The 144,179-nt window shown below is 41.2% G+C and overlaps 4 protein-coding genes across 10 annotated transcripts; 2 read left to right on the top strand and 2 right to left on the bottom strand.

The window, feature by feature from the left end:
• Nucleotides 1-10,249: 10,249 nt before the first annotated feature.
• On the top strand, nt 10,250-80,497 carry CDHR1 (cadherin related family member 1). Of its 7 annotated transcripts, none has more exons than XM_068139986.1 (20): nt 10,250-10,545; nt 12,744-12,806; nt 15,959-17,118; nt 21,641-22,087; nt 29,623-29,718; nt 39,889-40,034; nt 40,686-40,736; nt 42,038-42,127; nt 42,633-42,719; nt 44,576-44,692; nt 46,289-46,432; nt 49,448-49,526; nt 53,418-53,518; nt 55,235-55,438; nt 58,374-58,526; nt 62,970-63,134; nt 65,334-65,401; nt 67,951-68,179; nt 69,078-69,332; nt 77,684-80,497. In XM_068139986.1, the coding sequence occupies exons 4-20, from the start codon at nt 22,051-22,053 to the stop codon at nt 78,233-78,235; spliced, it is 2,574 nt and encodes an 857-aa protein (XP_067996087.1). In that variant the 5' UTR covers nt 10,250-10,545; nt 12,744-12,806; nt 15,959-17,118; nt 21,641-22,050; the 3' UTR covers nt 78,236-80,497. The 7 variants fall into 7 exon arrangements, with proteins under 7 accessions (XP_067996087.1, XP_067996085.1, XP_067996084.1 ...); XM_068139984.1 differs by having other exon boundaries at nt 21,965-22,087; XM_068139983.1 differs by lacking the exons at nt 10,250-10,545; nt 12,744-12,806; nt 15,959-17,118 and having other exon boundaries at nt 20,768-21,881; nt 21,965-22,087.
• Nucleotides 80,498-81,509: 1,012 nt separating this feature from the next.
• On the bottom strand, nt 81,510-86,776 carry LRIT2 (leucine rich repeat, Ig-like and transmembrane domains 2). Its single transcript, XM_068139990.1, has 3 exons — nt 86,620-86,776; nt 85,456-86,237; nt 81,510-84,013 (listed from the first exon to the last, which is right to left on the bottom strand). Exons 1-3 carry the CDS (start codon nt 86,727-86,729, stop codon nt 83,202-83,204), a joined length of 1,704 nt encoding a protein of 567 aa, XP_067996091.1. The 5' UTR covers nt 86,730-86,776; the 3' UTR covers nt 81,510-83,201.
• Nucleotides 86,777-90,663: 3,887 nt separating this feature from the next.
• LRIT1 (leucine rich repeat, Ig-like and transmembrane domains 1) lies at nt 90,664-103,384 on the bottom strand. Its single transcript, XM_068139991.1, has 4 exons — nt 103,130-103,384; nt 100,102-100,568; nt 97,204-97,509; nt 90,664-94,729 (listed from the first exon to the last, which is right to left on the bottom strand). Exons 1-4 carry the CDS (start codon nt 103,249-103,251, stop codon nt 93,744-93,746), a joined length of 1,881 nt encoding a protein of 626 aa, XP_067996092.1. The 5' UTR covers nt 103,252-103,384; the 3' UTR covers nt 90,664-93,743.
• A 16,671-nt stretch (nt 103,385-120,055) lies between these two features.
• On the top strand, nt 120,056-137,181 carry RGR (retinal G protein coupled receptor). Its single transcript, XM_068139992.1, has 7 exons — nt 120,056-120,230; nt 123,154-123,310; nt 124,896-125,017; nt 131,484-131,637; nt 132,228-132,345; nt 133,772-133,885; nt 134,759-137,181. The coding sequence occupies exons 1-7, from the start codon at nt 120,152-120,154 to the stop codon at nt 134,900-134,902; spliced, it is 888 nt and encodes a 295-aa protein (XP_067996093.1). The 5' UTR covers nt 120,056-120,151; the 3' UTR covers nt 134,903-137,181.
• Nucleotides 137,182-144,179: the final 6,998 nt, after the last annotated feature.

The raw sequence follows: 144,179 nt of genomic DNA on the forward strand, positions 1-144,179 counted from the left end.
AGCAGCAAATGTTGTGTTATGTTGTTGCAGTTGAAAAAGGCTGTTGCTTCTTTGCCAAGGTGAATTGGGGCATCCCCCATGGGGCATAAGGGATGCATCCTTAGATTCACATTAGTAATACTTCATGTTCAAAAGCCACCTAGGATGTCTCTTGGTCTTGAAAATAGTACTCTGAGTTGTTGCCATTAAATTAAGGCATGCTCCGGAGTGTCTTTTTGGACTTGCAGTTTATTTAGAAACCACATAAATTTCAGCCTTCACAGTCATTGTTACTGGAGATGGTATGCTAATGTATTTTAAGATTCATTAATAGTTTGTAAGAAGCTCATGCTGTTCTAAGAAGAATCTGCATTTTGTATATGATGATTTCTTCTAACCAGATTGAGGCAGCTGTTTGTGGCATGGAGTAGAACAGTTGGAGCCAAATGGTCTTGTTAAATTTAGAGATAAATGAAGCTAACACTTGAGCTATGAGAAGGCTCTCAGCATACAAAGTTAATTTAATTCAACCTAGACTACTTGTGAACCACTGTAGTTCTTGGGCATATTTGCTGGTGTCTCTTTTCAAAGGGGCAGGATATGTAGTATAGAAACTGCAGGCTGTACTTGTATTCACTCTGTCAGAGGCAGTAATGACAGCCTCTGGGATACAGTAACTAGGAAAGACCAGGGGGAAGAGCAAAGCAGATTATCATTTCTCCTAGCAGTATATGGTGCGTTCATAACTGCTTAGGAAACTGTCTTGGGGCAGAGTTTAAAACATCTTTCACAAAGCTTTTTCAGCAAGTGTCCCACCACTCCTCAGTTTGTGCTCTGCAAGTAAAGCCTCTGCAGAGCTGACAGCTGATGTGCCTGTGAATCTCATGCATTGTATTCTTGGTCTTCAAGTTCCATGTTCGCTCTTCTGTCTTCACAGGTCACTCTTCTGGATAGCTTTGTTCCATTCAGATGGTGCATTTCTCTTGCTTGGTTTTCACTTTCTTCCTGGGGGCAGTGTGGTGAAGGTGGAATAACAAATATGTCCCTTTCCTCTCTGGTTTCTTACATCATCTCTCAAGGCTTTATATTTGATGAAGGCCAGTTTATCTGGTAGCTGCAGGCTTCTAAACAGCATGTACGGAAACAAGGCAAGGCTTCAGTCAAAGAAACACAATTACATTGGATGCAGTGCTACAAGTGCTGTGCATGAAGGAAATGTTTTCTTGTGGTAGTCCGGTCCTCTAGTTCAAGCAAGATGTGATTTAGGAAACTGTTTTTGACAGCTAATCTGCTAGAGTTCACGCTTCTGCAACAGGGTGACAAGAGGACCTATGTAACTTCTCCTTATGGAAGCAGATCTGTTCCTGTTGTGTGTCACTTCTCCCAGAGTGGGGAAAAACATAGGCACCTAAACAGGGTGGGTTAATCCCCCTTGCTATTTACTGTGACTCTAAGAGATTCATCCTTCCTTCATTCTCAACTGCTTCTTGAAAAAGCACTTTTTCTTTGTTTTTCAGGTCTTTGGAGTTTTTTTTCCTCTTCATTTAGAAAAAGGGTAGAAGAATAGCAGGACTATCACACAAAACAACTGGTCTGGTTGCCCAACACTTCATTCCAGAAAACTTGGTATGAGGAAATGAAGTGGTACAATGACAAATGTCTGGGCAGGCATCTCACTTCTTTTTCCTGAACAGATATGGTATTTAATTCAATTGGCAAGCTCCCAAAGCAGAAAATACAGTGCAGCTGTCAGCCTCTAGGGCTTCTGGAAAGATTTTTGTCATGGATCTGAATATTGATCTCCTCCTTAAAAGCATAAATAAACCTTGTCTCTACTGATCTGACAGGAGGTATTTTCAGGGGCAGCAAAGGGATTTTGTCCTGAGTGGGTGTAAATGCCGTCATTCAGCCACTGCGGCCTCTGCCTCATTATTCTGCACTTTGTGGCGAGGCTGATCATTTAACACAACCAAAAGAAGCTGGTAACTTGGAGTCCAAAATTTGAATAAGATGTTAGAGGCTAAGGCTGTCTGTATTTCTGTAATGGTATGAGTTTCAAATTCTTCCTGACAGTTCCTAAAGAGAGACATTTGTCTGAGGAGAATATTCCATCATTTGATTCAGTGTCAATTCCTTGTGTCAGCTTTTATGTGCTAAAATCCCATGATCCAGTTCACTGGGCACCATTCCAATTCAGTGAACAGTCTGTCCCCCAGAGCACTTCTGGCCAGTTCAGTTGTATTTATGTGACTAGGAAGAAGTGAAAGAAAAACATGTATTTCATCAACAATGGTGTTACTTTTTGCTGGAAATTTGATGGGATAGGTAAACTCTGATGAAGCTTTTATTGAGAGCTCAATATTTGTAGGAATCCATCTTCATGAGAGAAATAAATGATAGGAGAGTGAGGTTTTGCATTTCAGCACAGCTTGTATTTCTTGTAATTATGTGGGAAAAGTCATCTTCATTTGTAAGAGGATGATCACTGCAGTCAGGACTAAGGTGCAGTGATTTTAGGCTTGCACTCAGTAAATGAAGACCTGTATGTCAGAATAAACCTTTATTAGAATAAACCAAACCAGGTTGGAAGAGACCTTCAAGATCATCGTGTCCAACCCATCAACCAATCCAACCCACCCAAACAGCTAACCCATGGCACCAAGCACCCCGTCAAGTCTCCTTCTGAACACCTTCAATGACGGCAACTCCACCACCTCCCCGGGCAACCCGTTCCATAGCGCAATCACTCTTTCTGTATAGAACTTCTTCCTAACATCCAACCTGAACCTCCCCTGGCGCAGCTTGAGACTGTGTCCTCTTGTTCTGGTACTGGGTGCCTGGGAGAAGAGACCATCATCAGCCTGTCTACAACCTCCCTTCAGGTAGTTGTAGAGAGTGATAAGGTCACCCCTAAGTCTCCTCTTCTCCAGGCTAAGCAGCCCCAGCTCCCTCAGCCTCTCCTCATAGGGCTTGTGTTCCAAACCCCTCACCAACTTTGTTGCTCTTCTCTGGACTCGTTCCAGCAAGTCAACATCCTTCCTAAACTGAGGGGCCCAGAACTGGACACAGTACTCGAGGTGTGGCCTAACCAGTGCAGTGTACAGGGGCAGAATGACCTCCCTGCTCCTGCTGGCCACACTGTTCTTGATGCAGGCCAGGATGCCATTGGCCCTCTTGGCTGCCTGGGCACACTGCAGGCTCATGTTAAGCCTACCATCAACCAGCACCCCCAGATCCCTCTCTGCCTGGCAAATCCCTCTCTGCCATGTCAAAAGACATTACCTCAAAACAAGTAAATTACCATGTCTCTGCTATCTTACCATTGCAGTGATTGTGGGTTAGTGTCACAGAAGTCCAGTACTTCAGTAGGTATCTAACCACTGTACAAGCTGTGGTAATTAAAAAAACAGATTTCCAGTAATTCTTTTTGGGGGTTAGGACCACTAGGAGGAAACGGGAATACATTATACATTACAAGATTGCTCATTCATACTAAAAAGGCTTATCTCCTGTGCTCGAGTTAGTAAAAAGAAATGCCTTGTAGTAGTGCGAAAGATTTGATCAGAGCTTGATGATTATGTCTGCAAGAGCAAAACAAATGGTATCCAAAGTGAGTGAAGGAATTAACAAAGATAGCATGTCTTCCTGAACCTACTCACGTTCATGCTTGGCAAAAAGAGGTTGGTAAAAAAATCATCACTTGGACGTCTTGGGTGTGTGTGAATGAGACATGTATTCTGGAGTGTGACAGTTCTGTGTTGTGTTCACACGATGTTCTTCCTTGGGAAAACAGGATGTGCCTTTGTCGCATCTAGCTTTCCCATGCCAGGTAACAGGTCTGAACACCCCTTCTAACTGAGGGTTGCCACAGATTGATGTCCTCCATTTCCTGTGTTGCAAGAGCCCATTTCTATTTCATTACAAAGACTAAAGGCCACTGAGACAGTTGAATGTTGAAATAAAAAACCAGTTCTTACTTATATACTTTGTGGGAAGGGTATTTAAATGCTTTTGGATTTTTTTTTTTTTTTTGAGGCCATTTAAAAATTTGAAGTGAACTTATGGCAACTTGTTGTTTTGGTTTTGTAATTTTAATGCTGTCATAAACCAAAGATCATTTATCAAAGACAATAAGCTGCCTTACTGAATTGTTTTCAAATGTTGAAGAGTAAAGGAAAACAAAGTGTCCTGCTCTTTAATGTCAGCATAGATCTGGATGATTCATCTATGTCTTTTGGAGAGCAACTCAAGTTGTATAAAGAGACCAGGCATTCCCAGTGTTCTTGTCATATAGATTTTGTGAAGGTCAGTGCGTATTAGCTTACCACTTCCAGCAGTGTTAGAGGTGGGGCAAAATGGCTGAGAACTAAATATTTTCATAAGGTAAGATATAAATTTAATCTTATCTTCTGTTCTGCAGACAAAAAGTATATACATGAGTCTGGTCTTTTTGCTTATACCAGCTGGCTGTGAAGAGCACAGTTTAAAAAAGTTCAGGTAAATACTAAATTATGTGGCTGCCTATTCACAGAATCATAGAAAGCCTTAGGTTGGAAGGGACCTTAGAGATCACCTACTCCAACCTCCCTATCATGGGGAAGGACAACTCTTGTCCAACCTAACCTTGAACACCCCCAGGGAGGAGGCATCCATCCCAGGTTATGATTTAAAGTAGAATTACTTGAAACATCATGGAAATCCTTAGAAATATGAGCTGTAGTGAATATTTAAGATCATAACTTAATTGCAGGGTAAACATAGGTCTTGTCTTTGTTTTGTGTGCCAACAAATCATTAAAGAATTCCGGTAAAAGGTGGGGAGTTTTTAGCCATACTCTGTTTACGTATCAATGAGTCAGGCTTGAAAGTGCAAAAAACCGCGGAGTTTTATGGTCATACTTTAGGTGTGTCGGTTATGTCTTTTATATAGATAGATATATAGATACATATAAGCAACAACACAGGGGCACTGACTGTAGTGCTGAAGAGAAAGGAAATGGAAAATTAGTCGACATGAGAAATGAGCTAAATGTGCTTTCATTCTACCTATTCCTGTAAGTGTGCTGGAACAGGTGGAGCATTTCCAGGAATAGGTTGAGCATGCTTGGTAGCCAGCTAAATGTGTGCCCTTTGGGGGAAAAAGAATATAGTCAAGGGCATAAGGCAGAGGAAGAGCTCTGACAAGGTCTGAGTTAGGAACCCCTGTTCTACCACCTTTCTGTGACTTACTGAGGAGCTGGGATAAATATTGGAAGGAAATAAAATCAGCCCTTGTGGTAAAGACAGCTATTTGTCCTAGCCTAAGTAATGGATAATGAACACCTGCACAGGATCTTAGCAGTGGAGGGAGGAAGGGCAGATCTGGTGATATCAAAGAATAACTCATCCTAGCACAAAAGAGAGGAATTCATGAAGACCGGAGAAATGGGGAGACTGTCAGCTGTGTAAGCAGGAATTAAGTGAACGGAGCCAGGCAAAAAAACCCGCTAAAAACATACCTAATTCTTTCATAGGTGAATCTAATGAATTAAAACTACAACTACTGAAAGCAGAATAAGCATGTACTGAGCTCTGTGAATGCAAAAAGAAGTGTTTTGGTGTACCTCATTCAGGTATTCAAAAAGTAGCGGTGCCTTGTATGCAAAGGGCATATTTTGTAAGAACGAGTATGACGGTTATGGTTATATGAACTGACTTTGAACCCTTACTTAAGGAAATAATGAACACTTACAAATATGAAATGATTGAGTGAATCTGCCTTTTTAATCATAATTTAAATCTGATTGTTTGAAGCACTTTAAATCAATGTCTTCCCCAGTGCATGGGGGTGTACTACAGTGTAGCCCCAGTATATGAAATGCTAACTTTATTACAGGCTCAAATTATGCCATAGCTGTAGCCTTCCTTCATGTATTTGTCATACCAAAAGCCCCCTTGAAAAGGATGGGGCTTTGACAAACAGTTGGGTAGATAGCAGTAACAACAACAAACCAATCAAATAAGAAAATAAAATAAAACCAACCAAACCCCACATTAACTCAAGCCATTTTTGTCCTTTCAGCCATAATTAGATACTCAGAAGTACATGGATGTATCTGTTGGTATGTACAGGTCACAAGGCTTATTTATACAAAAAAAAAGAAGGGAAAGGAAAACCACAGTCATGAGAAGGGGCAGGAAAGTAGTATTGGGATACATGGTTTTCAGGAAGGCAGCTTGAGTGTTGTGATGGCTATGTCAAGGTGAGTGTTGTGATGAATAGCCCAGATAGCAAGGGTGTCCTGTGAAACCACAACAGAGCTGCTGCTGCTGTGGCTGGGGCAGGGTTGGGCTTTTGTCAGTGGGCAAGAGAGACTGACTTAGTAGGGAGGCGGGTAATGAAGAGACAAATCTGTATCTCAGTGGAGAGCTTCAACTTCTCATGAGATTACCAAAGCAAACTTGTTTCAGATTGGTGTAAGCATCAGCAGGTTTTGAAACATTACATACATGAAATTATCCTGAATAATTTAGCCCACACACCAATGGGAAATAATATGTTTGACCTTTCTTGCCCATGAGGAACAATAGTCAAGACGAAGCATGTTATTTGAGATTACTTCCCAAGAAAAGATCACTTAAGTTTTCATGCAATTGTATTTTATTGAAAAGTCAAAATATTTTTGCCAAAAAGCAGACAGTCTTGGGGAAGAAAAAGAAATAAAATTAAAAAAAAAAATGCAGTGTAAGTGGTTTAAACAGTTGAAAAACTTTGTCCACCTATTACCAGGTCATAATAAAGGAAAAAGGAAAGTGGGACAGAGCTCGATGTCAGAGCAAAAGGCATGGGAGTGGCAGAAGAGAAGAAAGTACTACGAAAAGAGAACAGACTCAAGAGCAGAAACTGGAGATGACTATAAAATGCCAGGTGAGAAGATATTTTAAAAGCTAACATAAGTGAGCATAATTACTGCCCTGGCATGCTGAGCAGGGGACATGGGGAGCCAGCAATGGCAAAGGTTATAGGTCAATTATGTGACATAAAGGTTAAGAATAAAAGAACATAAGGATTGCTTATCATGTAGAGGAGGATGCGTCTTTACCATAAGGGATGAGCGTGTCTAGGCTGCAGGCACTGTACACATTGGAGAAGAGAAAATAGAGAAACTGAGTGTTTTGCCATGCTCCAGAGTGGTGATCACTGATCTTCTCTGGTCTGAGGGCCAACTTTGCAGGTAATGTTTGCTCAGCCAAGGCTGTGGAGACAGTGGTGGCCTCCTTGGTAGATCTTGAGGTTTGCAAGCAATACTTCACACTCATCTGGCAAAGTCCTCTGCGCAGTTTTTCACACAATAGGTTTTAAGCAAGTGATTGGTTTGGCTTCTACAAGCTCAGAATGAGAAATACAAGAGCAGGCTGAAAGGCAGAAGTGTGAACCATTTAACATTGTTCCCCAGGGCAGATAGCAGAGCTTCCCATCACCTGCTCCATTCCCACTCTGTGGAGTACTTTGGCATGCAGTGATAAGCACACAGGTTTGCCTAATTTCCCATCACAGTAGCTGGAATGCTTGAATTGTTGTAACAGAGAAGACCAAGTAGCAGCCTGCCTGTTCCAAGCAGAAAACAAATGGGGCATCCAAGTAGCACATGCTGCTTTCCTGCTTGGGGTGGATGTAAAGTTACAATGCAGTTATCTCTACTTAGGAAAGTAAATCTTTGTAAACACTTCTGTTGCCAATGTTCTGTTGTGAATATTCAAGAATCAGAATGTTGCCATTGTTGAGGTTGGTATTGGCAGCAGCTGTACTGCATGTAACATTCCAACAATTTTCCAGTTTAATTAGTAAATATACATGGAAATAACCATCACATGATGGCTACTCTTACGCAACCCTACCTGGTTACCTTTCTCTTCTGTATTCATTTTTTTATTTCTTACCATGCACATAGAAAAAGCCAATGCTAAAAAGGACACAAAAAATTATTACTAATAATTTGAGTTCATATGTGCTTTTAATGGGAATTATTTTCACTTCTAGTTCACAAAAAAAAAAAAAAACCAAATAAAAAACCCACAAAAAAACCCAACACAAAGGCCCCAAACCAGCATTAATTCATCTAGAAGCATATGTAGTGATATATCTTATGACACATTATGGAGAAAATAATGTGTTGTTTCCTTTCTTTCTTTCAAACTCCACACATGCATGCATTTCTTGTTGCCCCATCTCGCCCAGACACTTCAGTAGAACCTAAAAAAACTCAAACCCTCCAAACAAACAACAAATCAAACAACTAAAAAAACCCAAACCACGCACGCAATGATCAAACCAAAACCGAGCAAAGAAAAAGCCCAACAAACCAAACACCAAAAAAACCCCACCAAAAAACCCAGAAAGCATAGTGGAGAACTTGGAGTAAACTTCATACAAAAAGCCTCACTGACTTTAACAAGGCCAAAATTTAGGATATTTTAATTTCCTTGATTCTCATAGGCTTAAATAAGTAGAGCAAGTAAAGACTTGGATCAAATATCACATAAATCTTAATTTAGAAGTGCAGTGGATTTAATTCTGTGGAATTAGGCATATATTGTTTTTTATTTAGTTTGGGGAGTCATACTGAGGAAAAATTAACTGCTTCTATCTAGACCACCTTTGCAATGATAATTATTATCCTGTCATTTGCAATGTCATGTATACGTGAGTTTGGCTAGAAACCTTCTCAAAAAGTGTAATGGAGATAAACCACTGTAGTCACTAAGTGAGATATGTACTTGATTCAGTGTTATCACTATTCAGACAGCCTGACTGAATGTTGCAGAAAAATTACTTCTACCTGTTTCTTCATGTGCTTTATTGATTTTTAAAAGAACAAGATGAGGGTTTACATCCATATGTTTAAACTCTTCAAAAGAAGCCTGAGTTTATAAAATTAAACTTTACACCCTGGTGTCCCATTAATTATTGGGTTTTTTTCCCTGTGTGTAAGTGACTGAACTGTAGTTCAGTACTTTCACAGTGATGTGAATTCAAAACCATACTGCAGGCTGAACAATGGAGGCATGCTACTGGTGATGGAGGCCTGTTCATGGAATCCCAGAACCATAGAATAGTTTTGATTGGAGAAGATCTCTGAGATCAAATTCAGCCATCAACCGAACACCACCAGGTCACAATGTTCTGTGATGCTGCAATCTAGGACTCGGGTTATGTTCTAGATGGAGAAAACCAGATGATCTCCAGGATATTGAAGGATTCCTCCTCACAAATATCTACAGAACATCTTCTCTCTTCTCCAGATGTGGACTCACCTGTTACTCTGCATTTAAACAGAAGCTGAAGCCACCTCTTCTCAAGAATGGAGGCCTCAAACAGCATTTTGAACATAATGCTTTCTGTAGCAAGTGTGGTTAGTGATTTGTTCTTAGATCCTTACTAATGTCAGTCTTGACATGAACAGATGTCTGGGTGGTAGCAGTCTATGCAATATTTAGATATTGCTGGGTTGGAATGTACAATTACATTTTTGACACTAAAATTGGTAGATAAAGGGGTGAACCAGTTTGGAAGACTGCTGATCCAGTGCAAGAAACAAGCCAAATCCAAAACCTATAATATGAAAGTTTGAAATGTGGGGCTAGGGTGAGAGGACAATATACATGCACCAGAGTGAAGCCTTGTGTCCTGCTGCTAATTCCAAGTCTGAGTGGTTTCCAGGTGCTGCTCCCATCTCTCATCACTATGAAATTCCCAGCAAATTTTGGTATTCCAGAAGTAAATCTTACCAGAATAAGATGTGAGAATTAGATGCTGCAAACCTACATTTTTACTTGAACAGATTCAACTCTGACCCTGCTTGAAGGACTTTAAAAGAAAATGTATTTTAATACATGCTTTCTGAACCTTGATACTGTGTTGAATTTGATGGATTTCTTAATCTTGATTGCTACCTGGAATCTCTGCAACAGACAATTATCAAGCTAAAACAGATACTGAGAAGTTAATAATAAACTCAGAAGTCTGCTTAACCACCTATCTCATTAATTATGTTAACAACACATTGGCAGCTACTTTGATTTAAACTCTCTGGGCTTGGTTTGCCCTGTCAGTTTCAGTTCACTATTCACACAGCTTCATTTCAGCTGTGCTCTCTGCCTTTCCAAGCACCCCAAAGAACACCCAAATTCACCCAAAGAGGCTGCTGTGAACCACAGGACAAGTACTCTGCATTGGAGGATCTCTGTGCACTCTAAAACTCCAAGACAGGTGCTCTGTTTTAGCTGGTAATACATTCTACTGCAACTAGCTGCTGCCTGATTTAGAGTAAACTGCTTCTCTGAATAGGAAAGGCTGTTTCTTTTCACCCATTGAAGTGTAACACAAAGGCCAAATCTCCACCCATTCTGAGCACAACATTCCTTTAGATCTAGCTTATAAAAAGGTAAGATTGCCCTGGAAGCAAACCAGAATACTCTTTCAGCCTCCTTGAAGAGATCTTGTATCTAGTTGGAAGGATGAAGCTCCTGGTGCTGTGTGGCTTTTTGTTCATCTTTCTCTTGTGTCTCAACGCCTTTACTGCAGAAGGTACAGTATATATTTCTAATGCAACTCCTTTCTTTTTCTATTCTTTGGCTATGTTGATTTTAATTAAAGAAAACAAACATAGCTTGACAACTGGAAAAGAGGGAATTTGGGAATGGAACTAAACTTCAGAATGTGATTGCCTACCAGTACTTTGTTTTATACAGTTGTTTCCTCTCTGTTACTACCTGTTGCACATAGTATAGAATGATTAATTTTGTTTATCTTAATCTGTGCTTGGAAACCTGTTACTCTGAAAAAAGTCCTGTTAGATTTTTCCAGTAGATAAAAATCCACCAATATAAACGCCCTATATTTTCTGAGTAGTGAGAAACACATTAATGGAGAGAGTTTCTATCCTTACGGAACAAGGGAATATGGAGGAGATTAACACAAATAGAGTAAATGGCAAAATCTTTATAGAATAGTAAACAGGTCAAAGCAGTTCTTTTGACTTTCACTCAGTCTTGACTTTTTTGTTTGATTTTGTTAGGTTTTTTTTTAACCACTCATATCCATCATTACTGCGTTACCTCATAGTACCCAGTTACTGTTTTGCAGTATTCCAAAGTGCAGAATTGCACAGAAGAGTTTAAATCTTAAAATACAGATTTTTCCATCTGTCTGTAGACACATCTCTGAAGATAGCATTCTGAGTTTGGAGGGTTGTGGTTTAGTACGATTTTAAATTTGAAAGATGTCACTTTTAGAGTTACTTGTTTGAAATTCATGTTTTGTATTGTAAATCTCAGAGACGCACCATGATTGTTCTATGGTGCTTATTTTATACAAGATGTAGAGAATGAATATGCAATAAGGAAGAACAAGCTGAATGTCCAAAGGTCAAAAGCAGTAGGTTTGCCATTGTTTCTATTTCCTAGAATGGGCTGTCCAAGGAGGTGGTGGAGTCACCATCACTGGAAGTGTTTAGGAAGAGACTCATGGGGCACTTAGTGCCATGATTTAATTGATTAGATGGTGTTGAGTGATAGGTTGGACTTGATGATCTTGAAGGTCTTTTCCAACCTGGTTAATTCTACCTATACTCTATTCCTATTCTACCAGAGTCTTATCTGAGTGGGAGAGCTCTTTGCCAAAGCTCTGGTCAGTGGCAATGTCATCATGCAATGTACCTGAAGTCCTTCTGGTCCTTTTGCATTTTCTATTTTTATTTATTCAGGATTCCCAGACCCTTTCAGGGGAACTTGAGGAACAGTGCAAGGAAAGTTGGAGAATACCTAGATGTGTCTTCAGGAGCATAGCAGAAGTCTGTCCAGGAAGTGCAGGAGCCGGCAGCACCAAGTAGAACCCAAACAAATACAAATGAAATCCTATAATAATGTTAGTGTGCTGCTTAGTGGTTTGGTGCTTCACTGCTTGAGAAGGTGGGAAGGAAGTGTGCAAAATATGCTGTCTCTCATTCATAAACATATTGGTGGGAAAGTAGGAAGTGCCTTTTTTATGTAGAACCTGTTACATATGAACGGAATGTGAGTGTTAACATCTTAAACCTCTTGGCTGCTAGAGCAGCCACCATCACTAGTCTTCATTGTAGAACTGTGCCACCAGGATTTCCTGAAAATTTAGCCTATGTAAGAGTTAGATAAGATCTTACCTGTCTTATCTCTGTCCTTTCTGTTTAATTTCTGCTCCAGTGTAAACTTTTCTTCTCCCTTTAACACATCCATCACACATGCCAAGTGCAACCAACAGCTCACTTATTTAGGTCTATTAGGGAGGGAATAATAAAATGGCTTTACATGTCCAAAGCAACTTATTCTACACTCCTCTGCATACAGACACAGAGATACTCTTTTTTCCCCTCTTGCTAATCTTTTTTATTTTTCATTAAGTGATGCAATTGTAGAAAGAGTGCAGAGCCTCTCTCGTAGGTTGAGGCAGCTGGAATTTGCTTATTTGTAATGCCTGCCAACATGTGACATTTTAAAGGGTTGAAATCTTTACAATCTATGTGGAGAAGTATGGAAAAGAACAATTCTTGGTTTATGCTAGGGACAAAACTATGCAGAAATGTAAAAATCAGTCCTGATAATCCTTTATTTCACTGATCTCTCTGTCAAGGATTTCAACGGTAAATACAGTAATTAAAATGTCTGTGAACTCTAACCCATTTGGAGTATATGCATGACTATTTGCTTTGCCTGATTCCACTGGTAATGTATTATTTTTTTCACTCCTAGGTCGAAAAATTAAAAAAGTCTGCTGCTCCAAGCCGCCAAAACTCAACAAAAACACTCGTAAAGGTAATATGATTTACAGTTTCACTACATGAATTAGGTAATCATTATAGATAAGTCCCATTTTTTTTCCATCTGCAAGCTACAGAATGTTTCACGCAGGTGAGTATTATCTGCACTGTACCACTGTTCTTTTCTTTCTCAGTCACATTATTGTGTTTGGCTTGGGAATAAATAGGAGTAGAAAATAATCCATTTAATGCTCCCAATGTAAAATGATTAAGACAAATATGAACTAGTCTAATGAAAGCATAAAGTGTTTGTATCAGTTCCAGAGGAGAAAGAATAGGATCATAGCGTAGTTCCTCACTGATAAGAACACAGGCTGCAAAAGTGAAATTCTATGGTAGCTTTGCCCACCATATTCTATCACCATTTACCTTTGACTGCATTAGTCTCCATGCTTTAAGAAACTGACCAAAGTGTGATTCTGAAAGTTCAAAACTATTCACGTTTTAAACTCTCAGCCCTACTAGGAACAAGAATTACCTGAGATGGAATTTATTCTAAATATGGGTGTCTACTGACCACACAAGCGGACTTAGGTTGAAGTACTTGGAAGCTTTTTCCTGCCAAACGCATTCTTTGCCTAGAGCAAATGGAAGGGAAAGGCCACCCTGTAGCCTTTTGAGATCATTTGTTTTAAGGGTCAATACAGAAGACCCCTAGCCTTCAAAGTGACAACAACAAATTTTGCTGCTTTTTAAAGTAGCCCCATTCTGAATGAGTGTTTCAAATGGTATAATTGTCCTTTCAAGACAACATTTTCACCAGTTTTTTTTCTTGCACAATGGAAGAATTAAATCTGATTTTAAAATTCTAGTTAGAGCTACCTTTTATAGCAAAATGAAGATTTCCTGCAGGAAGAATCGGGGGGGGGTGGGGGGTGTTAAGAAGTTATGGCAACTTCTGACATCTTATCACTGCTTTCACTGTATAAATATGATAGTTTTTCCAATCTTGTCCATTTTCATACATCTTTACTGTGGTGATTCGGCACCACTAGTGCAAATCCACTCAGTTTCCATCTTTCTCTGTGTCTGTAGTACCCCTGGTTTCAGTGACACCCCAGTAAAAAAAGCTGAACCATGAAAAAAGTCTAGAATAGAATTAGGTATGCTCTTCACAATAACATTTTAAATCTAAAGTTTCTGAATTGTTTTAAGTGGCTAGCTGATAAATTTCAGTAAACTTTAAATGTAGAAAATTTGATCTGAATTTATCTATTTCATACTAATTTAGCCTCTTGTAATCTTCAAATTAGTAATTTTATTATGAGAAGTTCCCAGCAAATTCCTTCCAGCTGATAAAAGTAGCTTAAGTGCATTATTCCCTCTTGGTTTTACATAACTTGGGTGTTTCTCTGTAGTTTTTCTCTAGCTGGTCCCCTTCCTTCCTTTCCAGTCTCCTGTGCTGAATCATGGACTTTGTTTTATAGGCAGAATCCCATTGGTTTCAGGTGCAGTGAACACATTCAGATTTATGCCTGGGGTGAGGGGTTTATAGCTGTTTGGGGGCTCCTTATTTAATTGACAGATGTAACAGCAACTGAAGACTTCAGCTGTAAATGATCTACAGCAGTAATGGTGGATTCCCAGCCTATCCTGAAGGATTGGAGAATACAATGCTGAATGCGCAGAGGTGCCTTTTATCTGTCTTGGCCTGAGACATATCAGGGTCTTACCTGGTTGAACCTATAACCTTTCCAAAGAACTGACATTTCATGAAATGAGCATAGCTATTATTTTTCAGTCTGAGGTATTTGCGGTTACCTCACAAAACAGCAACTATTTCAGGCTTTTTTTTTCATGCAACAGGTGTGAAATGTCTCTGATAACAAGTGCTTCCAAAGAGTACATTCCTTTGAAAGCATGCTGCTGTTTCCCCCTGGGTAAGATACAATGATACAGGTCTTCCAGAGTAATGGAAAGCACTATGTGAAGGGAGAAGAAAAACGTACAAAGGAAGAAGTCCATTAAAACCTGTAAATTCACCACAATGACCTGCAAAGGCAATTTGAAATGTCATCCTCTGTTGTCCCTTGTTAGACTGTTTCCAGGTTCTCTGAGCGCTCCAGTCTGCTAACTGTAACTATCTCCTGTCTCCAGTGGCAGTCAAACCCTTTTTAGGCCAGGCATTGCTGTTTGTTTAGTCCAGGGCACACTGCTCTGCTGCACACAGCTACCTCTCTATGTTGAGAATCTGCATATGTGAAAATCACAGAATCACGGAATGTTAGGGATTGGAAAGGACCTCAAAAGTTCATCTAGTCCAACCCTCCTTACAGAGCAGGATCACCTACAGTGCGTCACACAAAATGCTTATCTGAATCCCTTGCAATTCTTAGTGAAGGTGTAAAAGCCTTGGTCTAAGGCAGCACCTGCCCAAAGCTCACCACAGTGTTCTGTTTCAGATGCACTTCTGGTTTGCAATTGCACAGTGTTACTTGTGTTTTTGTTGCTGTTACAGGATTGATCTGTGGTTTGTGCTTCTACATAGCTGTCTTTTCTAGGAGAATGGTACTTGCTTTATTCAGTTTGCAGGCAGAGGACACTGCCTGCTCTTCAGCATTACTCCTCACTGTTCTTCCTGCTAGGCATGTGCCTAGCTGCCAAGCCACTCAAAGAGTAAGTCAGCGTGGCTTAAGGAGGGGTATCGTTTAACTATACTGGATACTTTTGAAGTAAAGCCACTGATGTCCCAGAACTCTGTTCTTCCATCAGAAACACTTACTGTTCTAGAAATCAAATATTTCAAAGCAATTTCAGCCTGTGGCTTTTTTTCCAGGAAAATGATGAATGTAATGATAGTAATGGGAAGATACTGTCTGTGTTGATTACGGGACTCAGCCTCTGAGGAGATGGAGAGAATTCTGCCCTTGTATCTTTGAAGACCTTCATCTGAATGCGGAAATTTCCAGCATTATTGTGCACCCTCAGTACAGGGGGGGAAATGCTGCTGAGAATGAGTGATTTCCAGGAATTTATTGAAGAGGGGAAAAAATTGCCATCACATTATTTTTTATTGTCAGATCACCGACAATCTAAGTCTGCCCATACAATCATGGCTCAGCTTCAGATATTGGTTTTGTGCTGTTTTTCACACTCTCAATTAAACATCTCTCTCCATTTCCTCTCCTTTTCATCTTTGTTTTGCAGGTATGAATTTCAAAATTACTCCGACGGACATGAGGAAATACTGCAAGCCCTGTCCTCAGCCAGCCCCTCTGGTAGTTTCTGGACCCCTTCCACAGTTAAAATGAGTGGACTGTGAACAGGATGAACATCGTCTGCCTGCCAGCGCTTTACTTGGTTGAGTGCCTTCCTTTCACAGATAGGATATGAGCGTACTTTATTTTTCATTTGGGAAAGGTTTCAGGCAGTACTGTTTATTCATTCACTCAGAATCCTTTATCTTGTTAATATTAGCCTGGCAGCTAAAGGCTTAGGCAAACCTGTCTGGCTGCCATCACACTCTGTGTCACTTGTGTATTCCTCTGCACCAAACAGGGATTTAGCCTCTCCAGTAAGAGAAAGAGGAGATCTAGCTGAATCACTTTGGTTTGCATTTTTTGATTGCCTAAAATCTGGGCAAGGGCTGATGTTTCTAGTTATCAGTATATACACATATTTAACTTTCTCTATGAATGATTTATTTTATATTGACAAAAGGATTTTGTTTGTAGCGAGGCACGTGATGTTTTTTTTCTGCAGCCTTCGCTCTCAGTGGTTGACATTAAGTTTGAAGTTAATTTCAGGCAAGTGAGAAAGAGCTAATCATTTAGAAAGGGCTGAGAAACTAGATAAGCAGTTTTTTTTAAAAAAGTGGCAAAGGACCAGATGCAAGTAGACTGGTAAGCTTTTCAATATCTCATTTAGGGGTTTAAATCCAGCCTTTAAAGCAAAGGGACCTGTTTTTTAACTTTCTAGAAGAAAGTCATCGTGTGATTATTATACAGCATACTGGAAACATGGTAAATCTAATCAGATTAAATCTCTCCCTCCTGGACACCAGTGTTGTGTGATCATAATTAATAAAAGTTACTAGAGCTTGAAATAAATGCCAAGAATAATACCAAAGGGCTGAATAGCAGAGAAACTGAAGCACCCTCTGGACATCACTAGCAACCAGTAGGGTCTTTGCTCATGTATCTTCTCTCCTTTCCTAACTGTCCCCTGCATATGCTGCTATTTCTGTGCCCGAGGTGAGTTCTTACACCAGAATTATTTGGATGTTCATAAATTCTGTATTCCTTCTAGTGAGTATGACAAGGAGTAGAAATCTCTTCTGTTGTTGGGCAAACTGCAGATTGCAAAAGGTAATTTTTCCCTCAGTACTCATAGTACTGCTGTTTCTCTTAACATAATTTTCTGTATGATAGAAATGATCTCAGTGCCCTTCACAATTTGAGAGAATTGAATAGGGACAGTCAGAGGCATGTTGTAAGCCACAGAGGCAAATACAATTCCCAAGGGTCAGATTTCTGGGCACTTGCGTGGGGACATGCTCTATTATTCACAATGTTTCTGTTGTACTGAGCAATTGAACCTATTTCTGGATCTTCTGTGTGCTTGTTACTGCTTTGTTTTCTTCTTGCTTTTGAGATTAGATAGACCTGACTCTCAGCATCTTATTTTTGAAGAGCTGACCATGCATAGCATTTTTATCTCAAGGATAAAGGAGCTGGCAGTCCTCACAAGAACTGAGTCAGGAGGTTTGTAAAGGAGCTGTGTTTGATTGTTCTGCTGCTGATAACTGGGCAAACATTTTTTATTTCTATTTTGTCTTTTGGCGCACACAGAAGGAATCTGTAGAATACAAATGGCAAGCAAACATTTAGAGCATTTTGTCTATTAAATGTGTTTGTAGTAGCATTTTACTCTGTAAAATATGGCCATATGTGTTTACAGCTCTGTATAAAGCATTGCTAGCAGGTATGAAGATTCTTTTCTCCAACTTCAGCTTAAAGCCAGTTCTTTTATATCTGAAAAATGCTGCATGATTTTTGTCTTGCCCTACACCCTCCAGTCAGTGTTCTTCACACTGCTCTTCCTTCAGACTGCAAAAACATAAGCTCCAAAGAACATTAAAACAATTGGATAAATGCTCTGGGACTCTAGAGGGTGCAGGGACATCATCCAATGCACTTGAGTATTTTTGTGCACTTAGGATGAGGCCAATCTGGAAGACTGAGGCTGAGGACTGTTCAAGTTAAAAATGTCACTTGTGTGAGGTGCAGGTCTTGGCTGAACAAAATAAATCAGGAATTCTCGCATTTCTTCAGCATGGATTGTGACTGGTGCCCAAACACTGTTTTACCTCCTCTAGAAGTGTCAGGGTGTCATGTGTCAGTCTCTGCAGGTGATTCCTTAGTAGAGTTTGAGTCTTATGCTCTCATGTTCTTCCTTTTGTTTTCCTTTCATTTCTGTGTATATTCATATGGCATTACCTGAGTGGAAACGTATTTGCTCAGTAGCTTTTCAAAATATACAAGCCATATGCTTATATAAGGTAGTAAATTTAGCCTGTCCAAGCTGACAAATGCATTTGTCTGCATCTTGTGTTTTGGTGTGCATTTGGCTGTCAAGCATGAAAATTGCCCAGCCTTCAAGTTCCAATAAAGATGTTTCTGAAGTATCTCTATGCCTGCCAGAACAGATGTTGGATTCTGATCTGACCTTGTCAACTAAGCGAGCCAGGTGGCTCCTCAGTTTGTTTAGAGCTTAATACCACCAGCTAACACCAAATCAGTCAGTCTTTTTTGGCACTATTATTGTGAATTGTCAAAAGCATAGATGAAATTATCCCTGCTGGGGCAGAGGGATATTTTGTAATGTCTTCTTTCAAAATGGGTAGTAAAAGAAATAAAATTATGTATTCTTTACACACCAGATGATCTTAAAAGGGATTATGGGAGCTTTTGCTGTTGGCCTTTCAGCCCTCTAGACTGTGTGGCCCACAACTGGTGGTGCAAGTGCCTGGGTTTAGCTGAAGACTCCACGATTCTGGAGAAGTTCCATTTCTCCAAAATACGGCAACTCCTTGTGATTGCATTTACCAAAGAAAAGTAAAATCCTGCATGGACAATATAATCTCAAATAATAAACTCAAGTGAAATATAAAATCAGAGGGCTAAATGCTTCCTGTTGTAGATTTATATATTATTGTATGATAGAATAGAATTAACCAGGTTGGAAGAGACGTTTGAGATCAAGTCCAACACTATCTAACCAACTAAACCATGGCACCAAGCACCCCATCCACTCTCTTCCTAAACACCTCCACCACCTCCCTGAGCAGTGCATTCCAATAGCCAATCATTCTTTCTATGAAGAACTTCCTAATATCCAGCCTAAACCTCCCCTGGCACAGCTTGAGACTGTGTCCTCTTGTTCTGGTGCCGGTTGCCTGGGAGAAGAGACCAACCCCCACCTGGCTACAACCTCCCTTCACGTAGTTGTAGACAGCAGTAAGGTCTCCTCTGAGCCTCCTCTTCTCCAGGCTAATTGTCCTGAACACTTAAGTGTTCATTACAGTAAATCTGGAGATCTGTTGCTTGATACTATTGTTTGCTGTTACTAACTCCCCCCTTGTGAGTAGCTTTAGCAAAATACTGTCAGATGGTGAATGCACACCAAGTTCCCATACACTTTTTACTAAAGTTTGTTCTGATAAGTTTGTCCAAAGTTTATCAACAGCTTTATCTTGCAGGTTGAAGGTGAGGGGGAACCCCTCATATACCTCCATCTTCTTTTGTCTAGTTTTTACTGCATGTACACAGCTGTCTTCATCACAGCTAATTACCCTACAGGACTCATCAAGTTGGGGTTTTTTAATTGCTGATGAGCAGCAAAGAGAGCTCCTTAGTCCTACATTAATTGACATGAGCAAGGGTATTGCTTTCAACCAGTAGCCCTTCAGCTTTGTAAGACCTTTGTCAGTCATTGGATGATCTGCATTATTTTTGAACACACAACTCCCTCAGTATGCTTTGTCTTTTGATCTTAGGGCAGGAATCTCAGCACAGAACAAATTATGAAAAATTACTTCTGTTTTCAATGTCTCAATGGCAGGAGCCTGGATATGGATTTTTCCAACTTGTCAATCAACTTTTGTGCCAACATTTGTTTGCGTATTTCACATGCACTGACAGTGAATATCTTCAGGTGTGGAAGATTTAATTCCACATTTTCAGGCTGATGCTTGACAAGGGAGTGGCTAAGGCCAGAGATTTGCTGTAGGATAAGCACCTTATGTTCATAATGCCATCTGGTCAGACTCTGAAAGCATATCATAGAAATCAGGTCACTATGTGCCTATGAGAGATCTTAAACTGAGCATGACTTGTCTATCCTCTGCAGCCTAACACAATTATAAAAGTCTCTAGCCCAAGAAGCTATCATACCAAGCCAAGTTTCTGTCAGAGGCTCCAACTGCATCCAGGTTGATAGTTCAAGAGCTGTTTAGGCTCATCTGACACTACTGCACAGGTATAAGGTACTCCTTATATAGGAGGCATTCAAGCCCAATCATTCAAAAGTTTAGTGCATGCAGAAACACCTGTTCAATGGATGGTTGTGATTGGCTGCTCATTAGGCACTTATACAATCTCTTAGCTATATTAATGTGCACATCTGTTTGTGTTAAGTGTAGTGCAATCAAAGCAGCTAGTGGGTCCTGGCTAATAGGATCTGCAGCAGGGTTTCCTTCACCTGACAGGCAAGATAGCATTTAGAATTTAGGTCAGTGAAGAAGAGTGGTTTTCTGCTGGGTTCTGTGTTGTTACTTGGTCATCATCACTGATCCCAACCACAGAGGGGTAAAAAAGACATTCCCATGGCACCATCTGCTTAGTCTATGGACCATACAGCTTGCTTGGTCTCTGAAAATCAAGTCTCTGTGGTGTGCTGTGCTGTTAAAATCAGCTCACAAAACCAACAGGCACTGGAAAATACTGTCTTTGCTTGGTGGATTTTCAAGACAAAACTTCCTGTTTGTGGTGTTGTAGAGCCCTCTGTCACAGTCATCACCAGCTGTGTGGCGTGTTCACTTAGCAATGCTAAAACCTATTTGCATCCCAGAATTTTCCCCAAGAGATCAATATGCCTGGGAAGAAAGATGTTTTCATACAAAAGAAGCGTGAATAGGTCCATCTGTTGACAAACGGCCTCAGAGAAACAGTGAGACGGTTGAAAACAAGATTTTGAAGGAGATAATGCAATAGTGTCTGCAAGGCCCTCTTCAAAGTGTTCTTTTCAATTCATTGGCTTTCTGGTTGTTAACTTTTTATTACCTGGGAAACAACAAATGATGGCAGTTGTCACTGGGCTCTTACCTTGAAGTTGTTTATATGCACCAAGGTTAAACAATTCATTCTTTTTCCTCTGACTTAGTTAAATATATACCAGCACTGCAGCTTGCTTCTGCAAAAATCTTCAGGCAAATGGCTGATGAAAACAGAGATTAAAAAAAAAAAATCTGAGCTGAAGTCATGTCTAGCAAAACACTATATGCATGATTGACCTTAAGCTCCATCTTTGATAATCTTTGAAAGGTACTTTGCTGGACTTGTATCAATTTCAGTCAAGACAACAGTTTTGAAAGGAGATCCTTAAATCTGAAAGTGAAGTCAACCCGTTAATTGTAATTTAATTCTACACTGTGCTTTGCACAATTCCCTGTCTTTTGAAAAGAAAAAAAAAACAACTCTCTTCTTCCTTCCCCAACTTCTTTCCATGCTTTCGGCTATTCCTAGACATGACTTTACTTGATGCCAAGTCTTTCTGACTAGAAGTTCTCACTGGCTAGAAAAGTCATCTTGACATTCTTTGTCTATACAGGATTTTATCTAAGGGAAATCGTGGAGAATGACTGGAGTGCACATTGCCAAAAAGGGTGTAAAGTGGTGCTGCAATGCTTCTTTCCAGAAATAACTTTTGTACCAAAGACAATTTCAACTGCATGATTTGGGCATCTGTTGCTGTTGAGGACTGTTGACTGTAGAAATCTGTCCCGGCAAGGGCTAGATAGGTGCAGTAAAGTGTATGAGGGAATACTCTGACAGTGCCACGTGTTTTTGAGGTAAGGTAAATTACCTCAAAGCTGAGTATTTAGGCCTGTTGTGTTATAAACAATTTGTTTTTAAAATACATTTTGCTTTCTAGGTTAAGAACAAACACTGCTTTGGTGTAAGGCTGCCTCAATGCTCAAATTTTCTGTGGCTGTAAGAGTGAAAGGCAAAGGCTGAGGTATGCCCCAGACATTTGGATCTTCCAGATCCTGGCAAGGTAAGTACCTTGGCACTTAGTCCAGCTAGAGAGTTGGTGGATTCTGTTCCAAGAATGATTTAGGCACATACCTGCATTTCCAAGAGAGGTCATAAAGACTCATCTGAAATTATGGTGTCATACATGTACCTGAGTAAAATCCAAGGACTGTGCCAGCCTCTGTGCCTGAAGTGCCAGTGTGGTCTGGTGCTGATATCTATAGCAAAGGCTTAAGTTCCCCTGTAGTCTTTGCATCCATCCCATTCCTGTACTTGAACAGCTGAATGTGGTTATACATGGCAGTGAAAGGAACATGTATGATTTTCATACATCTCCTGGTTCAACAATTCATATTACTGCCTTGTAATCAAGGCATCTATATAGTGATGTCTGTGGCATGCATGCCAGTCAAGATTTATTGGGAGAATGCAGTATTTTCTTGCTGTGCTTTGTCTTCTTGTCTTTCTCGGGCACAGAGTAGACTGCTGAGTAAACTATAAAAATCCTGATTCGTTCATTATTCCAACCCCAACTCTGAGTTACACGTACAATTTTTACAAGCAAAACAATGAAGAATACTAGTTCTTCCATAAATAACTGGGATTGTCTGCCTGCTGTTAAATGGCATCCTTCACACAGATCTGTGTCATGCTCCATGGCACCACATCCATCAGAGATCATGCTGCCAAAGTGAATGTAGGCTATACCTGGGTATTTTAGGGACAATTTTTTCATCTTCTATCCCTGACAAAACAATATGAGGAGAGCAATATGTAGCTTCCAACAAAGCAAAGCTACTGAATTATAAATGGATTTTGCAATGGTCTTTAAAAACCACTAAGCTACTAAAACGGCTTACCAAGAATTTTAATTACTTAGAAGAGGTGGCAAATGTTCTCCTTTCCTGAGTTCCTGCAGCACATTTTTTGCAAACACTCTTTGACAGACTACAACTAGGAGAAGCCATGTCTGAAATGAAGCACTGCGAGAGTTACTTCTTTTTCCCAGGAATTCCCCAAATCTTCACTGCTGCCAACCACAGTGATTCACTAACTCATGGTAAATCATGCAGGCAAGTGCTCTGCGATTTTTGTTTGCAGACTAGCACTGTTTCTGAGGGTTTTAAAGCACTGTCTGTTTACCAGTGTGGAAAAAGACCTACTAGTGTTTGTTGGGATAGAACAAGAGGGAATGGATTGAAGCTCAAGGAGGGTAGATTTAGACAGGATATCAGGAAGAAATTCTTTACAGTAAGGGTGTTGAGACAGTGGAACTGATTGACCATGCTGGCTGTGACCTCTTTTCTGGAAATATTCAAGGTCAGGCTTCTGACACTGAGAAATAATCAAGTACCAGAACACCTAGCTTTTGAAAAGGAAATTAAGCATTCCAGTTACATGGCTTTTGCCAAGATTTTCTGTGTGAAGGATAAGGTAATGTGCTATATCTTGCTTGAAGAAACCACAGTTTCTGTGCAGGCTTTATTTTTTTGCTCAAACTTTGTCTCAGAATTTCAAAAGCAAACAGCTAATTTGGGTGCTTCCATTCTATTTATCCACTTTAGGACACTCTAAGGAGGTTCAAGTCACAATAATACTTGTGGTCAGATGCTTATAGTCACCTCTCTGAATTTTCCTTTTCCTTTCCATGAATGAGTGTTTTTCTTCTGTATCCTATATCTTCCTGAATCCTTTGAGTTACCACTTCATAGTATCTGATTCTTATCAGACTAGCTATAAGGAAGAAATTTTTTTATGATGAGGGTGGTGACCCAGGTTGCCAAGAGAGGTGGTAAGTGCCCCCTCCATTACAACATTCAAGGCCAGGCTGAATGGAGCAACCTGATCTAGTTGAAGATGTCCCTGCTCATTGTACAGGGCTGAACTATAAGATTTTTAAGGTCTCTTCCAACCCAAAGCAGTCTGTCCAGAGTTTTACCATTCTCCTATATATTGCTGAGCTTTAGCATAGCTCAGGGGATCTGCAATATAAAAAGGGAGTGTAGACAACTGAGTTTACAACTTCATGTTGTTCTTGAAATGCCTTAAACCAAGCAGTACAGTATCACTTTGAACTTTCTATTCCTGAGCTGAGAGAGGTTTATAAATTTGGGCAAGATCATTAATGATCATGTTACTATATTTTGATGACTTTAATGTGAATTTAATGATCTTGGACTGATCATTTATAATATGCCTGTGGTAGAGATGAATGCTGAACTTGCACTACTGTGAGGCACAACTGTAACAATGAGATCCATTCAATTAATAACAAGAGAATAACACATGAGAGAGACAAAGAGGTGTTTATTGGCTTGCATTTAAGTCTGCAGAACTATAAAAAAATTCCAAGTAATTTAAACAAATTTGCATATCCCAAGTAATGGGAGGGAGCGGGCTGTGAAGACATGCATAAACTTTTATGTAGCAAGTGACATACTTGTTTTAGTGACAGGAAAGACCAGAGTTTGGTGGTCCTGGCCAAAGGGTCAAGCATGCATCTGTTAGGGGAATGGTTTGACTCTCAGTGGTCTTTTCCAACTGAAACAATTCTATGATTCTGTTATTGACAGTAACTCCCTACAGCCCCTCCCAGCACATGATTCAGAGAGTGAAGGCCAGAATGTAATTTGGACTCTTTCTGAACATGCTGAAGTTTGCATAAGATGGGCAGCATTTTTTATGCTAAATTTATTTACATGCACAAATGCACACACGCAAAAAGCTGAATATTCCTCTCCAAGATAACACTTAATGTCATATACACCCAGCACTGGGTAATGAGCATAGGAAAAAGAGTAGCTTGAGTCGTTATTGTATGAATATGAACTTCAACACTTAGCAGTATTATCCAGAGTCTAGAACAAAGAAGGCAGACATAAAATCTGAAGACTGTACATAGTTAATATAAAGCAGAGAGGGACAGAGGAAGATAGTTTGATCTCTGCTAATTCTTTAATTTTATTTTTGTCTTTATTTTTAAATTATGAAGACATGTAAGCATCCAAAGACTGATTGAAATAAAGCACATTAAAACTTCACACTTATATGCTAAGCAGGTAGGCAGCTCTAATGTGATTGCCTTAAGGTGGAAGGGTTGCCACAATATGGAAAGAGTAATTTATCTCTGGGACAGCTCAATCTTTGCCCTCTTTACTCAGACTGCCTATGCAGGTGCCAGTGGGTTCCAGCTTGGATGCTAGTGACTGAACAGAGGCTGTAAACAGGCATCCTATGACCACCCTCTCCTCCTCTCCACCTCCTTCCCCCTTGCCCCATCGACCAAACAGGGGAAACAGGAGCTCATGGTTGTATTGCTGTGTAATGTGAGGGGCTGTGGTCTTGTGGCATTTTATGTGCTGTTTTAGTGTTGGCATCTGTTGCTACTTCTCATCTACCCTAGGCTTTGGAATTGTGCCCAAATACATCTGTCTTGGTGGGGCCTGCAATTCCAAGATTCAGGGATGTGGAAACAGAAACAGGGTAGCTTTCAGCAGTGGTGGAAGCACGTTTCTTGTCAGCCATACTTGGTCAAGGAAGACCTCTGATTTTAGACTAAAATTGAGGTGTAGGGATAAGAAAAGTAAATGCATCGGTGCCCAGGTTTTTCTAAGATTGTTGAAGGCTCAGAGGCATAACAGAGCAAGAGCTGGCAGGCGTTTGTGTGTGATTAGTTTCATGTCTGGCTCTCGTGCCCTGGTAAATTCTGGTTTTGGTTTGGATTATGGGTTTGTGGTGGACAAAGAGAAGACTTCATGGTTCAAGGCATCCCAGGGGGCTTCACAAAGCACAAAACAACAGTTGCATCCATGCTGCACCAGTACACCTAAGCTGTGGTCAGAAGGGGTGAAGTCTGGAAAAATATTCCTTGCACTTTTTAAGCATCCTTCAATATGCAAAATTTTATAAGATTTGGAATTGTCTAACAAACTCTAATAGATAATGCTAATCAGTGACTCAAACCCAGAACTTTTGTTCTGAAAATACTGTCTCTTCCTAGATTTGTTTTCATACAAACAATCAGAACACCCTGGGAAGCAGATCAGATCAGATGTGTATTTTTCATTCTTTTAGGTTTCTTCCTACTTGATATCCTAAAAATAAATGAAATAGAAAGTTTCTTCTACATAGAGAGAGGGATCCTTCCATCCCAAAAACTGTTGGGACACAATATATTGCTGTCCTGAAACCCCCTTCTATCCCTTTTCTTCCCAAGAAGAAATTTCATCAAAACCAGCCTGGCTCTATGAGATGTATTTCCTTTGATCAAAGTATATTTTCTGACAGGAAAAAATACTCTGTCAGTGTTGATCGGTTACGTCAAAGCATATTTTCTGACAGGAAAAAATACTCTGTCAGTGTTGATCTGTTACGTATATATCTGAGTGTGCATAGATGCATATTAGCTAGGTTTTCAAACTTGAAGAGGATTAAGAGCTCAAACTCATTGAAATTCAGAAGGAGAGAGACATTTTGCTTCCTCAGAAATGCAGGCCCTAGAGATTTAGATCCCCAGGGGATGCAACCAGGGGAAAAGAAAGCTATTAACTTTGACAAGAGCTTTCCATCACTTTTTCTAAGAAAATACTCCACAGAAAAAAAAATGTGTTGTTAGTTCTGGATTGAGGAGGCAGGTGAGGACATTTAGGTATAATTTATGATTTCTTTTGGGCACCATGCAGGTGCATTTCTGTGATTATAACAGTGGTTTAATGTTACTGTTGACAGTGGTGGCATGGTTACATCTGCAGCAGGGATTACAACTATATCCATCTTGTATGTGTGTATCCCCTCCCACATAACTTTCAGCTTTGGTTTCCCATAGTGTGGATTTAAACGCACTGAAAATACATTTGTTTTTCTTAGCTGCCTTCTGAAGGTTCCCCTGAGCTTTACAGGCCACTGCAGAAGTCACAAATTGGTTTGACATGGAGCCTTTGCAAACACTGATCTACAAGAATAGTCATATGGAGTCACAGCAAAGATCTGGTCATGTAGGACATGGTTAGAAAAAGATTGAGATGACAAAAAGCCTTCCTCTGGTTTAACTGTTGAGTTTCTGGGAGGTAGTTATTTAATGCCTTTCCAAGACAGGGTTTGTATCTGTATCAACATATGTGCTAGTCAGTGATGAACCTAATTTTCATTAATTTGTTGAATCTGTTTCGGAGCCTTTTTATTTAGGCTTTTACTCTCTGTACTATTCTTTGGCAAGTTCAATAGTCAATGGTGAGTTTTGTTAATATTGTGCATGAGAGTTCTACTTCTACCCTTTATGGAGCCTTACAGCCAATTTGCTCTGCTGGCAGAGGTGTCCTTCCATCAGCAGCATAGGTCTAGTGCAATCTGAAGGTAGAGAAATGCCCTGACCACAGCATGGGAGCATCACAGCACAGCAGTTGCAGCACAGACTTCTCTCCCACCATTTCGTCCATCACCCTGCTGTTACAGCAGCTGGTGGGTAAGATACGCTGTAAATATGCGACACATCTACCTACCAGCTCCCTCTATAGGAAAAACATGTGAAACAGGAGGAGCTCTGCCCAGGAAGGGGCTGGCACCCGCACCCGTCTCACCAGCACCTCTGCTGCATACAGTTAGCACCATCCCCCACGGGCTCTGCCAGCAAGAAAGTGGAGCTTCTGTCACATTTTAAAGTATTGCAGTGAGGAACTCTGATTATTTTCTTAGACATTTATTTCATGAAGGCTATTAATTAAAACACAGACAAGCCCATTAACACATCCTTAAAGGGCAAGTGCTTTACCTCAGGTCAAGTTTCAACAGCTATGACACTTTGTAAACATCTTCTCCATTGGAAGAGAAGTATAGCCAGTGATGAAATTTCTTTTAAGCACCTGATAGCTTTATCTATGAACAACTTTGGAGGGTGACTGGGTTTTTTTTAAACCTGTAAATCCTTGGATTATACATATTTTAAATGAGATCAAACAGCTTTTATGTGCAGAAAGCCAAAACAAACAATGAAAAATGCTGCTTTGTTAGCTTTTCCTAGGTATTGATGGTTAAATAAACTTTTCAGGTTGTTCTTGTTTTGGTTTGGTTTGGTTTTTAAGTACATGCTGAATGTAAAAGATGCTTTCAGAAATTAATGCCATTCAAGAGTTAAATGATCAGACCAGCTCATGAAAAGAATATTTTGACTTCTACTGTGCAATTTTCTGTATATTTTTGCTCTCATAAATGTGATTATTTCCTTTAAAAAAAAAAACCAACAACAAAAAACTGTTTAATATTTGTTGCTAATGTTAGATTCCTTTTCTTAATAAATAAATAAATAAAGTGAAACCTCTTTTAGCTCACTCTCTCAGGAAGAAAAAAAATAGTAATAGAGGACTAGCTTAGAAATTGAAGATAGTTCAGAAAGAAAACAACTTTCTACTTCACTTTCTCACTGTCTTTTTTGGTTTTACTATACTAACAGCAGAACCTATGAGAGTTACACTGACTCTTCCAAATCTTGTCTCAGAAATGAGTCCCGCAGCTCCCTGCAAAGTAATTGGTCTAATTAGGTGGTAGGAAGGAGCTTCTCTAAATTCCCCAGAAATTAAGACGTGTCATCCGCTTAACATCTTAGCATCTGTTACTGGCTCTTACACGTTTCTCTTTACCAGTCTGAAGGACACTTTCCTGAACCTTTCAGGGAGGGGGGAAAAAAGCCACCACCAACAAAAACCAAAACAAGCCCTTGAAACCTAGAAGAAATTGTCCCTTTCTTTGGTGGGATGAAGAATGTAAGGCATTTTGCCCCCTCCTTTTTCCTCAGCTTGGTGCACATTTGCCTGGGTGAGTACAATAATTACTTTGTTAAGGGAAAACACAGGAGGATACAAGCATAACCTTAAATCCTGTAGTAATCCTTACTGATGTGGTAATGTTGTCCTGAAATATTTTCCTTGGCAACTGATCCCTGTGCAAATGTTATGCTCTGTGTTTATATATTTGGAGTTTTGTTTCAAATGGGCTATTTTAAATCTCTTAACAGTGAGTCAGTAGAATGACAACTAATTTGTTGTTTCTTTTTTTTGTTTGTAACTTTGCTGTTGTCTGGCAGCAAGTAAGTAACAATTTAATTATGGCTAATTGCTCATGCAGTAGGAATAATTTTAAGACATAATGTGCTTAGAATACTGGGTAAGGTACTGAGGCATTGGGAGAGTTTCAGACTTGCATGTGTAGAATAAGGGGAGAGGTGCAAAGCCATTGCAAGCTGAGAGGGTTAATTTTGCAATGAAGCTGTAACTGACTGAGATTTTGTAGAGAGATCCCGATGCTTCCTTTGTTTCTTTTGGTTTGGGTTTTTTCCATATACTCTCTTTCATTGTTTGCTGAGTACCTGCACAGTGATATACATAAGTAATTTTATTAAAAATACCTGTGCAGGTATGTTCTGAAAGTCCATTGCAGCAGCTGGGTATGTTCCATACTCATAGTATTCCCAAAACAGCTCATGTTTACTAAGAGTCAGATAATAAAGCCAAATAAGTGTCACCTACAAAATGGTTTTCTTCGCCTTCTGTTTTGTTTTAATTGCAGTTCAGGCAAATTATGCCCCCTATTTCTTTGATAATGGAGCCAGAAGCACAAATGGGAACATGGCACTTTTCAGCCTTTCGGAGGACACACCTGTTGGTCAGTATTAAAATTAGTATGTTTAAATTGTGAACTTGGAGCTGCTTGCTCTTTTGATTAGCAACATGTATTTTGTTGTATACTGTGGTCTTGCATGTTTTTCACTCAAGCTTGTAATTGGCCTCAATTTAAAATGACACATTTGAATTATAGCTGCACTTTGGAACATGAATTTTAGCTCCCCTTTTCTTGTCTAGCCGTCTATTCACAGCAGCAGGGCACAGACCTTTGGGGTCAGAAATAATTTCACGGTAGTGAAGGACTTCTTACCAATTCTGTACATTCTTATGAGAAGAAAGCCTAGTTGCTTGAAATTTTATCAGCCTTGGTAAAAGCAAGCTCAACAGTAAGAGAGGTGTGATTCAAACAGTTACCACATATTTTTTTTATGTGTTTACAGTATAAATGGTAGAAATGTTTGTGCTTGAAGTGAAAATTAATTTGCCTAAACTGATAGTTTTTAAAAAAGGTTATATTGAAAATTCAACAATTGATCTTTTTCAGCTTTCAGCATTTTGAGGCAGGTTTATTAATGCTTCTTGTAACTGTAGTTGCACTAGGAAAAATTAAATAAACACCAAAAGGTAATTTGTAATCAATATTTTTCCATGGGGGAAGAATAGCTTCCTAACATTTAAAAACAAAAAAAAAGAAAGAAAAGAAAAAAAAATAAGTAAAATATACTCTAGTAATGAATGCCACCTTCTATTTTGACATTGCACTAGGTTTTGATTAGGATTTGCTTCTGTTTATCTGCAGCTTTTACAGGCTAAATCAGAAAATTACTTAGCTATTGCAAATTGAATGTCAGAGCACCCATTTATCAGCTGGCTCGTGCATCGAGTAGAGAGATGGCTGAACACAGGAGGTTTCCCTCGAACTTAAGGAGAAATTTCTTTACTTTGAGAGTGACAAAGCACAAGAATAGGCTGCACAGATAAGTTGTGAAGTCTCCTTCTCTGGAAAATTTCAACACCAGCCTGGATTCATTCCTGTGCAGCCTGATATAGGTGAACCTATGTTAGCAGGGGGGTGGACTTAGATGACCTTCAGAGGTCCCTTCTAACCCCTACTAATCTATGATTCTGTGCAGAATGGTGCAACCTAACCCCTTCTCTCTCAGGGCAGCTGGGAGGTAAGGGTGAGAGAAGGATCCAGGGGACACAGCTTTCTCTGGAGACCCACGCTACTGCTTTTGCCTTCCTAAACATGACTAGGGTCACTTACTGCTTTGAGAAGCAGCTGCCTGGGGTTTGCTCACTGTCTCAGTTTCTGACTCAATGGTGTTAATGCCAGACAAGATCCACATCAGGTATCCTAGGCAGTGAGGAGAGGATGATTGGAAAGCAGTCCCTTCCCCTTTGCCTCTTCAACCAGAGAGGAGGAGGGGGAGAAGGCAGCACATAGCATAGAAGTGATGCATCTAGCCAGTGAACTTAAAAAGAACATGCTTATGATGCAGCAGGGATTTGCAATAAGCTCAGTCGAGCTTAAATGAAAACCTCAGCTGAAGGCCAGCTGTAATGTAGTGGCACTTGCAAAAGTCAGAAGCAGACCAAGGAGATGCAGATTTGCTGTACTTCTGCCCAGATTCATATAGAAACCACACTTGCTCAGCTTTGGCAATTTGGACAGCTCTCCTGATTGCTGGAGTAAGATTAGCCAGTGGAATCGCTTATTTTAACAGTGTAGATAAGTCTTGTAAAGCCAAGTAGCCAGAAAATGGGGCTCCCACTCTGTTTGGGGTGGTGTTTGCCAACTTTTCTGCCCAGATCACAGGCAGCACAAATCGCTTGCCATCAAACTCCCATCCCCTGCTGTGATGCCAGCTTGCAGGCATTTAGCATCAGCCTCTTCCTGCCACTTCTGGGAGCCTCCAGCCACCTGCCTGGGGATAGGGACTTAAAGATGGTACAGAGCTGCAGCGCAGTCAAAAATGTCCTTCCTACCAGGACTGCAGTGCTACATGGTCTCAAGTGACAGCACTTCCTGCAGAAGCAAAGTGCAGCAGTAATTTTCCCGCGCTGGGACACGGTATGTCTGATCTGGTGCTCCAGGCAACAGAGTGTTTATGCCTCAACGGCAAAACAGCTGTGTGCAGGATGAGAGCATTCTTGTAATTAGCCTAAGTAAGGATAAAGGCAAATATGTGATAGGCTTTTGCATGTGCTTTGTAACAGCAATCAGACAAGGTATGTAGAGGCCCCTGAAGAGTTTATGCTTTGGTAGCTGCAGTGATAAAACTCAGGCTGCTCCATGTTCAGTACTGCTGTGCCTCTTGCTTGCTGGCTTCATCCAAAGTATGTTTACACATGTTTGTAACAGCTGGTCTGTACTTCTAGTTTGCTGTATGAATGTTCTTTAAAAGTCAAAAGAGAAGCAGCTTCTGGTGTCGAGCTCTGAACGGTGCCATCAAAAGCATTTCTGGGAGGTGAAAGGTGAGGAAGGTCTCAGTATATATTTTTGCAAAGCACTTTGAGAAACTTTTTGGAAAGAGAAGCAGGACTTTACTTTTGAGAAGTACAAATGTGGTAGCTTTGCCACACAGGTTCCAGTGCTTCTTTGTATTAATTCCCAGAAGGCCTTAACTGAAAGCTATGACTACAGCAGGGTCCTCTCTTCTGAATGCACTTTGAGAGCTGGGACATGGCTGCAGTCTTCCTTGTGCTTCCATAAAGTCTGGAGTCATAGGCAGGATGTTTTTCTGGGCAGCAGCCTGTGTCAGATCTGAGCAATGCCATGGATGACAGCTTTAATAAACCTCCAGAAATTTAGTCTTTGGACCTGCTGAGGTGACAAGCAGTTGGCAATATGTTAATTATATTCCCAAGCATCCATAGACAAAGAATATGCCTTGGGAGCACCAAAAAGAGGCAATGGATTCTCTTTGTGATTGTAGAATAAGAAACTGCATGAATACACATTATCACAAATCACATTATGATGTTCATATTATCCTTAACCTTCTTTTCCCTTGTATAATTTTGCTTACTTACAAATAGTTGTAATCTACCAAGTTGCACACATTGTGACCTAAATTATAAAAACAGCAAACACTATTTCTGGGTGAAAGCTTAAAAATGTCTGCAGATCCCAGACCCCATTTATTGCAGAGCATGAAAACCCTTGAGGTATTAAGGGTCAGAACAGCAGTTCCTTAAAATGCCAGACATAAGAAGAAAGGGAAGAGTTCTGGACTGAAATTGCTGTTGCAGTTTGTGTGGCTGTTTGGCAAGGCAAGGGGATGATTGGCTCTTTGCAAAGTGTTGCATGTGTACATACAAAGTGTACGTGTGCTCCTAATCAAGGTCTTAAGGCATGTGGAGGATGCTATTTCAGGTTGTTTGTTTCATCTTATCTCATTAATCCTCATAAGGCCTCATAGTGAGGACAGAGTGGGACTGGGAACAGCTGCAGGGCAAAGGATTGAAGCATACTCAGAAGGCCTAAGTTCTTTACTCTCTCAAAGCCCAAACACCATCAGTGCTCTGGAGACCTTTGCATGCCTCTCATCCTGGCATTTTTCCTTTTTGTTTTTACCCCTGCCCCCAGCTATGCACTCCTCTCCATTAAAAGCCAGTTTGCATGGGGGTTCTTTGAATAGAGCTATAGCTGCTGACTACCTACCCCACTAACTGACTGATCCCTTCAGGTCCTTCCATCCTTCCCCTGTTCCTTCAGCAATCCCATCCTGGCATTCTGCCAGCTCTCTGTATATCTGTATATGTATCTGTATTTCATTTGGCACAGATATAGCAGCTAAACCTCCAAACATTTTTTTTTATCCACAATTTATTTTCAGCCTTCCTTGACACAAATATCTGAGCAAAATAATTAACATACTTCTTTTTTAAATAATTCCTTTCTGACTAGAAAGGACAGAGACATGGACAATTTTGTCAAGCTGTGACTTGAAATCTAGAGACCCACCAAGACCTCACATTTGGGCTACATTTTTGATGAGGCAAAAAAATTCAACTTTTTGCAGAAACTAAACTCTCCCCCCCAAGGAAAGCTAGAGAGAAAAAAGTGTTAAACATAGCTGCTTTCCGCATCAGTGCAGCAAAGCAAGCACTGCACAAAGCAGATCAGAGCCCCTTGTGAAGCACAGCCCTGCACGGAGACACACTGAAGGCTCACAGGTGCAGGCACTGCTGGCACTTTGGGTTTTATTCTTCTAACAGAGACTGCAGATACATCATAAAATTGCCCCCAGATGGCTTCCTCTTGGAGATGGTTGCTTTGAGTGCTGCGGGGACACTTTGGTGCAGTCCGTTGGGAGCTGTTCTGGTCCCCGGTGCTGAGCACTTGTTACCACAGCCCCGCTCCCCACTGCAGGCCCTTGCAGATGCAGGACCTGTTCTGACTGCTGCTGTAGCAGCCATGCTTTTTTAGAAGAAGCAGTAGCTAGTAATGAAGGAAAAAGAGCTAGTTTTGAGGTAGTCTTGTGTGTGTTCCATATCCTCCAGGAGTATGAGCCTTCCCTTTGCTTCCAGTGATGTTGGAGTGTGAAACAACAGTCTTTAGGCTTCATGTTAACTATCAATCACATTTCCTGGTGGAGAAAAAGGTGCTTGGCTGAGCCAGGTGGAGATTAGATGCCTAACTCCAGGTGAGATGATATTTGCTGTGCCATTGGGAACAGAAGCATCCTGCCCTGGGATCAGGGCCTTCTCAGCATCATGTTAATAGATGCCAGCTGGGATGGCAAAGGACAACTGACCAGACTGAGCATGAATCCAAAATGTCTTTGGTTTGCTTAACTTGGAGCCAATTGATTGCTAGGTGTTGTACAACAGAGAGGGAAGCGTATGTCTTCAGTGGGAGGGAAAAACAAACCCTAGAGCACATGACAGAGGCTAGCTGTAAATACATGTAAGTCAGAAATTAAATTAAATGGAGCAATGACATCATGGGACAGTCATTCAGCCTGAGTGTCAGAAGCAAAGAGCAAATGACTTCTAAGATGGAATAGGAAAATAGAGCGAAAGCCTAGTGTGGCTTCTGGGAAGCAGCCATAGCAGGGAGCAGCATGCAGCTCCCTGAGATTTCTTTGTCCCAGCCTGCTGGACTGTTCCCTAGATACTTGGAACACCCAAATCTTCCAATCAGGGGCCTTATACAGCATTTGCTACATCCCTAGCTAGAGACCCTTCTATTTCCTGATCTGGGTGAGAGGGAGACGCTGTTTACTTGGTACTCACTGATAAGATTTTGGCTGGGTTTTATTTATTTCCTTTTCAGCAAGTGGTGGCAGCACACTGTGAAGAGATTTTTTAATTGGCATTAATACTGTTCTGAGAAGTGTTCCAAGGGTGTTAATGATATGGAGAGTACGGTGCAGTGAAATTACAATTCAGACAAAATTAGGAATTATAGTGAGCTAGAAAATAAATTTTGATCCACAATCCAATTTAAAAGGCACACAAATGTTCTGTATGATGGAAAACCAAGCAGTATCAGCTTTAGCCAGGAAGCAAACAATCCGGCATAAAGATCAATGATGTCCTTTATTGTTTGCTCAGAAACATCAGTAATCTTAGTCTGTACCAATATCAATGTTCATTCACACATTTAGCAGCAAAAAATATTTCTGTTTTCAATATATATACTTTAAAAATCCTAGAAAATGTAGGAGAGAAAATTGTGAGATTAGAAGAACAAGCCTAAGTTCAAGTGTGTTCACCTAAACTTCACAGTTTGCTCTTCTCTAGCACCTGCCCTCTGATTCCTGAGCAGTGGTTTGCAGTTTCTATGTGATCAACATTGGTAGTTCAGGACAGGCCCAGTAACAGCTCTATACCTTGTGTCTGGTTGTTGCCTGTAGGCTTTGAGAGACCCCACATGTTGACTGTGCTGTCCATCCTCATTTTTCACTGCACAGGCAGTGCTGCTCAGCAGCTGCTGCAGACATCTGCACAAGCTAGAAACAGGCAGGACAGCCAGCAATATAACAGCTGGAAGGGACAGGAAACATGAAGAAAAACAAAAGAAAATCCACTAAGAAGTAAAAACTTCTAACATCAGAAAAAACCTGAAGCACCGTATTGACAATAGTGTCAGTGAAGTGCTGATATCTGACACCTGAATTCTCCATTTGGCCCCAGTTGTGATATTAAGACAAAGCTTTTGAAAAACAAGAATAAATGCAGTCAGTAATGGTGCTGCAGAAATTTCAATAGTCTTAAAATTTCTGTCTCTTATGTAGACAGTTATAGCAGAAGGCAGGTGTCCTTTCAGGACACTATTTTGTATCAGCCCCAGTTTATTCCTCTCCTTGCATTTCTTTGTGTTTTCAGAGTTCAGTTGTTGCAGTCAGAGAAGTGTACCATCATATCTTCGTCATCTTTCCCTAATAATTTTTGGGGAGCTCAGTTATAGATAAGTTGTTATTTTCTGCCCTGTTTTGTGGGAAAACTCCAAGAAAAATGTGGAAAGCATTTTATTGGTTTATGAACCTGTTTTGCAAACCTTGACTATTTGTTGGCTGACTGAAACAGCTTGTTACAGGGTCTATTGTTTTTGCTCCTGTGGGCCCATTGTTTTTTGCAATGTGAACATTTTTCTGTGCAAAGTTGCCCAAATATTGTTCTGATAATTATCATAAGAGAGTTTACTCATAAACGAACACAGATCCCTCATGGTTTGCCATTACCTCTTGCTATGCAAAAATGACAGTCATATTTTCTAAATATCACTGCCGTTTCCTGGATATTGCTTGTCCATCCAGCCCACTGATCTGTTTGCTTCACATTTTGCATGCCAAGAAATATGCAAATGAGGACTGAAAGGTTGCCTTGCAAAACCAGGAAACATTCAAGAAGCTGACCTGTCACTGCTCTGGGCATGACTTAAACCGAATCTCAAGAGTTAAACAGAACCTTATATATCTGGTTAGTGAAAACTTCCACTGCCACTTCAGAGATGATATGAGAAAAAGATATGAATTCAGAATTTAAAATATCTCAAACTCAGGAGCAGAACAGTTTAAAACTGGAGTTTTCTGGATTCTCTTTAACAGTGTTCTTCCTTAACTTTATACTAGCTTCCTTAGCAGGAATCCTTCCATCATATGTGTCCCACGCACAAGCAAAACTCTTTATTTACCAGTGAGTTGCTTGGCTACCGAAATTCCAGTGCAGTGAACTTTGTTAGATATAAAGTACAATTTCTGTTCCAAACCTCAGCAACTTGAGTATCTCAGGTAATTTACCCAAGGCAGTATGTATTTGAAGGAAACAGCAGTATTTTATATTTAATGCTCAGTTAACTGGTATTTGTAAAGTGCTTGAAGTTATTTGGATGGAGATATTAATGCACAATAGAATGACAGGTGTATAAGTTTTAAAAAATAATACTACTAAACTCTCACCATGTTTTGAAAGTGTGGGTGTTATAACTCCCCCAGGAAGTATCACTTCTGATAAACAACATCAGATTACTGGAAAAACTGGCACCAACTTCTTAAATGTTTAAAAACAGAAATAACACCCTCTCTTTCCCCAGCTTGTGAAAGAAATACATTGATGAGCGTGGTGGGTTGAAGTTTCCCCCAGCATTAACTTTGCCACACCAACTCAGTGAGAAGCAAATGAAGCTGTATTTACAAGCAAAATCTACACTCTACAATGGAATGTAATGAGTATGTACAAGATACACAGTATTTACAGCATTATACAGATATTTACAATTAGAAAACAACACAAACCCCCCCCTGGTCAAGAGATCGGGAAAGCCATTCCACTGCTCCTCCAACCCCTGTCCCAAGACAGGAGTGGAGAGAGCAGCAGTGGATTAGTCTTAGCCAAGGCCAGCCAAAGCATGTTATCTCTTCCAAGCAAAGCAAAACAGCCAAGATGAAGAGAAAAGAGAAGAACTGTTATGATACAGCTCCTCTTATTCCAGGTATTTACCCGATGACTTTGTTTAGAATAATCTTTTGTTTTCCTTTTTACACCCAATGGTGATTTATTTTCCCCCCTCTACTTTTCTGCTCAAAATCTATAACTAAGTTTTAAAGGCATAACCTAAAACCACAACAATCCACCCTTCTAAACAATTTCATTGGCTGCTAATACTATCCAACTCATCTAAAATAATATCTACAATAATAAGTAAATTAAGTTCATAGTCCATTCTAGCTATCTTAGATGTAGATGATTCAGAAATGCAAAAACCAGGAAACAAGAGGGGGAAAAAAAGAAGGAAAAAAAAACCAGAAACCAGTTTGTTTCTCCACAGATGAGGCAAAGAAAAGGAACAGGGACTCTCAGGTGACTCAGGGCTCTCAGAGTTCTTAGGGTTCATGCACCATAGATTCCTCATGGATTCTTCCTTTGGGCACGACATTGTATCTGTACAACACTCTGAATTTAAACTCTCTCAACTTCTTTGTGGAATACAATGGATTTCACCATTCTCTTGCATTACCCAGTAAATATGATCAGAACCTTCAGCAGAAACCACCCGTTGGACAGGTTTAGCCTATCCTGAAGGAGAAAATACCCAAAGAGTTTTACCCAACAGACTCTTTTCTCTAACAACAGGAATTCTATCACCCTCTACCTTTTGTAGCAAATCTGAGTGTGCAGGTCCATCTAGATTCACTGAATCTCTACTATTTACCAGCCAGGTTGCTTGTGCTAGATGTTTCTCCCAGTTTTTCATAGATCCACCCCCCATGGCTTCGAAAGTGGTCTTTAGCAAACTGTTGTAGTGTTCAATCTTCCCTGCAGCTGGTGCATAGTAGGGGATGTGGTATATCCACTCAACGCCGTGCTCTTTGGCCCAGCTCTTTACAAGATTGTTTTTGAAATGAGTTCCGTTTTCTGACTCAATCCTCTCTGGAGTTCCGTGTCTCCACAGAATCTGTCTCTCCAGACCGAGAATGGTGTTGCCTGCAGTTGCATGTGGAACTGGATAAGTTTCCAACCATCCAGTGTTTGCCTCTACCATAGTAAGCACATATTGCTTACTAGAACGAGAACGTGGTAGAGCGCTATAGTCAATCTGCCAAGCTTCACCATACTTGTACTTGGACAATCTGTCACCATACCAAAAGGGCTTAATTCGCTTGGCCTGCTTAACAGCAGAGCAAATGTCACGGTCATGGATGAATTGTGTGATAGCATCCATGGAAATGTCTATGGATCTGTCATGAGCCCACTGGTAGGTCGCAACTCTGCCTTGATGTCCTGATGAATCATGAGCTTACCAAGCTAAGAATATCTCGCCTCAGTGTTTCCAGTCAAGATCAAGATCAGAGTCCACGTCTACTTGAGAAACTTGAAGCTAGATCTGCCTGATGGTTGTGGTGTTGTTCTTCAGTAGCTTTGCTCTTAGGAAGGTGAGCATCAAAGTGTCTCACCTTCACTGGAATTCTCTTAACTCAACCAGCAATGTCCTGCCACAGATCAGCTGCCCAAATAGGCTTCCCTTTTCTCTGCCAACCATTCTTTTTCCAGTCCTTTAGCCAATCCCACAGAGCATTGGCTACCTCTTCCTACAAGCATTTAGTATCAGAAATGGAATCATTGTTTGGAGAATTTATTCAAAGATATGAGCATGAATTGGTGTGTCTAGGAGAAAATTTGAAGACAGGGAGCTAATGAGGGATGGTGAAGTAGGAAAGACTTTTGCATCTAGTAGTTTTGAAAGTGGAAAAGTCTGCAAATGTCTTTTCATCTCCTGAGCTTCAGAGCCTGAGCCCAGCCCTATGAGAGCTCTGCCTTTAGTTGCCAGATCTTCTGCCTTCTCGTTTGCAATTTTATTCTTCTCAGAGAGCAGAGGAGTGTTTGGGCTTTTTGGTACTGCTGAAATTGTCTCCTAGTCATACAACATTGCTTCTGACTCACCTTGTCTGTGCGTTAGCTAAGAGCTTGTCATCTGTGTAAACACTTTGATGGGAACAGTATTGATCTTGGTGTGGCTCCAAAGGGAAGGGCCTGAAGTGAGAGAAACCAGCAGTGATAGACTCAGTTTAACCAGTAGGCTAAAAATTGACAATCAAGACTATTGAACTGTCTGCTTATCCATATTGTGTAGTAAGTGGGTTTGTCTCACAAAAGCTTTGCCTGCCACAGGGTAGCTAAGTCCCTGAGGAACAGACCTGTGAAATACTCACTGACTGAAGTAACCACAGGGAAATGATATTGAATGCCAATTTTTCAGGTACCCATGTGTACACTCTGAATGGAACTGATCCAGAAGGAGATCCCGTGACGTATGGCCTGGCTTATGAAGCTGGATCAAGACACTACTTTTCTGTTGACAAGAATCTTGGAAACGTTACACTAGTTGAGGAGCTGGACAGAGAGGTACAGTGAAATGGTACTACTCTGCATGTGTGGAATTTCCTGCAGTTTAATTTGATCCTTGGCTTTGGGGGACAATGCCAATTTACTTACTCCTGAAAAATGTAATATCCTTTGTAATTCTGAGAAGATGTACTTCACCCATCATGTTGTTTTCCAGTTGACTTGTGCCACCAACATTGCTATCAACTTTTTTGTCATTTGTCTGTCCAGTTTTTACCAAAAGAGGAGTTTATTCTTTTTTCCTATTTTCCCACACCTGCACCCCAGTAAGACCATGTGGGTTAAAGATGCTCCCAGTGGCCTAAAGACAGCCTTGTTCTGGGAACACAGAATATTGTATATTGAGAAATAATAATTTTGAACAAATCATGCCTTTTTAGGAAGTGTTCCTTGAAAAAGATGACTGATTCTCACTAGTGCTTTATAGGACAATAGTGGTTCCCAGACCTACAATTTTTTGACAGTAACCACAGAAATTCCAAGGAGCCCTGCAGCTGGAGCCTCTGAGGGATCTTCCAAGCCCCTCTGTGATTGCTTTGTGGTATTAGTTGTTACTTTCATCTACTTACTGAGACACACTTAAATCTACAGTCCCTTTCTCAGTCAGAGCAAACACTATCAATCTAACAAATGAATTTTCTTGGTATACAGAAAGAAGATGAGATTGAAGTTATCGTCAGTATTTCAGATGGCTTGAGTACAGTAAGTATTATGCTGTAGCTTGTCAAACTGTCCGCACATACCTCCTCCCATTAAATCAACTTACAGGGGCCTTCTCATTTTATCAGAAAACATAATCTCATTAGAATCTTACCTCCTGTTACAGGAGCCACTGAACTCTCAGTAACTCAGGTCTCATGCCAGCTCTTGTTCAGCTCTTTGAGGATAATTGCAGTGTGATGTAAGATGAAAGACTTGTCTTAGTGGCCCACTAAATGACAGCAGCCACCTATGAAGATTCACTGTCAGCTCAGTAGAACTGAGACCCAAGAAAGATCTGAAAGGTTTTTGCATGACATTATAGGAACTAGTGTTGGACACCCAAGAGCTGATTGTCTCTCCACACCCTAAATATTGCTCTTGCATGACATAAAAATGATTTGCTTAGGCTAAGGTGATGGGGGTTTTCTTGTCTTCTGCTGAACAAAGCTTTAATCATATGTAATCATTAAGGGCTTGTCAAAGACATTACACAACCATCCAGTCCTAGTTCTACAAATTCTCTTGGCATTTTCAGTTTACAGACAGGTATTGTCACAACCAGGATATTAATCCACCAATAAGAGGAGCTGAGCTTCTTCACTAGGGATTCCATAAAAGTGGCACCATCTTGCTGCCCACAAGACTGGATAGCTTGGGAGCTCTTCCTTATCTTGAACAAATTAATCGGGATTACTACAACAACTGTTCAGGAGGTGCCAGAATCCTATAGGCACAACTCTGTAATAAGGAAATAATGGTATCACATCCAGATATCCACTTGCAAACAACTGAGAAGTTTTGTTGCTCATGTGTTTCCTTCTGTATTTTTAGAAAGAGAACTCATATTTTGTTCAAGACATTGTTACATATTAGTAGCAAGTATTTGTACATCCATGTTATACATGCTATTAACTAGTATCATGATATCAAATGAGTCATTAATGAATACTCTGGGCTGTCAGGTACTAAATGTCTTTAATGTGTTCACATAAAATACATCACAGTACCTTGAATGCCATAAAGAAGAATAAAGACTTTAGAAAATCAGCCCCAATCTGTAATTTATTATGTAGTCTGAGACTCCTTATTTAGATTTGAGATAGCAGCTGTGTGTTCTCCACAAAACAAATTCCTCTGGAGTATGGGATTTTCTGTATTCTGTGTGTTTAGTTTTGGTAATGCAAAGATCCTCTATATTAAAGCATAATTTTTCATTGGCTTTGACTACACCTTAGTAGGCAAACATACAATATCTGTTGAAAAGCAACTTGTCATGATGCGTTCTTCATATTCTACTCCAGGTTTCTGAGAAAGTCAGAATCCTTGTAATGGATGCTAATGATGAGAGCCCAGAGTTCATCAATACACCTTACATAGTCCACGTCCCAGAGGTTGGTGAAATTCTTTTGCATACTAGAAGTATATTTCAGTTGGGAGTATGGAGGAGCTAGTATGTTTTCTGTAAAATAACAAGATATACAGAACTAATTTGCATTTTTTTTTGGTTTAGAGTTTGGGCAGATAATGAATATTCACTGAAAACTTAGTGATTAAGTCTGTAGGTACTTAAGGTGTGCTTTTTTGTGGGTAATCTCCAAGATTTGGGTCACTGGGAGTTTTTAGAATTAACTTCAGTGGGAATAGGATGTGCTCCATTTTAGCTGAGGTTTTCTGTCATTTTTATTCCAAAAAAAATAGTCCTTCCTTCTTGTTCTTCTCCTTTTTCCCCCACTTAGAATCTCCTCCCTCTTTTCTTTTTGCTCTTTAGTTCTCACAGTGCATATATATTCTTGCTAACATCACTCTCTTTTTCTGCCGCCTTGCATGCTCTTTTTTCATTTCAACTCTCCTGGTCTTCCACTTCTGTGTGACTCTGGTTACTCTTTCTGGTCATAGAACACTCCTTCTGGCAGCAGTATTTTTAAGGTTGAGGCAGTGGACAAAGACACAGGTTCTGGAGGAAGCATCACCTACTTCTTGCAGGTAAGGCCCTCTACTTTGAGGGTTAGACTTGGTACTAGTGTCTATTGGACTAATTTGTACTGTGCACAAGACAAAAAGTATTGACAACACAGATACTGACCATTGCAAGAAGTCAAGTGCAGTCCAGCATGCAGAAGGAGGAGCTAGAATTGCCACTGTTACTCCCAACCTTGCCAACAGGACTCCTCAGAGCAAGTCACTTATTGACCCATTCTTTGGAGTGACAGGAAGAAGCAAGTCTCATTTGCAATCTTGTAGACATATGAGATTTCTAAAGCATAAGATAGCTTTCTTCAGAGTGCAAAATATACTGGAAACCCAAGTGTGAATTTTGGTGTAGCAGGCTAGTGCATAACTGAAACTTGGATCACAGTGTGAAATATGAGGTACTAAGTCTTCTCACTGATAAAACCATGTTGGCTTGAAACCAGCCTTTCAGTTACTGCCAACTGGTAAAGAACAGAAAGGGCTTCACATTTAAAGCTGATTTTCTGTATCACAGAGTTTCTGCATGTCAAAAGGGCAACTTTTTGCATTTTATCCTTCCAATTCCTTCTTCCTCCAAGCTGCTTCTTCCAGATGAGCTGCAGTTCTCCTTATTCAAAAGACAACAGAAGAAAGGAAAAAACCAACCAACCAAAAAACCCAATTTGTTGCAATAGTTACTTTGTATACATGTGGGAAGATATTTGCATAGCCCTAAAAGTAATCCTGTTTAGAGCTTGGACATACTGTGAAAGAACACCTTGAGTACTGTCTTGAAATTTAGTTTTGTTTTGACTGATTATGATCCATTTAAAATAAAATATATGCAGGATTCAATTATGCACAGGGCTTTTTCCAATAGGCTGAGGCCAAGGAACAGCAGTTTCAAAGTTTTATGTCTAGTTAATGTATCTGTGTGGTTAAAAAAATACTAAATACTAAATACCCCCCATGGCAGGGGGGTTGGAACTAGATGATCCTTGTGGTCCCTTTGAACCCTGACTGATATTATGATTAGATGGTGTTGGGTGATAGGTTGGACTCAATGATCTCAAAGGTCTTTTCCAACCTGGTTAATCCTGTATTCCGCCCAGGGAGATTGTGGATGTCTCCTCCCTGAGGGTGTTCGAGGCCAGGCTGGTTGAGGCTTTGAGCAGCTGAGTCTGGTTGAGAGGCCTCCCTGCCCATGCCAGAGAGGTTGGAGAATATGATCTCTAAGGTCCTTTCCAACCTAAGCCATTGTATGATTCCATGATCTGACAGTGAACATTATGTATGGATATGCAAATGAGCTGTCTTACAGATAGCTCCAGTGCAGAAGAATGGAGGGAAACTTTTTTAATTTAAATTAAATTAAATTAGATATCTTTAAGTTTTATTTGTATATATATAAAAAAAAAAAGAAAACAAAGAAAACAAACACCCACAAAACTACTACTCTATGAATGCATGCATTCTGTGCATGCAAACTTTCTGCTTTATTTTTTTAATCCAGTAGAACTCTGAAAAAAAAAAGGGATAACACCTTTTTAATTCTTCTTTTTCCCCTCATCTTTTTTTTTTCTGTTGTGTCTTTTCAATGCAGTGAACTCTGTTAACCTAAGTTTAAGATTTTGCAATGAAATACCAAAAGATTTTAAAAAATCTACATTGCAGGTAACTGATTTATTCTGAATAATGAGAGACTTGTGGTTGGTTCATGAATTGTTCATAAACACATAGAGGTGAAATTCATCAAATGTATTATTCACCTAAACCGTATCATTATTCTAGTCTTTTCCCTTGGCAGATGAAATAAAAGATGAATCCCTATGGCAATCTTATTACCATAACTGTAATCTCTTGCTGTTTTTTCTTTTCTTCTCTTCTAGAACATCCATGCTAATAAGTTTACAATAGACCGCCACAGTGGTGTCCTGCGCATCAAAACAGGGGTCGTCCTGGACTATGAGAAATCAAGAACGCATTTTGTTGTTGCTATAGCCAAGGTATAAGGCTTTTTTTGGAAACTAGAGGAAGTGAGGGGTTGTATTTGAGTAGAACTACCTAGTTGAGATATAGGTGTGCCTTAGCAAAGGTACTCACTCTGTAAGGTCTGCAGGTGGGGGGTTGTAATATTTACAATTTAGGGAGCAAACATTATCAGTGTCTGCTCTTGCACAATATCTAGAGGCACTGGGGACTGAGTTTCCCACATTTCACCCAGGCCCTAGTGTCAGAATAGTGAGCCCAACTGCTGAAGGTCACCTGCATATTTTGAGTCATCTAGAAGCAAAGGATTTCCATATGTGGCTCCAAATTCAAGAAGCATCAGCCTTTGAGCAAATGTAAGTTCTCAGGGCTTCCCTATGCTGTCCAGGGCATGGCTCTACCACACAAGGACAAACTGCTGGCAGGCAGACCTGCAGGTCAGGCACAAGCACAGCTGGACCCAGTGCAGCACATGTGGTGGGCTTCTGTTCTGGAAATATCTGTGGGTGTTTCTTTTTTTTCACTTCTCTGGTGCCTTGTGGCAGGAGCTTATGCAAATCCGGCACATTCCTTCTTGCCACTGTCTTTCTCAGAAGACAGAATCCTCAGTCTGAGGATTCATTAAAAGTTTATGGATTCTGAGGCAGTCTCTCAGGATCTTGTGGGGACCTGTCACAGAAAAACTCACTTGGGTGGAAAAAGGATATTTTTGCTTATGGGGACTTGAATTTCTCCTATTTTATGAAAAATGTATAGATCTCTTTTGGTATTTATTTAACCAGAGTTCATTTGAGGAGAAGTAACAAAATTTGACTTAAATGCTGCCTTTAGGGGAGTAAGAAAGAAAAAAAGCAATTATTTTTTTTTTTTAAAAAAAAAAAAAGAAGGAATTTTTAAAATTGATACCAAAGACATGCTGAACAATTCATACTCATATACACCAGCATGACTACTGACCTCCAGCTAGTGCTCTGAGGATGTTAAAAGCTTCTGAATTTGTGAGTCATCTTCCTAATTGGCTCTACTGTATTGGTAGCAAAGAATTGATTGTAGTCAAGTCCCCAAAGATTGTTGATACACTGGTGGCTATCTAAGTTCTTGGCTGCACAGTTCCTTTTCTGCTTTCACTTTATCATGTAAAAGTTCCTAGAAGACTTTGATCATGTGCACTATTTAATTTCTCCCTTGAAATGCACTACCTTGCTACTGCTCATTGTCTTGTATTTATGACAAGACTATATGTAGGATGAAAAACTGTAGTCCTTAGTCACTAACCTTTTGCAGCAGTTTCTAGCATTCTTTTCTTTCACAAAAGAAGGTTGAATTCCCTGTTCCCTGTGTTGTTGATGAAAGATTATGTATGACTGCATACACAGCCACTTTTAATATAAGAAATTACTTCTGAGACATTGCAAACTGTCTTCCTAACTAGAGAGAGAGCAGGACAAATGGAAAGGAGAAGGGAATACGGCAGCAGGGATTAATCTGTGCGTTGAGACAGAGAAGGCATTCCAGAGACCGTGCTTCTGAAGGCTCATAAGGTGCATACAATGCTATTAACTGACTTGCAGATATGTTTCAGCAGAGGGATCTGATGGTGACTTCTCTTCTAGGATGGTGGTGGGAAGCTCAGGGGAGATAACAAAGTGTTTTCAGCCACAACAACAGTTACTGTCAATGTGGAGGATGTTCAGGACACTCCTCCCATGTTCATCGGGACTCCCTACTATGGATATGTCTATGAGGATACGCTTGCCGTAAGTGCTGGATTTCACCTCAATAAGAGAACAAGTGCAGTCTTTCACATCTCAGTCAAAATAGCCCTTTGCTTTCTAGCTCAGGCTTTATTGGAAAGCGGAACTTAAAATTCATTTGACTCATTTGACTCTTAAGTGAAATAAGCTGACCAAATCTCAGACGTGTTCTTATTTACAGGCATTGCAAACGTGCTGTGCAAGGCTTCCTATTGCTGTTAAAAGTCAAAAAGAATTCTGCCTAGTTATGTTGGTGTATGGCCTAGACTAAGTGCCCTTCTGAAACCTGAGAGGCACTTGGCTGAAGGCTTAATCAAATTGCCATTTACCTCACCTGAACACATCATGCTAGAAACCTTTATGTATTTGTGTGCTGTGTGCTCTCACAGTGCTTTTATTTTCAAGCAGATCAGCCTGGCACCTGGCAAGGTGTAGGGAGAATTTATGCCTTGCAATACAGTTTGTTATACCCACCACAATGCTTTCGGCCCACTATTATTCTTGAAGCTGTAAACTTATTAATTTTCTCTATACCTAACCAGTAGCATGATATTTTATCATGCTGATCTTTTGTATGGATCAGCTTTCACCTTGATTCATAGATTTCAAGAATGGTTTGGGTTGGAAGGGACCTTAAAGACCATCTAATTCCAACCCCCCTGCCATGGGCAGGACACCTTCCACTAGATGAGGTTGCTTAAGGCCTTGAACACCTCCATAGAAAAGGGCATAAAATTTAATTAAATTTTTTTTTCTTATATATGACAAGAAGTAGTTTCTACTCACTAAATTACCCAGCATTAGACTACTGATTTCTTTGGCAGTGTGATGCACACTCTTCACCTGATCTTCCCTTGACTTTCAGGAAAGGTCGTGTCTTTTCTTCCTGTCCAGAACCCCAATGTACTTGGCAGCCCTTGCATGATTGTATATCGCAGTTCAGTGTGTGGGCTGTTACATTTCAGCAGAGCAGAGAAGCAATGCTTGTGTACTTTGCAGACATTTGATATGAATTATATTATGAATATTGATTTATTCTGCATAGTTACATATAGATCTTAAAATAACTATCGGGTGCACACAGGAGTTAGCATTTACTATGGAAGTGAGTGTCAATAAATGTTAATTACATCCATCTTGCACTCATAACTTACACTATTATGATATTCTAATGATGGAAGCACAAATTGGTCCTTCCCAGTGTGGATTTTGCTATTAGAATGAGCTCCACAGAGAGAGACACACTAGCCAATTTTAGTGCTGTTTACACGTTGTTAAGTTTGTAAATTCTTTTCTCCTTGGTGGAGTTATTACAATTTCCAAGTACTCTGTCAGTCACCTTCAAAGGGACCACAATATCTTTTGCCCACTAGGCAGATTTAATTGCAGCTTCCTGCATAAACGATGATAAACACAGTTCTGTATTTCTAGTTGCTCTAACAGAACCTTGCTCTTGTTTGAAAAATTCACTCAAGGGTTGTCATGAGGATGTTCTTTGTTGCCATTTGTGATTAACTGACAATTACTTCAATGTTCTCTGTTTTTTCAGCCCCAAACAAGACTTTAGTTCAGTTGGGTGAGCATTTTAGTGCTGACAATCATCATCCCTCTGCGTTGATAGGAGTAGTCGCACAAATGGTCTCCAGTAGACAAATTCTGTATCTGTGGCCCACAGCCACATGTGGCCTTCCAGTATCTTAAGCGGGCCTACAAGAAAGCTGGGGAGGGACTTTTTAGGGTGTCAGGTAGTGATAGGACTGGGAGGAATGGAAAAAAACTATAAATGGGTAGATTCAGATTGGATGTTAGGAAGAAGTTCTTCACCATGAGGGTTGTGAGACACTGGTGTGGGTTGCCCAGGGAGGTGGTAGAAGCCCCATCCCTGGAGGTTTTTAAGGCCAGGCTGGATGTGGCTCTGAGAAACCTGATGTTGTGTGAGGGGTTCCTGCCCATGGCAGGGGGGTTGGAACTAGATGATCCTTGAAGTCCCTTCCAACCCTAACAATTCTATGATTCTTTGATTCTATGATTACTTGTGCAGAAAGACGTTGAAGGTTTAAGGACAGTTAAATCACCACACTTTTCATCAGAATTTTATACTCTAAATGTTGTATGGGCCAAGTTGATTGTGATCTTTATTTACTTTTGCTGCCTGTCTGAACTTAATTCAGTAGAAACAAAATAACCCTATGGCTTCTGCAGCAGCTGCCTGTCTCTCAGGACATTGTGCGGCCATGGGGCGTACAGAGCTGCTACCAGAGGGCATCTGGTCTCAGCTTGATTGCTCTAAATCCTCTGTCCAAGTTTGTGGCCCAAGTTAAGTGCCCTTGGCCATGGCTTCCAGCAGTTCCTGCAGCCAGACAGCCTCTGGGGCCACATGGACTCTGAAGCCATTCCACACTTGAGTAGTCAGCACTGCTACAGCAGTGTGCACAAAGCAGCTCATGGGTAGTAGTGCACTGCTGCTGCTGGTCCTTGAGTGCTCACCCAAAGCTGAGCTGGAAACAAGGACAAGAGAGCTGGATACTGGGCAGACTGGCACTGGTCTCTTGGCATGGCTGCAGCAAGCTGTGGCTCTCCTTGGGCAGCTGAGGCCTGTGCACCAAAGCAGTGTTCTGCCATCAGCACAGGCATTGCCATGATGCAGGCAGCAGGCTGGAAAGACAGGTCACAGAGCAGATGCATAGGAAGTGAGCAGCAGCAGGGGTGTCCCCACTTTGTATGGAGGTACAATGCCTGTGCTGCAACATCAGTGGGAACCACTAAAACCATCAATGTAGGAACAAAACAGAGTTGGTCCAAGGAGTAGCATTCAGCTCCTGCTCTGCAAAGCCATGCACTAACTTTTCTCTGAGTGGGAGTCAATGGCCTTTGCATTTTTCCCATACAGCACGAGCAAAAGTACCCACTCTCCCCATCCATGCCTCACTGTAGAAAGCTCAGTTTATTAATACAGAGTTACAATTTCACTGCTCTTTGGTCTCAGCACACAGACTATGATTTCCCATTTCTCCCCAGGGCTCTGAGGTCCTTACTGTTGTTGCTCTTGATGGAGACAGAGGAAAACCTAACAGTATTCATTACTACATTGTAAATGGTGAGTAGACTTGCTTTGTATGAAATCTGAAGGACAGCTGAAACTAGATCTGGCATTAAATTAGAATGGAATATGCCAGAGTTTAATAAAACTGAGACAAAATCTCATGAAATAATGTCAGGTACTTGAAACAACTCAAGGGCCAGAGAACAACTAAGATACAATTCACTGAATTTTAGTGCCTGTTTCACGGAACTAACTCTAATTTGCCAGTGAAGAGACACTAAGTGTAAACGCCACTGGAAATAGAGTAGATGTTTACAGAAGATGAAGGTTTTTCATCAGCTATTCTGAGAGCATCTGTCACACATCTTTTAATAGCATAAATGTGAGACACATGAATTGAAGGTCATTAGCTGGTGAAGTTAAACTCCAAACCACAACTTTAGGTTTGTTTGATTCTCTTTCCTCTAAAAGAAGACTTCCATGACACCCAACCTTCCAGGTGTGAGATAACCCAAAATTTCATAACAGAAATCTGAAATATAGTTGCAGAGATATGTAGTAAGTTCTTCCTTGTGCTGTTACCTAAACAGCAAGGTCCAGAGAGGACAGAGAGGGTTGCAATTCAAGTTTTGCTTGATATGGGATGGGACCCATGCTAAGGTTCCTTCTCCTCAATGCAAGGGAAAAAATAGAAGAAGGTAGAAATGTTGAGACAGAAAAGGCTGCAAAAGAGAATAGAGTGAAAATGATAAAAGGTAAAAAAGAAAAGTGGAGAATTAGAAGTAAGGACAAATAAGTGGGATGAAAACACGCTAGGCAAGGGAGAAATTGAGTAAGGAGAATGGGCAAAAGAAGATGAAATAGTCAAAATGTCAAAGCAAAATAAGATTAATGAGGAAAGACAATTAGATTTCCAAAGAAAAAAAAATGAGCAGGACAAAAGAAAGGTGATATGGGATTTGAAAAAAAAAAGCTAAGTGATTAGGAAAGATTGGAAAATGAAGATGGAAGGAGATGGCATGTGAGTAGCATAAAATGTGACTTAATGAAGAGCAGACTTTTCTTGTGCTCATTAATACCAGATTTTGTTAGCCTGAAATGGAAAACAAAGGAAGATAATGTGCTTTTAGTGCATAGAAAGTTGAAGAAACAAAGAACAGAAGAGTACACCAGGCTTCTGCCCCTGCACCTCAGAACCTGACATTACTTGTGATAAGCCATTATTCCAATACCTGCAGGCTGGGGTGCTAAAGGGCAAGAAAATACTAACAGCAAATAGGAAATTATTTATTCTTTATAAGCAGTCTTGTTAATGCAGAAGAGTGTGTGATAATTTTTGGAAAACACTCCAGTCTTCTGAGCATGCTGTGTGAGGGAACACACATAGTGCTCTGCACTCAGAGTTACCAGTTTCCCTGTGATAACTAGACAATAACATGAGGCATGATGGCTTGAAACCACTATTGACTTAAGCTTCTTCTCAGTCAGGATGTAGTTTCCAGGCCAATGTATCTTAATAATTGACCATTGTATGAGTCGATATCTGTTCAATGTTGTGTCTAGTGTACTTTAATGAAGTTGCAGTTTTTGCAGGTATTAGCAAAATGGGAAATTATCAGATGGTTTAAAAATCCATGTTAGAATTGAATTAGTGAAAAAGAAAAATTACTGAGCTTTCAGGTCATCATCCTTTGTTCCTGAAGGCTGATCTCCTTCACTGTAAGGGTTTTACTCAGTTTTCATTTCAATGGTAGGCTCTGCCACAAAGCATATGTTGTGGTCAATATTGCACCTGAGGTAGCACACAGGGATGCCCATTGCCCCTTGGCAGAAGATGGCAAGACCTCCTGAACTCCTGGATGGTTCTCTTTTCAGGCACCAGCCTGCTTTTGGCCATGCTGGTGAGATGAGTGCAGTCAATGTGATGAGACCCCACTGTCTCTCTGCAAGCTGGCATTTCCTCGCCAACCTGGCAGCCCATGGCTTGGACAGCAGCACTCTGCACTGGGTTAGGAACTGGCTGGAGGGCCAAGCCCAGAGAGTGGTGGTGAATGGTGCCACATCCAGCTGGCAGCCAGTCACCAGTGCTGTCCCCCAGGGATCAGTGCTGGGCCCTATCCTGTTCAATATCTTTATTGATGATCCAGATGAGGGGATTGAGTCAGTCATCAGTAAACTTGCAGATGACACCAAGTTGGGGGCAGGTGTTGATCTGTTAGAAGGTAGAAGGGCTCTGCAGAGGGACTTTGACAGGCTGGACAGATGGGCAGAGTCCCACATGATGGCATCCAACAAGTCCAAGTGCCGGGTGCTGCACTTAGGCCACAACAACCCCATGCAGCGCTACAGGCTAGGGTCAGAGTGGCTGGAGAGCAGCCAAACAGGAGGAGACTTGATAGGGTGCTTGGTTGCATGGTTTAGTTGATTAGGTGGTGTTGGATGATAGGTTGGACACAATGATCTTGAAGGTCTCTTCCAACCTGGTTTATTCTATTCTAACAGAAAGCGACCTGGGGGTGCTGATTGACAGCTGGCTGAACATGAGCCAGCAGTGTACCCAGCTGGCCAAGAAGGCCAATGGCATCCTGGCCTGAATCAGAAATAGTGTGGCCGTCAGGAGCAAGGAAGTCATTCTGCCCCTGTACTCAACACTGGTTAGGCCACACCTTGAGTACTGTGTCCAGTTCTGGGCCCCTCAATTTAAGAACGACATTGAGACTCTTGAGTGTGTCCAGAGAAGGGCAATGAGGCTGGTGAGAGGCCTTGAGCACAAGCCCTGTGAGGAGAGGCTGAGGGAGCTGGGATTGTTTAGCCTAGAGAAGGCTCGGGAGAGACATTATTCTTGTCTACAACTACTCGAAGGGAGGTTGTAGCCAGGAGGGAGTTGGTCTCTTCTCCCAGGCAATCAGCACCAGAACAAGAGGACACAGTCTCAAACTGCACCAGGGGAAGTTTAGGCTCAAGGTGAGGAGAAAGTTCTTCACAGAGAGTTGTTAGTCATTGGAATGGCCTGCCCAGGGAGGTGGTGGCGTCATCGTCCCTGGAGGTGTTCAAGAGGAGATTGGACGTGGCACTTGGTGCCATGATTTAGTAGTCATGAGCTGTTGGGTGACAGGTTGGACTTGATGATCTCTGAGGTCTTTTCCAACTTTATTGATTCTATGATTCTATGATTTTCTTCAGCACAAATTGATCAGGTCTCAAAGAACTGCAGCCCTGTAACTGATCTTACATTCAGATCAATGGAATTTAGGTGGGCAGTAGCAAAGTCAGCCTGCAGCTCTGTCCTGTCCGTGTCAGACTCTGCTGCAATGCAAAAAGCCTGAGGCTTACCCCAGATTCTCCAGAATCCCTTTTTATTCAAGACAGCCATGCAAGAGGCTGAGAAAATTTTAGCAATGGAATGTCTAAGGCCAGGAGATGCTTCCCCAGAGAATCCTGTCTGTAGGAAGAGTGACTGTGCTCCTTTCAGACAGATTTTCAGACTTCACACCTTAGCTGATATTAATGAAATGTTCTTGTTTCTCAGAGACTTAATTATGCATTTGCTAATTAAAATGAGGAATGTCTATTTTTGTCTAAACCAGCATATAAAGAAGTCAGCATAATGGAAATAAATACCAAATTTGCATGCCTAGTTGCTGAGGCTTGAAAAGAACCTGACCAGGGTGGGAACAGGAAAGTGAGGGCAGCTTCTCACATTGGCAGAGCTATGCAGTGCCATTCCTAGGGGAGGAAACCCATTTTGATCTTCATCTGTGTTTTCACCTCACTGTGACCAGGCATAGAAATGTATCATTTTTCAAAAGTAACTTCCAATCTACTAATAGATATGGATACACATGTGAACTAAAATGTGCTTAATAAAGTGTATGGTTAATTGCTCATGCTTGTTCAGAGAAAGGAAATACATCATGTAATTAGAGAATCTTTGTTTTATTGCAGGAAGTGAAGGCTCCTTTGAAATCAGCAACACAACTGGAGCCATTTCTGTTATAAAAAACCCAAATCAGCTGAAGAAAGAAGTGTATGAACTAAAAGTTCAGGTATGTTCAGGCCTGTTGGTCTTAAATGCTGTGAGTAGACATGATTGTCTAAAACAGCTCAGTATATAGGTGACTTTACGTGTTTTAGACACTACCTCCTATGTTTAAGCAGAGCACCAAATCTAGAGTGCCTTTGTTCCTTGGCATATTTCATTTCTTAAATTACTTCTTTCAAATGAAATTACCTTGTCCTAATTTCATGTCTGAGTCTAGAGAATCAACATCCTTTACAGCATGTAGATAACTGTTCTCTGTGTTTTCAGATTTTAATAATAAACTGGGAATTAATGCCTTGTAACCTGAATGTGATGAGAGAGGTAACTGTCAAATCTATTAGTAATAGGACTGAGACAGCTCATGCAATATCTTACCAGTATCAAGTCCTGAAACATTGATCAGCAAAATACAGATACACACTAACACCTTGATAAGCTAGTATCAGTGTGACAGTCTACATTACTTTAAGCAGTTACTAAAGACCAAGAGTTTAAAAATGTGGACTTAAGTTGTGAGTATTATATTATTTTTCTTTAGCAAATGTGCATTACCATACAAGAGTTTGTCATGGTAAGGACAATGTTGTCTAAAGGCAGCTTTAAGGTCTTGCACACTGCCAGAAGGAGTGTAACATCCTCAAGGGCACTTACTTGCTAGTAGGCTCGAGCAGCTTCTGAATCTGGAAGATCATAGAATTCCCACTGTCTGAGTTAAAATTGGACACCATTTCTTCCCCTAATCTCTGATTTACTGCAGTCTGCTAGAGCCTCCCAGATATAGGATTAGTTAAGCCCTTACAAGCTTTTCTGATCTCCTAATTACATCTGTGGTGACCTAGATCTCATGCAGCCTACAAAATCTGCCTGAGGAACCAAAAGGGTGTTGTGTTACCCAGCATAGGTAGTGACAGGCACCTCAGTTACCAGACTAGCATCTTTAGAGAAATTTAGCAGTCTAGTGCCTTTGATTTTGAGTCCTTTGAGCAAAAAAGCATGTCAGAGAGAGATGTTTTGTTAAAAAAATGGCAGCCAGAGTTTCTCTTCTGATACAGGAAACACTTTAGATTCAATGCAGTGAATCAAATTCCATGTTGGAATTGTTAAAACTGAGACAAATTTGATCTTTCAGTTATAAAAATGCCAGCTAGGTTTGCTTGTCTTTCCAAACTGTATCCAGTTTTCATTAAACATCTAGACAACAAAACTTAATTATAAATCAGAGACTAAATCTCAAAGTGTATAATTTTTCTCTTTCAAATATTTGCCTAAATACCACAAGTATAATTGTTCTCATGGTTTTCAAGGCTGCAGTCCTTGCAGCAATGTGAGAATTAACTACCTGTGGTACCACAGCAAATGTAAAGATTGTCTTCCTTTTCTAGTCTGTCAATAGTTTAGGCAGGAAATTATCTTGCCTCTATTAGAATATCTATCTTTAGAGAACTGCTTTCACCTAGGGTGAGTTACTAAGCTCACAAAAAGAGGAGGAGAATATTTTCACTGGGGCTTTATTGGAACTGGTTTATTACCATAATCTTCTAATCATCATAAACTTCAGTGTGAAATGGACTGAGATTTCTAGAGAAATATAAGGTTGTGAATCTCCATACAAGTTAGTGTGTTAGGGTGACTTGTACATGCAGAACAATGCCTGAACATCAAACTGCAAAAAGAAGAGTATATCCTCATCATTTTTCTCTCCCTCTCTTGCCTGCTGCAGGCATCAGAAGTCAGTCAGGAAGTTGACAGCTCAGTGTACGCTTTTGCCACAGTGACTATACGGGTGGTCGACCTCAACAACCATCCACCAACATTCTATGGAGAAAGTGGTCCCCAGAACAAATTTGAACTGACCATGTATGAGCATCCCCCAGAAGGTGAAATCTTGAGGGGACTGAAGATTACAGTCAACGATTCAGATCAGGTAAATGTAAACTATGTGGCCTTTCAACTTTCGTGACCTTTTTTTCCCAAAGACTAAAAAGAGCTGTTAGGTGGGGAAATGTCATTTCAAGAACTCAGCTATTTCACATGCATTCCACCAAAGCCTAGGGCAGATACAGTAGTTGTAAGGTCCATTACCACAGAGAGTTTGGATCAGAAGTATACATAGTCTGTAACATACTGTTGTGTCAATGAGAAGGGTCATCCTAAAGCTGCAACCCGATTCTTGTGGTGACTAAAGTTGAACAGTCTCTGTGAACTTCCCCTAACTACTATTTGCATTCATTTGTTGTCAGTCTAATGTCCAAGAATTTACTCCCTTTGGAGATTTACCTAGTTGCAAATCAATTTCATAACTTCAAGTGCAATTGCTATCTGATTCTTCTCAATCCCTGGAAATAATGCAGTTTGTAGCCTTACATTGGTTTTATTACAAGATATTGTCCTTCTGATCTCTATGTTACAGCCAGAGTCTGCAGTGGATGCTCTGATAAACCATTCCCATTGGAACAGTAGTTTTAGGTAACCTTTAAAAAGTATGCCAGAGCCAACTCTAACTCTAACCCAAAAAAAACGCCGTAAAATTCCATGGATCTCAGCCTGTGATCTAACTGACCTGTGAGGCTCATAGATACTATGGTGATGGTTGCTATAGGGATGGCTAAGCTAAATGCTGTAAGAATGGCATCCATGTGAGTTAGCCTGGAGTTAGGTAGTGACAAGAGAAAAGCTTAATGCATCCGAGAAGTGTATTTCTATTGGAAAGAGTGCTCTTATATAACTCTGTATGTAAGAGCTCTGTATTGTGCTGTTTTGAGTGTACTGTACTTTATCAAACCCACTAGCTTCTTCCTCCTCCCTCCTGCTGCTCTGCAGCAAGCAGATAAATGACTGCTTTCAAAACAGTGCTCCATCTATCCTGCTGTTGTCACGAGGGATGTTGCTGCGGAAGGAAAGAAGCAAAACCATCTCTTCCATTGAAAGACAAAATATATATATGTAGTATATGTAGGCTGACAAAATATTCAGGCTGCAGGTTTGGCTATAAAATAAGCAGAAAACATTGCTAAATACACTGCATAGATTTCTCAAGAAGCTTCCTAGTACAGCATTAAGATATCACTCTAAGGGCATTGGGTTGCTTCTGTTTTATGACATAGAATGCCATGTTTTCCCTTCAGCTCAAGAGAAGTAAATTAAACATATGTCTGTTTCTGTCACAGCCACTGGTGACTTCTGGGGGAGTGGATGGTAGTAGGTGAGGAGGAGAAAGCTATGGGCAAGGTCTATCTGAGGACTACAGTATAATGGATCACTTGCAAGAACATTATGCATACATTTCTCCCCCGGCCCTCTCCATGTGACAGACATAGCTTAGGGCCCAGTGCTATAGTTCCTTCAGTCATTCCTGTGTCCCATGGCTGTCCACTTGAAGACATGCAGCAGCATGACTTGCTCCAAGGATATCTGCTGTGGACATCACTGTCAGAAATCACACAGCTTTTGGAGCGAGACAGCTGTCTCCCTGCCCCATGCCACCATTCCTCCAGCCATCTACAGTCCTCAGTGCAGAGGACTTGTTATGGTTGGCTGGTTTATTTTCCCCATCAGCACTATTTTCCATAGTCCAGCAGCAATGTCTTTGTGTGTTTGGCTTTATTACCCACCAAAAGAGAGCCTGTTCTCCTCTCCATAGCTGTGAGGTTTTGTATGACCAAAACATTGAGTTTGGATCCAAGATCATTCTGTGATCCCCGGGCAACTACCACTGAATGCTTCTCCTCATGACATGAGCTATGGTTGTAACAAGAGCTGCTCACAACAAGCCTTCCAGGGATAGAGCTGAAAGTAGAGTTATCCTGTTTGAAATCCATTATTAGAAATTCTTCATCTTGAGATTCATGCTAGGAGGAGAAGGTGACACCAGCCAGGCTGTTAATTTGGCTGGCTCACCACAGTGTAAACATGACATTGTTTGAGAAATTTGTGAACTCAGAGTGTGGGTGAAGTGGGCTCAGCTCAGTTTTCCACCTCCCCTGTATGGCAGGAATATGAGAAACTCCATTTCATCTTTTCCCTTCCATGCTCCATTTAGTTTTAAAAGAAGGTCTGGCCGGCTAGCTCTGGCTCACTCTTCCCTACTTGCATGCAAGTGGTGGTAACCTTTTAGATATCACTGCTTCCCATGTCTTCAATGGCTAGAAGGTTTATCTATATCATGGTATTTGGCTTCTCACTTCACCTGGAGCTGTCAAATGTGTGTCAGATTTTCTTCTGCACAGGTGGATCCCCTCTCTCCCCCCAAGAACATCAACTTCCAAAAGATTTAGTGGCTATAATTATGGGCTAGTTTAATCCAGTCAGTGCAAACAGTGGAGTACCACTTCTCTTTGGAAACTGCATATCTTCATGGACCTGCTTGATCATTCCAGGCAGTGAGCTTTTAGGACAAAAGACAGGTTTTTGAGGGATCCGCTGTGCTGACTCAGGCAGTTCAGTTGTCCTTCCTTGGCAGGAACCAAGAGGAAGCAGCACTTGCCTGCCAGTGTGCACCTGGTGTCATCTTTGTCACCTGAACTAGCTCACAGTGTGTGGCATAAAACTTCACGCCTCAGGCTTGCCACAGAAGTCTCTCTCTTAGCCAGTCTTACTGCAGGGTTTTCCCATTGTGACTGAAAGAATAACCAAGCTTGTCAATCTATTTTAAGGAAATCTGTGTCCATCTTATGACCAGGGCTAGAGGGATTATATAACTAAGCTTCTTAGCAATCTCTTGCCAGGGAGGATGGAGAGCAGAGGGCTCTAAGCAGTAAGACTCATTCTAATTTTATACAGTGTGAAGAAACAGAGACAATCTAGTCTGTAAGAAATGCATAACTAACTGAAAACAATGCCATATCTGCTTTTATTCACAGGGAGCCAATGCTAAATTCAACCTCCGTCTTGTTGGACCTGGTGGTATCTTCCGAGTGGTTCCCCAAACTGTCCTGAATGAGGCTCAGGTTACAATAATAGTGGAAAATTCTGCTGCTATTGACTACGAAAAATTCAAGGTGTTAACCTTCAAGGTACTTCTACTTTCTGAGTCCTCTTCGCCTATGTATATGATATGCATATGATGGCTTATGTATCTGATGGGTTTTAGCTTCTTAATCCACCTGGAACTGTCTGATGCATTGTCAATGATGGTATATTCCATGTCAGGGAAACAAATTTCTTCTTCTTCCAAATGTTTAACAGATGCATATGTGGTCTGATTACGTCCAGTAGGTAAAAAATACTATTACCTCTCTGTGGAAACTGCACATGTTGAATCATTCTATACTAAAGCCTAAGGGATTTCTGCTCTTAGATTGATAAATTCCCAGAATGAAATCCTAATTTCTGTGGAGCTAGAATTTTACCTGCTTAGTCCTAAGTGATTTGGTTCATGATCATACTTTTGCATGTTGGCAGGCTGCAGATTCCAGATGACTGAAAGATAATTTCCAAAAACTGGTCACAGCCTTTGTTAGTGTTCTGCCCATATAGCCTTTTGCAGGCTGACCTGAGGCTATCTCACTCACACTCTAAGCCAGCCAAACAAGAACCAGCTTTCATGCAAAAGTCAGACTCTTTCATTATCCCCTTTCATGGTGGATTCATCGGCTCCTGAGCAAGATAACTAAGTTTTGTCTCAGCTGCCTCTAAGCATGAGGATAGCTGGTTTGGTTCTGACTGGAAAAATAGTGTAGACAATCCCTGTAATCATTAAAAATAAAAATGTTTTCTAAAGTTACCAAAACCATCTAGCTGGGAATTAACATTTGATAGTTTTGATTTTGTACAAAAGTGGCATTTTTCCCACAGTCTAGAGGCAACTTTCTGGATTTTGTTCTCACCCTTGCTACACAGTTTGCTTTGTGTACTTTGCATGTTTCATAGCAGCATGCTTCATGTCTCTTCTTGTGAGGTTCCTTAGTAATTTTGAGCTTTAGAACTTAGATATAGACGCTACAAAAATATGAGGCATCATTACTTCATTAAAATGGAAGATTCTGAAAGGACTGTAAAGTGCTACTAAAACTAATTGTAATAAGCACACAGTTATTCAGGTAAAACTACTGAAAGCCCAGTAAAGAAGTTACACTTGACCTTTTCATGAACACTAGTAGAAATCAGAGTATTTAATGTGACTACCATGACCACCAAAAGAATTAATTACCAGGAAAAATTAAAAGCTAAAGCAGGTTTTTTTTGTTTGTTTGTTTGTTTGTTTGGGGTTTTTTTGATGGAGAAAGACCATAAGGCATTGCTAAAAATGTGGAACCTTTGCTCCTTTGCTTAGATTCCAAATAGAGAAGGTGCAGCTCGATGATATGGTAGTAATTTACGGCAGCAAATACTTTGTAAAGACCTCACTGCTGTCCGCATTTCCCTGAAAAGTTCACATTGCTTCCTGCACAGTTTTAGTTGCCAATCCAGTCATTCTGGTTAGAATTTTGGATTATATATATTCTTATTTCTATTTAACCTTTATCCCACAGCAGCTTTGAGAAGCTGTTTTTGGTGTGGATTTTTCTGTAAGCAATGATTCCCTCTCCTCTGTTTTGTTATTGAACAGTAAAATGCCAGAGAGGAATTAAAGCTAATTTAACTGGGAGATGCACTGGAAAAAAAATTATCTCTTACATCTAGGGCTGGCTCTTAAATGTAGCTGGGACCGCCTTCATTTTCAGCTGTCCAAGAGCTAAAGTGTTTCCCAGCTGTTGTAGCTGTGGCAATTCATAGTCCTCCAGTCTGACCTCTGCCTATTGCTGTCCCACCTGCTCATGGACTTTTGTGGGTCATACCTCCTGTCTCCATCTCCTTCAGCTTAGAGTACATCCCACTTGGAACATAACCTGCACATTCTGCATTCCATAGACCAGAACCAGATAGGGCTTCAGTTGCCAAAACAAAGCTGTTTTAAATATTTACCTGACACTCTTATGACTACATCTCACATTGCTGTTCTGGAACTTCTGTTAATTGTGGATACATAATCCTGTGAAGTAATAGAACACTATTTTATTCTTTCTCTGCATAAACCAAGTGCAGCTCTGCATAAGACATTGCTGGCAAGTAAGCTGACAAAAAGCCCTCTTTGAATGAAAATGCTGTCAGCATGTTGACATAACTGGACTATGGCTGCTAAAAGGAGAGGAAATAAAAATTGAATATAGAAAACAAAGTAAAAACACTAAGCTTTCATCAAGTGTGCTAAGATGGGCTGATTCCATCAGCAAAGACTATTTCACTGCAAATGTTATAATTTAGTTACAGCTCCATGTGCATGATAAGCAATATGATTTTTTTCTTTCTACTTCTTTTGAAGCTGAGATTGCTCATGAGCAGATTTTTTTCTGATAGCTGTATGACTCTCTCTTCAAAAATTTATTTTGCTGTAACACCATCTGAGACTCCAAACACAAAAGCTAGCAGAGAGACCCATTGACCACAGTCCCCTTTTAGAGGAGATGTATAATCGGTACTAGCAGTCCTTCAAGACTGGTTTCTTCAGGAGTTCCTTCAGCATTTATTTCCAACCATTATAAATGTTCATTTAGCAGGAACAGATCCAGGAGATGATGCTAAGCCTTTTCCCTGTTTACTTTAATTTCTCCCCACCTCCCCAAACCCTGTCATCTCTAGGTGATTTAAATTTGTTTGAATTGAGCAGAGCAGGGATTTGAACAGATTATGTGCCCCATGGAGCTGCACCATGCACTACCTGTCCCTTGGGGAACTGTGACAGGGCAGGAGAGGCTGAGCACCTGGTAAGTGGCACAGGAAGGATGAGCTCCCACAGCCCTCAGACTCAGCAAGGTGCTGCACCAACAGAACAAGAGACTCTTTGGCAGCCTTCCTCCACCTTCCAGAACTCAAAGCTCTCTTAGACACTCACCCTCTTTGATGAAGCTCCAGGAACATATGTCTACTGAGAATTAAAACCCAACCAAATAGATTTTTTTCAGCTGAGTCTCTGATACCTCAATTAAATGTCCTGCTTACTAGTCTATTAGTGACATGCTGTCTTCAGTAGGTTTCTAGAGTCCTACTGCTTTGTATTAATCAGGCATCTACCCAGGCATGAAAACTAAATGGCTGACCCTTGGTCATTGTGTTAGTCATTTGAATTCAGCCCCTACAGAGACCAATACTGATGTCCTAGTGCTGATTCTGTGTGGTGCAGACACCCATCGAGGACTAGATGCCTAGGCCAGAGTCTGCAAAGGGTATGTGTATCTTAGTACCTGTTGCTGAAACTGCTCTTTCTTGCTCAGAGCATGAGCAATAGGCTTGCTGCTTTACCAGCTCAGGCTTTTTACTGACACTCCCCTAATCTACAGAGGAGGAGACACAGTAGAAACACTGCTGCTATTTTGTGTTAGACTAAGAGAGAAAACATCTGGTGCTAAGGAGACGAAGTCCTGTGGAAAAGTGCTTGCTTGAGGCTTTGGAGGTGACTCAACAAATACTTACTCAGGTCTGTTCCCATACGGGAATCTGAGAGCTCCCTGCTGCCTATGAAGAACTGTCACACACCAGATGCTTGGTTTATCCTCTTCCTTCTCTGTGGTGGCTGCTCTAGGCTGCATCCATTAGCTGTGCATTAGGAGGCAATGTCAGAAACCAACTTGCTACCCCATCAATGCCATCCTTCAGCTGACAGATGAGATAGGCATGCACTAATGTTAAACTCTACTGACAGCCATCCAGAACATCTATGCTGCTGGTTTCTCTTCATCTCTAGTCTTGCTGTTGTGGCTGCTTGCCCTTTCAGATGAGCAGTTATGAGAATGTTATGCCAGGGCTCTCTGTACTTTCTCAGAGGCAGTGAGGCAATTTAAAATCCCAGTAGGCATCTGAAAAATCCCAATCAGCATCTGATAGTCAAGGCAGAGTCCCAAGAAGTCTGGTGGTAGAAGATCTCGCAGACCTTGTGAAATGGGATTCTGTTATACATGCCTGATCTCTGTCTGTCATGCATTTGGGATGCAGGAACTGCTGCTTCCAAACATCCCAGGGTACCAATTCTCTCACCTCTTTACCCTCTTCAGTGCAATTTATTGCCCTGACTTCTTCCCCAATGAAGAATTCATACTTCCTCTGCAAATGGCCATGACTCAACTTATATTACTCAAAATTATTCAGTGTATATGTTTCTCTAAGTTCTAGGAACTGCCCAGGGACAGGTGTTTACTTGCTTCTGTTGCAGCTTTTCAAGCTGTGTTGCTTAGTTATGACTGATCACATCTGTCACATGAATTCCAATATGTATATGCAGGTTTTGAGTCCTTTTTCCACATCTTGATTGCCCGTTGCAAGCATGCACAAACAAACCTACCAGAGCTCATCATCTCCCTGGTTTTGAGCTGTCTGGTCCTGCCAGGCTAGAATGTGTCAATGTGCCATGAGTAGTAGAAAGAAGGTCCTTTAAGAGGTAATAGTAGCTACTTTGGAGTAATTTCCTGGTTTTCTCTTCTTAGCTTCTTGCAATAGAGGTGAACACACCAGAGAAATTCAGCTCAACAGCTGACGTAGTGATACACTTGCTGGATACCAATGACAATGTCCCAAAGTTCTCCTCCGACTACTACATTGCCAGGATCCCTGAGAACTCCCCGGGGGGCTCAAACGTAGTGGCTGTTACGGTAAGTTTCATTCATCTCAAGAAACGCCCTGCTTTCTAGGTGTGTGTGAAGACAGTCCAAGTGCCTTAGAAAGAGTGGGCAGAGGCAAGTAGCAAATCTTACTCACTGTTTAGCTTCTGGACTGAATTCCAGTTCCTTTACAGAATAATACTAATAAAATAAATAACTCAATAAAAGCTAAAAAATAACCCCAAAACAAATAAACAAACAAAACAAACCAAGACTTCTGAAAAAAAATAAAGTTGTAGGCAATCATTCAATCATTTTTCAGAACAACAAATGTACTTCGGTTTTGACTTAAAGACCATCTGCTTTTTTGACAAATCTCATGATCTCTGAGTACTAAGAAAGCCCTAGTCCAATCAGTGTCCAGCAGGAAGATTCAGTTATGACTAAGTGGAATTGGATTTACTGGATTTGCTTGCATAAGAATAAGTAAAAAGAAAACAAGATGGCTGCTTAGTAGGTATTAGTCTCTTCCTTATGGGAGGAATCTGGCTGCTAAATTCATAATTAGACAGTTAATGAAATGCTTAGAGCTAGGAAAGAAAGATCCCCACATAAGTCTCTAATTACAGTGGGTAAAAGATGCCTACAGATTTTCAAGTCTCTCACATTTTCATAGAAAGAAGGTCAGGGTATTACATGAGTCCTGTCTGCTGGAGAAGCAATTCCAGCCAGAGATGTGAACTGTCTCTTTAATGCAGCTGTTGGGACTGGAAGTATCTCATGCCACAAAGTGAGAATGTGGCTGGGCATGTGGGGCTTGGTGGGTGATACAGGTCACCTTGCAGGGACCTTATGGGTAAGGATGATGTAGGCAATTGGCCAGAGACATCCAGCACATGCTGGCTGCAAGTAGGAAAGAAAATTAAATAATCAGAATAATAATGTGATGAAGGCAAACTTTATGGATGGAAGAATGAAAGAATTAGTGGAACATAAACAAAACAGGAAAGGTTATTAGCGGAAACAATAGGGAAAGCTGTGGAAAACAGTGACTCCTAAACATCACCATCTTTACAGCAAGAGGAAGTAAAAAAAATTTGGGGGTGAACAGCAAAGAAAAAAAATAAAAATTAAAGTTTGCAAAACTCTGAGCCAAAGTACATAGGACAGCATAGCTGAGGAATCTCCTTAAAATTTGCTGTCACATGCTGTCAACTGGCTTAGTACTTGACCCAGATTCACAAATACACTTGACAAACTGAGATACCTCAAGTACTCAGGATGGCAATCCTGGCAGAATTCCCAGGTGTTCAAATGTTTTAGGAAAAATTAGGCAGTCCGAAAGTAGACTGAGGTCAAAATTATGGAGTGAGACAGGCCGACAAACTCATGTCAAAGAACCAAAAGACACCTATCAGTAGGGCTGCAGGTGTGTTATCTTAACCATGCAGGAATCAAAGGTGTTGTTACAGTTTTCAAATATTTAAACAGGAAAATGAATGAATCAACCACTGCTGTCATGAATTTTAATGGCCAGATAGAAGAGTTTAATATAACACCTCCTCAGAGCTATCAGAGAAGCGGGAGCTTATGGAAATAGCTGCTATCAAATCAATAGCTTTCCTAATCCTGAGCTAAGGAAAAAAGCCAACAAGAGTCCAGACCAAAAATATCATCTGGTGTAGTATCTGCATCACTAAATGTCACATGGGCACAACAGTGATTAAAATATGAACAAAGCTGAAATACCGTGTATAACAGGTTGAAAGAGTTGTTATGCATTACTTTAAACTGAATAAATGAAACAAGCTGAGACTCTAAAAATACTCTATCAAAAGTAAATAATTTTGTCTGAGGAGTATATGTTAATATATAACTGATAATTGAGAAGGCTGGAGTGCTGGCAGTCTGTTGGTGTCACCACGACCCGCTTCAACTCTCTCAAAGGCAGGATGTGTTAAATGTCAACAGATGGAGCCATCTAGTGGCTTTCTCTCTGCTAGAGTCTCTGGGCACCAGCCTGGCCAGGAGACAGGCAGCCGCCTGGCAGCTTCCCTGGGCAGCCAGTGACGTTTCCTTCTGTTCGATTTTGTAGTTTTCTAGAAACACATTTGTTAATGTGATTTTCCACAAAAAATGTGATAGCAAAAAGTGGGAAAATAATTTGGGGTTTTGCATGGCCTGTTGTTAAAAATGAAACGTTAATTTTTGCAGTTTAGTAACGGGCGACTCTTCTTTTCTTTTCTTAAGGCTACAGATCCAGATTCAGGGCTTTGGGGAGAAGTCAAATATTCTATCTACGGAACAGGAGCAGATCTGTAAGTAAAAAAAAAAAACACCACATAAAAAAACCAAAAAAACTTCTAAGCAGAGTTTAGTTATTTAACAATAATAATAAGCTGCTTCTTGACCTACTCGTTTCAAGGACACTTATGCCATGTTCCTTGTGAGTTCTGTAAAACCAACAGCAGAAAAACTAGTGTGATCATTAAACATCTGCTTCATGAACCCATGGCATTTTATCCACAAGGCCCCAAAGAGGCATAAGGCAGCTGATGTACCAATACACGGGATCTGTTCAATCATCATTTGAAAAGTGTTTGCAAGAGAAAGAGGATGTTTTGGTCTAGTTCTGGAAAGTCAGTTCTGGGGTGGGGGGTGGGGAATATCTTCTGTTCTTTCCCCTTTCCATGTATTTGTATAAATAGTTGTTTCAACTCCTGTCAAAATAAAGACAACAAAGCTTTTGAGCTTTTGAAAATATAAACTTTAACTTTGGAAGCCAGCAGCATTTGTGGTCAAAGCATTTTATATGTTTAAACCTAGTAGTACTGCATCAGAAGAGAAGGGAAATATGATGCTTACTTAATTTTGTAATGATGCCTCACTCGCTCTCTTTGTCTTTGTGGACGGTGCTGGAGGAAGAACAACCTAAGACACTATTTTCTCCCATATTGCTTCCGTCTGATCAGTTGCCCTGGCCCGTTGGTTGGGGGTTTCCAGTCTTGGCTAGCATCACTGGCCATCACAGATATTGCTGCTGGAACCTGCAACTTCTGGGCATTGTGGGTCTGCAGGGCAGAGTGTTGGACATGCATGAGCTTTCAGGCACTCATCTCCAGAATCCATTTTTCTCCATACGTTATACACCTGCAGTTGAAGGTTAAACCCTTCTTGTTAAGGTGAAAACCATTTAGGAGACACAATCAAAGTCCAAAATCTCTGTAGCCACACAGATAAACATATGGGAGCATTTCCAAGATGGATTATTTTGAGCTCTTCTCTAAGTCTTTAAGCTAACAGCTAACTGTGTAGAGGCAAGCAGGTAAATGTCATGTTGTGCAGGCAGACCTCTTAGGTTTAGAATGTAGCAGCTAGTGCAAAGAAGCTTGTGAAGGTTGTTGATGAAGGTGATAGAAAAAAATGTGAGCATAATTGTATTTTGACTGGAGTTATAGGGATGTTGTCAGTTCTCACACTGTTCAGTGAGGACATTAAAATGTGCAGACTTTTTTTCTTTATGTCTTAGATGTGATTTAGTTTTCTCTTGTGCCAGAATGGCATGGCTCTGCAAGACTAGATTGATTTCCTAGCCCAGATCTAGGAACATCTGATCATACAGTTTGATGCAGATATCAGAGTTTCAGTTAAGAGGTGTGATTTTTTTTCCCATTTCTTGGGTTACATCAGTGGATATAGAATCGTATTGGCAGAAAGATGAGTTGTGCTGGAGTAAGAGTAGTGTTAACTGCTGAAGATAAAACCATTATGTTGGTAATCCTACATCCAAGGTGCCAGTGCAAATGGGGTACACTGCTGTAATTGTTTCACATCTTACTACTTCTATTCTTCCACAAAAATGGGGGTCAGTGAGAGGCCCCTCCACATGGCTAGTCTGGGTTGGGTGCTGAGCACAGGCACTGTCTCCTACCAAGAGTTTGCAGGGCTCTTTCCCTCTCCAGGCCTTGGCTTTCATCAAGATTTGTACTTAACCAGGTAATGAAAACAACTGAAGATTTTGGATTATTAAGTGCCCCTTCTATAATCATTCTCAATTGCACTCACAGTTGGAATCCAGAAAATATTTTGTTATCCTGTACATTAATTAAAGGGTATATAAAACCTTTCACCTGTTAAAAACCCTACTGCTTGGAGCCTGCGCTGGCAGTCCATTTTTAAAATATACCATGTTGGGATCTTTATAAATCCAAGCTTTTGGCTGACACTTTTGACAGCGCCACAGTAGTTACGAATGTGTGGAACTGAACTTGCTACAGATAAATCTGAACACCCACTCCATCGCAGTGCCAGTCTATGGAAAAGTGATTATTTTTGGAGGAGATAATTTGCTGTGCACTTAGGGAGACTGGAGAGGAGCCATTTTTCTTACCCATTCTGAGAAGTGAAGAGCTTAAATATGATGTAGAGCATGCTTCTCTTAGCTATTGAAATTATATCAATCAGTCCTAATTTATGCAGGACATGGTCTAATAAGTTGTACTTAAAAATGGAAAAAAAACATAGGCAGTTCCTTAATGATTTAATAGAAAGAAATCACTCTTGGGGAAGGCCATCACACTGAGCAATTACTGAGGACAAAGGCTTCAACAGAAAATGCAGCTAAATTGGTTAATGTACAATAGATAGAAAAGCAGTCACTGATAGTTCTCTCATTTTCAAGCCTAAAGGGACTATGCAAGAGCAGGTAAAGGGAATGGATTGGAAACATAAGCCAGAGAGGAGATGGGTGAAGAGTACCAATCTTTGAGCACAGTATAGCAGTGTTTAGAGCCCACCTTTGCCCTGGGCTGTAAACACACATTAAATGAACAAAACCCCTGAAATTCTTTCCCTGCTTCTTTTCCAGGTTCCTAATCCACCCATCAACAGGTATAATTTACACCCAGCCCTGGGCTGTGTTAGACGCTGAAGTGAACTCAAAGTATAATTTCTATGTGAAGGCAGAGGACACAGATGGGAAATACAGCTTAGCTGAAGTGTTCATCACTGTGCTAGATGTCAATGACCACTCTCCAGAGTTCAATGAAAACATCCAGGAAAAGACAATGATCATCGGGTCACCAGTAAAGATAGAGGTGAGAGACTACACGGTGTCACACAGTGCTTTGGAAAAGCCTCACCTCTGCAATTCATTGCTCAGGGATCACAATGAATGTCTGAAAGCTGAATTTTCCTGCGGCTTTGTTTTGCACATCCATTCTTATGTAACAAATGGATTTAAGTACTGAATGATAGTATTTATGGACTGCTAGGTATAAAGGTATAAATTCTTAAGTTCTGTTACATCAGATAGTGGAAGAACCAGCATTACACAGCAATCATAAGAAGCCCAAATAAGGTGAATGAATCAAAGTATAGAGTTTTGAATACTTAACCTTCCTGCCATGCCTTTGTGCTCAACCACACAACTTTTTTCCCTTCACTTTGCAGAACTGTATTCATTATTCCAGGGTTGAACAGGAGGTAAAAAAAAATTACAATGGGAATTCACAGGCAAAGCAGCAGAACATCCTATCTTACATGTGTTTGAATACCTATAGTGAAGCCTGATTACACAATACCTCATGCTAGTAGAATAAATACCACAGCACAAAAATTAAGGCAGCTATGGTTCATAGTGTGGAACTAATCCCTTTGTTCTCTACCACTTCACATTTGTCTCTCACCCTCTGAGAGAAACTCCCCAGCAGTGGACCATTTGCATTCTACAGAAAGGCTAAAGTTCAGTTTTTATTCTGATTATCTCAAATAGAAATTGCTTGTACAGAGAGAACTCTAGTTGTGCTGGTTTTCACTAGAAAATGTAGCATAGCTGATACCAGAAAAGGAGAAATTGTTTCCAAAATGAATCGGAAACAGCCCAGTCATCTCACAGCATGGATGTTATTGAAAGTGAATGCTTAGAAACAGAGTCTTGTCTTCAGGCAAAGATACAAATGATAAGATCTTTGTTCTTTATGCTTTCCCTACCAGGCTATAGATCAAGATGCAGAAGAACCCAACAATATTGTGGATTATTCCATCATGCAAGCAGATCCAGCCAATGTGTTTGATATAGACCAAAGCACGGGGGAAATCAAGCTGAAATCCTATATCCGTTCCCTGGATATCATCCACAATATCACAAAGAACAAAGACTGCATATGGTCAGTGGTGGTGCAGGCCAAAGACCGAGGCTCCCCATCCTTCAGTACCACAGCAGTTCTGAAGATTGATATCACAGAGGAGGTAAGGTTTTAGAAAAATCCTTATGTGAGATGATCCTTGAGAGGCACCAAAGAGTAGTTACTGCTTCCTCCACTTCTATGACAACTTTAAAAACACTTCAGGAGTTGAAATCAAGAGCCAAAACATTGCCAGCCTTTACTCCTCCTTTCTTCCTAGCTCTCTTTTGTAGAGTGTTTCTTAAGCCTTTTGATGAGGCTGGATTTTACAGCTGCAAATGTAAAAGATGTTTTGATCGGAGAAATAGCAATGGGACAAAGATAGGAACATAATGTGGTTGGGAGATGAGTTCCTGTAATATTTTTTTTTTTAAATATATATTTTATATTTAGTATTTCCTGGCAGCAGCGGTATCTTCAAACACTGCCATACCTTATTTACAAAGCATATTTACAGATTCTGTTGTTCAGCTGTGATACATTTCACATATGAAAACAGTTAAATGATTTAAGCACAGTTCTAAGAGTTTCCAATACAGTGATTCAAATTGGAAATAAAGGTTCTGTGACCTGCAGTTTCCCACAAATGGGATTCCATGGCAGATTAGCTGGAGGCTCATCATTTGCTCCTCCGTCCAGTATCTTCCCAGATGCTGTGACTCTTGGCTCTTGGCTCAGAGGGGCCTAGGGTGCCTCTCTCCTCTCGTGCCCAGTTTGTGGTCTGGAGCTTTCCCTTGGGTCAGAGAGGGCTGTGGGGCCCTTCTCTCTCTCTTGTGTGCTCTGTCACCAGGCTGTAGTTTTTCCACAGCTCTTCTGGGATTCAGTTCTCTTGGAGCTTTCCCTTTTCTGCCTTGGTCTATGCGTAAGGTCCAGGTGTAGTTGGCTTGCTAGGGCAAGCTCTTCAGCTGCAACTCAGGAAGCATTTCGCTCTGTTGCTTTCGGGGTGACAAGGCAAAGACCTACCTTCTGGAATATTTTAAATACTGCCCCAAGACAATTAATGCCCTTTGGCAACAGAGAAACCTGACAACTGAACCTATAGGATGGGGCATATCCAAACATGGCCAGGGGCACATACAGTTCACAGGCGTGTTACAAAGTTAATTACATGTGCTACATATTTATCTGGACCCTGGGAAGTGTCCAGGTTTGCACATTCACAGGTACTTAACCCATTATATGTTTTGGGGTTTGACCCTTCAAGACGGTTCCTTGCATCTGATTGTTAGAGACAGATGCAAACGAAGAACTATAGACTCCTCAGAGTAAAGGAATAACTGACTGCTAAATTCTGCTTTTTTGTTGCCATTCAGGAGAAGGAAGTAATCCTTTTACCCTACAAAAAGTGAGTCAAAAGGAACCTGGGCCAGGGTGAAATATATGAGACCAGTTTTGCAGGACAACACAAGTGACAAAGGAAAAGTGAGAAAACTTTATAGAAATGCTTTAAAATACATAGAATTTTGGATGTGACTTAAATAATAGCAGTATTATTAGCAGACAAAACAAGAAGACTCTAAAAGATGCACATGTAGGTTGAGAGCTTCCTGTTAGTCCAGCTTTTAGTTTAACCAAAGAACAAGCAATAATTTACAATGAGCAGTTCATGCTCACATGATTCTTATTTATTGTAACTGCCCTGCCATGTCTTTAAGTAGGTACCAGCAGGGACGAAATGGTCTTTACAGTAGATGAGAAACATATCATTAGCCTGACAGTCTCTGGACCACACACATACTGGGCAAAGATGCAAATTTCTACAGACAGCAGCTGGCTTTCTCTTTATTTAGTCAACATGTACCCACTGCTCCTTTATCCATTACAAACTTCCTTTGTGTTCTGCATCTCTTCTTGTTCCACTGACCTCATCAGGTGCATTTATGTGATAATTCTTGTACACAGATCAGAGCTGATGTCTGCAGAGACCCCTTGTGCTTGTCAGCAAGGTAAACTTTACCACCAGCAGCATAGGAATAATTCCCAGTCTCTCTTGTCAGTGCTTGCCCTGCCAGGACTGCTGGAGGACTCATGTCTGGCCTGGCAGAGGTGTGCCTGGAATGGGGATGCCTGTTGGGGCTCCATGAAAGCTGCCTGCTGGGCCTCTGTGATAAGGAAAAGATTTAGCTATTTTTTCTCATATAAAGGAAACAAGTTGCTTAATGCTTTGATTTCCCACAGAAGCCATAAGTTTTGATATTGTTTATACAACAAATAAGAACTGTTACCCACAACCAACATTGGGAACATCCACCCTTCTTCCAGGCTTCTCACAGGGCACACATTTCAGGAGTATGTAGCACCAGATGGCCTCAGACAAGGTACCCTGTTGGCCCCCAACATCTACTCTCCAGCCTTCCCTCCCAGCCCAGATGAGTTGGTCACTTCTCTGGTGGCATCCAGGGTTAAGGTACAGGGCTGAGGGGGTGTTAAGAGGAGGAGGCAGGATGCCCCCACACCTTCTCTGCTGGGGAGCAAGACATGCTTGAACTGGCTGAGGAGGGACATCTGGGAGGAAAAACAAGAGCAGCTGGTGTTTTGTGATAGAGAATTCCATGAATTTCTTTCTTCAAGCAACATCAGCATTTGTTGAAAGATGTCTTGTACAAAGTCCCCTCTCCATTTCCTTTTCACTCTATCCAGCAGTACAAATTTGACACAAAGTGAGAGAGCACCCCTCCTGATAAAGTGTAAAAGAGAAGCAGAGAGGGCTGGACATGTATTCCTCCCAGCTTTCCATGCTCTTCTTTATGCTAAGTTCCAATGCAAAGCAACAGCATCTTCTTTATTCACTTGAGCAGGTCTCTTCAGCAGGATCTGCACTACTTATCTGATATCACATCCTCCATAAGCTTTTGTACATTTCTCCATTATTTCTTCCATTACTTGCAATTATTTAGATTGGGGTTTCTTTACCCAACAGTATCACACCTCCTTATGAAAACCCCTCTAACTTCAGTTTGTGTGTGAGATGCAGTGCTAGTGTATGTAACACTCAGCCCCTCTCCGTGTCCCAGTGACAGCAGAGTCACTTCTAACACTTTGTGAAAAAGCTAGTATCTTGGTGTAGGGGCTTGGTGCATGCTCTCTCTGTCTCAGGGCCTGTTAGAAGTGTACATTTCATCCCTCTGTGTTCCAGCTATATGAAGTCACTTTTGGTTAGCTCTTTGGTGGGCATTTATGTATTACTGATTTTGGATAAGGAGGATGGTTTTTTTATGTATTCCCCCTCTTTGAATGCACTCTCTAGAGGTTTCCTGCCGTGTTAATCACACTAAGTAATTAAGCAGACATATTTTCTGATTAACATTTACCATTGCAATTAACACAAGGCTGGGCCCTTCAAGATAGATACCTTGTGGCAAAGTTCAGCAGTGTTGCATATCAAGAGTACCTTTTGCTCTTGGAATAATATAGTGATAAAAAATTCCAGAGGACTTTTAATGTAACTGAGTCTGGAAATTGATATTGAGAGGCATCTGTTAGTCTATCATTTCACAACAGACTAAGAAACATATGCTGAAAATCCACTCTGCTTCATACTTCTGTCTCGCTCAAAAATCTTCTGCTACCTGAGATTTTTGTAGAAAGCTGATTCCCACTCCTTATCCTGAAGGCTGGCCTTATGAGCAAGATCCCTCTGCCTCTTCATGACTCTACTGAGGTTCTACAAAGGGTGTATAGGGGGATGTTTATTTACACCTCTTCATGAACTGAGGATTAACTCCACATTTAGACAGGATAATCCATGATTCTTAATAGCTTTGGCCACTTATTTACCCTTCTAAGTATAGCTGGTGAGTCTCAGGTTTTGATTCTCTGAACTGAAAGATTCAAGAAATTCCTTCTGTGCATTAATGTGGCCATCTCCTCCCCTCTCATGCTAACTGTGGTACCTGTGGTTGATGATGGCATTAAACTTCCTTTGCTATGTGTGCTGAGCAGTTAGCATCTTCTTTCCACAGTTATATGGATCTTGAAAAATAATTGTTCAGAGAGCATTGGTTTGATTTGAGAAGTCTTGCCACATGATGGTGTTTGTAGTGCAAAGTGATGTAAATGCAGCCTTCATATATGGGTGGTAGAGCTGCTCTGTGGGTTAAGCACTGGAGGGGGCAGCTTGTGATCTTCCTCAGATCAGGAGCTGCTTCTGAAGCACATCTGATAATCCCCACACACTGTGTGCTAAGATATATCTGAGATATGAGCCATCCTACAAAGCAGACTTCATCCAGATGAAAATGTGTTTGGGGAGCACACCCAGTGTGCTTTGGTGCTAGCAGATAATCCATCCCTGCATCTAGACTAGAGAAATCTGAAGAAAGACCCCAGGAATGCTGGATATGTGGAATTGGGCTCTTAAGAACCAGCTGGTTCATTGCTCAACTTGCTCAGGTTGACACAACCTGAGTTGTCTTTAATCTGTGATAGCTTGGGCCCTTCACAGTTTCACCTACTTAGACTTCTAAACGTGTCTGGTCTCACAGTCAGACAGCTCAACCACACACTCCTGTTGGGTCCAACTTCTGGATAAATTGCCCACTTGTTCTTCTCACTGCAACCCAAGAATTATGGATGGTTCTTGAGAAGCTGCCAGCAGGTGTGGATGTTTGCATACTGCATATTGAGAGAAAACAGAGAGGAAATAAGTCACAATTTCAGTAGTAAAGGGAAACATGGCACTTGCTCTGGAAAACTCCGTTTATTTTTTTTTTGAGAAGGAAGCCACTGTGGAGGAAGGATGGCAAGAATAATCCCCACATGCTGCAGAGGGGTCTTTTCTGCAGCCTACACTTCATGTACGCAGCCTGAAAATACGTATCTATGCTCAAAACTGCACAGTGCTGGGGCTTCAATCAGCTTCAAAGATTTGTCAGCATTTGAGCTGACACTTCAGCACCCCACAGGACTTGGGCTGTGGGAGGAGCATCTCTGCATGGGGCAGACAGTCACAAAGGTTCTGTAAGAGACCATATACACCCATTAAATAAAACAATAGATGAAGTCATCTTTTAATCCCAGCAGTAATAATCTTGATTTTGTTCTTGTCCCAGGACTGGTCTTCTTTCTCAAAGTTGATACAAGCAGTTTAGCTGCTTTCCAACTTCTGTCATGGTTCCATAACTCTCTAATTGTCTTCCCCTGCTCTGGGCCAGTGCTCATTATAACTGTGAGTCACAGCAAAAACATAGTGCAGCATTATTTGGTTCTGTGAGCAGTGGTATTTTAACTCCTTTGATGGCTATGAAGAAAGTCTTTCTTCCAAGTTTTGGACAGTGCTTCCCATACCAGCTGTCATTTCACTGTGAAATGAAGTTTGCTTTTGATTTATGTGTACAGGACAAATCAGTACTCTTGAAATGCAGCGTGCTTCTTAGGAGAAAACGACAGCTAAATAACTTACAAAGAGGTGCTATTTGTTCACCCAATTCTGAGGCAATGTTGGTAACCAAATGCAAGGACTTGAAGGTGTTTTGAACATACAGGGTAGTGCTCAGGGCCAAACAGATATTCAAATGCTCCTAGATTTTCATTGCCAGAAGGTGCTTAGACCTCTCTGACCTGTTCTGTGTGTTAACTGATTGGGCCACAGACAGGATTGCAAAGCTTTTTGGTGGCAGATGCACTTACCATAAGGCCCTCTGCAGGCTAGCTACAGGCTTGGTTTGCAAGTTATTCCTTCTGTTCGTCCTGTGTCATGGCCATGACAAACATTCTCACACTGTATGCTTACAAATGCCTTGTGTTCTTATGCAGTCATTACAGAAGAGTTGTTTTCTGAGACTCATTAGAGGCAAAACTTTGTATAGTACAGGCCCAGTAGCTTGAAAATAGGGTGTAGCAGCTAACTATGAATGTTTTTGTTTGGGTATTAATCACCGCTTCATATCCGGAAACTCTGAACAGGTGCCAAACTTGGCAAGACAAGGAGGAGATGAATGAAACTGAATTCTGAAACTCCTCCTATATGATTTCCATTAGTTCTTATCCCAGAACTATTGAATGTTGACAACACAGTCATGTATTTCTGTCTAATCACACTTATTCAGGGTTTTTCAAATAGCTAGTCAAATAATTAATACTTTAGATATGACATCTTCTTAAGTATGTGTCATCTTTTTCCTTGTGTTGGTCCTACACTATTTAACCATCAGTGCCACACTCCTCCTTGACAATGCTCATAATAAGTGGACTCATTTCAGGTCATGTAGTACTTAGCAGGGTTTATCTGACACTTAATTCATCAGACTTTCACATGAAGTAAGCCCAGGTAGAATTTCTGTCATCTGATGGCACTTAATTACACAAAATCCATGTACAGCAGAACAGCAAAGCTGATATGAATCCAAACTCCTCCACAGTCATGAGTGCTCTGCTTTTGGTTTCTGTATCAGGTCCATGCCTATTTAAATAATGGAAAATATCTTTGCACAGCAAAATGGTTAAACTTGGTCACTATTTGTAAGGTAACAAGGCCCATGAGTTTCAATAGCCCATTTCTCTTTGCCAGTAGGAAATGTACAGGGTAGGGGGAAAGTAGATTTGTATCACATATTTGAAATAGGCTATGAAAATACAGAAGTGAAGATAATGGGGTGTTTATCAATGAATTTACATTCCCTACATTTAGGGATGTGATTTAAAAATAAATAGTGTTCCTGTGTAATATATGGCAAGAGTTTCTCTGAAGTGTCCTTTGGGGCTAGGCTTAATTATTTCCCTCCACAGACTAGGGAGGGTAAAGAGGTCAGTGTCCTAGCTTAGAGTCACATGGGGAAATCCATCTCATCTCACTTAAAATATCTAGAAGTCAAATGTTCAAGTCCAAACTAGTCACAGGGCTCTCCTTACACTCATTGTCTTTAATACCTATTTCAGTATGTGTTGACTACTACACTTGGAAATAGTCTTTTCTCCCCATCAGCTAGGAGCTTAAACCACTAAATAAAATGCAGATCACCTGTTACTGGACAGATTGGGTGATGATTCTCTCCTGGAGCTGAAGCCAGAGGACTGGGGCATGGTGATAGCCCTCTCACTCTGCAGCCATGCTTAGCTTTATTACCAGTTCTTGGTAAATGAAACTGCTAATGAACATGCCATTTTTGAAGGCTCTTCTGGCTTTGCACAACACCGCTGTCTGTCCAGATACCATTGCAGGAGCTTGTATTGATTCTGAACTTCTCTTGGAAAACTCGTACAATGGTGGACTACCACACCACGAGTAAGGGTGATCCATGTGCCGCACCAATACCTGTTATTCTCTGATCAACCAGGTGTTTTAAGTATTTCCTAACTTCTTTTAGTATGTCTGGATTCACTTCAATGTCATTGCACCTTCTCTCCTGTGCCTACTTCAGCACTTAGCTCCCTTTTATTTTCTGTGCTTTCTATCTTGTACACATGTCAGCCTAGTTCCCTAGCACTATTTATTATAGATACTGGCCTCTTTCAAATATAACCATGTGAGGGTTGACCATTTTTCTTATTTTTGATATTTCCAGATCAAGACCAGGGTAAAATCCTATATTTTAGGCCTCAAGAAGCGTCCATGGACAATATTTGGAATTTGCATGAGTGGCGTCCTTTCCACCATTTCTGTAACAATGGTGATCTCCACTATCATGTACTGGAAAAGTGTGAAAAGATCCAGGCTCCACCCGCAGGGCAAAATCCGAAAAATTATACGGGGACCTCCGAGACGTTCAGTGTGCTAAGCTGCAAAGTGAACTGGCCATTCATTTGTCCTTAATATGCCATATGTAGCATATGTTACTGCTTATGTCTTTTATTTCTAAAAGCAAAGCTCTTTCACTCTACTCATCTCCCCTACCTCAAAGAGTTTTGTTATGTCTGTAAAAGAGTACTTGAAAACAGAAGGCAGCACATACCTGCTAACTACTCATTTGTAGACTGTAATTCTACAATGTGGAGTTTTCTCATAACGTTTTCAATGCCATGCTCATTAGTAGTCTTACAAACTGCAAACTGGTTTTGGGAGATCATTTTCTACTCAGAAAGTAGAAAATGGGTTCAACACTGTTATTCCTAGGAAATTCATTCTGAAATGTCATACAACAATACAGCTGCAGATACTGGAGCCAATTATTTTCTTGCTCAGTTCTTGCAAGTTAAGCACTATGGTGACATGCAGGAATCCGTCCTAATTTGGCGGTAACGCTCCTGTAAGCTTTTGTGTTCAACAGTCATCAATCTCACAATACCATAATGTTTGCCCAGTCTGCTGCTGCATCTAAATTCTCCAAACATGGACTGGCTTCTATGACTCTCCCCTTTTTTTTAGTGATAACTTCTATTAGTCAGCCCTATTTGTTACATATTTTGGACAAATGAAATTTCTGGGTCACTGTCTGTCCCACAGAGTAAGTCACATGTTTTATTTGTACTCTTTTACAGACTCTTCACAAAGGGCCTATGGCCGCCTTTTTGATGCAAACTAAAGATAACCCCATGAAAGCCTTAGGAGTGCTAGCTGGTGTCATGGGCATAATGGTGCTGATAACTATCATGATCTCTACTGCCATGTTCTGGCGCAACAAGCGGTCCAACAAAATCATGCCGGTAAGAAGGATCATAAAAAAGAGACAGATCCCACAGACTCGGACAGTTAGGATGGAGTGGCTGAAGTTCAAGAGGCCCAGCAATGCTGCAGAGAAGTTTGTGGTTGAGGATGATGCCAAGAGCCTACAGAACGAGAACAGCAACAACAACATCCACGTTGCCCCTGTGCCACCAACTGCCCCTGTGCCCCCACCACCCCCCGCAGTGGCTCCCAGGGGGGACACGCCAGCATGGCAGGTGCCAACTGTGTCTGGCTCCCTCACTCCCAAGTTTGTAAACAAGCAGATGAAGAAGAAAGGTCATGGTAGTGCCCACAACGCTCTCGTGTCAGAGCTCAAAATGAAGTTCGAAAAGAGGAATGCAGCTATTGGTGAGCCCCACATCTAGATGCTCTTGGCAGCCCCCAGAGACTGTGGATTGTGGCTTGGACATGGACATACTTATGTTCTGTGGTCTTCCCTGTGTCTGTCAGCACCCCGTGAACTGAGAACAGCTTCTTGCTGTGAAAACTACCCCTCACCTTCTGCAAGTATTACATGCTACAGTCACCCCCACCCAGATTAAATGCGGTGGTCTGTATCCAGTTGCCACTGCCATTCCTTCATCTCATGTCCCAGTGCAGCTGCTCCCTCCCTGCAGCTGCCTGACCAGGGTGCTGAGTACTCATGTACCAGCCACAGTCTCCCCAAGTGAACAGGGATTCAAGTTGCCCATAATTTGGAGGTCCCTACCAGGAGTCCTGGTTTTCAAACCAGACACTCTGCAGCCAAGGCACTGGAGGATGCCACTTCTGACCTGATATGGCAGATGGATTTGAGGCATCCAAAAATCTGTCACTTCAAATCGCAGACCTACTATTGAAGATGCTGGTCTGGCTGGGGCACCACCACTAAGTCAATGTGCAGATCTCCTACAGCAGTGACACTGCCGCCTGCAAAAGGGTAGCATGTAGCTGCTACCTGTTGTCCTCAGGACACAGTGTGCTTTGCAATAGCTGGTAAAGTGATGTGCTCAGGGTCTGAGTACCTCATTCCTAAAAGGTGAGCACTCAAGCTTATAGAAGTTCTTCATTTTCTTGTGGTTTATGTTGGGTTTTGCCAGAATACACTGACAGGATGCTGCACTTTTGTTCTGCTCTGGACTTACCTGCTAATAGGGGGATGAGAAAGTCACATCAACTTCCCTAGACCAGCTGGGGCAAGATTTGAACACAGTTCAACAGCAGTGCTCACTCCTCAATACTGATACCATATTCCCCAATGAGGGGAAGCAGGAGGATATGATTAAAGCAGCAGGGAAGGCACAGCAAAAAACAGGAGAAAAATTACAAGTGAAAAATATAGACAGGTGCAGGAAAGTCACATATGTTGGTCAGGGAAGTGTCTGAAAAGACCATTTGGTTTCATATGCTGCTGGCAGGAGGTGTTGTGGAACATATTTCATCACCTTTCCTGGCTTGCTATGGGAACTGTTGAGTGTGAAACGGTTTCTACAAAATAGTTTGTCCTATCAGTATTTTTGCACAAATTATGCAACAGTTAATGGAGAGGAGGGCAGCTGACACCTTTTTATTTTCCTGTTATGTGAAAAAGGCACTGAAGGAAGACCACATTCTTCACTGAATCTACCCACTGAATTTCTCCCTCTTGTTTGTTTTCTGAGGAGATGTTTTTCATCTGGGCCCAGCCGTTTCCCATCCCTTGTGGGGAAGGCAGAAGGTGCCAGGATGACTGGGGAGCAATACCCTGCACCCTCTGCCTGAGCTGTGGTCCCACAGGGCAGCTGTGCTGTCATAGATCAGCACCATGAACATCAAGATGAGAGCAAACCCTATAAAACAGGACACTGGGTTAATTCAAGGGCTTCATGAGACTCTTCTCCAGCTGCCATTTCAGCAGGAACAGCAGACCTGACCCTCAGGGCTCCTCTTCTCTCATCCCATTAGCTGGTCTAATGACTTTTGTTTGCACAAGGATTTCAACAAGAAGTTACCCACTGATGAGAATATTCCTGTATTTTTTAACTTCAGTATCCCCAGAAGCCAAAGGGTGACCATGGTTCATGTCACCTGTGGGCTGATCAGGAGGTGTAGCCAAGAGATGCATCAGGGTCCCAGGTGGGGGCTGTGGCAGCACCACTGCTCCCAGAGCCTCTCCTGCCGTGTGTCTCATTTTCTCCACTGTTTTCCTCCTTACTCTTCCTCCTGTGGCTGCATGGCATGAGGCCCAGGCTCTTGTGTTGTGTATCGTCACCTTGTCCTCCAGCCATGAGCTGGTGAGAGAGAAGGGATATGTAGCCCCTAGCCCAAATCCTTCTGCCGTGTGCAAGCACACGCTTTCTGCTGGGTTCTGCAATGTTTCCCAGGGTACCAAAACTTTGCAATTTATTCTCCTCACTACTGTTTTCCTTAATGTTGTGTTGAAGCCAGTGTTGAGTGTTCATTCTCCAATGAGGAAAGCCTGTAAAGACCATTCAATTAAGTGAGATTTAACAGGAATTATAGGCTTATAGTCTTAGAGATTATATTTAAGAAGGAATAAAGATGTTTCATTACTATATTGTGAGACTTTTTTCCAGTTACTCTGTATTGCAACTTCAAGGTTGATTTTTTTTTTTTTTAATAAATACATATTAAAAAAAAAAAAAAAGTGGTGGTGGGTTTTTTTCTGTGCTTCTTGTGCTTCTGGTAACAATGTTTTGTCAATGCTTGTTATGTGACTCCATGGGCACAGGCAGGCAGATGTCTTCACAGGATGACCAAATGGTCCCTTTTGCAGGACACAAGTCAGAAGAGGGGGCCTAAATCTGCTGGGCAACATCAGCCTGGGAAGAGAGGAAGCAAGAAGCAGGATGCCAAGGCGGGGGGGGGGGGGGGGGGGGGGGGGGGGGCAAGGTCACAGCTGACCACCTGCTGTGCTCTGCAGCCCTCTGTGACATGGCCTCAAGGCAATAAGGCTCCTTGCAAGGCAGCAATTTTAGTTTGCTGCCAGCACTCACTGGCTGTGTGATTTATTATGAACTTTCTACATGTGGTGATGAGATGTTTGCTCTTCCTTGGCTGTTTCCTAGCTGTGATTCACCATTTCTGTCTACAGTCTCCACAGCTTGCTGTCAATTCCTTTGTTTTGCCTGGGCTGGGAGAAAGAGGACACAGTCTCAAGCTGCGCCAGGAGAAGTTTAGGCTCGAGGTGAGGAGAAAGTTCTTCACTGAGAGAGTTGTTAGCCATTGGAATGAGCTGCCCAGGGAGGTGGTAGAGTCACCATCCCTGGAGGTGTTCAAGAGGGGATTGGACATGGCACTTGGGGCCATCCATGGTTTAGTCATGAGGTCTGTGGTGACAGGTTGGACTTGATCTTTGAGGTCTCTTCCAACCTTGATGATTCTGTGATAAGCAGTCATTATAGGCACTGCTTTGTTTTTCACTCCCCTTGTACATGGCCCAGTGTACCATCTCCCTAGAGGTTTCTGCAGGACAAGGTTGTCTCCCTGCTCAGCTAACTGCTTTCATCACTTCCTTACCATTCCAGACCCCTCTATCACACATGTTGCAACTTCCCTGCAGCCAAACCCTGGAGCTTCTTGCCCTTAGAGTGTCTTTGTAATTTTTAACTATGAAAAAAAAAAGATAAATGAAGCAAAGGACATCTGTGTATTCTGAAAATCCATGTAGTTTATTACTTTGACACTAAAAGATTGACTAGGAAGTTCCCTAAGTAGAACACTGAGAGTCAGCATTGATGAAACAGGTCTGTTCTGTTCAAAAGCTGTGCAGCAAGTTACAGCAGGAGTTGCTGGGGGAGAAAATGTGGGGCCTGAAGAGTGACAGCATAGTAAACACACAACAAAAACCAACACCAGCAAAAAATACAACTAAACGTCATGCAGCGAAGCTCACATTAGGCTTCATGTCTACTTACAGCTGAAGTTTCTGTTATACTTTTTCCTATTGGAGGTGCTCTACAACAACAGATATGACAAGGTCTGAAAATCTATTTGCCACATGCTTTGGTTGTGCTGGAAAACACGAGATCAAAAGATCAAAATAAGAAAAAAATAAGTCACATGTTCTCAGAGCCCCCAGGAAACACAGCATGAGCTGATTTGCGAGCAGGGGGGCAATATTTGGGGGGGGGGGGGGGGGGGGGGAGTGGAGGGGGATAGGGGTTTGCCTCTAGAAAGCAGATGAGTTTCTGTTTCAAAGCAGAAGGGTGGACAAGTGGCATGTCTGCATTTGGGGAAGATGTCTGTCTCACACTTTGGGCTCCCAAACCCTGACTTCACCACCCTCTCTGCTCCCAGCCACTTATTCTATCCTGCCAGCCTGGTTCAGGCCAAGTGTCCCTGTCACCCCACATTACCCTGCAGCCACAGTGCCATCCTGGGAAAAAGGATACAAGTGATGGGGAGGGTGGAAAGGGGAACAGCAGTTGAGTGTTTTCCTGCAAAAGATGAACTGTGCATTATTTCACCAGCCCCTGTTCTTAACTTACCAAATAATCTATTACACAACACTTCTGTATCAATGACCATTCAGGTAGGAGGAGGGCGGGGGTGGGAGGAGGGATGTCTGTCTACATTATGCTGGTCTTTAGTAAGTGCTCGCCCTTTTCCTGTTTCTGGTACAACTGGGGCTGTAAACCTCTTAGGGCTGTGTAAACCTTAAGGATGAGTAAGAAAATGACCACAAGAAGAGAAAGCAAAATACATAAAATAAAACAAAGACCCTCATCCCCCACACCAACACCCCTGATCAAAAAAAAAAAAAAAGGAAAAGTCTTTTCCTCCAAATGAAACAAAATAGCTCCATCACGTTCACTCGATTCTCCCTCACATCTTGTTGCTAGCTATACCACAACTTGCCCTGGCTCCCCTGCTGTGTTTCTATGAGGCAACACACAGGACAAGTGGCACCTGACATAGGCCAGAGCTGCAAACAAGCCTCCCCATCCACCCCCAGCTGGGAAAATAAGGAAACAAAAACATGCCTGGAGGAGTGAGCGAGGGAGAGCTTTGGCGTTTTGCAGCATGCATTGGTGTTAGGTTTGGATGGGGTTGGTTTTTGGTTAGTGCTTGTTCCCTGTGTGCAGGTCTGCATTGCTCCATGACAGCACTGCAGAGGCAGCCTGAGACTGCAGGATTGTGGCCACACACCCACAGCCACACATCCTGGACATCCCCATTCCCAGGGCTCCCCAAACCTTCTGCAAACCCCAGCCACACACTCCATTGTGCCTCGAGTCCTTGCAGCGCTGAGCCTTGCTTGCGTGGTCCTTCAGGAGAACAAGCACATGCTGTTCAATGTCATCTGAAAGGTGCCACTGCAGCCATGTTTGCGGGGTGGGCAAGCCTGGGCTAGTAGAGGTCAGCACTGTTCCTGTGGGGTGGACGGGTCTTGCCAGCCTCCTCATGGCCTGGGGGTCGCCGGGCACCACGACCACCCGGAGGGCGGCAGAGCCCATCCTCACTGCCAGCGGGCAGGCTGTCCAATGTGCTCTCCTTGCTGCCAGCCGCCTGATCCTGGCCCCCACGGCGGCGGCGGAGACAGGCACTAGGGCAGCGGGTCAGGCAGCCTGGGCGGGCCTCGGCAGTGCAGGCGTACATGCCAGCAGGCACGGCCAGCACCATGGCGCAGACGATGACCACGATGTGGATGAGCTTCTCACGCTGTTCCAGCTGGCTGATGTCGCTGCCTGTGACAAAGACAACGCACTGGCCCTTGCGAGGTGCCTGGTTGCGCACAGCCACACAGACCTCATACTTGGTGGCAGGCAGCAGATCCGTTACTGAGTAGGTGTTGACACCAGGACCGATGTAGATGGCATCCTTCTGGGCAGCATCATAACGGCCCACCAGGAGGGTATACCAGGTCTCCCCTGGCTCTGATGCTGCCGCTGCCACTGCAAACCACTCCAGGGTGATGCCATAGACTGTCTGCTTGGCGATGCGCACCTCTACATGGGCACCAGCTTCAGCAGGGGCAACAGGGGCCCAGTCTGGGGAGGTTGTGGATGCCCATGGAGCCCCCACCTGGAGGGTGATGGTCACAGAGGCATTGCCCAAAAAGTTGGCAGCTGTACAGGTGTAGTTGCCAGCATCTGCTGGCCGTGCAACCGGGATCAGGAGCTCTGAACGGATGGTCTCCTCGCTGATGGGCTCAGTGGACACTGTGGGCAGAGAAGAGTTGTGTCAGTAGATGGAGTCACCTCCTGCCCATGCAGGCAGGGAGCCAACATGCCCTTGGGGCAGCCCCAATACCACTCCAAGGTGGGATGGGGGCCAGGAGGCCATGCAGGACCTGCCCTGCCTAGGAAAGGAGCAAAAGAGATATAGGAGTGCACCAAACCCCACAGATCTCATCAGTGAACTGTTATCTGGGCCAAAAGACACTCTAGCAGAAGAGATAGGAAGTGTGTCCAACTCCCACCCCATCATGAACTGTTGGGGATGCTGCTACTGGCAGAGGCCAAGCTGCCCATGTGTCATCTGCCATCAGTGTGCTCAGGTTAGGGCAAGCCAGAGACAGCCACTGAGGTGCAGGAGATACTGGTATAATTTTGGATACATGCTCCATCCATTCTTAGGTTTCAGTGTGAAATAATGGTGGTTGCAAGAGGCATGGGGAAAAAAAGAGGCTCGTGGAGCCAGAAGTTTTGTACTGGAAGTGAGAAACAGCTTTAAAAACAACATGCAAAATCTGTAAGCTACCCAAAAAGGGACATCTGGCCCAAGGCGGGAAACACCTGTACGTAACTAATTCAGCATGTGCCTGTGGAAAGATGCACAAGTGCTGCTACAATGCTGCAATTAAAGCAAATGTCAGTCCAGGATTAAAGGCTAATTCTCTTATTCAGCAAGCTGGCTTATTAGGAACACACATAACCTGTGTGGTGCCCATACGCATGATTAGCTTACCTGATGAAAATAGCAACTTGTTCTATTGAGAGCTCTTAGTAAAAATGCACGGGAGGGAGGGCATGCAAGAGCCGAGGTGCATGGAAAGGAAGTGGGAAAGGCTTCATACTATGAAGCCCTCAATAACAAGTAGAAATAAGCAAGGCTTATGGAGAATGAAAATCTCTGTTTTGGTTGTAGAAAATTAATGGACACAGACAACAGGGCTGCATATGGCAATGGTATAGAAACAAGCAAGTGCTTGTCCAAACCTACAAACACACCCATACATATAAGTATCATTAAGTAGTGTGTACCTATATATGTGGTGTATAATATATATACATAGCCAAGTATTTATTACATATATATGACTAATACATATGTAATAAATAATGGTTCTTACATTGTGTGTCACAATGAAAGAGCTATTATTAAAAATCCTCACATAAAATCACTGTGTAAAAGTGAAGCCATTTTCTTTCTGTCTTTGACTGATATCCTGTGTGAAGAGCTCCTCTCATGCCATTCAGATGTTCTTAGACATGTAGGATTAATTAAGATTATTTAGATTACTGCCAGCACAATAACTGTGATTCCCAAGGAGTCTGAGAGATGATGTAGTGACTGTGATGGCCTGAAGACTTTCATAGGTAGAATAGCAGAACATACTTGGGGGGAGGGGGGGAGAAGAAGAAGAAGCAACTCTGCTTACCATTAAATGCCCTTAAAAGTTTGAGTGCATAGGTCCACCAGACAGCTGGGGAAGGGCTGGCTTCCACAAAGCAGGTCAGAGTGACATTCAGCCCCACTGGGACTGTCAGGTTGGTGTCAAGGGCTGAGATCAGGGGCTTCATGCAGCTGTTGAGTTCTATTTCATGAAAAAACTTCCCTGCCCTGAATTTTGGACTTGAGCAAGTTAAATAGGAGTTCATCAGAATAATAGGTGGGCCAACTGACTTGATAAACTGGACAAATCCCCGCAGACGACAGTCACAAATCCAGGGGTTGTCATGAAGGGCCAAGACAACGTTGGAAATAGCTTCTATTTGCCCCTCTGCCCTCAGACTTCTCTGATAGACAGGCCAGCTGTAGAAGACATCCTTGGATATGACTGTAAGCTGATTTGAGGATAGGTCTAAATAGGTCAGGTTGGGCAGATGACGGAGCGCATGTTCTGGAAGGACATCGAGCCGGTTGTGCTTCAGATCCAGGATTTTCAAAGCTGGGGTGTCTTGAAATGCGGTCCATGGCACTGAACTTAATTTGTTCCCTTGCAAGCGCAGCTCCTTCAGAGATGGTAGATATTCCAGGCTCTTGATGTGCATGACCGTTATGTTGTTAAAATTGAGCCAGAGATACTCCAAGGCACTAACATTCTCAAAAGACCCACGAGGCAATTCTGTTAGGTGAGAATTTTCTATTCTAATTTTCCGGATGTCCTGAGGGATGTTTGAAGGGATCTGCCTCAGCAGTGCGGACATACAGAGTAAGCTCCTAAGGAAACCAGAAGGAGGAAACCAGAAAATTCTGCATGTCCCACACCATGTTCATCACTAACAAACCAATTCCCTATACACATCTGCAAGCACTTGAATAATTATAAGGTCTGGTACATAGGGATGAGTGAGCCATAGATCCATCCTTCCTTGTGTTTTATACCCATTTTTCCACAAACAGTCATAAAAATGGCTACATATGCAACTACATATCTCAGGAAAATAAGAAGAATGTCATTTTATGCTCAAGCTAGTACTATTTAATTAGAAGAGGCATACTATGTGCCCATCTGTTTGGTGTTCACATCACTAGCTAATATATATTGGGATGCTCTGAACTGCTTTGCTGGTGCTATGACTAGAATAAGAAGTGTTCTTACCTTCCAAAGGTGTCTCGAGAACAAGAGCATCCTGTGACACAAGATGAAACAGATGGGTTTATCTTGTAGAAGACCACAAGAAGAAAGAAAATATGACAAATAGGATCCATATTCTCCTTCAAGGAAGCACTGTGCAGGGTTTGCACCCTACATGCCAAGAGCCTCCAAGAAGCAAATCTTATTAGCTGTAATCTTCCCTGACGCAGAAATAAATCCTGCTGGGGACCCGACCCTAAAAAAGACAGTAGCATGGTTCACTGCCTGTGTCAAAGTGCTAAAAAATCACCCCAGGACCGCTCGTGGCATTTATTCTTTAGCTGCAGGGATTCTGACAGGCATGTTCACTTGGTTGATAATATGATGATGGAACCAAGTGGTTAACCAGGCCTGTTTTGGTGTTTGTTTTTTTTCTCCCCAAGGGATCTGTCTCAGTTTATCAAGGAAGTTTATCAAGGCATATATTAAGGAAGAAAAACACAGTAAGGACAAGACTTCACAGTTATAATTTGTCAGTGTGTAGTACAGGACTGCACACTCTATCAGGACCCAGACCCTGCCCCAGCTATTCTAGTGCACATGCTGAGCACAAAACCTGCTCCAGAACTTTGTTGCTCTGTCACAGAAACATAGTATGGCACTAGTTTTCCTTGGAAACAACTCCTTTTGTTCCCACCACTCTCTCCATTCTTAAGCATTGGTAGTGAAAACATCAACACAGCTGTGTCCAGTTTGTGGGCTTCTGTGAGAAGAGTATGTTGGAAATTAATCTCTATTGTATAATGTTAAAATTTCTGTGCTATTCTTTGGCTTCCCTCTGAGACACGTGCAGATTTGCTTTAGGGCACCTTGAAATACTCTGACTAAACAATTCTATGGGAAGGGATTTGGAGTAACCAAATTTATTTAGTTTGGGGTTTTTTTCCCAATCCAAAATAGCAGGGTTTGGTTATTATTTCCAATCAGTGCTGCGTTCTCCTGGGGCCATCTAGTGTGTACAGGCTTCATTACAGTCTGCAGAAGGCAGCGTGCCACCAGAAAAGGGCTTAAACTCGCTACCAGTACATGTGAAGCTGGGTCACAAATCAAGATTAGCCTGAACCTACTTAATCTCTAACCTAAGGGACCAGGATAGAAAAATATTTATAGTGGGATGGCTTAGATCTATACATGGCTATAGGGGCGTGTGCAATAGCCCAGGGGCTTTAAGGATAGAGAAGGCACAGGATTGATCCTGTAGCTTTTTAAATCAACAGGTGCTTTGAATTCAAGGCAAATCAGCAAAATGAACTGATAGGGAAACTGGTGGGAACTGCTGCAGTACTTCATGATGGCCTTCCATACACAAGCAGCAGACCGAGTAAATGGCATGTTGGGCTGCAGTTACTCTCTGTGGCCAGCATCTGACCACAAGTACATGGGGTGGGTTTTTTTATTTATGTATTAACTGAAAAGTTTTGAGTGAAGTAGGAAGGCTGCTGGCCTGTAGTTCATGAGATGCCACAGCTATTAATCCCCACCTGACTGTGCCACTGGGGACTTTTCCTGATGGAGCTGCTGATGTTTCAGTGAGAGTGGCACCAGCACAGCCACGGTAAGCCAAGGCAGACAATCCTTAAGCAGTTTCTGTATATCTTAAGAAGCAATGGGGACACCCATCAGTGGGGCTGGCTTACCTGTGAGTTCTGTGGAAGCCACAGTGGCAGCTGCAATGCTAGCATGTGTCCTTCTTGGTCCATCAGCCATTGAAGTGGAGGGCCTCAGGGACCCCATGCCCCCTCTGCATGGACATGGGCCTGTGGGGAGTCAAATGTCATACTCACCTCTGATCCTTTTTTGCAGTCTGACCTGGAAATATTCCCTAATAAAACAATGATATTGTTATTTTCTAATACTTATAATTTTAACATTTTGCATCGAAGTGTAACTGGTAACAACAGCAGTAAATTACATACACTGTAGATAGTTGGTTAGAAAACAGCTGAGTCCTCTGCAGCAGAGGCAGAGGAAACCCAGTGTCTTGATGGTGTTCAGGGTTAGAGGTGATGGGTCACCTTCCTGTGATTGGGTAAATGGCTGAAGTCTACACAGATCATTAGCTTGTCCAGTCATGATGCCTAGGCATTCAGGAGGCATTAGAGTATGAAGTTCACAAGTGAAACATGATGGAAAACTACCCCCTTTTGTGAACTGCACATGTGCCACCAGTGAACCTTCTTGACTGGGATGATTTGGTTGTCTCCAGCACCAGGCAGGCCAGCAGGAGGAATTTACTGCTTTTAAGGCCTAACCTTACAGAAACCTCCCTTGCTCACAGGGAAGGCAACTCCTCTGCCACCTTCACATCCCCTCTCCATGGTCCACATGGAAGGTCTTAATGTATGTGGCAGCTAAATGACATTCTCAAAAAAAAAAAAATTCATGAAAAGTGTTATTAATTAATAAACCCATATAGACAGTAAAAGTGACTTTCCTCTCCATGTTCATCTTTGGGAAATGTGCAGGTGCTTAATAACCAATGCCCTAGGATGCCACAAGTGACATTTCATCCAGGCTTCTCTGTTAGAAATGCATTAATAAGTTGATGAAAAGAAGGGGAAAAATCAGAATTACAGTTGCTTTCTTTCTCCCACATGAGCTCTCCTCACAGTCCTACCTGTCTTTTGCAAGGCTGGAAAATGGCCTTTCAAAGAGTGGAGTCAGTCAGTATCACAGATTAATGCTCTGGCTGTTTTCTGGCTGATGTTTATAGGCTGCTTGAGAACCCATTTCATTAAATAGTAGCAAACCCAATTCTCAGTATTAACCTGAGAAACTAGTGGTGAATTACTTATCAATAGCAGATTAAGCAGCAGGTAGAGAGTCTACCCTTTCACAAACCAAAAAGGAGAAAAAAAAGTAAAGGTAAAAATATCCCACAAAAATTGTTTGCCACAGCAGCCTTATTTATGTTCCCTACTGGAGTGGAATTTTCTTGCCTTCTTAATTCAGCGTAGTTTAAGCCTGCCTGTAAATGTAATGGTCACTTTTGTGACAGCAGACATCCACTTAGTTTAGCTGCTCTTTAATGTCATGTGGCATCCTGATCGAAGCCAAAATGCAGAACATGCTGTCTAAAACCCAAGCTGTCAAAATAAATCTCCATTGAGACATTATCTACTAATCTATGGGAAGTGGAGTATGAGAGGCTGCGCTGATTGCCAAAGCAAATGCCAAAAGGATGCCCGTTACATGCTCCCAGCAATGGTGAGGCACTTGAATTCCATCCTGAAGCGACAGGCACACACAGGTCTGTAAGAAATCAAGTCCACACAGATGCTTTACAATTGCAGTTCCTCTGCCAGGGCTATCAGTGTTAGAAATGCCTGGTGGGGAGGCTGTAAGAGGTGAAGATTGTAGTTGGGTATTTCAGATTTTGGTGCATATAACACCAAATGTACAGATTTGAAAGGGCAGTTTAGAAAAACAGGAAAGTGACATGAAAAGTGGTCATTAAGATTCTTCTTATACAAGCCTTCCATAACAGTAGTAGCTGTACAAACTTGCCAGTCTTTCCCCAGGCTTTTTAAGTAATCCACTGCCCCTGCCAGGGTCCTCTGGAACACTGCAGTTCCAGCCCCATAGCAGCAAGTCTGACACAGAGATGGCAAAGGGACACCACCCACCCCCTTTCACCCTCAAGAAGAAAGGAAAGGTTTCATCTCTTGCTGCACCACAGGGCAGGAGAAGAGTCTATCTCCCATGCAGAAACCACAAGCCAAGAACCAACATATTCTTGTGGGACACAACTCTGGTTGCAGCATCCCCACCAGCAGCCCCTGGCTCTTGGGAAACATGGGTACTGCTCCTCGGCTTACTGCTGCCTCTGAGACGGGCCCAGTCCGGCTCTCTGGGGTGTATACACATTTCTACTCAGTCTGAACCTTTGCTGGCAATTGCTAAACACTGAAATGTTCCAAGAAATATCTAAGATGATATTTTTTAATGGTTTGATAGTAAAAATAAGGAATATTCTACTCCAAAACATTCCAAAATATATTGCTTGGCAGTGAAAATTATTTTAAATGGATCTACAATGTAACAAATTGATGAAAATCTGACTCAAAGAGATTATTAACAGAAGAAACGCTTTCTAAGGAAAAAAAGAAAAACATCAGAAAACAGCATTTTTTTTAAAAAGGGAAAAAACCAGCAACAAAAAAACAAACAACACTCATATTGCAGAAATTCCAAAAGGTATTCAGATGCTCATTTTGGTTCTTACAGTACATCTGCCCAGGGATTGACTTGAACCAGCTAAGAAATTGTTCCGAAGAATGAATATTCTACATTGTCACATCTTATGACCAGAAAGAGGAGCTTGCTTGAATTAACCCTGCTGAAACTAGGTGCCTAACACCCCTTTGCTTAAAACAGCAATAAAAAAACCAACAAGGTATTTATCTTTATATGTCTCATACCACTGAAAATCTAACTCCAAGCCTTGAAGTCACAGTCAGCAGAAAACCAGTTTACTTAGCGGTTTGAAATTTCACCCACAGTTTAGCAAGGATAACATTTCTCTTCTGACCAACATCAGATGACACAGAGCTTATACAAGTTTGTATCTATTGCCTATCTTGTGTGGATTGCCAGTGCAGGAGAGAGAGGCTTGTTTTGTAGCAGTAGCGGTTGAAATGTCAAACTGTGATGCCTCACCTATATGACAGTGAGAATAACCATAAGAAACAAACAAAAAATCATATTTGATCTAGTTGGGATTGCTATTTATTCAAAGTGCAAAAAGTATTCAATAGTCTGCAAAACTTATGTCCATAGTGAATGTCACAGGATGACCTCTCCATCTTTCCTACTTCACAAGCAAAGAAAACCAGCACTGCCCCAGTCAGTGCCTTTTCTACTGCCAACTCATAGTCCATGTGCTAGGTGTGGCAACAACGAGCAGGTGAAAGCTGCTCCTCCCTGGGACTGGATGTGGCAAATACCCATCTTGTGCTTCCAGAGCGCTGAAAGGTAAATACCTCTTGTTTCCAATCAGCTCCTGAAAACTGACTTACAGCAAAGTCCTCCTTGGGCAGTAGGTTCACTCCGTTCACCATAGGAAAATATTAGAACAGCCTTGATTTTTTTTTAAGGCTAGTTTATCCATTCAGGGTCATGTCAGGCTCATTTCTACACAGCCTCATGATACTACTGCAGTTCTGGGCAGGAGTCAGGCTCAAAAATACAGCAATACTGCTATAGAAAGAATATTTTTGTTCTATCTTGGAAGGAGACTCTAAAAATTATTCCTTGAAATGCAACTGTATAAATAATAGACCTATTACACACTACTTATTCCATCAATTAATTTCTTGTATTAAAATACAGTTTTGCAAAACAAGATTTGTGAACCTAAAAGTCTGTGCAGTCCAGTGATAGAAGTAGCATGCTTTATTTTATACAAGTATTAACAAATTCTCCCAATACAAGAGATGCTCTTCATCATTAATATAAGGAACACAAAGAGTCCTATCAAAAACTATTGTAATGTATTCCTTGTTACTTGCCTTTATGCATTACTTGCTTTTTTTCCCATCAGACCAAGTAATATGGCGTAATTAAAACCTTTCTGTACAAGGAGAACTTGCAAAACTCCATACAAGGCTCCATTTCAACCTGTGAAATTTGTTAACACACATCCGGAATGTGAGTGGAGAGCCTTCCAAAAAATTCACAAATATGTTTCAAAACACTTCAGCAAGCATTATCAGTTTTCATTTCAACTTGGCTGGATGCCTTCCATTCAACATTTGGCAGTACATATATATTTTTTTCATTAATAATATTAATTACAAAGAAAAAAACTTTATATACAGTATTACTATGTGAGGGAGTAGAGTGGAAAACTACACAGCTGGGAAGTGCTTTATGATAAGTTAATTCCAGTGGAGCTGCAGGACTTAACTGATTAGCTTGCCCTGGCTGTGAAAGTACATCTAGGTGAATATTAGACCATTTTTTAAGGGTTCTTGAATTTGTGAAATGTTGTAAACCCAAAAGACTGCACTGAGCCTCTGACACTGCTGATGCCATGTTGGAAGTATGGCTAGTGTGTGCCTTGACAGTGGTCATTAAATACCCCTGGCTCTGCAGAGAGCACGATATTCTCATGACCAAACCACTAGTGCCTGGCTGAGCAGTTTGCTCTTCAACACTAGTTTTGTTCAGCATCAATGACACAGCTGATCTGGGAGATTTTTGCAGAATTGTCTAATGTAGGTTTTTCACTATGATGACAAAGCATTACAATGCTGCACACTATTTTCAGAGTACAATATTGCATGAGTTTAATTAGCATAGCTGATATAAAGCATACTCTACAAATTACAATACAGCTAGAAAATGCCTGGTAGGACTCACACTGAAGACCTGTGCAATACTGGAACTGTTGTCCAAGAAAATCTTAAGAACACTGTTTACAGCCAAATACAATCACAAAATAGTCTACTGTGTTTTCTTAGGAGTGGATTTGGGTTTGTCTCTTGAATTCTATCTCCTGTGTATATTTCCTTGAATTCAGAGCATGGAGCTGTTCTCATGCTGGACATACTAGAAAGGGTTGTAGTACATCTGGGTTTAGTGATCTACTAAGCATCAAGCTGCATGTTTCATGTAAACATGGAGGATGTAAAAGGTGAGACTCTCAATCATTACTTTCAAAGATATTTGTAATAAAATTACTAAACACTCCTCTGTTTGTCAACCAAAAGAACATCAGAAGAGCTGAGAATAAAATACTTAGCAAATTGCAGAACAGGTACTAAACAACGCCAAGCAGAATGCACTCAGAAATGTTAATGTCCTCACACTCAGTGTGCACGCTTTATTTTATGAAAATTAAAGTGGTCCAGGAGAATGAGGCCATGATCACAGAAGCTTTTGACTGAGTTCAAAACAGCGAACCCCAAATGGGATGAGCAACATGTTTCTGTAAAGCCTGAGCACCATCTACCCTCTTGCATCCCCCTCCAGAACATGTCAGAGACAGAAACAGTGACAGGGCTGGCCTTCAGTGCTGGAGCAGAGACTTGTACATACATCCATGTGCTTTCCACCTAGCAAGCAGACAATGAGCCTAGTTACCCTCAGCAAAAGTATTCATTTGGTTGCCCTTCTGCCTTTGGTATTGCTTCTGAGTCCACACTAGATCTGGCAGACAGTAGCCTGTTTGATTCATCAGGGGTATGTCTAGTCAAATATTCTCCTTCCACACCTTTTGCCTTGGCTGCAGGAGACAGGCTTTCAAAAGTGACATAGGACTCCTGAATTTCCTTGGGTTTCCTCACAAAGCACTTTTTGCAACGCCTTTTCAGTGCTCCGCAGCAGACCACCAATGTCAGAGGAACAGCAATGACACAGGCCACACTGATGACCACCACATTGATCAGCTTCTGGGTCCCTCCTGCACTCGCAACTTCATCTGTGGAAAATATGATGCATTGCTCCTTCCTGGGGATCAACCCTTTCACACAGACACAAGCAATGTATTTGGTCTTTGGCAGAAGCCCATAAATGGTGAGCTTTGTCTTCCCTGGCTCCACGTTGATCCTCCGCATGTCTCTTTCTCCAAAGATGGCGTAAAGGACACTGAACACTGTAGTGTTCTTCGCGAGAGGGGCCTTCCAGGCCAGGGTGATACTCTGATCAGTGTCTCCTATCACCCTGACAGACCTCACCATTCTCTCTGGCTCCTGCTGACCAGTAGGTGGGCTAACCAGCAGGTTTCTGGGGTTGCCATCTTGTGCCACATCTGGGAGGAGGGGGCCTTCTCCAGTATCCACTCCGCTCCCCAGGGTAGGCACGGTGGAGGTGGTGATAATATACCTTGCCACAAGTTTGTCATTGTAGGCAGCTGCTTCCATCCCAGTCGCCTTCCCATTCCATGCACTTTTAGCATTAGAATTGGGGTCATCTGTGCTTTCTGAGTCTGTGATGATGAGAGATATGAACGCCTCTGTTGCCCCTAGAAAGTTCTTTGCTTTACAGATGTACTCTCCAGAGTCCAGATAAGAAACTACAGGCAGGCCCAGAATAGACCAGCTCATGCCATCACTAGAAATCTCTTGGTGAACTGCAAAGAAAGCAAAATGTAAAATAAGTAATAACCCATAGCATTAATAACATGCTTTGTGAAATATTAAGAGTCAATCAGCTAAATGCCTGCTTAATCGTAATTTCTTTTGCCACCAAGCATATTTCAAAACCAAAGTAAATCCAAGAAAAAGACATAAACACTGTTTCAGATCTAATACAATTAATGTATTTAATGCTATTTCCTCTAAACTGATGTACAGGTTGAAAAGAAGCCAGGAAAGATTATTCTATTGAAAAAAAAACAAACACCAAAACAAAACCCAAACACCCGCCAAGCTTAAAAGCTTTTATGTAGGCACAATGCTTAAAAGAGTGGAAGGAGTAGAGGGTAACATGATCTATTTGAACATATTTGAAATGCAGTTTTCTGAGTCACAGAAAATACCACAAGTGAAGATTTTTCTTTTAGAAACCACATATGGCATAGTCTAGAGTATATAGATAAAAATAGCTTCTACTGCTAAATTATTGCATAGTTTTATGTTGATCCAAACCAAGGCAGCCTGATCACATATCCCTGGACAATATGTATGTGGCCAAGTGTTGATTTCTCACTTGATCTACCAAAAGGCTAAAACTGGGGGAGGGTGCAGGGGGAAAAATAATAAAATATCTGGAATGATCATCAGAAGGTTAAAATACCTTCTTCATTATTAAACCAGTCTCCTTAGGACGAGCACATAATATCTCTGCTTTTTCCCACTGAAAGTTAAACCAGGGAGATGGCTGAAAAGCAATTGTAAGATGAAATGAAAACTTATCCCAAACCCTCATGGGGCCAGGGATCCAGTCTGGGCAATCAGGGCACATTCCTACAACAGTGAAATACAATGGTAGTGGAAGTTGCATTTTCAGTTTAATTATTCACTGAATGAGTATATTAAAAACATACAGTTACTGGTCTTCCTTCAGCACTTCCCAGTACAAACAGACTATGGGCTCGCTCTCACTCCTTTCTGTTCAGAACACCAACATCTCAAACAGTCACATTATAGCATTGGCACAGAAAATGTCATTTCTAGGAAATACTGTATACTTTCAGCCAACTTTTTATTGAAAGGTGCTAAAGTCTGATTTAATGGGGCACAAAATATATCATTCTCAGTTGTAGCCTAAAGTAAATTCAACATACACTTTCAGAAAAGCATTCTCTGTTTTATTTTTCATTGTGGCTCTTTTCAAGTGTAGGAGGGACGTTCACAGCATGATGGGTAGACATTATCATTATGGGGAGCAGCTCTGCTACATCCTGCAGATCATGCACAACAGAGCAATGACTTGTGCAGATCCTCAAAAGGATATTTGTTACAAGTGGTTCTACTGCTGTGAAAGAAAAATGCTCTTTCCCCTGTTTCTGTGTGCTGAGGAGCTCTGTAACCCTTTGAAGATCAGATCCCATACTTAACAATTTAGCTGCCAGGTTTAGACTCACTATGAAAGTTAGAGCCATGCCTGGAACACAGTAGCATTCAGGGGACATTGGAGGGATGAGGGTTCAGGACCTAAAACTTCTAGGGCAAAAAGCTTAAGATAATTGTCTTGAGTGCAGCAGTTTTCTTGCCTAAATTTCACACATATCAAAGGACCAATATTGCAACTTAGGTTCAACCATCCTTGTGAATGGAAATGAAAATAAGACTGGTCACAAAAGCAGTGGCTGTTTGAAGTCTTCCCCCAAAGAGGAATGAGCACAGAAGAGGAACCTTGTCACTATTCCTCTCACAGAGCATTTTCACAAGAGACCCTGGTGCTTGGTGCCATAGTTTAGTTGATTAGATAGTGTTGGATGATAGGTTTGGGCTCAATCTCAAAGGTCTCTTCCAACCTGGTTAATTCTATTCTATTCCATCAGAAAAGAACCACTGTATTGTATTGTAATGTAATGTATTCTTCATCAGTTTAGTGGGTTTGTTCTCTTAATATATCAGTAATGTTGCATGTTTACAACCTTTTCTTTCTTTGAGTCTCAGCTGAATTCACATCAGGCATCTCTTTGCCAGAGATGTTTACTCACTGATTAACAGCAGATCATCATTAGTCTCAAAGACCCGTAAAATAATTTAGTGGGAATTATTATTTCAGTGACTGAATACTAACTAGCAAAACCTCTGTAGTCTCTTGCTACATCTGGACATATTTCATTTCTTTACCTCCCATAGATTTGCAGAAAGCCCTTTGACTTGTCTTACCAACACCACTATTATGAAACAAAGCACGTGACAGTATTTGATTTTCTTATGATAATATAACATGTAAGTGATTTTATAGTCCCTCAAAAATGGCAATACAATAGTGAACTACATATGACACTATTGTGAATTACAGTGAATCTTAATTTTTTGAGTCTTATCATCACAAAAGATTCTATTTGCTGCATAGTCTGTAGAAAATAAAAGTGCAGGTCTCCCTCACTCATTTCATGTACACAAGAAAAGATCCAACTAAGCCCACCTGTGCCATTTAGCTGAGCACCATCAGCTCTTCTCCAGCTGAGCTCGGGGATGGGTACCCCTGTTGTTCCACATCTCAGTAGCACAGTGCTGCCCAGGATGGTCTTTACTTTGGCTACAGATGTATGTACAACAGGGCTTTGACACTTCCGCAGCTCCACCTGGCTGAAGAGGACTCCTGCAAGGCTCCGAGGGGTGAAGCACTTCAGCCTGGGCTCAATGAATGCAATGTTAGGAGACTGGAAATTTAGGAAATGGACCATTTCATACAGACTGCAGTCACACACCCAAGGATTGTCTTGCAAGCCTGTGAAAATAAATCAGAGCACTGTCACTTCAAAAGCAGCTTTCATTTCTGCCACTTCCCCTCCCCCCTCCAAATTTTTCAGTAGGACAAACTGTAATAGGCTCCTAATCTGCCCAGCAAGAATTGCCTGTGCATATGCAGGAGTATGTGAAGGTGGGGAATGGGGGGGTCCCGACAGTCCCCTACCACTCTTGGCTGTGTTTGATGCATCCCATAGTTGCCAGTTAATAGAAGGGAATCAATATGGTTTGCTAAAGTATCTTGAGATTTGGAGCTGAAATCTTTTATAAGTTCAAAGCAGGATTATTCATACCATTAAAACATCACTATTTATGCACACAAAGAAGCAAAACAAGAAGTTATTATAAATGCATTTGATGATAGATGGAAAAAACAAGTGGCCATGGGGGATGGTTGTTTTGTTTTGAGGAAAGGATTTTTTTCAATATGGAGAGACTATGGAGCCTCTTCCTTAGGCCAGGAAATTCTTCACACTGGAGTTTATTAAAATATTATCAGATTGTCATGCCAACTGTCAGGCATAACAGGCAACAGGTGTAAGCATCTCTTCCAGCCCCATTTTTCTAAGTTATTCTAAGTTATTTTAGTAATAATTTTTTCATGAAATGATAATTTACACTTGATAAGATGAAAGAACTCTTTTAAGGATTAAATTGAAGAATATACATGTTATGGTATATAAAAGAGCATTAATAGGCAATGACTATATTAAGAATATGCACACATGAAAAGGTATATTGAAGAATACACTCCTGATTTGCAGCCCCAGAATGTTTCTCTAGTGCTTTTTTTGTGCTATCCCAGTGTGTGCTCAATTAACTCAAATTCTGAAGGAATAAGGCATTACTCTATTGAAAATAGACCTGTGAAGATGGTACTAGAAAAGCAAAGTTGGAACTAGCTCTGCATATCCATGAGCAGAACTGCTACATTCTGATTAAATCTGCATCATCCCACTCACACATTTACATTTACCTGTCCTACAGATATTTATGTTCTCTGATGACTTTAGCTAGAAGAACTGAGACATAGTTGAAGCCTAATCTGGGAGCACAGTGTTCCAGCTCTCCTGCCTACCACTGGAGTGAGCTTCGCTCCCTCCAACAGTGCTTCACATCCTCTTTTCCACAGGCAGCCCAAGAACATGTCCTGGGGCAGGCAACTGCCTGAAAGTAAAAAGTACTAAACCTCCCTCAACTGCTGGAGAAAACAACAGCTACCCACTCCACAGTGCCCATTCTAGCTGGTCCCCAGTGTACTGCAGCAGTAGTCTTGTAATCAGAAGCTTTCTAGCAAGAACACAAGCACAAAGGGTGTACCACAAAGCTCCATGATCATCAAGGGGCTGCTTAGATTTCCTAGAGTCAACAGAAACACAGGGGTGATTAAAACCAGTATGATCTAGACCAGTGCCTTGTTGTGCTGCAAATGAAACAGGCAATCTCAAAACACCAGCTTTGGCTTAAAGAACTTGATACTGCATCTGGGAAAACAAGATGATAAAATACCTGTTCCTCTCCTGATGCTAATGAAACCTTAAACATCTACTAAGGGTATGGTGGCTGCTTGAATCAATTTGAAGTCTTGCGTTTCTTTCCACTGTAATCTACTTTTTTTAAACTTTACCCTCCCACATTTATCCAAAGGACAAAGAGCAGCAGGTACCTCCCAGAGTGAGAAAAAACTTGCCCTGTCTCTAAAGGGCAAGTGCCTGAACTGACATCCATGGCTGTAGAGGCAGTAGATGGAGATGCACAAACCTACAGATCAGTCAGTGGAGCCAGGTCAGCTCTTAGCAAGTGAAGACAGCAGAGGGCAACAGCTCTAAACCATTGTCAACCTGCTGTGGGTTTGAACCAGTGCACAACAGCTAAAAGGCTGAGTAGCAATCCCCTCGCTAGTAAACGTGCTTGAAACTTCATCTGGGGATACTGCAACTGAGAAGACTCAATCATCTGTAGTATGCCTTCTGACACAAAAAAGGACAATTGCCCCACACCCCAGAAGTGTCACCCAAAAAATAAATAAATTTTATCCTTCTACCACTATAGATGCACTTAAAGGCAGCACTATTTTAGTGGCTTTGGGGAGACTGATGATAAACACAGCTCTGGAAAGAGACAATCTGGCAGTCCTGACCCAGATTTTATGCTTGGTGATGACTTCATTACTCTTCAAACTGGAGCATTAAATAGCCATCTTTTTATCAAATGCTGCTTAAAATGGATCAATTCCATAGTAACTGTTATTAGAAAATAGTCCATGAATGACAGGGAACTCTAAGCATATTTGTATTTAAATAATGGCAGTGTCAATAAATAAAAAGGGCAAGAGTTGCCAGTTTTGTGCTACAAAGATTCAAGCAAATTATGAAGTTTATGGTGTAATAAGCCAGAAATTGGGGAGCCAGAGGTGGGTTTGTTAATATGCAAATTAACTGACACATTTTATACAGGGTTGCACTGTACACAGCATACTTGTGGTGGCAACCATGGTGGCTCAAAATGCTGTCATAAGTAGTGGAGCTTTTGACATTTGTGCCCCCTGCAAAATGACAGGCACTTTTCTTACCTAGGATGATCTTGGAGTTATCATTGGGGAAGTAAGGAACAGCCTGGAGGTTGGCCCAGGTGGCAATAAGAGCCTGAGGAAGAGTCATCAGCTTATTGCTAGACAGGTCCAGGTATGTGATGTTCTTGACATAACGAGCAGCATCTGGAGGAATTGAGGTAAGTTCATTGTTGTGTAAATCCAGAAGCCTTAGCTGTGGCATATCAACCAGGGTTTCCCAGGGGAATGATATTAAATCGTTCCCATCGAGCCTCAGCTCCTGCAAGCGACGAAGGCCCTTGAAGGTGATCCCACTGAGGCTGGCAAGGGAGTTATAGGGCATCCAGAGGTACTCCAGGTTGTGGAGCACGTGGAAAGCCTCTCCTGGCACCCTGCGGATGGCTGTCTTTTCTATCCGAAGCTTGGTCGTATCTACAGGGATGTTTACAGGAGTGAGGGTCATCTCTGGGTCATTACACAGCACTGTCCTGGTGAAGAAACACAGAGATGTAAATTTCTTGTATTTTGAAAAGGTTTTGAAAACTCATTTAATGCAAGATTTTCATCTGTCTTTATTTCCCACAAGATTTCTTTGCATCAGTTCTTACTTGGTGCTGATCTCTACATCATCACCACAAGCATGTCAGCTTGCAGTAATACACCTTTTGACTCTAAGAGGTTGTAGTGTTGTGCCTGGAGCAGTGAGAGTCTGAGTCCAGTCCATATAGTGTTCCAAATTTTTCTTTTTTACTATAACGGGTTTTTTAGAGTACTTAACATAGACAAGACTGACAACATTCATGCACAACAGAGGATTCTAGTTCATGTTAAAACAAAAGGATCCACAAACTGAACAGTAAAGAAGCCTTACTGACATGTAGGATGGCAGGGAGTAATATAGATTAAATGTGGCACAGAATCTTTGGTTTGTGAGGTAAGGATAAGAAAGTCAAAAAACAACTCACTGGATATACACTACAGCAAGCTCTGCTTTACTATGAAATAGTCTGGGAGGGGTGTAGAGATGGTAGCACTCACAGCACTGCAAGCTTGTACATTTGTGAGAGTTAAAGTGCAGAAATTGATTCTTTGAATAATACTATACTACTGTCAAGGCAGATTTATGTATCTTAATCATTCTTTCCCATTTCTAATCTCTAGAGGTCAAACCATGAAAACCCTATGTTGCATTTTCACAGCCTTCATATAAAAAACAGTGACTGGCTTTGTCAAGATGAGGGGATATAGATAGCTGTGAGGAATGAAGGGAGACAAAACAGGTCTCTCAGACTGCACTTTAATTTGCATATCAGTAGGTAGAGAAAGGCAAGTTCTTAACAAAATACAAAGCAACACCACAAAAATGTAACAGATTGGATAGCCATGTCCCACTCCACATGCTAAATGAGATACCAGAAAAAATGTAATGTGATCAGTCAAGTAACATTTTCTTATCACACTGCCTGGCTGATAAACAAAATATTACAAAGCTTCCAAACCCTATTTCGTTTTGGCTGAAAGCAATTACTCCTCTACTAACATAACCCTCAACAAAAAATAAATAACATCCTCTACTATCAACAAAATTAAAATAACTTGCTCCTGCAAGTTTCATGGAGTTAAATGCTGTTTGAGCCTACAGTTAAATTGTTTATTTATAAACAAAGCTTAGCACACTACTTTCATCCTTCAGTTTTATTGTGGCATTAAATCTTGCCTGCCCTCAGCTAAAAGTTGAGGTTTTTCTGTTTCTTAAAACCTATCAAATAAGAAAAATCCAGAAATCCTCTTCCAATAACTGTTGTGAGTTTGTTGTTGTGAGTTTTTTTATGTAGGCATGGCAGAAAATGTTTGATAACATAAACACTATGGCAGTCAAACAGTGTGCTTCTCATCGTGCTCCTAAATTAAACATTTCATCTACAGGATAATCTTCTCCTACTAGTGAGAAATACAAATCATAATGGGGGGGAGGGGGGGAAGACAAAGAAAAACAAAAGTGATATTATGCTCCTTAAGGAACTACTGGATATTTGCTTTGTTATGTTGCTTACCAAAACACTACAGCTTTTTCCAGTCACTGAGAGGAAATTCCCCTCAGAACTGTGACATTTGTGGAGCAATAACTGGCTCTCACACTATTGCACTCCATTTTAACGACTGCAGACTACTTGCATCTCTACTACACTTCTTACTGGGAAAGTCTCTGGAGCAAGAAATTAGATCTATTTCATGGGGATCCAAAATACAGGGGACAGCCTTTCACTTCAGTACTGTGGTCTTGTCTAGAAAAAAATTTATTCCACAGGATTTTACAAATATTGTGTCTCTCTGTCATAAAACCCTTCTGATGTTAGCCATACTTGAAAAAAATGTAGCCTGTTATTTCATTAAGTCATACCATTACTTGGTGATTACCCTTCAGAAAGACTTTTTATTACAATCCTCCAGAGAAATGTCTGTACAATGGTATTGCATTCAAAAATAGATGTCCTTCTCCTTTAGTCATCATTTCAACTAAAAGTTTCCAGACTGATAATTATTTTATTTTTAAAACAATAATAACAATAATATATTTTCTTGGTGCATTCTCATCTAGGAGCCTATTGCTCTCCTAAAATGTCCAACCAAAGGACTTTTTAAGTAAACGGAATTTCAGCTTTTGGTACCACAATATAAACCAAATCTAGTTACACTTTAGAAACAAACCAGCAGAGCAGAATAAAGTCTTTTAAACGTAGCATTTTCAGCATAAAAGGTAAAAGAGGGAAATGTTGTTTAAATTTTATTCCCTTTTTGCCAATGCGCCAGTGGTAATTATGTCACTTCTCACAGAGATGTCCAAATGCTTTCTCTGAAAGCGGCTTACTGAGTTTTCAGAAGCTAATCCTCTGCAAATAAAGCTAGAGCGCAAAGCAACTGGAAAAATAATGGACACCAAGCCTGGACACAGTATTTTCTACTGTGAGCATCCTTATAGATAATAAGAAATAAAATCCCCGACACCCAGAAACCGAGCAGCAACCCCCCTGGGGAGGTATCGGCATACCTGGCTTTCGTTCCTTCGCTGAGGCTGTGGAAGGCGCAGCTGCACTGTGATGGGCATGAGCCACCCACCCGAGGCAGCCCTCCGAGCATTAAGCAGCAGAACAAACTCACCACGATCCACATGGCTACCTGTGCATGGGAAGGACACCTGGGCACTAGACAACAAGAGGGGTTTCTCCTATTGTTTTATCCATTGACTGGTCACATCTTGTTAACTCCCTTTTGTTTTCAGCCACACTGTGATCTTCCAGCCCTCGCTGAGTCCATCAGATAAAAAAGGATAGGCAGGGATTAAGGATGGGGACTTGAGTTATTTTCATGAAGGTGCTTATTGCTTCCTGGAACTGTTCTGACAGCATTTCTTCCCTCCAGGGACCTCCATCAAAACACCTTCCTCTGGTTTTCTGAGGCTCTTGTGCAAGGTAAAACAAAGATACTTTTGGTGATCAGCATCACAGGAAAAATAACCATTATGTGACTGGGAATAATTTACTACTTTACAGAGAATAGCAAATAGTTCATAACAGTTTATTCTGCTAATGGAACATAAGACAACTCCTATATAAGAGTACTAAAAATATGTAGAGACACTTTAAAAAATCCTTGTTTAATCAAGCAATTATTGAACTATTGGCAATATGCCTATTATTAATAATTTCGTAAATATGCACATATTTCAGTTTATATCAGGACTAGGACACACCTGCAGGGCTGAGCACTGTGCTCTGACTTGCTGTAACAACAAAGCCCAGATGAGGGACCATTTTGGGGGCAGGTTCAGGAATGCCAAGAAAAATTCAGGACCCAGTGTCAAATTATTTTGTCCATTCCCCTTGAAGACTGTTGTTTCTCATCTATTACCAAAGGAGACTATAACTGCAGAGTTGACAGAGTCCACCCATGTTTTCAGCAGTCTATATCTGACTCCAAAGAACATAATACATGTGAGGTAATTAGAGTCCAAATATGCACAGATATAAAGCTTAAGAAGTTGCTACATGACACAGGAGCAGAATTATGTTCAATCTACTAAAGATGCTGCATGTTTATCAAAACTAATTTTTTCCTGTTGAGTGTGAAAATGTAGGAATCTCTCAGACTTCTAATGTGCAACACACTCTTAGAAGTAAAAAGCTTTGGAGAAACAAATAGATTATTACTTTCAACATGATCAAACTGCTACTTCCCAGCCGTATAGCATTATAGCTTTGGCAGAAAAATTGACCCCTGTCTCAGACACAATACAGAAAGCAAAAGTTAAAAATTAACAAAAGTGAGAATGATGCTGAACAGCTAGTAATGAAGCACCAACCAGACACTACTCCCATGTTTCAGGAAAATATTTATTTCCCATTTCTAGAGCTCCAGAAAGCCTCAGTACGCAGCAGTGTTACAAGGGAGAGTCCAAGTCCCAGATGCCTCACTCCAGCACAAAACGTAAGCAATAATACTAAAATCCTGGACCCTGTTAGATCAATAGGAACTCTGCCATCTGCTGCACCCAAGGAAATGGGAGTGTGGCTGATAGATGCAGAAACCACACAGTTTGCCTTTCAGCACTGGTCACTTCCCTTTACCTAAGGTCACAAAGATTTCACTAAAGATTACGTTTTCTTGGATGTTAATTATTGTCATATTGATCAGAAAAAAGTGCCTACCATATCGTTTGTGTCAGTGTTTGAAGACATCATGGCTCTTCTGCCTGCCTCTTGTAGATAACCATCTAAATTCAGATTTCCCTAGGAGACAACTACAGCTCTGCACCTTTTAAAATGCCTAGTTGGATCTACAGCTGTCCTTCCACAGAGATGCACAGAACAAACAAATCTATGAACTGCATAAAGCCAAGCAGAAAAAAATGAGCAATCTAGACCAAAAGACACTTTAGAGATGAGAAGAAAATATTTAAACAAAACAAACAAAAAACACCATAGGCCATTCAACATGCAAAACTTTCACCTGAGAGTGCTAAGTGACAGACGTTCTGAAAAGCTGCTGTGGATGCTACTCATTGAAACTTGTTACTTCCATGCTTGTACCCCCAAGTCAGATCCCTAACAAAAGGCTAGTCTGGGGTAGCTGTCATGGACAGATTGTTGCAAATAAGCCTATCATGTGCAACTTGAGTTATCTGTTGCTGAAGTTGGTCTCTTCCTGTTGGCAGCAGAAGGATTTGAAGAAGCCCAGGTCCCTAGCTAAGCTGGATGCAGAAAGCTACATGGTATAACCACCCTCATGTCTTCACTGCTTCCCTACTGCCCCTTGCTATCCTGCCTGGGCTGAGGATTTGCCTGTGTGAGGAGAATCCATGAGGAATAAACTGTCTGTAGTAGCTCCAGCTCTTGATTTCACTTCCCGGCTCTCCTTTCAAATGTTCCTCCTTCTTGTGGACCTGTTGATTTTGCTTTTCCTTTCAAGTGCATAATTAGAAGTTACCAGTCAGAAGTGTAGCAATAACATACCTATTCCTATGTACAAACCACCTGAAAGTTAATTAATGTGTTACAGCAACAGTGCAAGGCATTGTTCCTAACAAAGATTGCTTATCAGGATGTCTGGCATACAGCTGGTTTCATGCAGAATTCAGTCTGTGTTCTTTAGCTGAATGAAATTACACTGGCAATTTTTCAGTAATTCTGGGTAATGAACTCTTGAGTTTCAAGGAAATTTAGATATGGTTTGGGGCTAACTATTAAACTGGCATTATCTGGTGCCATAGCTTCACATAAGTTTGTTTCACAGGTAACTCCAATAATTAATTATGGTTTGTAGAAATCACTTACCGAGAGGAAGGCCCAAAGAACTAATCTTCTCCATGATACTCTCACATTTATTGTTGTTTGAAGAGAAATTCAAGTACCTCATTATTTATTTCTGAAGCAATGAGAACACAATTCAGTGTTGCTCATTATATATCTATAGTTGTTCTCTCATCAACTTCCATTTGGTCCCATTTCTAGATTGAATGATTTCTCAGTTTCCTTAATGACCTCCAAGCTAAGACCAAGCTCATCAGGTTTTTTTAGTGCACTTATTGGTCAACTTGCCTTGCTGTCCAAACTCTGCCTTAGCTCAATACTCACAACATTGACTGAAACATCTCTTTTCTCACTAATGTTAAACTCTACTTGAAAAAAGCAATTCAACATAATTAACCTCTTGCCTCTACTTTTTTTCAATCCATCTGATAAAGCTGTTTTCTCTCTATTGGAGCTCTGCAATAACAAACTTACAGAAAGTAGCCAGTAACTATATGGTAAGATTTGCTGTCATGAACCTCAATTTCACTTCTCAAATGAAACATCTAAATTACAACTAGATGCTGAGAGCCATATAAGTAAACCCTAATTTATAACCTCCCCCAGCAATCAATAAAGCTTGCATTGGCAGTTGCTAATGCTATGTACTTTGTTGAGAAAGTTGCTATTTAGTCAACACGATAGACTCACTTCTGAACAAGAAAGAGAAAGACTTGATGGTCAGCTGAGAGATTAATAAAACAAGATAAAGTGGTCACATTAACATGTTTCTCTTTGAGTATATCCACAAGTGTGTCAGAGACATGAGGAAAAGGGAGGGAAAAGTACCAATCAACTCATAACCCAGTTCTGGTTTATCTACACTTACATGTTTGAGGTTTTCCTCACCATTGGAAAGCTTGAAAGCTGGGCCTAAGTTCAACATGGCCAAGTGCAAGGTTCTACACCTAGGCTGGGGTAATCCCAAGCACAAATACAGGCTAGATGAGGGGTGATTAGAGGGGTGGTTTCAAGGAGAAGGTTTGGGAATGTCAGTTTATGATAAACCCAACATGAGCACTTGCAGCCCAGAAGGCAACCATGTCCTGGGCTGTATCAAAAGAAGTGTGACCAGCAGGATGAGGGAACTGATTCTGCCCCTCTAGTCCGGGCTTGTGACACCCCACCTGGTGTATTCTGGCTGATTCTGCCCTTCTACTCCAGTCCTGTGGGACCCCACCTGGCATATTCTGGCTGGCTCTGGTGCCCCCACAATAAGGACAGGAGCTGCTGGACCAGGTCCAGAGAAGGGCCACAAAGATGATCAGAGGGCTGAAGCACCTCTACTATGAGGACAGGCTGCTAGAGTTAGAGCTGTTCAGCCTGAAGAAGGCTCCAGGGAGACCTTATAGTAGTCTTCCAGTACCTGAAAGGGGCCTGCAAGAAATCTGGAAAGGGAACTTTTACAAGGGCTTGTAGTGATAGGACAAGAGAGAATGGATTGAAGCTTGAGGATAGGTTTAGAATAGATATTAGGAAGAAATTCTTTACAGTGAGGGTGGTAAGACACTGGGGCAGGTTTCCTAGAGAGATCATGAATGCCCTCTCCCTGAAGGTGTTCAAGGCCAGGCTGGTTGAGGCCTTGAGCACCTGGTCTAGTTGAAGATGTCCTTGCCCCTGGGAGGGGTGTTGGAACTACATGATCCTTGAGGTCTCTTCCAACCTAAACCATTCTATGAGTCTATGTAACAGAAAGGAGCGGGCAGAAGAGATAGAATTGGTAAAACAAAGGCAATGCAACAAGATACCTAAAAACATAGGGGCAAACGCTACTAGCGCTTCAGGGGGTGCATGACAAGAACTGCATGAAGCACCTGCAAGGCAGCATCAGTGAGTGGGCTGTAAGATGATGTTGTTTCTGGTTACATTCAGTGACATGGAAAAGATAAAACTGGAAGCAAAACATGGCTGTGATGTTCAGAAGACCATGTATTCACTTTTACACACAGTTCTGCTGTGTCTTGAAGCGTGTGTTTGCAGCACAACAGCTTTCTAGATCTTCATGATATTTTCAAGGTGCATTACTTCCTCCCAAATAATAAACAGTCATTCACACATTATGCTACTTGATTTAAAATGAACAGTTATTAACTAATTTCCTTGTAAGTCCAGGTGACATTTACATGAAACTTTTTAAAATCAGGTTCTAATGGTATAGTGCACAGTAAAACCACTGCATTCATGACAGCAAATTCTACTCCATAATGAAACTACTGGGAGCTAGGTCATTCACTTTCATGGGCACTTTAAATTATTAAAATAATGCTCCTTGCTGCTTACTTAGGAAGCAAACAGCTTCTTCTTGTCATGAGGCCAAAAATATCAGCTGAAAGAAAAACAAACAAACCACTTACGGTCAGCAAAGTTCAGCATATGGCAATCTTTCTAATCTTTTCTAAGTGGAGGGTAATTTATGATATTTTTGTTTTGCTTTAGTAAGATTGTTAATTATTTGACATTGTAGTTCCCTTTTTTCCCCATAATAGACTTTTTCAATCCAGAAATGGTTTAACAGCAGACTTTGCTCATGAGCTCAAAGGCAAAACTTAAGTGACAAACTCAGCATGCTCCACTAAATCAATTATTTTTAGTATGACCATTGGAAAGAATTTCTTTTTATTTCTCTTCCCCATATACTTGGAGAAATATGCCATCAAGCAAATAAACCAATCTATATGAAAGCTGTAAAATACTTGATTTTCATTAATTTGTCTGAAAGGTTTGATTAGCAGGCAACACAGAGCAGACACTAAATCAATTTCATTAGGTAAATGCATCAGAGAAGCTTCTGGCACGGCACATCTTGTAAAGTGGAAAATCCTTCCCACAGATGCAAGTCAAGAGCACATTAATGCATTACGTCATTCTAAATTGGATCTTTCATTTAATGCAGCTCCTCCAGACCTACAGGACTAAAGTCTTTACTAGGCCTCTAGGCATGTTGAAGAATTAAAATTAACCAAAACACATTTTAACATGAAGCATCAAAAGTCAGTCAGTGCTATTTCTGTTGTGCCTGCACTTACCTTGTTTGTTATAGCCAGCACAGAACAGTAGAAGTAACCCAAGGGGGAGATAAATGCATATGAATTCCCTTATGAATGTGGCATTTTACCCATTTCTGTCCATGCAGTGGAAGTTGCTTCACAATGTTACATCGCAACCAGCAATGCTAAGTGAGGCGAAGTCAAGCAGCAGATGGATTTGTACACCAATCCACCTGTTCTCTCCCTCTCTCCCACATTTGGGTTTGTGTACCTAAGCAAGCCTCATCACAACTGATGCAAATTTAAAGTGTTGGGTGTCCCAAAGCTTTCGTACTCAGGACCTCCAGGTCTGTGCTACTGGGGTTGAATATACAGATCCCAGAGAAAAATTCTCTTGAACAAACTCTCTATAGACTCCTCTGCAGAGGCAAAACAGCAGATGAACTATCTATCTCTCAAAAGCTCTCTGCAAACCTTTCTTTAAGGCTGTTAATCTTCAGCCCTAATGAAAGAGGCTGGAAGCTGTCAGCACTAGACAGAAGCTGGAAGATGCTTCTGCATACACACAATAAATGTACAGAAATTATGTGTAATTCCATGTCAATAGATGCTTTATTTACTACAGAACCATCCACCAACATAATGTCAAAAATAACCCCAGCAAACAAACAAAAGAGTAAAATTAAAATACACAACTGAGTTGCACAGAGTGAATCTTTCTGAGTATACTTATGTTTCTGACTACTTATTTTACACATACAAAAAGAGGTTGAAAGTTCAAAACAAGTATCACTTTTATGTACTACAGTCATCTATCTGCTTTCTGCTATGACAGCTTTCTTGACATTTCAGCTGGTAGTATGGGCAGGAAGAAAAGGAGGAAAAGAGAAGCATTGCAACAAATTCTCATTGGTGGAATATATGGTTTACAAACTGCTTACTATTTCACATTTATACTGAAACAATGCCCAGGAGCTCTAGTAAGGTGTAGGCACTCAAGCATATAATTGACTTGTGTATATATATATATATATATAAAAAAAAAACTAGATTTAAAGCATAAATTATTATGTATTCATGATAAAATAATAACATTATTTATTAAAAATTGATACCTGTTCTCCTGACTGATTTTTTATCAGAGGAGTAACTAATGGGTAATTTTTACAATCTTCTAAAGAAGGAACCAAATACACATTGAGTAAAACTGGGGAAGTATTTATGTATCTGTACACACATGTACAGACCCAGAGAGTTACCAAACCATACACCCAGAGCAGCATAAATGCAGCAGCATCATTCTCACAGGGAAAAATCACTATTCTTCTCTGAGATGTCACAGCTACAAACTAGTCCACTGCAGTCCACGTTGATGACTCTGCAAACATACATCAGATAGTCATAACAGATATAAATACTTTTTAAATGGGTTAAACTTTTTCACATTTTTATATTCCTGACCCCTCTTCTCTATTGCACCTCCATTCCCTAAAATCTAATGAGGTTCTTATAGTTTAACAAAATCAGCTAGTTTTGGGCTTATCATCCTTAGCTGCATGACAGTAATATTGCTGAACCTCTGATTTGGACCTTAATAGTATTAGTCTAAGCCCTGCAGAGTCACCTCTGCTTAGGAAACAGTGCCTGGTTTATTTTGCTTCCTCAGGCATGAAAGAAGAATTAAACTTCCAGCACTGTTTATCTGGCTTCTGAATTCAGATGGAGCATAATGTCTCACACAGCAACCCTCTGCCCTCTTTCCAGTCTGATAATCACCAGCTTGCCCATTCTCATTTACCTGCCACAGCCTCAAGATTTTGCAGGCCAAGTACATGTCCTTGTGTCAGTTCTAGTAAGCCTCTTGGAAGCTGCAAGTCAAGTCTTACACACATGGACAATGAAAAATGGGAAAGAAAAGAAGAAAGCAGAAGGGAGAATAGGTAGAAAGAAAGAGAGAAGGAAAGCTTTTGCCCCAGTGTATTATATTTTTCATGTTATTTTTCTCAGAGCAATAAACTCTTTGATCTATTATCTTCAGTGATGCAGTGTATGTATATGCATGCATGTGATATGGTTATGAGGAGAATTGCATACTTATGTAATTCTTACTTTTATTCTGACTATTCTTGGACTAAATGCTTCATTATATGATTATTTGTAAAATGAGAGGGGAAGTTTGCTCTTTGTAGCAGAAAGAGCATGTCTCTAGTAGCCCTTCAGCCATCCTACTGAGCCACAAAAGGGCAAAAAGGAGAAGTGACACATTTTGGTCCTTTTGATTTTGTTTACAGCCCATCCTTCATTTCTTCAACCATTGAAGATAAATAACTAGCCTAAATTTTATAACCTATCCTTACCCAGATAAGAAACCTGGGAAGCCCGCAAAGCCAATCAGATCCTGGGCTGCATCAGGAGAAGTGTGGCTAGCAGGTCGAGGGAGGTGATCCTCCCCCTCTACTCAGCCCTGGTGAGACCCCACCTGGAGTACTGTGTCCAGTTCTGGAGCCCCTATTACAAGAGGGATGTGGAGGTGCTGGAACGTGTCCAGAGAAGGGCCACAACGATGATCAGAGGGCTGGAGCACCTCTCCTGTGAGGACAGACTGAAGGAGTTGGGGCTGTTCAGTCTGCAGAAGAGAAGGCTCCGAGGTGACCTAATTGTGGCCTTCCAGTATGTGAAGGGGGCCTACAGGAAGGCTGGGGAAGGACTTCTCAAGATCTCAGGTAGTGATAGGACTAGGGGGAATGAAATGAAGCTGGAGGTGGGGAGATTCAGGCTAGATGTGAGGAGGAGGTTCTTCACCATGAGAGTGGTGAAGCCCTGGAATGGGTTGTCCAGGGAGGTGGTCGAGGCCCCGTCCCTGGGGGTGTTTAAGCCCAGGCTGGATGAGGCTCTGGCCAGCCTGATCTAGTGTAGGGTGTCCCTGCCCATGGCAGGGGGGTTGGAACTAGATGATCCTTGTGGTCCCTTCCAACCCTGAATGATACTATGATAAGCCTGTGACAATTGGAAGCTTCCTCTAAGCATTGACTTGCTGCCCCATCTGCCTGCAGACACAGTAATATTAAACCCATGCAGACTCATGTTCACAGAAATACAATGTATTTCAGAGGATGTTTGCTAGTGTTATGAGTTCTAGCAACTTCTTGGGCTTCTTGAGCATGCATCTTCCTTGTGGTAGGGGTTGCAGATGAGGCAAGGGAGGTCTTTCTCCTGTATCCTTAAAGAACCACATCTCACACAAGTACAGGCACAACTTTGTAGATCTTATCTAAGGTAAACATTCTGCAGTCCTGAGAAAGATGGCATAAGGCTCCTGTTTGAAGTCAAAACAGTTTGAACATTTACCCTTTGTTCTCAAAACAAGCCAACTGCCACTACCACCCTGAAATTGGATTTTGTACCACAAATCACAAACCACTATTGCATTTATAACACTAGTGTAAAAGCAGTCTTACAGTCTCACTCAGACCAGAGTAAACATGGGAAAGGATGGTGCTCCAAGGGCAACAGCAGGAGGTAGAACTTGTACTACAGCCTGCAAGATGAAATTTTGATGAGGGCAGTGTGTAAGATCCCTGGAAGATTCTGTCATCTGTGGAGAATTTAGTCAACTATCATAATGTACATTAAGTTTTTTCACCAGAAGACTGGAAAAAATACTAAGCTGCACTTGTTTTCTTGACAATTTACTCTTCAGTGCCTGTATTTTAACCTCAAAAATTCTATGCATTTCTACCTTATTAAGTAAATGCATCCATTGAAGATTTTTAGAATAGAATAGGTTGGAAAAAACCTTTGAGATCATTGAGTCCAACCTATCACCCAACACTATCTAATCAACTAAACCATGGCACCAAGCACCCCATCCAGTCTCCTCCTAAACACCTCCAGTGATGGTGACTCCACCACCTCCCTGGACAGCCCATTCAAATAGCAAATCACTCTTTCTGTGGAAAAAGTTCTTCCTAACATCCAGCCTAAACCTCCCCTGGTGCAGCTTGAGACTCTGTCCTCTTGTTCTGTTGGTGGTTGCCTAGGAGAAGAGATCAAATCCTCACAAGCTTCACTGCCCCTCTCTGGACACATTCCAACAAGTCAACATCTTTCCTAAACTGAGAGGACCAGAACTGGACAGAATACTCAAAGTGTGGCCTAACCAGTGCTGAGTACAGGGGCAGAATGACCTCCCTGCTCCTGCTGGCCACACTGTTCCTGATACAGGCCAGTATGCCACTGACTTTCTTGGCCACTTGGGCATACTGCTGGCTCATCTTCAGCCTACTATCAACTAGCACCCCCAGGTTCCTTTCTGCCTGGCCGCCCTCCAGCCACTCTGACCCTAGCCTGTAGCACTTCATGGGGTTGTTGTAGTCAATGTGTAGAACCTGGCACTTAGATGTGTTTAATCTCATGCCCTTGGACTCTGCCCATCTGTCCAGCCTGTCAAGGTCCTTTGCAGAGCTCTTCTATCCTCTATCAAATAAACACCTGCCCCCAGCTTGATGTCATCTGCAAATTTATTGATGATGGATTCAATCCCCTCATCCAGATCATTGATAGATATTAAAGAGCATGGGGCCCAGAACTGATCCCTGGGGGACACCACTGGTGACTGGCTGCCAGCTGGATGTGGCACCATTCACCACCATTCTCAGGGCTCAGCCCTCCAGTCAGTTCCTAACCCAGTGCACAGTGCTGCTGTCCAAGCCACAGGCTGACAGCTTGTCCAGGAGTTTGCTGTAGGGGATGGTGTCAAAGGTCATGCTGAAGTCCAGGTAGACTACATCCACAGACCTCCCCACATCCACCAGGCAGGTCACCTGATCATAGAAGGAGATCAGGTTGGTCAGGCAGGATCTGCCCTTCCTAAATCCATGCTGGCTGGGCCTGATCCCTTGGCCATCCTGTAAGTGCTGTGTGCTTGCACTCAAGATGACCTGTTCCATAATCTTGCCTGGCACTGAGGTAGGCTGGCAGGCCTGTAATTCTCTGGCTCATCCAACTGGCCCTTCTTGTGGATGGGCACCACGTTGGCCAGCTTCCAGTCATCTGGGATCTTCCCAGTGAGCCAGGACTGCTGAAAAATGATGGAGAGCAGCTTGGCCAGCTCATCTGCCAGCTCTCTCAGCACCCTAGGATGAATCCCATCTGGTCCCATGGACTTGTGGGGATCCAAGTGGCTAAGGAGGTCTCTAACTACTTCCTCCAGGATCACAGGGGAGCTATACTGCTTTAATTTAATTACCATTTGCTTCCACGTCACATGTAAAGAGCTTGGTGGGTTATTTCCTTTCACTGGTGGAACATAAGCAAAATATTTTTCTTTTCCTGGGCATTCTCTCTTACCCCAGTTTGGTGGATGACCTGTAAGATACCTATGTAAAACACACTTCATACATTAGTCTGTCTGAAAAGCAATTTCCTAATGAAGACTTCCACTACCAACCCAAGTTTCTATTCAGGAACTGACTGGGTTTATTCAGGGGGAGGGGGGGGGGCAGGGCAGGGAGAGGAAGAAAAGACATTTGAAAAAGAAAGGAAAAAAACCCCATTACCCATACTAAAGTAACCGACAGCTGAATAAGAAAGCCTGGAACTATCATTTTGAAATGGCACATAATGAAAACTCCTCTCCTCTTCCATTAGCTAGCTACAAAACAAACAATAATTCAGCAACATTCTCACATTAGAGATGACAACAAAAGCACAACTGAAAGCTTTGCCTTCATCATGATTAATTTCATTTTGTGAGATAACATAATGTAGTTTTTACAAGTCTCATTCCACTCTATTATAAAGGGCAACTCAGCTTGAAGAGATTGTTTATTACACTGAGCTCAAAGGATTGGATAACAGAATTGAAAACCATTAGGTAATCTTGACAAAAGATTGTGAAAATATGGGGGGAAGGCCTGGTTAATTCACAAGTATGGTTTATAAATAATTCTGTTGTTTGTCCCTTACGTGCACTACAGAGTGCACTTGGTTAACACAAGAGGCCTTGATACATATATTGTAAGCAATATACATTCAGCCTGTATTCCATAAGACCCTTCAGGAGAAGAAATAAGCATGAAAAGGAGAGGAAAACACAATGACTATAGTTAGCTAACCTCAAGCTTCAAAAGGAATGGAAAGACCCAAATCTTCTATATTTTTGTACAAATGACTGGACCGCTCCTTCATACAGCCACCTGAAAAGTAGGCATCAATCTGAAGTAGTCTCTGGGCTCTCTCAACAGTCAGTGAAGAGGAACAGGTGCCTCCAGAAGATAATTTGTCCTGTCAGGTGATGCTTGGGAGCTGCCCATTCCTTCAGGGTAACTGTAGAGAAAGCCTATCTTAGACTAATTAGCATGTCTGGGTTTATATGGAAAAACATAGAGGAACGCATCCCAGTGTAAAGGCAGATCTTATACCAAAATCAAGGAAACCTCTGGCAGAACTTAGTAGTGTTTCTGTGGGAAGTATGAGCAGAAAGTTGGAGGAAACCCCTACAGAGAGACAATGGTAGAATTAAGGCATGCAAGATACACAATATTACAGTTAAGGGGAAAATTAAGTGGTTTTGTCATATATGACTTAGAAATTCATTTACATACATGATCAGTAGCATAGATTCTTTAAGGAATGATTCAGAGTCCTGTTGCTTCTTTACAGGAGCTATAGTAAACAGAAGGAAAGCTAGTGTGCAAATCCTCTTAATACAACTAAAACCCCTCTTTTCTTTTAAGAACTGGGTACTGGTCTTTGAACTGTAATTCCTGGAAGAGTTATTATTCTGCATGCAGAGGGAAGGCCTGCAGAGAAACTAAACAAACCATGTTGGGTACATCCTATATTCTGCAGGACTGCATTCTTCTTCAAAGTTCTGAAATATGCCACTATTCAGCACAGAGACATAACATGTTTCATTACACTGTGAATATGTATATGATGTTAAAGTTAGCAGGGTAACTAATACGTGCAAACAAAACGTATTATTCATAGGTATCTAAAATGCATTTTGAGAGACAGGTAACAGACAGGGCAACAATTATACATATTCAATAATAATCAGCAGTTACTAAAAAGTCTAGGATGCAAATAATGTTCTAGTAACTTTACTAATTTTCTCCTCTGGGTAGATATGCAAAAGCTAATCAAATATGACTCCATTTACAACTAAACTACCTGTCTCTAGACTCTGGCAACTTTGCATCCTTGTGTAGCCAAGCACAGGGTTAGCACATGACGTTTGAGGAAGAGATGGGGCACTTGTGTCCTTTATTGAAGGGATTTTCACACAACCCTGCCCTGGCTCTTACTCTGAAGATGTCCCTCCTGCTTTCTTACTTTCTACTAAATTTATAGCTCCTTCACTTTGGCTCAGCTTGGGCAAGGAGCTTTCCCTGCATATTATCTCCAATCTGAGCTCCCTGCACTTGAAAGCAAGTCCCTTCCTCTGCACAGGCAGCACCTCCTGTCCCTGGATCCCATCCTGTCCACAGAGAGCAAAAACCTCTTGAGCAACTTGCATGTTTCCCACTGAAAAGAGAGCTGCCATGTTCACTCCCAAAAAGAACAGCCACTGGCTCCTGCCTCCACTAATCCTCTCTGGTCATCCACAGGGCTTCAACGCTAGTTCTTCCTCCAAACAGTTTTGGAGGCAGCTGCAGAGAAAATCATACTGAGGAGCATGTTAGACTGCCAGAACATTGAGGAGAATAGTTACTACATGACCACAGACTCATCCAAAGGGCTGACATCCATCCACATGCTGCTTTGTGGGCTTGTCCCTGCATCTTGCCTCCCACGACCAACACCAGGTGCCTGTTTATAGCCTGGGGCATGATCCCAATCACTGCTCCCAAATTCCAACAAGTTTGCATACCTGCAACTAGAAGGTCTCCAGACAATGCATTGTTTTCCTTTCCTTGATGAGAACTCTTTCCCACGAGGGCCAAGACTACTAGCAATTTCAGTAATAACGAACTGAAGTCCTGTGTGGCAGGATTCCCAGCCTGCTTCTGTTGAAAAGCTGCAGTTTGTCATTTAAAGGTGCTTTTCAATATAAAAAGTCAAAGGCAATTTGGCTAAACCTGAATCAGAAGAAAGGATTAGGAAAACAGAGGAATAATAATACATCAATTTAGCAAAGTTCTTGCTGTGAATACAAAAATTATGTCAGTAATCTCCATTGATTGCTTGCAGAAAATTTGGAGTGCATGAGCACTCTGTTATCTTTGCACTGCACCTTTTCTTCTTGTGTTTGTACCAATGCATATTTTACAAAGATTAATATGCTCCCATCAAATCCATGCAGTCTTCAGAAATCCGTGGAGACATCTGGTAACAAGCCATAAGATCTTTTTTCTTGTGTTCCTTGCAAACAGATTAGTAACCCATCAAGCATGTTAAGTAAGAGGGCAAAATGGAATGGATGTTTTATTGATGCAGAGATCAGATCAGTGAAAATTCAAAATATATAAAGTTGCAAGATAACATCAGGTTGAATGAAATACCTTTACCTCTCAATTTGGGAACAGCAAGTAGATATTGAAAGAGTGCATGAAGTAGAAAGCGATCACTAAAATCTTCATAATTTAAGGAGCTGTTAACTGACTTTGGCAAATCTGTTATCTATTTACATGTTTTCAATTACTTCTAAAGAATATATGTAGTGAGGTTATGTCTTCCATAAAACAAAGGGAAGGAAAATTAATGCAGCTTTGCTTAACCAGCTGGAAGAAGTATTATTAGTAGATTCTATCAAACTCAGTAATCCATTCCCTATTTATATCTCCTCTTTGTTTAAAGAAAACCCTTTATAACTAACTGAATTTAGCAGCCGTGTTGAACCACAGATCATCCCGTATTAGCCCAATGGATTATTAAAAAGTCAGCCTAACACATCATCAAAAGTAGAAATTGAGAGACTGATGCATAAAAATTCTTCTTATTGACACCAGTTGCACTTGAGTCAGACACTAAACCACCAGCAGCAAGCTTGCTTGTGACTGATTGGTGTTAATAGATTCAGTATTAATAAAGTAAATAAAGTCTAGACACAGAAAATTTTAAGATAGTTGAAGATAAGCAGCCCCAAAGCTCATGATTTTCATTCTAATAAAGAGCTCCTAAATCCAGAGAGGTTGGGGTAGTAGCCTACTTTTGTGGGAAAAGTAGTTTTGGAATGAGCAAAGTCTGCACAACAGATACACACCACAACAAATACCAGCAGTGTGACCCATGTGGAAGATTTCCTTGGGTGTGAAGGTGAATTACAGTGGCAAGTAACCAAAAGCACCTGACAGCCCTCAAGAGAGCAGTTCACACAATATCTGTCTCTTCTGTCCCTACTCTAGAAGAGCTTTGCAGCCTTATGTTGACAAGCATTACAATGAGCCATCTATTCTAAAACCTATCACACTAAAAAGACTTACAGCACGTTTACAAGATCTAGCACTAATTTTTTTGCAAGATCACATAATGGATCACTATTAAAACACAGGATTAGATCAGTCATTTGCCCTGCTAGAAGGCAAGGCTGTCACCTTCTTTGTCATCAAGACATGTATGTGAGTGGAAAAGAAACACAATAGATTTATGTGGTGCAATGTAATTTTGTTCTGCTTAAACCAAACATCTGTATAGCCTAATAAATATCATGTACTCCTGAATCCTACTTCAAAATCTAAGAGGACATCCATCAAGGCAATTACTTACATCAAAAGCAGCTGTAAATTGAACGCCAGAGATCACAAAACACAGCAAGGTGGTTTCACAATAACCTTTAAGCTGTGATCAGTTCTCCTGGGCATCATGTCCTCCAAGCACAGATTTCAGAAAAACTGTAAAATATCCACCACTGTCTTCAACCAAGACCCCTGACTGTGAATGCACCTTCACAGTCTAGGCAGGAGAGCCATGAAGCTCTGGAGAAAATTTACTGTGCCTGACATCTCTATCAACCATGAGGCAGGTCAACACAGTGTGGGGCCTGAACCAGGGGGGAAGCCAATATCTGTTCTGTTCCCATTTCACAAAAGGATTATGAGGACAAAGAAGTAATTTCTTGTGACTTCAAGGATGTCAAAGTAACAATTACTGCCCTAGTGGCACCTTGTTAAGGCAATAAATAGGTCTGTGGAAAAATAGTAAGGAATGAGAAATAAAGAAAAAGGTAACAAATATGCTAAAAATGGTGATATAAAGTACCATCAAAAGAAAACAACCCTGGCTAGTAGTTATCATACTGCATAGGTTAAAAAGTATGGCTAAGTTGCTCCCTTTTAATGAACAGAAAATTACATACATAATAGTTGTGTAGCTTAAAAAATACTATTTATTTCACTTGGACTTTAAAAGCTGCAGTCTTCTATTCTACAGGATCTAAACAGTCAAATTCCAAATTAATTAGTTAATCAATTAGTAGTACAAGAATTGGAAGGAAAATGTTAGACCCTGCTGGGGCATAATAAGGGCTTGTGCACACCTTGGATCCATTGTGTGGTTTGGTCATGGCCAGCAGGTAAGGATCTGGAAGCTGGACAAGCCACACATTGTATATTCTCCAGAGCCATGCTACATCAAGACTGCAAGGTAACTCACATACACACTTGTATGTTTGGGGCCCTAATCAGTAATTTGTAAATACTTGTCTTTATTCAAGGCTGTACCTTCATTTAAGCCCTAGTTATGAAGAGGAAATATATTAACATACAGCATAGTCATTTGCCACAAAAAAATACACAGCCCAGTTTCTGAAAAAGAAGAGGAAGACCTGTAGGAACTCTCAGTTTATACTTTTCTCCTAATTACCAAATCAGTGAGGGCCTCTTTGTTTTTCAGGTCACTCCCCAATTACATATTACATGTTTCCTTCATTCCACAACCTTTAATTCTTTTCCAGTGTTGCAGAATTAACTGGACGGGGTTGTTAATCTTGTCTCTACAAAGAACTTGTTGTAATTGCAATGAATGCTTTCATTTTGCTGGTGTCTGAAATACGATTTGCAAGGGAAGGGGGAGTACGGGCTGATGCTAGTCCCATCATTACTAACATTCTTGCAGGGATTGTAGTGCTGGAAAAAAAACCCCAAAGCTTTTATATAATAATGAGCATGTGTCTACACGTGAACTGCTCCTTTAAGAAGCCTTGGGCTAGTGGAAGAAGGGGGACCCAGAGAAAAGGCAGCCCTACAGCTATAACAGGGGGCAGAGGTTAAATCTGTTGACATTTTTATTGAAAGTATGGTCACTACATATCCTGTCCCTGAAGGCTTCACTGAAATAGAAGTATTTGCGATTGGCACCGCCCTGCTGGTAGAAGGTAAGCTTGGTGCGGGACCTCAGTGGCAATAAGATTTTTGTCCCTATTATTCCTAGTGGGAAGGAAAACTGAAGCAAACAGCAGCATTTATGGTATGCTGACCCAGACCTATAGTGTGTACTGTGGCTACATCACCAGTACTTTTGCTGAGCGAGTTAGCTACAAGCTGTTTGCAGTGAAGATCTGCTCTGTATACATAGCTGCCCCATGGCAAGGGAAGCGCTTGTAACTTAGCTTTCTTATGAGGAGTTTGGGATGTAGGATTTTGGGTTTGATTTCTAAAGGTGTTTTTTATCTTCCTCAAGAGAAGAACATTTGAATGGCTGATAAAATTATCAGCCATAAAGCTGGGTTTCTTGTTTTGTGAGCTGTGATGGCCATCTTAGAATCAAAGATGATAGGTCCACAACAGCTTGTTAACTGTAGGCTTACACGAAGATTGCATCGGTAGCACTGCAATTAATTGCTGCTCGGTAAAAGTAACAAACAAAAATATACCTGCATGAGATTCAAAAGCTATCACAGTGTTAAAAAGCAAAATTTGAGGTAGAAGACCATATTAATTTAATTTAGCAGGTGTGGGTGTTTCTTAAGGTGCCACTTTGCTGAGAGACTGCAACAAAACAGTGAAGTTTTATCTACCTGGCAGCTAGCAAAGGAAAAGCTTGTGGCAGGGACTAGGTCTCAGCTGAGATACATCCCAGTCAGGGCCTGAGACCCCATGCCTGCATAAGGCTACTCAGCTGTGGATGCAGATATCCTGGGGCCCAGAAGTGGAGGAGGAGAAGCTGTAAGTTCCTTCAGAATGGGAGAAATCCTCATCAGCTCACCCCCATGAACGTAGAGCACAGAAGAAAAGAGGATGCTCACCCTCTCACTGCAGGCATGCCCAGCTGAAAGGCAGCATCATATTTACCTGCAAAGGAAAGCTGCAAGAAGCTCTTCCTTGGAAGAAAGGGAGAAAAGATAAAATTTCTACTTCTAGCCCTCGAGTGAGCTGCTACCAAAACAGAGAGCTCAGGGCTAAATGTTGCCAACAGCCTTTAAGACACCCATAGGGCCTAGCAGGTCCTGGCATGACTTTGCACTTCATTACTGAGTGGTGCGCAGCAGGGGGACAGGGACCACTGCTAGATTCAGCAGAGCCTGACAGACGGGGTCTTGTTGGGCAACGGCTGTTTGTGGTACCACAGTCCTGCCACCCTTCATGTGTCTATCCACACACTCACCTGTGCCTGAGGATTGCAGCCTGCTGGAAATGTAAATTGTTGGACTCTAAGCAAAGTACCTGTTGGTAATCTTAATTTAAAACTAGATGTGGCCTAACACTTTTATGTTTTACTAAAAATAAGTATTTTCCACAGGGTTTTAGGAAATAAAACTTGATTTTTGTCTCTGACTTGGAAGATCAAACTAAATAATTAAAGATCATACACTTTCTCAAAGATTCTGAAATGCAATGAAGACCTCCTTTTTTGCTGCAGCTTCTAAGTGCAGTTTGGAAAAAGTGGGAAACCTTGCATTCACTTTGTTAACTGGATGCATTTGTTGTTCTGAAAATGGAAATTCAATGCCCTTATTTTTTTTCCATTTAGTAAGTTCTCTATCTTTTTATACATGCTGGCCTTTGAGAATGGAGAGTGAGGAGAAGCCTGGAGCTTCCAAAAACAAGGGAAAGATTTTTAAAAAGTTGATATAGTAATAGCTCTACTCAAAGTATTGTCACAATATACCTCTCCTAAAGACTTCACTGCATGGAGAGCTGGCAACATTTTACCCTATGGGTGGGAAGTAAGCTGGCAGGGAGGAAAGAAGAACAGCAGACCTCAAATGGCTCCAAATATTTCTCCAGGAAATATTTTGTTGCATGTTGTGTAATGAACAATGCACATCATCCGTTACTATGGTTATGCCATCAGCCATTAATGCAATTAAGGTAGGAGCAGGATTTCTGACTAGACAAAATCATCCATCTTACATAACTGCAGAGTTAAGACAATAAGCATAGGTAACTATGCTACTTTACAGAATTAGGGGACCTGAATTTTTGTCTGCACTGCATCATTTTTCTTTGCAAGAACACAAAAGACATACTGACTCTCATCTAACAGAGATTTAGAGATGGGATATTTAGTCATGGCCTCGTCAGAGCTAAAATAATTCAGGTCATCTTGCAAAGGACTTTAAAGTACAAAGCTTGAGCTTTAACCAGTGAAAACTGGGTTTCAGGGTGGCACAGCTCTATAGGGTGAAGAGCTTGGGTTCCTTGGGTGTTCCTCTCTGAGGACCAACATTAAGGGTTTTTTTTAAATCTATCAGTGACTGCTTTTCATAATTAGATTATTCCTTTCCATGTATAGTCTATTGACGAAAGGCAGTAATAAGATTGAGGTGGTGTGATTCAAGCACTGTCTAGGTTAACCTTAGAAAGAAGCCCAAAGGGAAACAGGCTGACTGAAACACAGCTGAGAGATTTCTGTGCTTAAACACACAAGAATGTTACAATTTATATTAAGCACAACCCAGTTCACTACTAAAGACAGGCACTGAGATGCATTCACCAGCAGCATGTGCTGTCCGCCAGCCTCTCTGAAACAGTGTCCTCTGCACACCCCTCACTCAGACCCTAATGTCCCTTGATGGAGACTGGCAATCAAGTTTCTCTATTACAACAAAAGTCAGAGTTACAAATAAGATTTATCTATTTCTGCTCCACATAACAGGCCATATCTTTGATGCAGTTTTAAGCACTGGCTTCAGCTTTCACCCGTGACTTCTCTCCTGAAAGTCTTTGTAACTTGCTGCTGACATACTCCCTGTGCTTAAGTTTCCACAGCAATTATCATTCTCTCATTAAACAGCAGTATCATTGTAGATATTTTCCATTTCTTGTTGAATCACACCAAACAATTCTGTATTTCAGCCCTGCTTGGTTTCTGTCTGAATGGCCTGACAATTATTTCTTTCCGAAAAATCAAAGAACTGAGAACACCCAGCAATCTGCTGGTTCTCAGCATCGCGCTGGCTGACTGCGGGATCTGCATCAACGCATTCATCGCTGCCTTTTCCAGCTTCCTAAGGTACACCCCCTTTTCCAGAAGAACCACATGAAAATTAACAGCTTCAATTCTAAGGGATATAATTAATTAAAATTCTCTCTTTCTAGTGCACCACCTAACCAACTTTCTCATTCTCTCAATCTGAAACAGCAAAATTAAACTCTATAGTTCTGCAAGACAAGAAACAAAGCAGACTTCAGTGCATATAATCACTGACAGATTATAAGACCTTTAACCAAGAAGTTTTAACAATCCTTAGAGTGAAGCTATTTGAATATCAAAATATAAATACATTTTCATTTGAATAAACCTGTAGATTTCCCACGCTGTGGGAAAGGAAAATGCAGATCTGTTGGCAGGGTGTTCACATCAGTTATGATACATTTGATTTTTTGTTTTCACACATTTAAATCCTTTAATTAGAAGACAGAAACAATATCAAGCATTTCAGTGAATAATTACAGGAAACAAATCACAACCAATTCATACTCAGAAAAACCCCACCACCCTATAAAACAACTGGTGAATAATTCCACATAAGTAGCATATTTTAAACACTGAAAATACCTTTAATAGAGAACAGACATACATTTCAAGTCAGGATGTGACCATCTTATTCTCTCTTAATAGATAAAAAATATTTAAATTTGCAAATTAACAACAATAAGCTCCAACAAGGCCTTATTCAACACTTTCACCTCCTGTGTATCACAGTATCACTCTTGTTTCAGATACTTATGTCTCACTAAAGTCAGTAAAGATGTCTTTACTGAACCGAAGCTAAGAAGCTAAGGTGAACACACCAAAATGAGCTTGGTTTTAACAGAACCTTTCATCTTAAATAGGAGCAGAAGTTTCCCAGTCCCCTAAACATTTAGCTATTTCCTGTTCAAAGGAACTTCCAAGGGTAGTCTTCTAATTAATTATTCTGGTGTTCTATAAATATATGAGAAAACAGATTGCTGAAGATTTCTACCTCACAGCCAGGTTTACAGGCATGAGTCAGGTTAGATGAACACAACAATGGGGGCGGGGGAGGAGGAAAGCCACGGGTCCTTGCCATGGGTGACCATGTTATTGAAGGCACAACAGCAGATTGTCTGCTACATGAGACTGTCTCATGATTCATTTCTTTCTATGTCTGCAAAGACATTTGGAGGCCTGAGGCTTGCTATCAGGAGTATTTCTATTTGTTGTGAGCTTTCGTACTGTGTTGTATGGTAAACACTCACTTTTCAAAAGGGTATTACTCATTTACTATTCATTTTCACATGTTGACAAATTGGCTGCTCCCCGTGGATGCAAATTTTGAAGATAAGGCTAATTGGATTAAACATAGATTTCAAATTATAAAACCAGCTTTTCAATACATAAATGAATGGTTGCATTTTCTTTTCCATATAAAGAATAAAAAAGCTGTTGTATTCTATCAGACACCACAGCAAGATAAACGTTGGCAAATACCTACAGGCAACCACAGTAACATCTATCATAGTGTTTCTCAGAAAGCACAGGCTACCATTTTACCTTCTCCATTAATGCAATGTCCAAGCGCGTCTTCACATTGTTCTACCATTTTCTTAGTATATTCCTTGCCTGTTAACAGATACTGGCCCTACGGCTCTGATGGCTGCCAAATTCATGGATTCCAGGGCTTCCTGACAGCACTAGCCAGCATTGGCTCCTGTGCTGCTGTTGCCTGGGACCGGTATCATCATTACTGTACAAGTAAGTGCTACAATTCACCTAACCTTGCCCAGATCCTGCTATAAAGCAGCTTGCTTAGATTTCAGAGAACCAAGGCAAGCACATGCTTGTTGTCTATGTATCTTATATGTAAGGTTATTTATCTTACACACTAGAGAGAGAAAGTACAAACAATATCTCCAAAGGACCTCTTCACTTAAATGAGGCACAAACCAACCACCTTAAAGAGGTATTTCCTTTTCCAGGTGACATCTCTTGCCCTGCTTTCAGCTTTCTCTTTATGAAGACTCAAACTGGGTAGGTTAGTTCCAAAACAAGCAGCAAATTATCTGCAAGTTTCAATAAAAATGGCTAAAGCCAGGTTGCTCAGACCACTTCACCAATTGCTTTCTAAACAAAAGTATAGGCTGGGGAAGAAACTGCTGAGCTGCAACAATTTAAGTCCCCTTCTGCTGATAGCATCCACACAGCCTTTTAGGCACAGCCTCCATATGATTAAAGCAGCAAGTGGTAAAATATACCCAGAGCACACAGTGAGCATGTTCAGTCTGACATTCCTATTAAAGGTGGAGAGACTGCCAACTATTTGTTCTGCAACTTTTGTCAAGAATTCAGTTCAGGCAAGGAAATGTTTCATGTCCAGACAAAGGCAGCAAATAATGCAGATTGAGCACTGTATCCATATTAACACCCTTTGGACACTGAAATGTGTTTTGGGCTAGAAAAGTAGCATCTGTATTTTGCATGAGAGATAGCCTGAAAATACATTTTTCTCTCTGCCACACTGACTTTAATGCTTTTGTGTCATGCACTCCTCCAGTCAAAAGCACACTACATTAAGAGCAGAGGCAGAGGAAGCCTAAGGGCACAAGCTTCTTTACCTTGATCAAATTGTTACTTACTGATGGCCAAACACTGCTGCTATTACTGAATGTTTTGAGCAACAAACCAAACACAAAAGCCCAGAAGATTTTAAAAGATCATGCTCTGTGGCTATTCCAGTAAAACCAGCCACTTCGAGTTTCATCCTTCACATGCTGATTGTGAGAGAGATTAAGTCATATTTCATAGATCTGATACACGAAACCCGCAGGCTATACTGTGTTCTAAATCCATACATTAAACTCCCATTGACACTGGCGCAAGCTGCAAGCCTGTACAGAAGGTATAAAATACCTTTGACCAAAAAAAACCCAACACAAAACAAAAAAAAGAAAACCCAACACACAAACAACCAAACAAAACAGCTAAACTTTTTCTCTTCATTCCCTTGGGAACTGGCACTCCTTCCAGACTCAGCTGCATAGTCCCCAATGTTTACATTATGTCCTAACAGTTGCCCAAGAAAACCATTTTTGTGGCATCCCTTGGCTTCACACTTGATTATCCACTATCCATGTTTCTGAGGAAGAAAGATCTGATGATAATGTGAGAGACTAGTTTGACAATGAGAATAAATAGAACTTTTCAGCCATTCTAAATACAAGTATGTGCTGGGTCTTGTCAAAGTGACTTCTTCACTGTCTGCCTGTGTCTGGAATGGATTTTTGCATCTTTTGCCGGCATGTAGTGACAGCTGCTGGAGAGACTATGTGGGTAGGAGCATCAGGGCTTAAGTAGGAAGCTGGCGGGTAGGGGGGTACAAACCGTCGGGCTGAGGCTGGGGGTGGGCCATGCCCCGTGGGGGTGGGCAACAGTCACTGCAGCCAGACCCCTTCCCCTCTGGGTCCCTGTTCTCTTCAGCATTATCACAGTGTCTGCAGTGTTCACAGCCTCCCACCCCTCGGCAATCAGAGCCCGCAAAAGTATGCATTTGCACCCATTGTCCTTCTGCAGAGAGTTCTTAACGGGTTAAAACCTCCCCCTGCCCATGTAGCCAGAGATTATCTAATTATAAAGATTACATTTAAACACATAGAACATATTGTTATGGAACACCACTTTCCTTCCAAAATATTTTTATCTACATGGTTAGTTTCATGGCATGCTTCAAAAACATTCTTCATGTCAGAGAAGTTCCCACTGCCAGGAAAGTTGAGAGAATTCAAGAGATACATGCAAAACTGCATTGGTAAAGTTTTTACCCAGTCAAACAGCATCACTATCATTAACCAAATTAAATGGCAAGATATTAGTTTGTAAAGATAGGACCCAAAAAATCCAGCCAATAGCCCATCCAAAAACTTGGATGATTAGAGTCTGTAAAATTAACATCTCCACTTCCAATCCTTTCTTTCCAAACAAAGTATTCTTTTTTTCAAACAAGGTATTATTTTTCAAATCCCACGTTGGAATTGCTGGTTTGAGCTTTAACTGGAGTTTAAAAGCTCAGATGATAACAGATTGAGATTCCTTCCCCCTCCCTTTTCCTAGTAAGGTACAAACAAAAACAAACAAACAAAAAAAGGTAGGGGAAAAGAGTGAGGTAAAGTCACTAAATAAATAGTCTAGAATTGGTTTGATAGTGGTATTTTTTTTTTTACCTATATATATAGCAATAACAGGGAGGGTTCCCAAAGGTAAGGGATAAGGATAATCAGGAAAATATACAAAACCAAGCCTGGATGGCCTTGATTGGCCTGTGGAATAGCATGTGTATGACCATCACACATGACAGAGAAGCTAGACTCTCAACCTATTTTACTCTGCCCCCTTCTTTCTTTCATCCTCCCAGGCAACCCTGCTGGGCAACTCTCATTTCACCCCCTAAATGTGGCTTTTCTGGCCTATAAGATGCTACTTTCATGGTAAAGAGGATAGAATTACACAAATCTGTAATCTGAAAATACACAATTAGAAGAGAAAAGTCAGAATCTGAAGGGGGGAAAAAAGAGAAAACAGAAGCAGTTTTACACTAGTACCTGACAGTGAAGAAGGGAAGGGGAAACTCTGAGGAAGCTGTCTGTCAATAGCCAATTACTTAAGAGAGAAGATAACATTTTATATCAAGGTACACATTGTCAGTTCTCCCTCCCTGGCCATTCATATGGGAAAACCGTCCTGAATTATGTTCTTAACATAGACAAGGGAGGAAGGAAGCAGCAGCCTGGGAGGTCTCATTGTAGCAGAGAGAAGCAGGCGAAGGGCATCTGGTAGATAACTTAGGGGGTCAGTGACCTGAAAGTGAGCAGCCACCTACCACGGAGACACCTTTGCTGAGGGCATTTTGATTTAATATATGTTTCTTTTTGGTGAAGGTAGTACACTGTCATCAGCAGTTTGTGAAGAGGGGAAGGATCTTCATAATTTTTTTTCCTTTCATAACCATGGCATACAGTTATAGCTTTTAAAGGAAAGGAAAAAAATACAGAAGATTTTATGCTTGCATTTAAGAGTTGGGGGGAAATGAAAAATCTGAAGTGATTTACATCAGTATTTTTCTCAACATTACAAAAGGGAAGACAAAATCAGCAGGGATTTTGCAGCAACATTCAATTTTTAGAAGCAGAATTGAAGTTTTACCAAAATCTTAACATTCAAAATCTTAACATTCAAAATCTAGGTTGTCACACCAGTACTCAAAGATTATCAAACAGCCATTTGCTCCAATTGCAGCTGTCGGGTCTCTCAGATTTGGAGCAAGTCCTTACCTCCTGTCACACTGCAGCCACCTTGCCACACTTTCTTCATCTAGTCTTGCACCTGCTTCAGTTTCCCCTGACAAAATGCCAATGTTTATATAGATCTTGCATTTTCACTGAAGCAGGAGGTAATTGCCAAGAAAGCTTTATGATCACAGAGAACAGCGAAAAACCTAATGGAGTAAAAATATCCCTTTATTAGGTTATTTTAAAGAGCTTTTCGTAATGGCATGCACAAAAGAAGCTATTATGCAGTGCAGCTATTTTATTTCTACAGTGGTTGGTGCTTTTCACTCCACAGATGAAGTGGGTACCAACACCTATTTTACTTATGACTGATACACATTTTTGCTTATAAGACTTTCAAATATATTTGTCTTTAACAAACTCCCAATGTTAGGTGATGCATGCCATGAAGGCTAGTACAAGTCATACTGTTCCAGAATATATCAGTTATTATAACTGATGAATGAGGAAGAGGGACTTTTTTTTTTTTTTCCCCTCTATTCTAGAAAATCTTGTTGATCTTTTGAGCACCAGCTAGAAATCTAGCCGAAAGGTAGACACTGTGTCAGAGGTGCATTTTCCCCTCTTTCCATGAAAATCAGCTAAATGTTTGACCAAATTATAAATCTTAAAAAAAAGAAAACAACTAAATGAATAAATTTCCTCATAGACTAAAAGCAAAGAAATAGCTTATCATTATTTCCCACACAAAAAAAAATGGCCAGCATAATCAAGGTTCTGCGCTTTACCTTGCGCTTCCTAAAATTTAAGCTTTTGCAATTTTAGTAACCTTGAAACGATGGGGATTTTCTGTTTGTAAGAGTGACCTCTTTCTGTTCCAAAGCAATTACAGAAGGACTTCAAATCCCCTGCAATAATATTTTACTGCATGGAAAAGAAAAGCTTCCCTTTTGCTTTTCAAGGAGAGACAGCCAGAGCACAAGAGTGATTAGACTTATTAGGACTAAATTACCAGCACCAGGCCCTAATTAGAAATTATATCCTTAAGCATATACTGAACTCCATACATGCACATTTAACTGAATTAGAACCTGCACAAGTATTATATTAGATTTTGTCAGGCAAAAGAAAAGGCATTTAAGGTAAAGCAATGGCCTGCTCTGCACTAAAACAACTGAACTGCTCTCCTGCTGTCAAATCCCTCAGAGAAGGACATTTTTGCTTTGTGAACAGAGCACTGTTACTTTCACTATTCTTGTACTGAAAACATTTTTTCCTAGGTAAAACAAAAATTTTATCAAGTTTGTTTAATTTTAGATTCATGCATTTTTAGCTACTTCTGATGTGTCATTAATGCTTTCTGGAGGGTCATTCTTCACTAGTAATTATTAGGGGGGTAAAATTTAAGTGAGTAAAAAAGAAAAATAAAGAGTATTTTCTTTATTGCATGGCATTTGAATTGCTATGTGTATATCTGGTTTTTCCCACAAGTAATTTTTGAACATCTGCACCAATCAATTTTTTCCAAGGTGAATTTTAATGCAATTCAAACTCTGATTCTTTTCCATCAAGAACCTTTGGAACATAAGAAAAAAGATAAAGTAAACCCAGCACTCCTGTAAAAGGGCAATTTCGTTAACATACACACTTGGTTATCCTTTAAAACATAGGACAGTACAACACAAAATAGCTACTGTAGAGGCTGTGGTTCTTCCCGGTGCTTCTGCCTTATAGAAATGTCCATCTTATGTGTTCTCCTCAGGCACTCCACCCACCAGTCAGCCACATCTGATCCCATGGCAGGGCCTCACCTCATGCTTCTTGCCTCCAATCCTTTCCTTTTCTGAGAAAGGTCAGAACTGGCCTGAAACTTCCTGGCCTGTTGTCATGATGCTGATGTTAAGGGCAGAAGAAAAGAATGCTTCCTCGCCTCAATGTAAACTATATCATTACTTCTCCCTAATGGGAGATTTGATTAGAAAGGAGTAGAGGAAGGAGTCACTGTGCTCTTTGCAGGTGGAGCTGGCGTCATGGGCTATTCAGCAGGGGCATGGTTACGCACGTTAGCCTCAATAACAAAATTATCCAGACCTTTTTACACGCAAGCAGCAAGGCTAACACAATGTCCTGTCCTGCAGCATCAGGGAAGCCTGCCTGACTTCTACATGAAAAAACACTTCCTGTGTCTTCTGAAATTTCCAGCCTTTTATTTCATTCATTGACCTACTCCTGTGGTATTTTATGGAACTGGATGAGATAGGCACAAATGTTCATTTTTATTATAAAATTAGAAAAAAAACTAGTAAAGCTGAGCTTCACATTTCCTGTTCCACATTGTGCAATGATACTTAGATAATTTGATCATAGGCATCTTTTAGAACAAGACCTTTTGTCAGGTTGTGTGCGTGTGTGTGTATACATATACACACCCTGTTTCAGAACAGGGTATATTTAGTATCCATGCATGCCCTACACTCCTGGCAGGAGCAGGCAAGAGCAAGGCAATGTGTGCAGTGTCACATTTCTGACCTAACGTGCACCCTGCTAATTCTTCAAACACTATTTATTGCATCACCCTGTCCCTTCTACTTTCTGCCTTGTCTAAGTATTTCAACATGTTATCAAAACACAAGAATATGAGGGTATTTAACAGCAGCTGCATCTGAAGTGTTGTACAAAGTTGAGTAGAAGCACAGCATTTGTCTAAGTAAAGCACACAAAAGGGAAGTACAATTTGCTGTTTCCTGAAGTCTGAAAGCTTCCTTCATATTTTATGCATGGTTGGTTCCTCCAGACTCAGGTCAGCATCAGGCTACAAAACACAGACAACTGCTTTTTTCTGCCCAAGGGCCAGGGCACTTGGCTCAGGCCCCACAGAACCAGACAACTGCCCAGGAGTTTCATTCTGGGCATGGAGACCACCTTTTCTCTTCCTGCAGGGAGCAAGCTGCAGTGGAGCACAGCTGTCTCCATGATGGTGTTTGCATGGCTATTTGCTGCCTTTTGGTCTGTGATGCCCTTGCTGGGGTGGGGAGAATATGACTACGAGCCACTTCGGACCTGCTGCACCCTGGACTACAGCAAAGGGGACAGGTGAGGGCTAGGGCTAGCTCCCATGGGATGATGAAAGGAGGCTGTTGTCCCCCGGTGTGGCCTGGGCAGCAGACCAAAATCCCCCAGCTGCACCCTGTCATTGTTGCTGGGACAAATCTCCCTTCCCAGCAGCCAGGGCAAAGCAAGCACCACTTGAAGCTACCTGGAGTCACAAGGCAGCACACAGGAACAGCTAGTCAGCTTTCTCTGTGGGAGAGGCTGGGACTCAGGTTTCTTCTACTCCTGTGCTTCATCTATAAGCTGCACCTCTTCTGGATTTCAGATCTGCAGCTCTTTCAGAATGGCTTTGCTTTTATGTAATCCAGCACAGATGTCCAAGTAGTGATGCTGGGGTTTAGAAACCAAGCACCTGTTGCAATTTCCTACAGTACCGTCCATTCTGCACACAAGAGCATGGCACAACTTAACCAGCCTTCAGAAAATGCTGCACCTCAAACATGTTGATAAAACTGGTTTTGGCAGTTTTGAAGATACAAGTTAATTCATATTTACAGAAAGTTTACAGAAATGCCCTAGAGAGGAATTAACAACCTCTTTTTTTTCTTTTTTTCCCTCCTCACCCTTTCCAGAAATTATGTCACATTCCTTTTTGCACTGTCCATTTTCAATTTCATGATCCCAGGCTTCATCATGCTGACAGCCTACCAGTCAATACACCAGAAGTTCAAGAAAAGTGGGAACTATAAGGTAAGAAAGCTTCCTCAGCTCCTGCAAGTGTCTTGCTAAAACGGAGCTGCATACAACAGAAACAAAATCTTCAAAAAGCCTTTATTCACAGAGGTTTTGATGCAGCTTCTTCTGTTCACACATTCCAATGCTACTTGAGTAGGAGGGTGGAGCAACACAGGATGGAGCCACGCAGGACGGTGATTGAAATTTTGACCAGCCAGCCATATCTGCCCCATCCTAGTGTTGTAAACACTTCCTTATCAAAGTGAGGGTCAGGACTCCCTTAGAATTCCCCTCCACCAAAATTTGTCCAGCTCTAGTGAAAAAACAAACATGCAGCATGCAGAATATTTGCTCTGGAAGGATCATTATTTCTGCTTTGGTACAGGCTCCTAGCTTATCACCGAGGAAGTCAGGTAGAACTGCAGCTATGCAAGGAAATGCATAGGCACCCTGTTGTGGGAGATGGGCCTTCCTGTACATATGTTTGGATTTGGCTGAGGAAATTCGGAAATCTTTATGGGCTGGAAACAAAGGAATTGCTGTGGAGTGGCAGGTTTATGGGAATGTAATGTGGTAATTATAGGAGTTGTTTCCTCAAGTGCAGGCTATACAGTCTGGAGCATTATGTGTGATTGGCAGGCAGTGCCCAGCCCCTGTACTCAGTAAAGGTAGTCAGCTCTCAAGAGGGATGTTATACCAGCAAAGAGACAGTCAGGCAGTCTGGTTTGAGTACATGTGCCTTCTACATATTTCTTGAACAAATCTCTGTCTTTCTTATTATAAGTCTATTACCTTTATTCAGTGAGTTTATGCAATAGCATGTGATTTCTTTCTCATGCTATTCTGTAGCTGTACAGTCTAGTTATGATGCAGAAAATTTAAGGATGACATTCTCACTTTTCATTGTTATACTTAAGACACTTGGAAACACCTGCCTGTGAATACCACACATAAGGCCCTACCATGAAGGACAGAAGAATCCTATTACCACAGCACTGCAATAGTAGTGGCTTTGCACAGTTTGTCTGATAAATCCTCTAAGAAGTCACCAAAATGTCATTCCTTCTAATCCATTTTTAAATTTACATGCTGTCCTCCCCCCTCAGCAGTATTACTGGCCATGGCTTCTACATCTAGTACGCACAGATGTGACTCACCTACCATAAGTTTCTCTGTCACTGTGCCCAGAAGCAACTGCCAATCCCCACTCAGCCCCTAGGAGCAGGGCTTTGGGGCTTCTTGCACAGGCAGCCCTTCAATGCAGAGAGAGCTGTGCTCACACAACTCTGACATCGGCATCAAAGCAGCAATAATACAGCGCGTCCCGCTGACTGATCTTCTGCTACTGAACACAAACCACAGTCTCACAGGACCTGTCCCATCTGCTTGTTGCAGTGTGCAGTTGTGAAACACAAAGGAATTTATCCCTCTTATTTTTCAGTTTAATACTGGTTTACCATTGAAGACACTGGTCGTTTGCTGGGGTCCCTATTGCCTCTTATGCTTCTACGCAGCAGTTGAAAACGTGATGTTCATTTCACCAAAATATCGTATGGTACGTCTATGCCACCTGAAGGAATTCAAATTCTCCTTTCTTTCCCTATGGATGGAACAGTGCCAGTTTACTCACAACTGGATTTACTTGCATATAACAAGCTGATCACTTCCTCAAAGCATTCTGTTCACCTACCACAGCAAAACAGCTAAGCACAGTGATACAACAGGCATTATATTACTGCTTTGACCAAGCCACAATTTAAAAAGCATGGGAATTTTTCTCTCAGCAGCTAGTCAGGGGGCTGTAGCCTGTACTGCTTCATGGTTTGTAGGAGCTTTATGTATCCTTCCTACAGTCAAGTACCAGCTCCAGATCTTCAATTTTGAAAAGACTGTCACATTCATTTTTCTAATATTTCCCTCTTCTCAAGGAAACTGCAATTGATCACTCTTAAGGTTATGCTACCCTCTTTTTTCCTTTTTTCTATGAGTCTTGGTTCCAACATTGCCTCTGGGATGCAATAATATCACATCAAATCCCCAAAAAATCAGAAGAGTTTCAGGTCACCAGGTACTTAGGCATTCGCTACTCCACACAAAATGTGTTAGCAATATAAGCTCACTTATCCATCACAAGATAGATGTTTGTGGCACACCCTTTGCCCTCTCTAAGTGTTTGTGTTCACTCTCAGCTGAAAGATCCCCATTTCAGGCAATGCTGATCTAAATGCTTTCTCCTAGAGACTATAATTTCCTGAGCAGGGCCTCCAACTGACCCAATTGCTTTTAATCCTCATCTCTCTGGGGGTAGCAAGCTGCAGCCATTGGAGACAGCCATTTGTTTAGTAAAGGGAAATTAATCCTAGGCTAAAATCAGCCCATTGGCTCCTCAGTACATTTTCCTATTAATGAATATTCTGTCTCGCAACAGATTCCTGCTATTATTGCCAAGACTGTTCCAACAGTGGATGCCTTTGTATATGCCCTGGGGAATGAGAACTACAGAGGAGGAATATGGCAGTTCCTCACAGGACAGAAGATTGAGAAAGCAGAGGTTGATAACAAAACTAAATAACCCATTATGGCATTAAGTGAAATTAATGCAGGTACATCACTGAGAGGAAAACACGAGGAAATTGTGCACATTCTCTGATATGTACGTGCAAATGTGGTTCCGCATCAGAAAGGCTGTGCATTGGCTACAAGCAATGAAGTACTGAAAGAAAGCCCTCCAGATAACTGTCCCAACCAGCTGCTTGTCAAACAAGCTGCCTTAAACCTATGTTGATTGTCATCAGTCTCATTTTATATGTCACTGCAAATAAACTGTATGCTGGAAAGCATTTTTTTTCCCTGATATGCTAACATCAAAGCTTAGCAAATTAACTGAAGTAGTATATTCAATATCCAGTGAGGTCTCTCCAAATCAATTTGTGTGGTTTGTCCATATGGTAATGTCTGGATTACTAAAAGATTAATGAGGTATCCAGTATTACACCACAAGTCTGTATAAATAGCTTGTTCATCCAAACAACACATTTTCAATGCACCCATAATGAGAGTTCCTAAATTTCTATGTTGAATCTGCCATCCTGATTCCATAAAAAGATTATTTTAGTGGGCATTTTACCCCAATAAGGAATATTACCTTGGCTCCTATTCAAATGAATTACCATGTAACACTCACCTTTGTCACACAGTAAACTGCATCAGATTTTGCAGCTGCCGCTTACCAGGACAACCAACAAGCTCATAGCCCATCACAACAACATTTTATCAAACTTTGAGCGAAAACTAAAGGGAGGTCTGGGTCAGATTCTATTCTAAAAATGCCATAAGAATAAAAATTGATTTCATATCTGCCATTAGATTCCCTTATGCTCTACCTGAGCAAGAACAATCACCAAACTGGTTGTGAATAAAGACTCTCAGCAATTGGAAAGCCACTTCTAATTATCAGAATTAATATGTGCTTTAAACTACTAGAAATGTCCATTTTAACTGTTTCTATTTGCTCAGGTTGCCCACAGGAGGAAAAACTGTCCAGCTGATGTAGCCTGTTGCTACAAGATGTGTCTCAGAATTATCCGTTTGCAAAAAAAATACATGCATGACACACAGAATATGAGACATTGTGTACACAAAAAAACGAAGTCTGATTCTTACAGAGATTATGTGCTTCACTTCCAAACAGTGACAGAAAAAAAACTTTTGACACTAACCAAAGAACAAGCTGACCTGTCCCTACAACGCTTTCCAACATATTAGAAAAGAACGGTTGCATGTGGGTTACAAAAGGTTAGATAGTGCAATTCTGGAAAAATCAGTGGGCAGAAAAAATTCCCCTCATGGCTAGAGATAGGAAATAAATGTAATTGTATTGCAAGTTAACCAGCAGGATCCCATTCAGAGAGATGCTCTGGGACTTGTAAGGCTCAATTTAGTCACAAACTACCTGACAGAGCAGTGAATAATGCCATGACAAAATTATTTGGAATAATCACATTTAAAGCTGACAGCTAAGACTTAGGTCTTAGGTACACATAATCTGAAGTGAGCAGATGATGAAATGTTTGCACCGATAAGTGCAAAATAACGTGTATGAGCTCAAAATTACTTTTAAGTGTGCATCTACAGTGACAGGCTCTGAATCTAACTACGGCTCTTTCTCAGCAAAGAGACCTAGCCAGGTCTTGAAATCATGAGTTCACTTGTCAGCATGGTCATACTGGCAAATCCCAGCAAAATGCTAAAAAAGGCTAAGAAAGGAGTAAGAAACCAAAGAACACATGGTCACATCACATCATGGGCACATCACTGTGCTCAGACCTACTGAAAACGGTGCATAGTTTGTGTAATTCCATCTCAGAGAACATAGATAAGCAAGGAAAGGGCCACAGGGATGAACAAAAATATGGAGAAGCTTGAACACAGTAGGGATGGAATAAAGGAAACTGCTGGCTTTTAGAGAGGCAGCTGTTGAGAAGCCTAGAGACAGCCTTATTGAATCAGGTTCAGGAGGTGTAAAGATGAAATGATCGTTTGCTGCTTCCAACAGCACAACAATGATGGGACTTACAGAAAAATTAAACCAAGCTTTGTATTTGCTGAATTTTGCAGCTTGAGAAGTGTTCTTCACATTTGCCTACTGAAACACATTATGGCTTACATAACAATACTGTAATGACATCACAAATAACAGCTGAAGACACTTGATTAGGGTCTGAGTCCCCTTTGGCTTAAAGGGAACATACCTCAGCAAGGAAATTCTCAGGCTTTGGCTCTTAGTCTATTTTCAAACTGATTTGTTTATTTGTTTGTTTTCAAACTGTAAACCTTTTATTGTGGGAGTAGAAAGCAGCAGAGCTGTTTGTTCATTCTGTTGGATAGTTACATATTTTAATGTGCCTCTTTTTAGGTTTGTGCATTCTTTTTTGTATTCTATTACTGAAAGATAGTGATGGACTAGCTTTGAGCTCTGATTGTTCCCACCTGCTCAGAAATCCCACCTAGTTTCACTTGGCACGTCCAAACCTAAGGATGTACATGAAACCTGACTAGCTTTGAGCTCTGGTTGCTCCCACCTGCTCAGAAATCCTACCTAGTTTCACTTGGCACCTCCAAACCTAAGGATGTACATGAAACCTGAATCATTTCTCCTGTCATTCATTTCCACCCTAAATACCTTAAATGACTGCTTCTCAACCACACAGGCCCATAACTGTCCCAGCCTAGGGGCTCCTTCATACAAGTTACAAAGGATCCTGACTGAGTGAACAGAGCCAAAAGCTTCATTTGAAAAAACTAGATGGACTTAAACACCTCCTCAGCTCTGGTTCATAATGCCTTGGCTGCTGATTTCCTGCCTATGAGTGGAGGAAGTGAGGTTGACTGTGGTCCATTTATTGTATCATGGATAATCTCACTTTCTCCACACACAACAAAATTAAATTAAAGAAACCTAAGTGATACAGAAATAAACATAATAGCTTCCAGAAACTGGTCACCTAGGCAAAAATTCTCTTCTGGCTGTAACTAGTTCTCACCCCTAATTTATCCACAGTAAGAAGAACTGGTTGACAACCCCTGACAAGTGCACTAACAAGTGCACCGTGTTTATTCCAGAAAAATATCTGAAAGCAAATTGCTGCACATCAAGAAGCCCAACACATGCTCCCAGTTAATTACACAGTTTATCCATAGCACAGTCAGCCTTCACCACAACAGCACTGGCCCGGTGCCCTCTGGCAGTGCTGGTTGTCCACATCTTGCCAATGAATCTCTGATACCATCTTGATAAAGTCTGTCACAACAAGGTCCCATATCTCAAGTCGGTTATGCTGAAGCATGCAAAATCCCATCATGTTTTCACACCCAGGAGAATCCCAAATGGCTAGAAACAGGATATGTATCAACAAAGTACAGCCACAGGTGTTACACAAGGGCTGCAAAACACTCCCATTCAGATAGTATCCCACTTATAATAAATATAATAATAAAAAAAAGGGTAACTCTTGGATGCCTTCAGCAACTCAGCTTAAGCTGGAACACATCATCTGAACATCTGATTAATACCTGTCCTGTCACTAAAGACAAGAGTGATAACAAGATACCTGCTTCTGAAAATCATAGAACAGTAGATGTTGGAAGGGATCTCTGGAGATCATAGAGTCCAATCACTTAGGATCACCTAGGGCAGATCACAGAGGAGCACATCCAGATAAGCCTTGAAAATCTCCAGAGAAGGAGATTCATGGATTCAGATTGCATTGGGTTGGCAGGGACCCTCAAAAGTCATCTTGTCCAACCCCACTGCACTGAGCAGGAACACCTCCCAACTAGATGAGTCTGCCCAGAGCCACATTAGAAGAGAAGGCTCCGAGATGACCTAATTGTGGCCTTCCGGTATCTGAAGGGGGTCTACATGAAGGCTGGGGAGGGACTTCTCAGGATATCAGGTAGTGATAGGACTAGGGGGAATGGAATGAAGCTGGAGGTGGGGAGATTCAGACTGGATGTGAGGAGGAAGTTCTTCCCCATGAGAGTGGTGAAGCCCTGAAATGGGCTGTCCAGGGAGGTGGTTGATGCCCTGTCCCTGGAGGTGTTTAAGACCAGGCTGGATAAGGCTCTGTCCAGCCTGATCTAGTGTGGGGTGTTCCTGCCCATAGCAGGGGGGTTGGAACTAGATGATGCTTGTGGTCCCTTCCAACCCTGACTATGATACATTAATTCTGATCTTGAATGTCTCCAGGGTCAGAGCCTCAACCACATCCCTGGGCAACCAGCTCCAGTATTTTACCACACTCATTGTAAAGACCTTCTTCCTCCTGATGTGCAACCTAAATCTACCCTGCTCCAGTTTCAAACCATTGCCCCTTGTCCTATCGCTACATGCCCTTCTAAACTGTCCTTCCCCAGCCTTCCTGTATATTGAAATACAAGATCTCCCTGAAGCCTTCTCTTCTCCAGGCTGAATAGCCTGAATTCTTTCAGCCTGTTTTCTCTGGACCCACTACAGCAGATCCATGTCTCTCTTGCACTGGGGGCCCAAAGCTGTACACAGTACTCCCAAGCAGGATAGAAGGGCAGAATCACCTCTCTCAATCCAATGGTCACATGTCTTTATATGCAGCCCAGGATGTGATTGCACTTCAGGCTACATCATATTAGCTATTGCAGCCCTATGCTGGGGAGGGTTTGGACAAATGTTCACAATCAGAATAGAAGAAGAAAGTGTGCTTCTCCTTAGGGTTCAATTACTTGATTCAGAATCTAATCACTCAACACACAGTGTCTGCATATTACAGACAATATTAACAAACCACTCTGCCTCTTGTGGGCAGTCTAATTCTGCTCATTTGTGTCAGAATGAGTATTTTGATGTGCTAACGAAAACCAGTATTCTGAAGAAGAAAGAGAAGACAATTATCCCTCCTTATCCCTAAGACACAAAGAGCATCATTTTTTCATGTTTTCTTTCAGCTGACAGAAATGCCTCAAACCTTAAAAAGCAGCTCTTGCAGTCTTATTTTCAAGGATATTAAATGCACACAACTCCTAGTGAAGCTACTATGTCCTCAATAATGCCACAAATCAAGGTCTTCCTGACTCAGTTTTCCTGCACTGCCCACACTTCCAAACACCCTATGGTTCAATAAAAGGGAGATGAGTTTTTCTTCAGCGCACATTCTTCATGTGCTCCATACACTTTCTGATGTGTTTTTCCTAGCAACTCTTGTACATCTCGATCCAGGCATTACAAGTCAATTTGGGAATAGGGTCAGGGGGATAATTTGCACTGTTCCCAGTCTATCATCATACTACTTTGAATTGCATTACTACAAAACAGTGAGGTGAGCTAGTTTTGCCGCCACCAGGAGAAAAAATACTGTCAAATTCCTAAACACAGATCCAAGGGCTAATGATCACTTTGGTTCAACAAGTTGGATAAAGAGACTAAAAGTGTGTGGTGGGTTGAAAATTACCCCCTAACTCATTTGGAGAAAATACCCCTAAAGTAAAATTTGCCAGACCAGCTCAGTTGTAAAACAAATGAAACTATATTTACAAGCACACTACAATCTAGAAATATGAAATGCAATGAGTATGTACAGAATATACAATATTTACATATATTTACAATTTATGAACACAAGAAGCACCCTGGGCAAAACTAGGGGGTTACCAACAGCTTCCCCTTCCCTGCTCCCTTCCCGCCTAACTCAGAGAGAGAGAAGAGCAGAGAGCGGCTTGTTAGTACTTAGCCACAAAAACACAGCCAAGTTCAGCAACAGCAAAGCAAAAGCAGCAGCTAGTGTCTGCTAGAGCAAAGAAGCTGAAAAGAAGAGTTACCTTATACAACTCACTTTATGTTAGTTATCAGACCAATGGGATTATTTAGATCTTATCATTTTTCCTTTTACATCCAATGGTAATATGTTTACATTCTACCACTTTTGTACTCAATCTGGGGAAAATTTTCCTAGGCATCAGCCTAAAACTACTACTAAGTGTAATGAAAGACCCTTGTAATATAATGACAGCAAGTGTTAGTCACAAGTACTTATCCTTCCTGTCTCACCTAAATTTTGGCTCATGTTCCACCTGTGAGGAACATGTGAAGACTCGGAACTCAGACTGTGGTATTAAGAGTTTGCATTTTGGAGTTAAAAAAAGCAAAAAATATTTGGTACCATCTGTCCAGTATACATATTCACACTTAGAGACAATTAATCAGAGAATTACAATCAATGGTCCGCATGAGGTACGCTAGACAAGCTACCAGTAAATATTCAGAAGATGCATCATGATGAAAACAGGCATGCCATTCTCTGCAGAGAAAAAGGGAGGACTGACCTGTTGCATTAAGGTTATATACAATAATAAACACATATATTGTAGCTGTTGCTTGGAAAATTACTAATGTAAGGCAATATCTTGTGTATCATTCAAAGGAAAAGATCCAATAGTAACAGAAAGCAGAAAAGATTCTAAGAAGGTCTCAAGATGATGCAAGTTTGGGTAATTATGAATACAATTTTAATTGTACATGTAAAACCTAAGTATTATTTTTTAACACTTTTAAGACCCTTGAATTTCCACAAGCAGGATTTTTTCCTGTGTAAATCATGACATTTTTCAAAGTGGATGTTGTTCAAAACGCAACATGAAATAACAAAGCTGTCAAAAGATGAGAGTTAAAGCTGACTAAAGGTGTAGTGATGGGCTACAGATTTTCCTTGTTTCAGAAAAAGCAGAAGACAAGCTCAGGGCTCAGCCTCCTGTGCACTGCTTAGAAAAGACTACTCTGAACAATGCCAAAGAGACAAGTCAAAGGGAGCTGAAGCAAGCCACTGCCTTCTTTGAGACTGGCCCACAGAAATAGTTAGTAAAACAAAGAATTTGCAACTAAACGTTGATTTCACACTGAGAATTATTTCAGATGCAGATTCAATTACATGCTTTAAAGGAATCTAATATTAATCCATGTTTTAAATTAATGTAAACTATTGAAGCACTGTTAAGAAATACGCTTCAGAGGACAATACTCAATTCAGTAGGTCTCTAATGGTAGCAAAGGTACTTAATTTTAATAACAATTTCTTCTTGGGAACTGGAAAATACTTGAGTAGTTATAATGTATGATCTAATATTTTAATACATTGCTATCAGAAGTAATTCTTTTTAAAACATGCCTTGCAACTGGTAGTACAGGAATGTGACTGTGGAAAGAAATATTTGTGGCCTATGAATGCATATAGCTTATTTTTAAGAAAGGAGTGAAATGGTGACAGCAATAGTTTGCTCACATATGAAAAACAGCAAAGAAAACTATGCAATTTGCAGATAGCAAACTTTCAAGTCCTAACAGCAAGAGTGATAAATTTTCAATATGCTTTATATCTTGACAGAGAAAACAAACTGTATTTTGGCAGGCAACAGTTGGAGGATGTAATTGCTGGAGAAGTCACTAGAAGAATTTTCTTGGTGAACAGTGAGATAATTTTTCTCTCCTCATGGTGTTCAATGATTTGTATCCACTGCCCCAAGATTTGTTCCATTGAAATACACAAGGAGATGCTATTGCAGCATTCTTATTTTTTGCTCCATAAGCTGATCCATCTGTGGCCGGTTGACGTTGCCCCCTTAAGAAAGGGAATATGGTGGACGGAAGTTGGTAAACGGAAGGAATAGTCTAAACTAATTTCATTGGACGAGTGGGAGGAAGCACTTTTCTGAGCTGGGACTATACTGAGTTTCTCCAGCACCTTAGCTTCAGTCTTGCTTCCGCCTCTTCTCCGTGCAGCAGCTTTCTGTGCTGGGCTTTCTGCCAAGGCCTCGGCCTTGAAAACCAGATAACAGGCCTGTATACTAACTCCCTTCCAATTAACACAAACTGCTTCTAACTTTTTTTCCTCTCTTTCTCTTTCTATCCCATTCTGGGGAAAGGGGGGGAGAGAGGGGAGAGCGGAGGTGGGGGACCCCTCTCTGCCGAGAGGGATTACTCTCATTTCTGTGTTACTCTGTTGTATATCTTTGTATATATTGTAGATATTGTAAATTTGTAAATAATCCCCTGCAAACCCTACATCGCTTTGTAAATATAGCTCCACTGCTTTGCTAATTCAGCTTGCGAGTTTTTTTTCCTTTCCCTTCAATTTTTTTTCCCTTTTACTTTACAAGGGGGAAGGGAGGAGGCTTCTCGGCCTTACCCTTCCACCCACCACATTTTTTTTTATTGGTGCCCAACGTGGGGCAGATAATTAGTTTAATTTATTATTTGATTGATTTAGTGTTTTCCAGCTGAATTAGCAAACATGAAGGTATTGTGGTTTGTGGAGCGATTATTCTTTTCAATTTTTGGGGCTCTGATTTACAGATATTGTTTGGGTTTGATTTTGGATTACCTGGGTAAATATTTGGTGCGGACAATTTATATGTGGGTTATGTATAGAGTTAAATTATGGTATGGAAAATGTATTAATTTATTATGGCCAGTGAGATACAGGAATGTTACCTCCACCACTCTCCCAATTGAGATAAAGAGTTTTAAGATTCCGCCTGAGGAGACAGTAACTTTAGGTGATGCCTGGGATCCAAAGGTGATTTATCTCATGTCTATAATTCTGCTGCTGGTGATAATTATCGTGTATCTCCTGATTTCTTTGCGGCGAGAGAGAAAGGTGTCCAGAGCTTGTTTTGTTATTAAAACTAGATCAAAAAGAAAACGCCGTGGCTCTAGGTCAGTCCCAGAGTCATCTAGTGACGAGGACTGTGGAGAACCCGTGTCAGTTAAAAAGAAGGCTAAAAAGTTAATTGGTAAAGCAGCTCTAAATGACTTTGCTGATTCTAGCAAGCAGCCAAGGGCATCGGCTGGTATCAACATGGCACCTACTCCTTCTCCCACTCCTTCTCCTTCTTCTTCTTCTCCGTCGGCCATTAACGGAGCAACGTCACTTCCACCCACTCCCTCGGTGGGACCGGAAGTCACTGCCCCAGCAGCTGATTTATCTCAGGACCTATCAGCTTCCATTAAGGTGGCTGTAAATGCAAACACAGCTCCAGTCAAGATGGCTCCTTTAAAGACTAGAGCTGCAAAGGCCCAAGATGGAGAAGAAGAGGTGGAGACTGATCCTGGTGAGGGGCCCTCTACTCTAAAAGATCCTGCTCAGGAGGAAGAGAAGGTTTGTTTTAAAGATCTAGCTAACCTAGTGAGATCAAAGCAGGATAGAGATGAAGCTAGGAAGGCAGCTGGCAAAGGTGGTTCTCAGCTTAAAGAGATCCTTAGGAGAATGACAGCAGGATTTTACGGGCAAAGAATTCAGGGAGATGAGGAGGAAGATGATATTACA

The sequence above is a fragment of the Melanerpes formicivorus genome, unplaced genomic scaffold, assembly GCF_026170545.1.
Source record: "Melanerpes formicivorus ecotype bairdi unplaced genomic scaffold, bMelFor1.0.p_v2 SCAF_6, whole genome shotgun sequence".
NCBI classification, from domain to species: Eukaryota; Metazoa; Chordata; class Aves; order Piciformes; family Picidae; genus Melanerpes; species Melanerpes formicivorus.

Bases quoted from the DNA above. Each gene is read 5' to 3' on its own strand.
- LRIT1 (XM_068139991.1), bottom strand. From the start codon at position 103,251: ATGTGGATCGTGGTGAGTTTGTTCTGCTGCTTAATGCTCGGAGGGCTG. The intron at 100,569-103,129 runs GTATGCCGATAC...TTTCTTCACCAG, and splicing joins AGCGAAGGAACGAAAGCCAG to GACAGTGCTGTGTAATGACC. The intron at 97,510-100,101 runs GTAAGAAAAGTG...TTATTTTCACAG, and splicing joins TAACTCCAAGATCATCCTAG to GCTTGCAAGACAATCCTTGG.
- CDHR1 (XM_068139982.1), top strand. From the start codon at position 28,812: ATGAAGAATGTAAGGCATTTTGCCCCCTCCTTTTTCCTCAGCTTGGTG. The intron at 58,527-62,969 runs GTACTTCTACTT...TTCTCTTCTTAG, and splicing joins TCAAGGTGTTAACCTTCAAG to CTTCTTGCAATAGAGGTGAA. The intron at 69,333-77,683 runs GTAAGGTTTTAG...ACTCTTTTACAG, and splicing joins AGATTGATATCACAGAGGAG to ACTCTTCACAAAGGGCCTAT.
- RGR (XM_068139992.1), top strand. From the start codon at position 120,152: ATGGTCACTACATATCCTGTCCCTGAAGGCTTCACTGAAATAGAAGTA. The intron at 120,231-123,153 runs GTAAGCTTGGTG...TCTGTATTTCAG, and splicing joins CACCGCCCTGCTGGTAGAAG to CCCTGCTTGGTTTCTGTCTG. The intron at 123,311-124,895 runs GTACACCCCCTT...GCCTGTTAACAG, and splicing joins GCCTTTTCCAGCTTCCTAAG to ATACTGGCCCTACGGCTCTG.
- LRIT2 (XM_068139990.1), bottom strand. From the start codon at position 86,729: ATGGATCCTATTTGTCATATTTTCTTTCTTCTTGTGGTCTTCTACAAG. The intron at 86,238-86,619 runs GTAAGAACACTT...TGGTTTCCTTAG, and splicing joins TCTCGAGACACCTTTGGAAG to GAGCTTACTCTGTATGTCCG. The intron at 84,014-85,455 runs GTAAGCAGAGTT...CTCTGCCCACAG, and splicing joins ACTTTTAAGGGCATTTAATG to TGTCCACTGAGCCCATCAGC.